This window comes from Papio anubis, unplaced genomic scaffold (assembly GCF_008728515.1).
Source record: "Papio anubis isolate 15944 unplaced genomic scaffold, Panubis1.0 scaffold225, whole genome shotgun sequence".
In the NCBI taxonomy this organism is placed as follows: Eukaryota; Metazoa; Chordata; class Mammalia; order Primates; family Cercopithecidae; genus Papio; species Papio anubis.
Genome location: NW_022162295.1, coordinates 2,114 through 146,292, shown reverse-complemented (window position 1 = coordinate 146,292; position 144,179 = coordinate 2,114). Strand labels below are relative to the sequence as shown.

At 41.0% G+C, this 144,179-nt stretch overlaps 2 protein-coding genes across 2 annotated transcripts; both read left to right on the top strand.

The window, feature by feature from the left end:
- The first annotated feature begins 25,551 nt into the window (after positions 1-25,551).
- LOC116272845 (gamma-aminobutyric acid receptor subunit alpha-5-like) lies at positions 25,552-60,211 on the top strand. Its single transcript, XM_031661677.1, has 5 exons — positions 25,552-25,699; positions 48,266-48,409; positions 50,988-51,140; positions 54,247-54,458; positions 58,929-60,211. Exons 1-5 carry the CDS (start codon positions 25,567-25,569, stop codon positions 59,226-59,228), a joined length of 942 nt encoding a protein of 313 aa, XP_031517537.1. The 5' UTR covers positions 25,552-25,566; the 3' UTR covers positions 59,229-60,211.
- Positions 60,212-76,340: 16,129 nt separating this feature from the next.
- Positions 76,341-139,397, top strand: LOC116272844. The gene is given in 10 exon segments (XM_031661675.1): positions 76,341-76,664; positions 76,667-76,748; positions 76,750-76,830; positions 76,832-76,924; positions 76,926-76,985; positions 79,304-79,462; positions 81,824-82,025; positions 82,163-82,647; positions 88,330-88,478; positions 137,551-139,397. Coding segments are annotated over 10 exon segments (1,677 nt in total). The 5' UTR covers positions 76,341-76,390; the 3' UTR covers positions 137,643-139,397.
- The last annotated feature ends 4,782 nt before the right edge of the window (positions 139,398-144,179 follow it).

The following is a 144,179-nucleotide window of genomic DNA, read 5'->3' as shown; positions in this document are numbered from 1 at the left end:
AAAGTGGAGAACAAACTAGGTTCCCATGAGGCCATTTATTTATTTATTTATTTTTGAGACGGAGTTTTGCTGTCATCCAGGCTGGAGTGCAGTGGCGTGATCTCGGCTCACTGCAGCCTCCACCTCCTGAGTTCAAGTGATTCTCCTGCCTCAGCCTCCCAAGTAGCTGGGATTACAGGTGCTTGCCACCATGCCCAGCTGAGTTTTGTATTTTTAAAGTAGAGACAGAGTTTCACCATATTGGCCAAGCTGATCTTGAACTCCTAACCTCAGGTGATTCACCCACCTCAGACTCCTAAAGTGTTGGGATTACAGGTGTAAGCCACCATGCCCAGCTCCCATGATGCCCTTTTAACCTGAGACAAACATCTAGAAATGTTTGCAGGAGTTCAGTTACCATTTTCTTAAAATTGACTCCATACAGGTTATTGTACTTAAATACAATTGCTTTTAAAAAATTCCCTTTTATTTTTAGTTGACCCATAAGAATTGTACATTTAGATGAAATACAGACTGATACATGTATTCAGTGTATAATGATCAAATCAGGGTAATTAGCATATCCATCACCTCAAACATGTACCATTTCTTTGTGTTGTAAACATTCAAAATCCTCTCCCTCTCTTCTACCTTCTTGCAAATATACAATAAATTATGGTTAACCATATTGAATAAGATTTTTAAATGGGAAATCCCTGCCATGCTTCAGAATTCCTTTAAATTAGTATTCAGAGATACGCACAATTGAGTGAGCTGGAATTCTTTACAAAAGAGATTCGAAAGAGGCTGAGGGAATGTATGCTGTTTGCTCCCCAAATGTCTGGCAGGGAGCCTGAGGCATTTTTCTGGAACTTATCCATGATATTGGCTCTGAAGAACTTCCTACCACGAGTGGGTCATGCATTCACTGAATTTTACCAGTGAAATTCAGCAGCTTCTCAGAATCAGCCCAAAGACAGCAGCAAACATCTCCTATTGCATCCTCTAGAGGCTGCCTATAAAGTACTGAACAATTTCTTTGAGGACCATCTTTCAGCAAATGGAATGAGCCATTTTACAGAGCCACGCCCAGAGTTAGGCTTCCAGCATTAGGCAGGGCAGTCAGATCACTCCAAGGAAGCGCAGAGCAGTTCCTCCCCACCACACCTTCCTCTGTAGGGCTGGAGAAGTTAGGGAGCTGAACCCCGTGACTGGCCTGAGGTCATCTAGGGTCCAGATGGATGACCGTCCCTTAATTATTTTCTTGGGTGAGGGGAGGTAGAACTTTTGGTTGTCATTGTGTAGCAGCAGGTCCCTAGTCCCCCCCAGATAAGTGCCTGAAGTACAGGGTGGCCACCTGTCTCAGAGACCGCACCAGATCTGACCATACATACACCACTATGTAAGTTATAAAGAGCATATAGAGATAATAACCAAGTGAGTTGGGAGGCAGTGGCTCCCTTTCAGCTCCCGTCTTCCCACACCTTCTAAAAGTGCCAATTCATGTGAGAACACACAGTGAGGGTCACCTTAGGGAATGTCCCCCTGGTCTTTGGGCCCCTGGCAGGAGAGCAAGTCCCCTCCGTAGGCTCTTGTGACTGCAACAGGCAAGGAGGGAGTCCCTAGAAGGCTAGCTCTGCCTGCGCCACGTGGTTCTGCCTGTCTCAGAGAACCTGGCCGCTGCTCCACCCAAGCTCACTTGCCCGTGCCTGTTTAATAGAAAGATCTGGGCAAACATTGTAGAGTGTTGACAGTTTTACCATTGTAGTAGAATACGCTGCACCAAGTAAAACAACACTAGGCAGTCGTGCACTGAATAGCACGCTGCATCATCTCTTTTGCACACTATGCTGCTTTTACTTTAAGGAAGACATATTTTTATGATTGCTTACACTCCATTTAGATTTTCCCCATGAATGGAAACCACTGCTTAATTCATGAATTGGGGAAATATGTAGTGAAGATTGTGGACTTTGGAGTTAGGCTGACTTATATTCAGGTCCTGATTGTCATTTAGTAGTCATGAGTCCTTGGCAATTATATTTTAATCTCCTAGAGCCACTGTTTTTTTTTTTTTTTTTTTTTTTGATTGGTTGGTTTTGGTTTTTTCTCTTTTCCAGTGCAGTATATAGCCAGCTGCGGGGTCTGTTCCGTTCTTATTTGAAAACGGCTAGTAAATATACATATTCCTTGAATGGCCTCTTGGGGGCAGCATTGTCACATTTTTGCTTCATGATCGGTATCAAAGAGCATATAGGTAAATATCAAATAGCATAATAGGTAACTTGGATACATATATATCTGGAAGTTTTGAACTAGACACTGAGATGTGTTTGTATATATATACAAGCATGCATAGCTATACATTGTCAAGTTCAAAGCTTCTTTCATGAAACCACATGTATTGGCTGACTTGCAATTTTTAAGGTAACACATTTTATATGGACAAGAATCAAAATATGATTTAGAAATTTGTAAAACATAGAAAATTACAAAGTGTGGAATATGGTTATGATAACACCAAGACCAAAGAGAATTAATTTTGGTGTGTATCATGTTTATATGTCTCTGCGTATAGACATACATGAATACATATGTGTATGCCTGTGTATGTGCACATAGTCTCCTATAGTTTTTGAGTGGCCTCATTCACTGAAAACTTTTGTGAATAGCTTTACAACTTAAAATACACAGCATTGAAAAAACATTTTCCCATGTCATTAAACATTGTTTTGAAACTTTGTGTTATAGCACATCCCATCATGTGGTTATACTGTGTTTATATGATTTCTGTAAAAAATTCATGATACATCTATTTTTTTTCTCTGTGATAACATTCTGATCCAAGCACCTACATATATCCTTTGAACAAATCCCAGGAATTGGACGAAACATAAATTTTTGATATTAATACAAATTTTCAAACTGTTCTCTAGAAAAATAGTACCAGTTTCACTTCCATGAACAGTGACAGTAGAGACCATCTAGTACTTCCTCTCTGGCACCTTATATATAAAAATGAAAATGAAGTTTCCGCCTGTTTTGCTACATGAGATCCAATTAGCCAGTCCATTAAAAACCATACATAACGTTTACTCATCTCAAGATTTGTAGTCACTTCAATTTTTTTTTTTTTTTTTTTGCTTTGGGACATGCACAGAGCTCCCTTGCTCAGACTTAATTTGGAATGAGCCTTGTTCCCAAGATTGGAGACACGGAGCCTGCCTGGGACACCACTGTCCTTTCCTCTGTCTAGTCCCGCTGAGCACCCTGTAGGCACACACCCACACCCTCCCTCATGTCCTCAGGCACTGAAGACAGAGACTTTGCACCAGCCTGCTGTGGAGGCAGGCAGTGGGGCCAGGGGGTGGCACGTTGGGCACACTGCCTTTGACTTCCCAGCTGAAGTTCTGTGTTCCCTGCAGAGTGTCTTTTGGACATATATGTCTCAATCATGTATGACATATGTTTGACACATGTCTTCTGTGTCATTCCATATATTCCATGTCATTCCAGCACTGGGCACTCAGGAGGAACTTATGTGTGCTTGTGAATGAATGAACCATAATGGAATGAATGAGATCTCCTTTTCCTATATGAGGCCATCTCACCACCCAGACCCTAGTATGAGGGACTTGGAAAGAGATCCAGAGAATGTCTGGTTCACAGACATGTTCTGTGCTTAGGTTTTTGCCACTTTAATAAAGAGTCAGATTTATTTTTGCTAAAATTGTACTTGCAGCATACAAATAAGGACATTTCAACACACATTTCTTACGTATTTGGTTGGAAAACGTGACCAGACACACTCTGGGCCTGTTGAGAAGGCCATCAGTCTGCAGCCACTGCAGGCAGTTCTATCTGGCCAGGCCATGCTTTGGACTGTCGGGCACACATCTCACACAGGACCACATCACCCTTTGCAAATGGACCCTCTCCAGCACATATTTGCTTTCTTAGGTCCTGACCCCACAAAGGCTGCAGACATCCTCGTCCTAGTGGGAGAGGAACCCCAACTTCAGAAATATAAACCCATTTAAACTGCGTAAACACCTTAACATTTGGTAGTATGTTTATCCCCCTTCACAGATGAGATAAATTAAACAGGTGAAATGAACACATGGTAATTAACCCATCGATAACGTCCAAATGCCAAACCTCCGGGCCTCTCCCTATTTTCATAGATATTTTCATAGATAGAATATACATCAAGCATGCAACAGGAAGCTGTGCGCGCTATTCAGCCACGGGGATTGAAAATAACGTCCACGAGGTGGCGCCGTGGCCTCGTGCATCGAGGGGAAGACAGGCAGGAGGGCGTTCTAGGGCCCCGTTAAAGCCCCGGATTCCCGGAAGCACGTCCCGGGAAGACAAAGTGCTGCGCGTCTGCAGCGTGTTCCCGAGCTGCTTGGCGGGTCTGCGCGGCCTTGAGGTTGCTCAGAGCCAGGGAGCCCGCGCTCAGCCCCAGGTCCTCCCTAGTGTGCAGCCAGCCTGCACCTCCACCGCGCTTCCGGACCCCAGAGCCCCGAGTCCGGGCCGCAGCGCTGCCGCCGGCATCCCTCCCGTCCCGGCCAGCGGGGAACGGTGAGCCCGGTGACCCGCTCTACTCGTTTCACTCTGACGGCGGTCCCCGCAGCAGGCCGAAGCTGCTGGTCTCATCTCCTGCACGCTCTCCGTTTGGCCTTGGGCTCAAATGCCCCATAAACGCCGGTCAAGCGCCCCGGGTGGTGGAAAATTCGGAGCAGCCGCCGCCTGGCAGGAGTGAGGCTGATGCAACTGGGATTTCCATGTTTACCCTGAGAGCAGTTAGGCGTTTGCCCCGTGCTGCTGGAGAAGGGAGACTTGGCAGAGGCCTCCGGGCCCAACGTGGTTCCCGGTTGGCCCGGAATCCGGCGTTGCTGTGGTCTTCCCTCCTATAATTTGCGCTGTCTGAAACGGCGACTAGACATTTATCACCCTTTAAAATTAAGGTCGAAAAACATTAATAATCCGGCTCCCCCGTCGTGCCAGCCACATTCCCAGCAGTGGGTAGCCGGCTGTGAACGGTGGCTTCCGCGCTGGCGGGCAGTGTGGACAGCGCAGTCGGCTACCCAGCCCCGGGAAAATGCAGCCCCGTGGCAGCCCCAGGCGCCCTTCTCCGGGCCCTGCCCAGCCCGCGCCCCGGGGCCCCGCAGTGGAGGCCGCCTTCCCCGGGCGCGCACGTGACCTGCGAGTCCGCGGACACAGGGAAGATTTTTTTTTTTTTTTTTTTTTTTTGAGACGGAGTCTTGCTCTGTCGCCCAGGCTGGAGTGCAGTGGCGCGATCTCGGTTCACTGCAAGCTCCGCCTCCCGGGTTCCCGCCATTCTCCTGCCTCAGCCTCCCGAGTAGCTGGGACTACAGGCGCCACCACCACGCCCGGCTAATTTTTTTCTTTTTTTTTTGTATTTTTAGTAGAGACGGGGTTTCACCGTGTTAGCCAGGCTGGTCTCGATCTCCTGACCTCGTGATCCACCTGCCTCGGCCTCCCAAAGTGCTGGGATTACAGGCGTGAGCCACCGCGCCCGGCAACACAGGGAGAATTTAAAAGATTTCGAGTCAAGTTAGAGCATTTATGCTACAATCTTTTAACGGAGGCGATTTTTCTAGAGCATTTTGGAAGTTTGAATGAGTCCCAGCTACTCGGGGGGCTGAGGCAGGAGCATCGATTAAACCCGGGAGGCAGAGCTTGCAGTGAGCCGAGATCGTGCCATTGCACTCCAGCCTGGGCGGCAGAGCGAGACTCCATCTCAAAAATAAAAAAAAAAGAAAAAGAAAAAGAAAATACAAGTGAAAAGAGTTTTTCACAGCATCCAGCCCAGAGATACTCGTGTAGCCCCTGTTGGCCATGCTGGGTACCGTCTCCCTGAGAGATGGACCAGCCTCCCCCTGCCTCCATGCACAATGGCCCGGATCCCCTTCCACCGTTCCCTGCACCCTGTGGTCGCACATTCTTCCTCCCGGTTATCAGTGCCCGTTGCTCCCACCCTTCAGTCATTCCCCAACCTCAAGTTGTCCTAGAACCAGGCACCCTCTGACCACTCCTTTGCCCTACATCATACAGAGTCTTCAATGATTTGGAATGTTTTTTCTTCCTTTTTAAGGGCTCTGAAGTATCTTTGTGTGTGTTCATGTTGTCTCCAAAGAAACAAACATTTATTGGTGTCTCTGCAAGGTAGCCAAAAATAGCTTTACAGGCCGGGCGCGGTGGCTCACGCCTGTAATCCCAGCACTTTGGGAGGCCGAGGCGGGCGGATCACGAGGTCAGGAGATCGAGACCATCCTGGCTAACACGGTGAAACCCCGTCTCTACTAAAAATACAAAAAATTAGCCGGGCGTGGTGGTGGGTGCCTGTAGTCCCAGCTACTTGGGGAGGCTGAGGCAGGAGAATGGCGTGAACCCAGGAGGCAGAGCTTGCAGTGAGCCGAGATCGCGCCACTGCACTCCACCCTGGGTGACAGAGCGAGGCTCAGTCTCAAAAAAAAAATAGGGGTACAAAATAGCTTTACAAAAGAGGTGTATGAAATAGGACATAATTTCTCTCAGAAATTCAAATGTTTTAACCCTGCTTTAAAATCTCGCTGACCAGCAATCACGATTTAAGTAATTGGAATAGATTTCCTCATGGTCTGTGTCAGTCTCTCTCTCCCATCATATGTCAGATTTGTCAGGCCAGAAACCCAGTGGGTTTTAATTAATTAAATGAAAATTAATTGGATATGACTATGGACTGAATTCTGTTGCTTCCAATTTTTTTTTTCCAGGGGAAGAACAAATAATGTTTACTAGAAATAAACAATCACAAGACTTTCTCCATCTTTTAATTTAACCAGGTCCGTGTGTTAGGCAATTACTACTTTGCAATAATTTTTATTATTTAAATTTATAGTACTCCAAAATAGGAGTTGGTAGGTCTGTTTTTACAATGAGAACTGCTAGTGTGATTATACACACTGGCCTAAAGATGTTGAGAGAGTATATGAAGGAAAAAAGAAATTGCTGTAGTAATGAGTGTGAATTAAACATCAGAAGGACGCTAATGTACCACCTGGTTAACCCAGTCATCACCAAGTTGGCCAAAAGTGATACAGCAAGTACTTCTATCACTGCTCCATTTCCTCAGGTGATTTATTTTTCTGTATGTTTTCAAAAAGTTTTATTATGTGAATTTAAGCAGTGTAAATTAATATGTAGAGAAAAAAATCTCTACACCTGAGAGATGTAGAGATGTAGATTTTTACATCTCTAGATGTAAACACATTTACAACACACCCCTTATGACAGCACCTACTGACAGAGAGTTCCCTTGACTGCCATTATCATAGCGAATACATGAGCGTGAATTTTAACCAGCCAAAGCAGCTACGTGACATGCCTTTGTTGCTTCCAGATTCTTAAGTCCTAACCTCTCAGTTGTCAGAATGTGACTGCATTTGGAGATGGGGTTTGAGAGAGGTAATTAAATGAATTTGAGGTCATTAGGAAGGGCCCTTATCCAATATGATCAGATTCTTATACGATGAGGAGAAGATTAGGACACAGGCACACACAGAAGGAAGACCACGCGAGGACACAGGGAGAGGACGGCCATCTGCAAGCCAAGCACAGAGGCCTCAGAAGGAACCATCCCTGCCGACACCTTGATCTCAGATTTCTGCCTCCAGAATGTGGGAAAATACGTCTGTAGGTTAAGCCACTCAGCCTGTGGTACTTTGTAATGGCAGCCCCAGCAGAGTACTACAGAAGCAATGAGAAGCTCCAGTGCTGTGCAAAGGAAGAGCCCTGACTCGGCGGATCTGCTGCACCAGCTTCACCCTCAAGGTGTCAGTCCATTTCTTTACAAACTCAACAGGAGTACAAGTTCCTCCTTGATAACTCTTAAAGTTTCAAGATTCAAATGTCTTTCAATCTTAAAGAGGGTGGAACAAGATACCTCTCGTTACTTTCCCTGTTACACGTCAGCTCCTCCATCACAAGTCTCTGATTCTTTGCTGCACTGACTTAAAAGAAGTAGACCCGTCAACATCACTTGTCAAACATCCCCTGTGTCCCGGGGATGCAACTGGCCCACCGGGAAGCTTTTTAGTGCCCATTTTATCACACTGTTTTCTAAAAAAAATGCATCTCTTCCAAGATCATGACACTTGGGCACTGGTAACCCTGAGCTCAATAATTTAAACGATGGCAAGAACAACGTGAAACCTTTCCTCATTCACAGAAACTCCAGATGGTCCCAGAATATTTGCCTGGCCACTTAGGAGGAATGAGAAACTGACATAAAACGAGTTGCCATGGTAGAAAATAGAGCATTTTTAAATGTGCAGTGGAAAGAAGAGATTTAGGGTCAGATCACTTTAATAGAAATTGAGAAGAACGCTACTGATTGGCAGATAGGTGGAAAATTGCTGTCAAGTCTCCAAGTATGGAAAAACAAATCCTCTGCTCAGTGATTCAAGGCCCATGGGAAACTTAACCCAAATATTTGCACAATGGAGGATGCTGTACAGCTGTGCTGGTGAGGCTACCCTCAGGTGGGCTTCTGAGTGTCACTTTATACATCAAATATCTATCCACCCACCCATACGCTTCAACAAGCACCCTTTCTCTCCACTCCCCAGAGGGGGATGTGGTGCCATCATTTGAAAGAGTCTGGGTTGTTAAAAGAAAGTGCTTAAATGGCATTAAAAATATTAGCTCAGGCCGGGCGCGGTGGCTCACATCTGTAATCCCAGCACTTTGGGAGGCCGAGGCGGGTGGATCATGAGGTCAGGAGTTCGAGACCATCCTGGCTAACATGGTGAAACCCCGTCTCTACTAAAATTACAAAAAATTAGCCGGGCGTGGTGGCGTGCGCCTGTAGTCCCAGCTACTTGGGAAGCTGAGGCAGGAGAATGGCGTGAACCCAGGAGGCGGAGCGGAGCTTACAGTGAGCCGAGATTGTGCCACTGCACTCCAGCCTGGGCGACAGAGCGAGACTCTGTCTCAAAAAAAAAAAAAAAAAAATCAGCTCAAGTTATTCATTCATTGTCAGAGGCATTCAGAATTGTGAAAGAGGAGATCCAGGGATTGAAAGCTGCAACACCTGTAGGGTGGAAGACTGGCACCTGTGGGCAGGGACTCTGTGGGCCTTCACATCCCCAGTCAGCATTCCCTCTGACCTGCCTGTAAGCCCAACAAGCTATGGGCTTTCTCGTTTCCATTTCATTTACCCAATCTTTACTTCCTTTTTTCAGTTACCTTTGGGCTTAGCGTGCTCTTTTATTTTTCTAGTTCCTTAATGTGTAAAGTTCAGTTATCAGTTGAAATCTTTTTTCTTTTTTAATGTAGGCATTCAGAGCTATAAATTTGACTCCAAGCACTGCTTTTGCTAGTCCCATAAGTATTGATAACTTGGGTTTTTGTTTTCATTTATCTAAACATTTTTTTCTTTTTTTAGGGACAGGGTGCCATCATAGCTCACTGCAGCCTAAACTCCTGGGCTCAAGTGATCCTCCCACCTCAGCCTTCCAAGTAGTTAGGCACATGCCACCATGCCCAGCTAATTTATTTTTATTTTTGTAGAGACAGGGTCTTGCTATATTGCCCAGGCTTGTTAGGAACTGCTGGTTTCAAGCAATTCTCTTGCCTTGGCTTCTTAAAGTGCTGGGATTACAGGTGTGAGCCACCATTCCTGGCCTCAAAAGTTTTTAAATTTCTCTTATAATGTATTCTTTGACCCATTTGTTATTTAGAAATGTGTTTAATTTCCACGTATTTGTGAATGTTTCAATTTTCCTTCCGTTATTGATTTCTAGTTTCATTACATTTGGTCAGAAGAGATACTTTGTATGATTTTAGATTTTTTAAGTATGAGATTTGTTTTGTAGTTGAACAGATTGTCTATCCTGGGCATGCTCCCTGTGCGCTTGAGAAGAATGTGTATTCTGCTTTTGTTGGATGGAGTGTTCTATATATGCCTGTTAAGTCCAGTTGGTTTATCGTATAGCCAAAATCTTCTTGTCAATGTTCTCTCTAGATATTCTACTCATTATTGAAAATGGGATATTGAGGTCTCCAACTGATATTGCAGAATAGTGTATTTTTATTTGAAGTCTGTTAGTTTTGTCTGATATATTTTTGAGTTTCCATTTTGAGTTTCATATATGTTTATAATTTCTCTATATTTTGATGAATAGAGCCACTTTTTATCATGTCATATCTTTGTCTTTTGCAACAAATTTTGTCTTAAAGTTCTCTTTGGTTTTGATTTCAATGGAATGCCTTCTTCATCCTTTCACTTTTGACTTTTTTATGGTTTGGAACTAAAATGAATCTCTTGTACATGATAAAGAATTATTTTATATATCTATATTGATTCTGCCAATACCTGCCTTTTAATTGAAGTATTTAGTCCATTTACATTTAATATAATTGCTGAAAGGAAGGACTTTCTACCTTTTTCCTATTTGCTTTCTATATTTCTTATTCATTTCTTGTTCTACAATTCTTCCATTTCTTCCTTCTTTTTTGTTTGTTTTTTTTGTGTACGACTTTAATTTTCATCTAATTTTTTACTGATATTTAAAAATTTTTCACTTAGTACTTATCCTGCAGAATAACATTAACATCTAAATTTATAACAATATAGTTTGGGCTAAAACCAACTTAGTTTCAGTCATATATAAAAAACTTTGCTCCAATAGCTCTGTCCTCCCATTGTTATTGTCATAAATTGTATCTTTTCACATAGTTTGTATAACATAGATTTATAATTGTATATTAACATAGATTTACAATTATTATTTTACACATTTGTATTTTTAAAATCATATTGGATAAAAATGGGTTACAAATCAAAAATATCATCACACTGATTTTATATTTACCTATGTCATTACCGTTACTGCTGTTCTTGATACGGTTTTGAGTTATCCTCTTGTGTCCTTTTATCTCTGCCTAAAGGATTCCTTTGGCATTTATTATATGGCTAGTCTTATAGCAACAAACTCCCTCAGTTTTTAAAGAATGTATTTTTTTAAAAATTTCATTTTTGGAGCAGTTTTAGGTTTACAGACAAATTAAGAATATGGTACAGAGATTTTCCATAAACCCCTGTCCCCACACATGCATAGCTTCCCTCCTTACACATCCCCAACCAGAGTGGCACATATGTTACAATTGATGAACCTAAATTGACACATCATTATTGCCCAAAGTCCATACTTTACATTAGGGTTCACTCTTGGTGGTGTACGTTCTGTGTGTTCAGACAAAATTATAATGACATGTACTCACCGTTATGATATCATGGAGTATTTTTGCTGCTCTAAACATCGTCTGTGCTCCGCTTATTTTTATCCCTCCCTCCCCTGAGCCCCTGACAACTACTGACCTTTTTTACTCTTTTTTAGTTTTGCCTTTTCCCAGAATGTCAAATAGTTAGAATCATAGCGTGTGTCATATTTTCAAACTGGCTCACTTCACTTAGTAAAATGCATTTAAGTTTCCTTGGCATAACTCTGTATTATTTGCATATACTATAGTTTATCCATTCATCTATGGAAGGACATCTTGATTGCTTCTGAGTTTTGGTAGTTATGAATAAGGCTGGTATAAACATTCTTGTGAAGGCTTTTGTGTAGACATAAGTTTTCAATTTCTTTGGGTAAATACCAAGAGCACAATTGCTGGATCATACAGTACGGGTTTGTTTAGTTTTGTAAGAAGTTGCCAAGCTGCCTTCCAAAGTGGCTGAGACAATTTGCATTCACGTCAGCAGTTAATGAGCAAGTTTCTCTTGCTCCACATCCTCTCCAGTGTTTGCTATTGGCAGTGTTCTGGATTTTGGCCATTTTAGTAGATGTGTAGTGGTATCTCAATGTTGCTTTAATTTGTATTTTTCTGATGACATCTGTCTTGGAGCATCTTTTCATATGCTTATTTGTCATCTGTATCTTTTTTAGTAAGATGTTTGTTATGGTCTTTTATCATTTTTTAATTGGGTTATTTGTTTTCTTATGATTGAGTTTTATGAGTTCTTTGAATATTTTGGATAACAGCCCTTTGTCATATATGCCTTCTGCAAATATTTTCTCCTACTGTGTGACTTGTCTTTTCATTCTTTTCACAGTGTCTGTCACAGAACAGAAATGTTTAATTTTAATGAAGTTCGACTCATGAATTCTTACTTTCACAGATTGTGCTTTTGGTATCTCATCTAAAAAGTCATTACCAATCCCAAAGTCATTTAGATTTTCTCTTGTGTTATAGGAGTTTTATAGTTTTGCATTTACCATTTAGATCTGTGATCCTTTTGAATTAATTCTTGTGAAGCATGTAAGGTTAGTGTCTAGATTCATCTTTATACACGTGCATGCATGCCCATTTGGTCCAGCACTTGTTGAAAAGACTGTCTTGTCTTCAGTGTATGGTCTTTTGCTCCTTTGTCAAATATCAGTTGACTGTATTTTTGGGTGTCTAATTTCTGGACTCTCTTCTATTTATCTGGTTGTCTATTCTTTCACCACTTCTACACTGTTTTGATTACTATAGCTTTATAAGTCTTGAATTGGGTGGTGTCGGTCCTCTGACTTTGTTCTTTTCCCTCAATATCATTATGGCTGTTCTGGATCTTTTGCCTCTCCATATCAATATTAGAATCAGTTTGTTAATATCCACAAAACAACGTGCTTGAATTTTGATTGGCATTGCATAGCATCTGTAGATCGAGTTGAGAGGAACTGAAATCTTGACAATATTGAGTCTTCCTATGAATGAACATGGAATTTCTCTCTATTTAGTTCTTTAATTTATTTATCAGAGTTTTCTTGTTTTTCTCCTAAATATGATATACCAATTTTGTTAGATTTATACCTAAAGATTTCACTTTGGGGTGCTAATGTAAGTTGTATTGTGTCTTTAAAATTTCATTTGTTCATTGCTGATATATAATGAAATGATCGACTTACATACATTGACCTTGTATCTGCAAGCTTACTCTATTCATGTATTAGTTCCAGGACTTTTCTGTTGTTGATTTTTTCAGATTTTCTTTTTTTCTTTTCTTTCTTTTTTTTTTTTTTTTTTTTTTTTTTTGAGACGGAGTCTCGCTCTGTCGCCTAGGCTGGAGTGCAGTAGGGAGATCTCGGCTCACTGCAACCTCCACCTCCCGGGTTCCCGCCATTCTCCTGCCTCAGCCTCCCGAGTAGCTAGTAGCTGGGACTACACCCAGCTAATTTTTTGTATTTTTAGTAGAGATGAGGTTTCACTGTGTTAGCCAGAATGGTCTCGATCTCCTGACCTTGTGAGCCGCCCCCCTTGCCTCCGAAAGTGCTGGGATTACAGGCGTGAGCCAATGCACCCGACCCTCTTTCAGATTTTCTACATAGACGAGCATGTCATCTGTGCTCAAGGGCAATTTTGTTTCTTTTTTTCTTTAATCTATATAACTTTTACTTCCTTTACTTGTCTTATTACATTAGCTAGAACTTTCAGTATGATGTGGAAAGGGTAGTGAGAGTAGACATCCTTGCCTTGTTCCTGATCTTAGTGAGAAAGCTTTTAATTCCTCACTATTATGATGTTAGCTGTAGGTTTATGGTAGATTTAAAAAAAATCAAGTTGAGGAAGTCCCCTATGTTCCCAGTTTACTGAAAGTTTGTATCATGAACACGTATTAGATTTTTGTTAAATGCTTTTTCTGCATCTATTAATATGAACATGTGATTCTTCTTGTTTAGTCTGTTGATGTAATGGATTAATTGATTTTTGTTTTTTTAAAACCTTCATATGAGGTTCAAGGGTACATGTGCAGGTTTGTTGTATAGATAAACTGTGTCACAGTGGTTTGTTTACATATTATTTTGTCACCCTGGTATTAAGCCTAGTAGCCAACAGTTATTTTTCCTGATTCTCTCCCTCATCCCACCCTCCACCCTCAAGTAGGCCCCAGTGTCTGCTGTTCCTCTCATTGCATCCATGTGTTCTCATCATTTAGCTCCCACTTATAAGTGAGAACATGAACATGTGGTATTTGGTTTTCTGTTGCTGTGTCAGTTTGCTAAGGATAATGGCCTCCAGCTCCATCCATGTCCCCACAGAGGATATGATCTTCTTTTTGTCACTGCATAGTATTCCATGGTGTATATGTACCACATTTTCTTCATCCATTCTAACTTTGATGGGCATTTAGGTTGGTTCCATGTCTTTGTATTGTGAATCATGCTGTAATGAATGTAAGTGTGCATGTGTCTTTATAATAGACTGGTTTATATTCCTCTGAGTATATACTCAGTAACAGAATTGCTGGGTCAATTATATTTCTGCCTCTAGGTCTTTGAGGAATTGCCCCACTGCTTTCCACAATGGTTGAACTAATTTACACTCCCACCAACAGTGTATCAGCATGCCCCTTTCTCCACAACCTCACCAGCATCTGTTATTTTTTGACCTTTTAGTAATAGCCATTTGACTGGTGTGAGATGGCATCTCATTGTGGTTTTGATTTGCATTTCTCTAATGATCAGTGATATTTAGCTTTTTTTCATATTCTCGTTGGTAACATGTATGTCTTCTTTTGAAAAGTGTCTGTTCACATGCTTTGTCCACTTTTTAACAGGATGTTTTGTTTTCTTGTAAATTTGTTTAAGTTCCTTATAGACTCTGGATATTAGACTTTTGTCAGATGCATATTAGACTTTTGCAGATATTTTCTCCCATTCTGTAGGTTGTCTGCCTGCTCTGTTGATAGTTCCCTTTGCTGTGCAGAAGCTCTTTAGTTTAATTAGATCCCATTTGTTCATTTTTGCTTTTTGTTGCAATTGCTTTTGGTGTCTTTGTCATGAAATCGTTGCCCATTCCTGTGTCTAGAATGGTATTGCCTAGGTTGTCTTCTAGGGTTTTTATAGTTTTGGGTTTTACTTTTAAGTCTTTAATCCATCTTTAGTATACTTTTAAGTATATGGTGTAAAAAAGGGGTCCAATTTCAGTCTTCTGCATATGGCTAACCAGTTATCCCAGCACTATTTATAGGGAGTCCTTTCTCCATTGTTTATTTTTGTCAGTTTTATTGAACATCAGATGGTTGTAGGTGTGTGGCCTTATTTCTGGGCTCTCTGTTCTGTTCCATTGATCTATGCATCTATTTTTGTACCAGTACCATGCTGTTTTGGTTACTGTACATCTGTAGTATAGTTTGAAGTTTGGTAGTATGATGTCTCCTGCTTTGTTCTTTTTGCTTAGTATTGCCTTGGCTATTCCGGCTCTTTTTTGATTCCATGTGAATTTTAAAATAGTTTTTCTAGTGCTGTGAAGAATGTCATTGGTTGGTTGATAGGAAATAGTGTTGAATCTGTAAACTGCTTTCAGCACTATGGCCATTTTAGTGATATCGATTTTTCCTATCCATGAGCATGGAATGTTTTTCCATTTGTTTGTATCGTTTCTGATTTCTTTCAGCAGTGTTGTGTAGTTCTCATTGTAGAGATCTTTCACCTCCTGGGTGAGCTATATTCCTAGGTATTTCATTTTTTGTGGTAATCATGAATGGGATTACATTCCTGATTTGGCTCTTGGCGTGACTGTTCCTGATGTATAGGAATGCTACTGATTTTTTATGTTGATTTTGTATCCTGAAACTTTGTTAAAGTTATTTATCAGCTGAAGGTGCTTTTGGGCTGAGACTATGGGGTTTTCTAGATGTAGGATCATGTCATCTGCAAACAGGGGTAGTTTGACTTCCTCTCTTCCTATTAGGATGTCCTTTATTTCTTTCCCTTGCCTGATTGCTCTGGCCAGGACTTCCAGTACTATGTTGAATAGGAGTAGTGAGAGAGGGCATTTTTGTCTTGTGCCAGTTTTCAAGGAGAATTCTGGCAGCTTTTGCCCATTTAGAATTATGTTGACTGTGGGTTTGTCATAGATGGCTCTTATTATTTTAAGGCAATACAGAGTTTATTGAGAGCTTTTAACATGAAGGGTACATTAATTGATTTTGGAAAGCTCCCTCAGCAGCTGTTTATCTGGAATATCATAATTTCTTCTTCATTTTGAAGAATCATTTTGTTAGAAATAGAATTCTTGGTTGACAAGTTTTTTTTTTTTTTTTCAGCACATTTAGTATTTCCTCCCACTACCTCTGGGCTTCCATGGTTTCTGATAGAAATCACCTATTAATGTTACTTAGGATCCCTTGTGCATAAATTGCTTCTATCTTGCTGCTCTAAAGAGTCTCTCTTCATCTTTGGCTTTTGAAAGTTTGATTATAATGCATCTCAGTCTGGATTTCTTAAATTTATACTACTGGAAGATCATTGAGTTTCTTTTCCTTCATAAAATTTGGGACATTTTCAGCCATATTTTTTTTCAAATATTCTTTCTGTCCCTTTCTTCTTTTTCTCTTGTTCTGGAACTCCCATTATGCATAATTTAATACTGTTGATGAGGTCTTGTTAAGTCTGTTAGACTCTGTTCATTTTTCTTCAGTGTTTTCTTTCTGCTCCTCAGAATGGATAATTTCATTTGACTTATCTTCAAATTTGCTGAATCTTCATCTTTATTCTACCTGAACAATCCACTATTGAAACCTTCTAGTGATTTATTTACTTCAGTTGTTGTTTTTTTTTCCATCTCCTGAAGTTTTTTGGTTCTTTTCATAACTTCTTTTTATTTACATTCTCTATTTGTTGAGACATTTTTCTCCAGGTTTCCTTTATTTTCTTATTTCTTGTTTCTTTTAGATCTTTGATATTTAAGACAGTTGATTTAACATGTTTTCTAGTAAGTCTAATGTCTGTGTGTTCTCAGAGACAGTTTTCATTCATTTATTTTTCCCTTTGAAAAGGCCATTGTTTCTTTGATGTCTTTTGTTTTTTTTTTTCTTGAAAACAGGACATTTTGATTATGATAATGTGGTGACTCTGGATGTTATATTCTCCCATGTCCATAGTGTTTTTTGTTTGTTTGTTTGTTTATGCCTGTTGTGATTATTGTTGTTTGCTTGGTTGGTGTGTTTTTGAGCTAATATTGTAAAATCTGTATTGTTTGTTCTATGGGGCTACTCTTTCCTTAGTTCATTGGTCAACTAATGATTTGACAGACATATTTTTAATGCCTGAAACCAAAATTTAAAAACCAAAACAATTAAAGCCTCTCTCAGTCTTTGCAGATAGGGTCTGCATGCATGTTGAAACACTCTTTCAGTGCCTAGCCAGATAGTTTACAACATTGCTATAACTTCACTTTCTTCTTGTGTGGAGTTTGAAGGTCAGCCAGACGTGAAAACTTTAGGTCTTTTTAGGTATTTTTTTAGTATGTGTCCAGCCCTGGGCATGCATGTGACCGCTTAGATTTCCTGGTATAAGTGGGAATTTTACAGCCCTTGTTCTTTATGTATACCTTTCCCCAGTCTCTTCTTTCCTAGTTTTATGATGAAATAAATGCTTTTATTTCTTAAAGTTAAACTTTGAATTTTATTTTGAGAAATAACCTTTTTTGTGGATTTGTGCTGTTTCTCTTTTGTAGTAATTTTTAAAAAATCGTTCAGGCTTATGTGTATTTTCCTACATTTGATCTGTTAAGAAGATTTTTTGTGGGGTGTGTAGATGCACATAACAAATTAAACAAAAAATATTTCCATTTCATGTCAATTGTTGCGATGTCCTCCTGAGAAACATGAGCATTAGAAAAAAGCAACAGCTATGTTAATCAAAATAGATCAATATACTTTATATCTCTTTTGGATAAGAAATATACTAACATCTCAAAATTATCAAACTTATGCTGGTTTTCCCAACATAAATAGGAATTGCTGACATCTTATTTTCAGTGGCCAAAAAGGAATGAGACTCGTAATAGCGAAAAGCACAGTGAAAAGTTCTAGCCCAGTATAATTCTGGTGGTTGGTCTCGTGTATCTCCTTACTACATGCAGGGATACAAAAGAAATCCATTAGCCTTAAAATAATTCATGAAATCTGTAATTCAAACTCAAAGTAAGTTGTAGAATTTGGATATATTTTTAAAAAGGAGACAGTCACTTTGTTATCTCAATAGCAGATTTTTTTTAAAGCAAGGAAGTCTACAGTAATATAAACCAACACGTGGATTATTTTAGTGTATTCTTATTTGAAAGTTTTAAAATTTCAGTATTACATTAAGCTGATTTTTACAAGCTTGCCCTTCACTGAGTTTTAATTCTATTATGTATAAAATAGGTTGCTGTACACTTTATTCTTCTAGCTCTCTGCTGCCTACTCCCCATTCCCGCCCCACAGCAGGACTTGATGTCTCATCTATTTCTTATCACAGGCAAAACCCTGCTTTGGATTTGATGGGGTCAGGCTTAGTGCTAAGGTAAAGATCCCTTAGGAGGTTGGTGAACCAGGACAATCACAATGGCCAGGCCCTGAAAGAAACTAGGTCTACAGTTCTTGTGTGGATCAAACACAACTGCAGTGGATCTACAACCGTCACAGAATGGGACCAGTACACACGTCACAGTCAGAAAAAAAGGCGAGGGAATTGCTGAACCTGGCAGTGACCTTTGGGTTCCAACATACACTGTTCCTGACTTACCAACGTTTCTGTTCCCAGAGTTCAGTTTTCATTTAGTTGACTGAGCTTCAGAATCCTTTTTTCCTTGAAATATTGTAAGCTGAAGCTAGGTTCCTAGAAAATCAAGCAATGCCTAACTACAGGTATACAAATAACACATATGGTTCATCATGATACTGATTGCATATAATAAAACAAATACATCGTGCATTCTGTTCCTTAGTAAACAAGTTTGGAGTTATTTTTATGAGCACAGCAGTACAGGGGAGAAAGGTCTAGCCAGGCAGGATTTAGGCATCAGGCAGGGCTCATGGGAAAGTTTCTGAAGGAGAAACAGGCCACCTGTATTGCTAGCATCAGTAAATTATTAAATATGTATGTATATATGTATGTATACATTTGTATGTATGCCTATGTATGCCAGTTCTTTTTAATTGAATATTTGGATCAGTATCTCTTCATTTGCCAATCTTGATCTGAGTCAGTTGTAGGGAAACAGGCCTATAATCCTTACAGCTGGGTTTCCTTTCCAAGACGTCCTACTCATAGCACACACTGTGCTCCCTGTGCATGCTGTGAATCTCCTCTTCCATCCTTTCTAAGGATGTGACTCAGGTGTAGAGTGAAAATTCACCAGCAGCATCCCTGCTGGTGTGCTGAATAAGCCCTGCACAGATTTGCAGCTATGAGTACACCAGAGGCACCAGAGTCAGGCTGCAGCCCAATAGAAGAATAGTGCCTACCGTCATGCCAGCTGCAGAATGCCAAACCCTGTGTCTCCAAACCCTGCAGGCTTTCCGATGGCCACAGCTCTGGTGCACAGGAAGTTTTCTCTATTAAGCACTGGTGTGTTTTTTACAAGGCCTCTCAGGACTAGACAAAGATCATGATGAAAGTAAGCCTTATTTCTTTTCTGTAACATCAATCTTTAGACACTGTGTTGATACTGAATTTCAAGGGTCCCTAAATAAATTCCCTATATTGCCTGAGAGTCACGGGTAGCATCTTCACAGGGAGGTCATGTTTCCAGTAATTCCGGCTGAGGCACAGCATGCTGTTCAGTAACCGACCCAGCTAGGACGCCTCGCGTGAGACGTCTATTTCATTATCAAAGTCGGAATTTTCACTGCAGTGAACGTGGTGTCAGTTACTTACAAATTGGCTAATATTACTAAATTTATTTGTCAACTTTGTGAAAATGATTTCAAAATATGCATGGGGCTGCTCTTCAGCACAATAACTGCTGGTCATTAGACTTGTATGAGTTTCCTGTTGCTGCTTAACAAATTGCCACAAACTTAGTGGCTTTTCAACACCAATTGATTCTCTCACAGCACTGGAGACCAGAAGTCTGCAATGGGTCTTGTGTGTCTAAAATCCAGCTGTGGGCAGGACGGCCTCTCTTCTAGCTTCTCTAGGGGACAGTCTGTGTCCTTGCCTCTCCCAGCCTCTGGAGGGGCCAGATTCCTTGGTTCATGGCCCTGCATCACTCTTGCTTCCGCTCCCGCCATCAGATTTCCTGCTCTGATTCTGACACTCCCATCCTCCTCTTCTACGTGGCCTCATGATGACATTTATCCCACCCAGATAAACCAGGAAAACCTCCCATCTCTAAAGCTTTAACTTCACCACATCTGAACAGTCCTTTGTGCTATGAGGGAAACGTATTGACAGGTAGGAAGGGTTAGGACATGCACATCTTTGGGTACCGCCATTTTGTCATAGCATCAATAGGAAATACAAATTTTGGCTTAAAACACAACAAAGTTATTGTCTTGTAGTTCCAAACAGGGTCCCAGGAGGCTAGAGTCAAGCTCTTGGCAGGATTGCATTTCTTTCGGACACTCTAGGGGAGAGGATGTTTCTTGCCTCTTCCGGTTTCTAGAGGACACTTGTATTATTAGACTCTTGGCCACTTTGCACTGGCCTCTGCTTCCTCATCACATGTCTTTCTCTGAATCTGACACTCTTGCTTCCCTCTTAGAAGGAGCCTTGTGATTATATTGGGCTCCCATGGAGAATCCAAGATTATCTCTCCATCCCAGGATCCTTCAATGAATCCCATCTGCAAAGCCCTTCTGCTGAGTGAGGTAGCACACTCACAGGTTTGGGGTTTTGTGCATTGGCACATGGACATATTTGCAGTGCCATAATTTTGCCTGCCACTGTCACACCTACTGCACTGATGCAGGATTTCCATGAGAATGAAAAAGGCTTTGATTTGAAGAAGATTTTAGTAGAATTTTGGAGACTTTCTTCAGTCACCTCATTGTCATCGAACTGGTCATAGCCAAAGCCATTTTACCCTTTTTATACCTATCATTTATTTATTTCAGAGAATAAAAGAATTTTTTTTTCTTTTTTTCACACAAGAAGACTGGACCAGAGATGTTAGGCAGTTTTACAAAGGTGACACAATTAGTTAATAGCAAAGGTACTCTAGAATTTGGCCGTTTTACCCATCATAAAGTACTCTTCAGCCATGAGCTGCTCCTGACCAAGCAGAGAGCTCTTCTGTGAGTTTAGGACCCTAAGCCCTCAATTACGATGATATAAATCCGAGTTGAAGCAATTATCTTAAATTATAAAAATGCCCGACTGGGCATGGTGACTCTTAATCCCAGCACTTTGGGAGGCCGAGGCGGGTGGATCACAAGTTCAGGAGTTCGAGACCAACCTGGCCAACATGGTGAAAGCCCGTCTCTACTAAAAATACAAAAATTAGCTGAGCGTGGTTGCGGGCGCCTGTAGTCCCGGCTACTGGGGAGGCTGAGGCAGAGAATAGCTTGAACCTGAGAGGTGGAGGTTGCAGTGAGCCGAGATCACGCCACTCGACTCCAGCCTGGGTGACAGAGCGAGACTCCATCTCAAAAAACAAAACAAAACAAAAACAAGCAAGCAAGCAAGCAAACAAAAAACCCTTCTTCTTATCCTAAAATCAAGATGCTCTTCAAAAATGGGACATTATGCTTCAATAAGTGAATGCTTGAATGTCTTAACAGAAATTGGAAGTAAAACAGAAATGGGACCTTTGGAAAACTGGATTCCTGGGTCTTCCAGTAATTCAGTGAAGTCTTTCCACAGTCAAGTATCTTAACCTTTTGGGCTTGATTTTCTTTATCTAAAAAGTGAGGGTTTCAAGCAGGTGACCTGGCTGTCTCTCTCGCACTGTGACGGTCACCCACAGCACAGAGGCCTTGATCTCAGCTCTGTGTGGAGGCGGCTGGTTCCACATCAAGGCATTCCACGTTTCAAGAGCCCCATGAATAGAAGGCCTTCTTTCACAGAGAGATCCTTTGTGAGTATTATAAAAGCATAGGCCATTTTTGAAATGTGTTGAGGGATCGAAAATTTAAATTTATTTCCTGACTGAGGCTGAAACAGTTCTTATTGAGAGATTCATCTGAATAAAACATTCATGTGTTAGAGGAGAGAAACTATCATAGATGAAGTATACTTTCCTGAGGTTTAGAATTCTAATTCTAAGGAGCTCTATAAAATTGGGAGAAGTCACAAGGCTCTAATAATAGCATTTATTGAGATGGTAATGTAAAAAAAAAACTGTCTTTTTTACATTTTTACTGGAATTATTTTTTCTTTAAAACTGGCCTTTTTTGTAGATCCAGCTAAATGCTGTCCACCTGTGTTTGTGTACCCTCACTGTCCCTGCCCTTGCATGCACACACACACACACACACACACACACACGCGTGCTCCTACAACATGCTAAAAGCCACCACCTTGGTGTACATTCCTTGTTAGAATGCCATCTTTCAACATTGTCAGTGCAGTGATTTTCGGAAGGTGGGCAGTTCTCAGGGCCAAACAGCTAGAATGAAGCTCACTGTGGCAGAAAGAGTGGCTCTGGTCCCTTTGTAAACACATGATGTTGGCCAGGAAAGGAGGAGGAACGAACCAGGAGCTGGCAGAGTGCCTCATGGGGCATTTGGGATGAGGTTTCCCTGGGGTCTGCTCTGAGAGTAGGGGCATGCAACAGGAACGTCAGGTCTGGTGCCTGCTGTGGCCTAGTGGATTGGAGCTGGACGCCAGCACAGAGCAAGGGGGCGAGGGTAACTCAGACTCTCCAAGTTGTCAAGAACTCAGCCCACAGACTGGCTTCTAGGCAGCCTCCAGACCCAGTGGGAAAGTGAGTGCCTGCTGGGGGCTGGCAGACATGTCTGTGTCTGGAGAGAAGACAACCATCTCCACATCCACCCTGACGATGGCGTAGACCATGTGGGGTTGTCAGTATGGTTGTCGGGAGACTCAGAGAGTAGAACCAGGGCTGCTGGTTGAAGTCTTCAGTAGCACAGCTGGGCTAAGACAGTCGGGTCACTTGAAACGCCCTCCCCTCCACCCCACCTCAGACTGCTCCCATGCGGCCCCGCGTGCTCCTGTTAGAGCCGAGGCCACGGGCCAGCGCAAAGCATGCCTCTCCTGATGAGAAGTGTCCTCTGAGCTCCCGCAGTGCTGTTTCCTCGCGTGCTCATCTTCACATTTATCGCTATGTATCTAATCTTACAGCTTTGTGTACACTTCCTATTGCCCAACTAAAGTCTTCCTTCTTAAGGAAATTCTAGATATTTTGAGCTCATTGTGATTTTGTCCCCAAGAACACATCTGGCCCCGTGAGATTCTCTGCTCCAGTAACTGCATCACTTGACAAATTGCTTGAATTTGCTCACCACTATATAAAGTAACCTGTTTTCCTTTGTGTTGGCTGAATACCATCTGTATAGGCATTTTTTTTTAAGTTCTAATTTTCCTAATTCCAATAAGTTTTTTCTTTATTTACCTTACCAATTTCATAGTCTCTAATAACAGCCCTTTTTGATAATTTATGATTGAAGTGGTCAATTGCAGGCTATTAGGTAAAATAATAGAAAAGTCCAGCAACAGCTAATTGAAAATTACACATACAGACAGAAACACACACATATGCATGCACGCTAGAATCAAATATTTAACCTTTTAATGTCATGATTATATAAAGATTTTGGTGATAGGGAAAGTACTTCTGCTCTAATGTTAGGTGTAAAGAAGACTGACATACACCAAGAATGAAAAGAAAATATATGTACATGTCGAAAAACTGAGGACTAAATGAAGGTGAAATCATAAGTGAGGTGGTAGATGTTTATAATTTTCTTGTTATTCTAGGAATATGTGTGGAATATCATTTAAAAAATCCTCTCCCAGCCAGGTGCAGTGGCTCACACCTATAATCCCAGCACTTTGGGAAGCTGAGGCCGGCAGATCACCTGAGATCAGGAATTCGAGATCAACCTGGCCAACATGGTGAAACCATGATCTCTACTAAAAATACAAAATTTAGCCAGGTGTGGTGTTGGGCGTCTATAATCCCAGCTACTCAGGAGGCTGAGGCAGGAGAATTGCTTGAACCTGGGAAGTGGAGATTGTGGTGTGGCAAGATAGCACCAGTGCACTCCAGCCTGGGCAACAGAGCAAGACTGTCTCAAAAAAAAAAAAAAAAAAAAAAAAAATCCTCTCCCTGCCTGAACGTGAGACTTTTGTGTTTTGTTCTAGATCATCTAACACACAGGCCTCCGTGAGTCACTCTATCTTTGGGGAAACTGTCCGTCAAAAGTTTTGGCAACAGAAGATTTCCTATCTTTGAAGGACACGGACCTTCCTTCCACTGACATGTATTTTAGTTTCATTCAGAGAATGCACACATTGACTACTCAGTCTGCAATTACCGTGTGAATTATGTGCCCAATTTAACAGCAAAAGGTTAATCTATTTCACAGAAGGAAGTAGTAAAAGCAAAAATGGATGTTTACGTTTTGATTCTCACCCTAGGCTAATCAGGGACATTCAGTCTTAAATAACAAGGAATGAACAATAGCACTAATGTAACCTTGAATTATTATTTGCTCTAAAAATAGAATTATAACATGCACTCGAAGTTGAGCGTTTTGTATCTCCATCTTTCATTGTATGTAATCTCATTTATTTTAAATAATGGAAAGAAGAACTAAGGAACAGAAGATGGACTCATTAATAAAATTTAGAATCATCCCTAATTGGCAAAGGTGGTAGAGAAATGAAAGCACCACGGTGTGGCAGCTCTGGGAGTACACTGGCTTCCTACAGAACAGAGCCCTGCCTATGCCGCGTGTGGTGGTGCCTTTCAGGGACCTCTGCAGCCAGGGCCAGGCAGCCTGGGTGATTGTCATGGCTCCACCACTGAGCAACTCTGCGTTCTTGGCCCCAAACTCCTTAATATCCACACCTCACTTTTCTTCTTTGTATACTGAGATGGTCATAGCACCAGATCTCCCCGTGCTGTTAGGGTGAGATGAGTCAATGCAGGTAGAATCCCTCACAGGCTGCCTGGCACAGACATGCCAGCTCTTGTTACCATCACTATTGTAGTTACCGGTGACAGTGGTAGTGCTCGGTGATATTAGAATTTGGAAGACTAGGCCTGGATTAAAAAATAATAATTCGGGTGTACCAGAAGATTGTTATTATGGGTTCACTTACTATACAGTTTCATATTGGCCCATTACACAATGGTTATAGCCAGGTTCTGGTCAAAATTTGGGCATGTAGGAAAACTCTGTGCTAAATGTACCACGTGAAGTTATAAGTGAAATAGTAGATATTTGTAATTTTATTAAACTTTTTCTGTATTTTCCCATATTCTACAAATATATGTGCATTTATTCTACATTTATATTTTTTGAGCTTATAAGCCATTTTAGCAAATGCGTATGTTTTCAGTTCTGTCAAGGAAAGCTTTATGATAATGCTCAATAAGGGATAGGAAACAAGGAATAAATAACTTTTAAAGGCATCTTAAATTGTTTTACAGGCAGTAATGTATGTATAGACACACACCCTAAGCCACTGAACTGCTGAGTAGATTTGATTTAAGCCTTATTTCTGAATGATACTCACCTACAACACAAACTTATGTAATTTGGTGGGGTAGTTCAGATAATCTCATAAAAGACATTACATTTTAAAAGTACTTAATATGGCTTTCTGGGACATGATGGTGGCTCAGTGAATGGCTAGAGTGAGAGAGTCATTGAAAGGTCTTGATCTTTTATTTTTTAGCTTGACCATCTCTGCCGAGTGCCCCATGCAGCTTGAGGACTTCCCGATGGATGCGCACGCTTGCCCTCTGAAATTTGGCAGCTGTAAGTTATTTTCACAAGTAAGAGCCTTGGACATATATTTTGGGGATCAATTCCACATTTATTCAGAGGAATTTAGGTTCTGCATATACATAAGCACAGTAGGATGCAGTCTGTTTAAGAAGCCTGGAGAGTGTTTTGCTCTCCCCAGACTAGCTTTCTTGTTTGTAAAATGGGGTCATTAACACCTGCCACACATCACAGATTAGGATAAACTATGACAATGCCAGTGACATCACTGAACAATCTGGGATGTGCCCCTCTGGGGGTGTTTCTCCTCAGATCTCCAGTAGGCAGTTCTTTTTTGTTTTTGCATCTCAGACTACAGGTCACCTCGTCAATGGTGACCAGTACCCAGTACCCAGCCAGTGATATTTTTTATTGTGCTGTAATCATCGCTGTGTTGACTCACTTCTTCTAGAAAGTTTCATAAGAGTAACAGCCTCATCTGTCATGTTCATAGTCAGTGCTCACCCAGAACGCTCAGCATTTTAGGAAATTTGTGTTGCTTGAACAAATAAACAAATTATCTGTATCACATTACTATAGATATATACTTACACAATTCTAATAGGAATTCCTGGATTCCAGCCATTCCAGACAGAGGAATTGACAGTTGAGACAGTTGAAAAGTTCTGTGTCTTATGGGAAAATGTAATCTATTTTCTTTACTGTGACAATTAGAATGTTTTAAAATATTCTTGAAATATTTATTTCTCCAGATGTTAAATTTTGTTACACTTATTGTTTCAGCATCATCCCCACATGTGAGATATTTGGAGCAGACTTGAAATTGATCTAGTTTCCATCTTTCTTTTTACTCTTCACTTGCGCACATGCTATATGAAGTTTTCACTTTGAAAGCACAATGTTCTCGTTGAGATGAAGCATGGAAACTATGGGTTTGAATCCTGGCTCTCTCACTCCTCTGCTGAGTAACTGTGGGCAAGTTAATTAGAGTCTCTGAGCCTCTCTCCTCATTAAGCTCTCATAAAATAGACGAGAGCTGTTGTAATATGTTTGAAACTGGCAGAGTAACACCAGTTAAAGTGTTCAATAAATGCCCATCATCATCATTACTATAAAAGTTCATTATATTTATAGCTTCTTGACAGGATGCATGTCTTATCACTATAAATCATCTCTCTTTGAACATGTAATGCCTATGCAACTAAATTTTGTCTAATATTAATATTGCCACACTAGTTTCTTTAATTCTTGCCTGGGATATCTTCTATCCTTTTTTTTTTCTGTTTCCTGTTTCATTATATATACAAGTTGAAAAGTTCTATGCCTTACTGGAAAATGTAATCCATTTTCCTTACTGTGAAAATTAGAATGTTTAAAAATATTTCTGAAATATTTATTTCTCCAAGTATTAATTTTTTTACACTTATTGTTTCAGTTATTTTTCCCTTCCTCTTTAAAAAGAAACATCACTTGTTGAAGAGACTATTTTTTCCTCATTTTTGTATTCTTGGCACTCTTGTCAAAGATCAGTTGACTGTGTATGCATGGATTGATTTCTGGACCTTCTATTTTGTTCCATTGGTCTCTATGTCTGTCTGTATGCCCATGCCATACTGTTTTAATTGCTGTAGCTTTGTAACATATTTTGGAATGCCTCCAGCTGTCTTTTTTTCCCAAGATTGTTTTGGATATTTGGGGATTTTTGTTATTTCATATGATTTTAAACATTGTTTTTTCTATTTCTATAAAAACTGCTGCTGGAATTTTGATGGGCATTGTATTGAATCTACAAATCACTTGGGGAGTGTGGACATTTTAATAACATTAAGTTTTTAATCCATGAATGAGTGGTGTATTTCCATTTGTTTGTGTTTTCTTTAATTTATTTCATCACTATTTTGTAGTTTTCATTGTACAGATTTTTCAACTCCTTGGTTAAGTTCATTAATTATTTTGTTCTATTTCATGCTGTTTTAAGTGGGATTGTTTTTCTAATTTCTTGTTCAGATACTTCATTGTTAATATATAGAAATGGCACTGATTTTTGATGTTGATTTTGTATTGTGCAACTTTAATGAATTTATTGACTAATTCTAACAGTCTTTTGGTGGAGTTTTTAGGGTTTTCTGTATGTAAGATCATGTAATCTATAGATAGGGAGAGTTTCACTTCTTCCTTTATGATTTGTATGTCTTTTAGTTCCTTTTTTTGTTGAATCGTCCTGGATAGGTTCTAAAGTATTATACTGAATAGAGGTGGTAATGGTGGGTGGGCATCTTTGCCTTGTCCTGATGCTAGAGAAAAAGTTTTCAGTTTTCCACCATTGAGTATGCAATTCACTGTGAGATTTTCATATGTGGCATTTATCATATTGAGGTGATTTTTTGCTATTCCTTGTGTACCAAGAATTTTTATAATGAAAGGGTGTGGAATTTTGTCAAACACTTTTTCTGCATCTACTGAGATGATCAAATGATTTTTGTTCTTCATTCTCTTAATTGTATTACATTTTGTTCTTCATTCTCTTAATTGTAATGTATTACATTAATTGATTTTCATGTGTTGGACTTTCTTTGCATCCCAGAGATAAATTCCACTTGATATAAACCTCTTAATGTATTGTTGAATTCAGTTTGTTGAGACTTTATTGAGGAAGTTGGCATCTATATTCATCAAGGACATTGGCCTCTTGTTTTCTTTTCTTGGAATATTTTTGACTGCTTTTCATATAAGAGTAATGCAGGACTCATGAGTGTGAGTTTTGTTCCTCTTTAGTTGTTTTGAAGAATTTGAGAAGGATTGGATTAAATTCTTCCTTAAATGTTTGGTAGAATTCACTAGTGAACTATCTGGTCCTGGGCTTTTCTTTGTTGGGAGGTTTTGATTATAGATTCAACTTCCTTACTAGTTATTGATCTATTTAGACTTCCTATTTCTTCGTGATTCAGTCTTAGTAGATTGTATGTATCTAGGAATTTACCCATTTCTTCTAGATTATCCATTTTATTGGCATATAATTGTTCATTGTTGTCTTTTACAAATCTTTTCATTTCTGTGGCATCAGTTGCAATGTCTCCTTTTATTTCTAATTTATTTATTTGACTTTTCTTTTTTCTTAGTTTACATAAAAGTTTGTCAATTTTATTTTTTTTTCAAGGGACAAACTCTTTGCTGATTCTCTGATTCTTTTTTATTGTTTTTATATTCCCTACTTCATTTATTTCTGCTCCAATTATTATTTTCCTCCTTCTACTACATTCAGACTTAGTTTGTGCTTCATTTTCTAATTCCTTGAGGAGTTGTTTATAAATTTCCCTGTTGGTGCTGCTTTTCTTATATCCCATAAGTTTTGATATGCTGCATTTTCAGTTTTTGTCTGTTTCAAGATATCTTCTAAGTTCCCCTTTGATTTCTTCTTTGGCCCATTAGTTGTACAAATATGTGTTGTTAAATTTCCACATATGTATGAATTTTCTAGTTTTTCTTCTGCTGTTGATTTCTGGTTTCATTCCATAGTGGTAGGAAATTTCTGTCTTCTTAAATTTATTACATTTGTTTTGTGACATAAAATGTGAACGTTCTGTGTGTGCTTTAGAAGAATGTGTATTCTGCTGCAGTTAAAGTGTTTTGTGTATGTCTGATGTTGTTCCAGCCCACTGTACCTCTTTGTTGATGTTCTGTCTGGTTTTTCTATCCATAACTGAGAGAGAGGTATTGAAATCTCCTACTATTATTGCACTGCTATTTCTCCCTTCAGTCCCGTCAATGTTCGCATTATATTTTCAGTTGTTCTTACGTTGGGTGCATATTTACTTATGATTGTTATATCTCTCTGGTGAATCAATCTTTTTATCATTATATATTGTTCTTATCTCTTGTGACAGTTTTTAACCTAAATTTATCTTGCCTTATGTAAATATAGCCACCCCTGCTCTCTTTTCATGGCCCTTTGTCATGAGATATCCTTTTCCATCCCTTCATTTTCAGTCTATGTGTGTCCTTAAATCTACTGTGAGTTTCTTGTAGACAGAGTAGAGTTGTGTAATCCCAGTACTTTGGGAGGCCGAGGTGAGTGGATCGCTTGAGCCCAGGAGTTCAAGACCAGCCTGGGCAATGTGAGAAAACACCATCTCTACAAAAAAAAAAAAAAAAAAAAAAAAAAGTTTTAAATTAGCTGGACATGGTGGTGCATGCCTGTAGTCACAGCTACTTGGGAGGTGGAGGTAGAAGGCTCACCTGAACCTAGGAGGCAGAGGCTGAGGTGAGCAATATTTACCCCACTGCACTCCAACCTGGGCAATAGTGTGACACCCTGTCTCAAGAAAGAAAGAAAAAAACCACAAAAAACAGAGTTGGATCTTGTTTTCTTATCCATTCAAACTCTCTTGTGTCTTTTGATTGAGGAGTTTAATTCATTTACATTTAAAGTAAATACTGATTGGGAAGGATTCACTATTGCCATTTTGGTAATTGTTTCTATTTGTCTTTTATTTCTATTGCTCCTCTTTAACTCTCCTGCTGTCTTTGTGCTTCATTAATTTTTTTTTTTTGTATTGATATGCTTTGATTCCTTTCTCTTCTTTTCTGTAACTTCTATAGTTATTAACTTTGTGGTTACTGTGTAGCTTACATAAAATTTCTTAAACATGGCTGAGTGTGGCAGTTCACGCCTGTAATCCCAGCACTTTGGGAGGCTGAGGCGAGCAGATCACGAGGTCAGGAGATTGAGACCATCCTGGCTAACAGTGAAACCCCATTTCGACTAGAAATATAGAAAAAAAATTAGACAGGCGTGGTGGCAAGCACCTGTAGTCCCAGCTACTCGGGAAGCTGAGGCAGGAAAATGGCGTGAACGTGGGAGGTGGAGCTTGCAGTGAGCCAAGATCGCACCACTGCACTCCAGCCTCAGCGACAGAGCAAGACTCAATCTCAAAAAAAAAAAACATCTTAAACGTGTAACAGTCTATCTTATGATAATATCTGAACTTCAATCACATATAAAGACTACACATTCACTACTATTTCCCACACACTTATTTACATCCATTTATATTGTGCATCATTAACATTTTTAGTTATAATTATTTCTAATACTTTTGCCTTTTGACTTTTATATGAGAATTAATAGTGACTTATTCATCATTGTTACAACAATACAGTATTCTTTATTTATCTGTGTATTTACCTTTCCCAACAAGTTTTATACTTTCTTATGCTATTGTGTTGCCATTTAGCATTCTTTTAACTTGAGAAAGCTCTCTTTAGTATTTCTTGCAAGTCAGGTCTAGTGGCGATGTGTACTTTCTGCTTTTGTTTTTCTGGAAAAGTTTTTGTCTTGCCTTCATTTTTGAAGGAGAGTTCTTCCAGGTATACCTTTTTTCAGCACTTTGAATATGTTCTATCATTCTCTACTGTCCTGCAAGATTTCTGATGAACGAAATCCACTCATAATCTTATGACATGACTATTTATAACAAGTGGCTTCTCTCTGGCAGCTTTGAAAATTCTTTGTCTTTGACTTTTGACAATGTGTTTATAATGTGTCTTGGTGTGGATTTCTCTGGGTTTGCCTTATTTGGAATCCTCTGTACTTCCCAGATCTGTTTCTCTATTTCCTTTCCCAGACTTGGAAATTTTCGGCCATTATTTCTTTAAATAAGCTTTGTTGTTGTTGTTGTTGTTCTTTCTCTCTCTCTTCTCCTTTTAAAACTCAGTATACTTATTAGTCACTTGATGGTGTCCCATAAGTCTCTTAAGCTTTCTTTTCTCTTTTTCGTTCTTCTTTTTGCTCCTCTGACTGAATAATTTCCGCTGACTTATCTTTAAATTAATTGATCTTTCCTTCTACTTGATCTAGTCTGCTGTTGAATCCCTCTGAGGAATTTTTCAGTTCTGTTATTGTATTCTTTAGCTCCATGATTTCTTTCTGGTAATTTAAAAATATTTGCTTTTTATTGAAAATTCACTTTGCTCATATATTGTTTTCAGTAAGTATCTTTATAGTGGTTATTTTAAATTCTTGTCAGGTGAATTATATAACTCCATTTCATTAGGATCAGTTTCTGAAGATTCGTCTTGTTTCATTTTATTGAACATATATCACTGTTCCTCATTTCTTTATATTCTGTATTTGGTGTGCACATTAAATAAAACGTTCACCTCTCCCAGTTTCACAAACTGGCATTGTACAGGGAAAGACCTTCACCAGTCCACCTTTGCCAGAGATTCTGGGGGCCTCTCCAACCTTGGCGCTGGTCAAACTCACTTCCTTTATTCTAAGCAGCTCCTAGGCATCTAGGGTATGCTGGATCCCACTAGCACTCAGAGACAAGCAAGACTGAAACCAGTTCCTCAGACAGCCCTCAGAAAAGCTGTCTTTCCGTGTTTTCTGCATCAGGTCATATAGTCATGTGAGTTTTCTTTAGCCAGTTAAATGGTGGGTTACATTCTGCCTTGCAGCTCTGGAATAAACTTTATTTGGTTATCACATATAATTATTTTTATGTATTGTTGAATTCAATTTGATAATATTTTGTAAATGAGTTTTTGCATATATATATATTTTTTATAATATCTTTTGTTTTGGCGCCAGGGTAATCTTGGCTTCATAAAGTGGAAAGTATTCCCACCTATTTTATTTTCTAGAAAATACTGTATAGAATAGGTGTTGATTATTTAAGATATTTGTTACAATTCTTCATTGAAACCACCAGGGCTTGAAGGTAACTGTTTAGGGAGATATTTATGCTTTAAATTTTCTAAGTGTTTAAGACTGTTTGAATTGGGTACCTCTTATTAGGTGAGTTTGGGTAAATTGTGTTTTCTGGGAAATTGGTTCATTTTATCTAAGTTATATTAAATTTGTGTAGAGTTGTTCATAGTTGTTGTATTACTGTCTTGATGTCTGCAGTGTCTGTAGTGTTATCTCTTATTTCTGACGCTGGTAATTTGTGTTACTCTCTCAGCAAGATTGATAGAGGTTTGTCAGTTTTATTGATCTTCTTATTATTTGTAGCTTTTTGTTTCATTGATTTCTCTATTGCTTTTCTATTTTTTATTTCACTGATTTCTGCTTTCATCTTTTTATTTTCTTTCTCTTGCTTACTTTGCATTTAGTTCGCATTTCTTTTTTGTAGATTCTTAAGGTGGGAACTTAGGTTATTGATTTGAGATTTTTTCTCTTCTAATCTATGCATTTAATGCTATAAATGTTTCTATAGCACTGCCTTAACTGTTTTGCTCGAATTTTTAGTCGTTGTATTTTCCTTTCATAAATGTATTTCGAAATTTCCCTTAAGACTTTCCCTTTGACCCGCATATTGTTTAGATATATGTTATTTAGTTTCCAACTGTTTGTAGATTTTTCTGTTATCTTTCTGTCATTGACTTCTAGTTTAATTCCACCATATCAAGAGAATGCCCTCTGTATCACTACAATTCTTTTAAATTTTTGAGGATTGTTTTATGCACAATATGGCCTACCTGATATTTATTCTGTGAACATTTGAAAAGTATGTGTAGCTTGTGGTTGCTGGGTGGATTGTCTACAAATTTTGATTAGATTATCATGATTATGATGGCGCTGAGTTCACCTCTATCCTTGATGATTCTGTCTCATTGTTATGGATCAGTTCTTAAGAAAGGGGCACTGAAATCTTTAGCTGTAATTGTCTGTTTGTCTATTTCCACTTTCAAGTTAATCAATTTTTGTTACACATAGTTTTTAGCTGTGTTATTTGGTGCATACACATATACAATTGTTGGTGTCTACTATTTAATATTTCTCTCTGTCTCTGGAAATTTTTCTTTGCTTTGAATTCCATATAACTCAATTCAATGTGGCCAGTCTTGCTTTCTTTTGATTAATATTTGAATGATAAATATTTTTTCATGTTTTTACTTTCAGCCTCTATATATCATTATATAAAAAGTGAATTTCTTATAAATAGCATAGCTCAGATTTTTAAATTTACTTTCTCTTTTAATTGATATATTTACACTCTGTATATTTAATGTAACTATTGAAATGTTAAGGCTTAAATCTGCCATTTCTTTGGCTTTCTGCTTTTTCTGTGTTTTTATTTCTTTGTTTTCTTTTGTCTGTCTTACTGTGGACATTTTTTACTATTCCATTTTGATTTATTTATAATGTTATCATGTGCACATTGCTGTATAGCTTTTTCAGTGGTTCTTCTAGGTGTTAATTAATTGATTAGTTAATTAAAGAGACAGGGTCTTGCTTTGTTGCCCAGACTGGAGTGCAGTGGGGTGATCATAGCACACTGCAGCCTCAAACTCTTTGCCTCATGCAGTCCTCTAGACTCAGCTTCCCAAAGTTCTCGGATTATAGGCATGAGCCACTGTGCCTGGCCAGCATTACTTTATATATACAAAATTTATCGCTGTCTACTGTATACTCATTTTGCCAGTTCAAGTGAAATATGAAAACCTTACCTCCCTTTACATCCCTTTACCTTTCCCTAATCCTAACACAGTTGCCTTAAACATTTCCTCTACATACATCTTGAACCACATCAGAGACTGTTGCAATTTTTGCTTGAACTTTCAAACTTAATTTTGAAAACTCAATAGACAAAGGAAGTTTTATTATGTTTATCCATATTTTTACTTACTGTGTTCTTTTTTCCTTCTCAGTGTTCCAAGATTCATTCTTTTATGGTTATCTTTCTGTTAAGCAAACTTTCTCTAGCCATTATTTCAGGGTAGGTGTGCTGGCAATAAATTGTCTTAGTTTTTATTCATCTAAGCATGTCTTGACTTCCGCCCTTGATTACTGAAGGATATTTCACTGGATATAGGATTAAGCTTTGACAGTTCTTTTGGCACTTGAAAAATGTGCCACTTCCTTCTCCAGGTTTCTGATGAGAAATCTGCTGTCTTTCAGATCTTTTTTTCTTTATAGGTAAGGTCTCATTTCTGCCTTGTTACCTTAAAGACTTGTTTTTTCTTTGTTTTTAGTGTTCAGAAGTTTGACTATGATGTTTATTGGTGTAGGCATATGATATTTATAGGTTTATTGGTCTACACCAGTAACCTTTCTGGTGTGCTTGTTTGTTTCTGTAGGTTTCGGTCAAGTTTGGGAAGTTTTATGAATTAATTATTTGAACACTCTTTCTGGCCCAGCCTATTTCTGTTCTTCCCTGACCTCCAAGGCATGGATCTTAGCTCTTTTGTTATACTCTCACAAGTACTTGAGGACCTTTTCATTTCATCTATTTTCTTTCTGTTTTACAGATTGGACAATTTCTGTTGTTCTCTCTTCAATTCTCTGATTTTTTCCTTTTTCCCCTCCATCTTATTTTGTTCCTCTAAGGAAGTTTTTATCATGGATATTTTATTTTTTAATACTGAAACTTCCTTTTTTTTTTCCTGTAGCTTCTGTTTCTGTGTTGAGACTTTCAGTTTTTTAAAAGTTTGTTGCAAGCATGTTTGTACTTGGTCGTTGCATCATTTTACAATGGTTGCTTTAAAAACGCCTTTGCCCAGTAATTCTGACATCTCTGTCATCTCTGCTTTGGCATCCATTGATTTATTTTTATTCAGTTTGATCTCCCTCACTCTTGGTTTGACGAATAATTTTCTATCATAACCTGGTTATTCTGTATGTTATAATACAAGGCTTTTTTTTTTTTTTTTTTCTCACTGTTTTGTCAGGGGAAGGTGCGGTACAGCCTCATTATCACTGGGTCAGGGCAGAAATCAGGTTCCAGCTTAGCCTCTATTGACCCAAGAGTGCCTGGGGTTCCTTGTTAATGCTGGTGTGTACAGGACTTCCAGATCCATGCTAGGCCTCGACTGATACTTCCCTAGATGAGAGGAGCTGGGGTGACTTCAACTTTCCCACAGCTTCCACTGACGCCATATGCATGGCCTCATTACTGCCAAGCGGTGGAGAAAATTTGGAACATCTACTAATCCTTTGTCATGATTCCCATAAAAGGCATAAAAAGCAGGAGGGAGTTGCACCTACTGGTTTAGATGAAACTCCAGGCTTCCCACATGGCTTTTATTATCACTGGGGGATGGGATGGGCCTCACTGCAGCTTGGCAGGAATGAGTGTCCTGGCCCCTTACTATGTGGCCTTCTCTGGTGTCACTCCATCAGTGGGTCGGGCCCCTGGTGAGGGCAGGAGTCTTAGCTGTCTGTTCAGCATTTGCTGGCCTGGAATGGAGTAGGGCCACATTTTTTTCTGGGATGCTTGGTTGGAGTACATTGGTCAGTGTCTAAAAGTTTCTTGTCCTACTAGGTTGCACCCTTTCTGGTCCTGTGGTTAGATCACACAGGCGTCAGTTTTCGTTTGTCTGGCCCATTGGTGTTTCCAAGTTGCCAGTTTCTTTAGCTTCCAAACCTGGGATGTGTAAGACAGGAAGAAAACCAAACAGCCACCACTGGGCCATCCCTTTGGTCCCAAGGCCTATCTGCCTGCTTCTTTCTACCATTCAGATTTTTCCTACATTTATTTTATATATAATATGCACTTTTATTTATAAATATAAAATATGATATTTATTTTTAGTGGGAGGAGTAGAGGAAAATGCATTTTCATCTTTCTGAAAGTGGCAATCCCCCTAGATTTTGTTTTCATTTTAATTTATACTTCTTGTGGTTTACTGAGCCTCTTGACTCTAAATTTGTCTTTCACCAAATTTGAGGCATTTTGACCATTATTTCTTCTAATATTTTTTTTTTCTGTCTCATCTTCTTTCTCTTTTTTATGTGAGGTTCTAATCACATGTACTGTTCCTTTTGGTGTAATCCTATAGGTCACTAGGGGTGTGTTCATGTTTTTAACCATTGTCTTCCCTCTCTATTTTTTATATTGGATAATTTATATTTAGTGCCTCAAGTTCACTGACTCTTTCTTCAGTCATTTCCAATCTGCTCTTAAGCCTAAACAGTAAATTCATTATTCAGTATATAATATGTATCAGGTTTAGAATTTGTATTGGATTCTTTTAAAGTTTCAATTTCTCTACTAGGATTTACTGTTAGTTTTTTATTACAGCAATTTTTTATTATAAAGCATTACATATTCTCTTTTGTATTCTCAAGCATATTTATAATCGCTACTTTGAAATTCTCATATGCTAAATCCATCATCTGAATCCTGTTGGGATTAGTCTGCACTGATTGCATTTTCTCTTCAGCATAGGTCCTTTTTTCCTTTTTCTTTTAAGTATAATAATTTTGAGTTGTCTCCTGGATATTTTATTGTTACATTGCACAGGCTCTGGATTCTGTTAAATTTAAAGTGTTCATTTTATTTATTTGTTTTTAAGCCAGTTAACTTGGCTGAGTGTGAACTCCCAGCTCTGTCTTTCCTGTGGCAGGTAAGCCCTGAAACGCAGGTGGTTCTTGCTCTGGAGTTGGGCTCCTAGAGGCTTATGCTCCCCGCGTGCATATGCATAACTGAGAGGCGAGTCAGAGATCGGGGGAGAGATTGTGTACATCTGTATACATCACTGTGGGCCTCCCTTGTGGCTCTTTCCCTTCTAGGATTTTGCACCTCACTCTCCAGCTGCTGCTTTGATAGTTCCAGCCTCTTTTTTAGGTTCTTCACGCTAGGGAGACGGAGGGGTCCTATCTGAGCATCAGCTGCCTTACAGCGCTGACCCACAGCGTCTTAAGTGAAAAGCCGTTCCTTCGTCTAAGTGGCAACTCCCGTCCGTTTCTGCTTGTCTTTGCGTCTCTCCGGGTTTTCAGGGAATAGTTTTTAATCTGACATCCAGAGATAATGGATGTTACCTAAATGCAGGCGTTCTGCCATTCCTGGACGCGGAAGCTGTTTTGATTTCAAGAATTTCGTTTTATATTACTTCCATCATTACAAAGAGAGTTTTGGAATTAGGAGATGAAGTATACGTGATGAGCCAAAAGTTAGGTTAGATGGAAATAATTCAACTTTTTCAAACTATGATCTTTAAATGTATACAGAGATTAAGATATACATTTATTTGAGGGGACCAGTATAATGGAAAGGGACTATCTCTGGGATTTATTGAAATCATTTGCTCCCATTGGGTGGCTGGGAACGTCATTACTTGGAACAAAGGACCTCTGAAGATCCCTGAGGCCTTTCATTTGGGAATCACTGATTGATGTCTTTGAAAGAAAATTACTTGTTTACATCCTCAGAGGAAGTGGAGTTGTACAACTTGAAATTATGCCACTCTTTGTATATGAAAATTATGCTTTTGATGTGATCAAAAACAAAACACTCAAAGTCAAAGATGATTATCTTTTTGATCATTGGTTAAGTTCAAGTCAGCGTGATACCCAGATGTAATGCTCATGGTGAGCAGGGCAGGTAGCACAAAAGTAAGTTTTGGTAAAGAAAAACTACGTGATGACCTGATTATTTCCTAAATTATCATATTTAACAACGAACCAACTGCAGTTAAATCATTTATCACACTCAAAGTTAAAATACTCATTGAATGAGAACTCTTCACTTTCTATATTCAATCACATAAAATAAGATTTATATTATATATAAGAAATAAAACCAATGGAAGTGTTTCTTGCACTCAGTAGGAATTTTGAACTCTTATGTCAAATTTATTTTTATCTGCCTGCTACTTTTTTTTCTTTTTTGAGACGGAGTCTCACACTATCACCCTGGCTGGAGTGCAGTGGCGTGATCTCCGCTCACTGCAGCCTCTCCTTCCCGGGTTCAAGGGATTCTCCTGCCTCAGCCTCCCAACTAGCTGGGATTACAGGTGCCCGCCACCATGCCCAGCTAATTTTTTGTTCGTTTGTTTGTATTTTTAGTAGAGTCAAGTTTTCACTATGTTGGGCAGCCTGGTCTTGAACTCCTGACCTCGTGATCTACCCACCTTGGCCTCTCAAAGTGCTGGGATTTCAGGTTTGCACCACTGTGCCCGGCCTGTCTGCCTGCTCTTAAGATTGATTTGATTTGCTTCAGAGGTTGATAATTCATTTATATTTACTGTTAATATTATTACTATGAAAAACAATAAGAATGATTTTATTCATATGTCATGTATTGTGTGTATACTGTTGACCAAGAGCTAGAAAACTGTACACACTTCACCTTCCCTCAGTTATATGATTTCAACTCAGTACATGATAATTCTAAGAGAAGAATTGCTATTCAACAAAGATTTTTTCTTTCTTGTCTTTCATCTTTTCGATTTACTAAAAATAGATGCTTGGCCAACTTGTTCACTTATACCATTGGCATCTGAGCATGCAGAGGCTAAATGTGATAGTATAATGAGTTTCAAATTACTCAATTCAACAGTTCTCTGCTATTAGGAGACAAAGGAACGCAATATGTGTCATTATTCTAATGAGCCACGTGCTCCGGTTTCTCTAATGCAGAGCTGAATTAACAGACATTTCTGTTATTGCTATCTCTACGCTCAAGAATGCCAGCAAGTCTTGAAATTAGTCTCAGCTTACAAAAGGATGTTTCTCAGTCCATAAGGAAATTCCTTAAAGATAATGGCATGGTGTCCATTTGGAAGCAAATACTTAAACACGACAAGACTATTTAGGAAGAGAATCTATTTAGACTATGTCATTCATTTTATTTGTGGAGTGATTCATTAAATATTAGCTTAAGTCATGAGATGACATCTGGATTCACGAAAATACATACTAAATTAGAACTGGAAGCTTCTTTGGTAGTTCTCCAGTGGAGAGGATTTCAGGAAATGAGGGGTGAATCTCACTGGAGTGAGCTGCTATTCCATTCAGACACATGAATTGTGCCTGCTGTTGCATTCATCATCCCCAGTTTCTACTGACTCAGATGAGCGTGGATGACCCAGAACTCAGGTTTCTGAGTGCCTCGTGTGAACATGTTACAGTCTCAACACTTATAGAAACACACTGAAGTTTGAACTGTGTGGTGTCTGAATTTAGATTGTTTCAACAATCACGTTGATGTGCTAGTTACCCTTGGTTGTCACTGGAATCTGAATGTTTGTCTCCTCCCCAAATCATGTGTTGAAACCCAATCCCCAGTGTAGGAAGAAGTGTGGCCCTTACAAGGTGATTAGGACGTGAGGGTGGGGTCCTCCTGTGTGGGATTAGTGCTTTTATAAAAGAGGCCCAGAGAGCTCTCCCGTCCCTTCTGCCTTGTGAGGACAATGAGAAGGCACCCAAGCAGACTAAGACAGTTACCATCTAAGAGGTACTCTGAGTGTTGCTTTAGTTTGGTCTGGCTGTTATAACAGAATACCATAAATTGAGGGACTTAAAAACACCAGAAACTTACTTCTCACAGTTCCAGAGGCTGGGAGGTTTTGGATCAAGTTGCCAACAGTTTCAGTGTCTGGTGAGGGCCTGCTTCCTGGGTAAGACAGCACCATCTCACTGTGCCCTCACATGGTGGAGTTCCCAGGGGCATCTTTTATAAGGGCATTAATCCCATTCATGAGGGCTCCATCCTTATAAACTAATCACCTCCAAATGCCCCACCTGCTAATGCCATCATCTTGCAGCTGAGGGTTTCAACATATGAATTTTGGGGGGACACAGTTATTTAGTCTATCACATTCTTCCCTTGGACACCCAACATTCATGCTCTTCTCACATGGTTTCAATCCAAAAGTCTAAAGCCCAAAATCTTAGCTGAATGTCATCTAAACCAGATATGGGTGAGACCCAAAGTACGATTTATCTTTGGGCAGAGTTCTTTTCAAGCTGTGAAACTGTGACCAGACGAGTTGTATGCTTCCAAATACAATGGGGGCAGGCAGAGGATAGACATTCCCATTCCAAAAGGAAGAAGTGAGAAGGAAGAGGGGAGGGAGAGGTGCAGAGAAAGACCAGAACCCAGCAGGACAAGTTCCATCAGACCTTAAAACTTGAGAATAGCCCTCCTTGGCCCACGCTCTGCCCTGCAGACCCATGGGGAAAGAGGTCCCTATCTTCCAGTCACACTGGGGCAGCAGCTGTGTCCCAGCACTTTTGCCAGGCAAGGATTGGGCTGCATGACTTTGGGGATCCCCTGCCCCTGTAGCAGCTTGTGCCTGTGCCTGTGCTCCACAGCTCTCTGGGACTGGGGTTCTAATGGCTGTGCTTGGAACCTCGGTGCTTTGACATCTAGGTGGAGGCCATCGTGCCCCCTCTGCTCTGTTGAGTGCAGCCCGCACCACACCAGGGTCCCCAAGAACCCCTGCTGGGGTGGCTGAGGAGTGTGGTGCTGGAGAGCAGGGAGCGGAGCCCAAGAGGTAAGGCAGTGCACACCAGGGCAGGGCAGGGTGCCTCTCGTCCTGCAGGTACCAGCATCCCTCCTTTGCCTTCTCCCATTGTCTTGCACAGCAGCTCCTGGCTTCTGTTGGGATAGCTGACTAATGAATGTCTTTGTTAAATGGTCCTTTGGCCACACCCCACCCCTGGTATTCTCTCCCAAACAGGCTTTCTCATTCCTTTCAAACTAGATAGGTTGAACATTTCCCAAATCTTTAAATTCTGCTTCCTTCTTTTTTTTTTGTCTTTTGTTGTTGTTGTTTTTTGAGACAGAGTTTCACTCTTGTGACCCCGGCTGGAGTGCAATGGCACGATCACTGCAACCTCCACCTCCCAGGTTCAAGCGATTCTCCTGCTTCAGCCTCCCGAGTAGCTGAGATTACAGGTGCCCACCACCATGCCTGGCTAATTTTTGCATTTTTAGTAGAGAAGGGGTTTCACCATATTGGCCAAGCTGGTCACAAACTCCTGACCTGAGGTGATCCGCCCGCCTAGGCCTCCCAAAGTGCTGGGATTACAGGCGTGAGCCACCATGCCTGGCCTGCTTCCTTCTTAACTAACAATTCCATCTTTAAGTCATTTCCCTCTTCTCCCATTTTGCAATAAACTATTAGAGAAACAGGCCACTTCAACACTTTGTTTAGCGTATTTCCTCAGCCAATTTTCAACTTCATTACTCCCAGTTTCACCTTCCACAAAAACTGTGAACAGAACATGAACATGGTGCAGTCAAGCTCTCTGCCACTTGGTAACGAGGATCACCTGTCCTCCAGCTTCCAGTAACATGTTTCTCGTTTTTTATCTGAGACCTCATTGGAATGACCTTTACTGTCCATATTCCAACCAACATTCTGCTCAGGATTGCTTAGATATTCTCAAAGAAAATGGAGACTTTCTCTACAACTCTCCTCTTTTCTTTCTGGGCCCTCACCAGAGTTGCTGTAAACAGTCCATTCATGAAAATGTAGGCTTCTTCGAGCACACATCTCTTCCAGCCTCTACCCATAACCTGGTCCCAAGGCCACTTCCATATTTCGAGGTATTTGTTATAGCAGCACCCCACTCTTGGTGCCAATTTCTTTTTCTTTCCTTCTTCTTTTTTTTGAGACAGATTCTCACTCTGTTGCTCAGGCTGGAGTGCGGCGGCATGATCTTGGCTCACTGCAACCTACACCTCCCAGGTTCAAGCAATTCTCCTGCCTCAGCCTCCCAAGTAGCTGGGATTACAGGCACCTGCCACAATGCCAAGCTAATTTTTGTATTTTTTTGGTAGAAACGGGGTTTCACCATCTTGGCCAGGCTGGTCTCGAACTCCTGACCTCAAGTGATCACCGTGGCCTCCCAGAGTGCTGGGATTACAGGTGCTAGCCACCGTGCCCGGCTGCCAACTTCTATCTGTGTTCATTCAGGCTGCTATAACAGAATACCAAATGTTGGGTAACTCATACATAACAGGAACGTGTTTCTCACAGTTCTGCAGGCTGAGAAGTTCAAGACCAAGGTGCTAGCAGATTTGATGTCTGATCAGAGTCTGCTTCCTGGTTCACAGGCAGCCATGTTCTCATGTGCCCTCACATGGTGGTAGGAGTGGGGGGTCTCTCTGAGACCTCTTTTATGAGATCTCCCCCTTCATGACCTAATCACCTCCCAAAGGCTCTTACGACCAATCCCATTTAGGATTAGATTTTAACATAAGAATTTTGTGAAAGACACAAACATTCATTCTATAGCAGGTGTGTTAAGCATTCAGCACTCAGCTAGGTACAGTGAGGATCACAGAAGCGTGAACCATGGTCTGTTTCCAAGGAGCTCATTATGGGCACATTTGGAAAATTGGGTTAAATGCCTTTGTGCAGTTGAAACCATTTGGAATTCATAGATGGGAATATTTATTATGAGGACCATGCTTTGAGCTGAACCTGGTAGGACTGGAATAGAAAGAGGTATAACGGAAAACAGAACAAAACACAAATGACCACCAATCAGTTGTTAAGGTATTGAAACAGAAGAGAAGCCTCATCTGGGGAAATGACAGGGTAGCATTACCACTCAAACAGGAAGGGTCTTAACTATGAAAGAGTCAAAGTAGCAGGCAGGATATGCAGAAAATTGAGAGTGGACCCCTCCCTTACACCTTATACAAAAATCAAATCAAGATGGATTACAGACTTAAATGTAAAACTCAAAACTATAAAAACCCTAGAAGAAAATCTAGGCAATGCTAGTCAGGATGTAGGCATGGGCAAAGATTTTATGACAAAAATGTCAAAAGCAGTTTCAAAAAATGCAAAAATTGACAAATGGGATCTAATTAAACTAAATAGCTTCTGCACAGCAAAAGACACTATTATCAGTGTGAACAGACAGCCTACAGAATGGGAGAACATTTTTGCAAGCTCTCCATCTGACAATTGTCTAATATCCAGAATCTACAAGGAACTTAAACAAATTTACAAGGAAAAAACAACCCCATTAAAAAGTGGGCAAAGGACAGGAACAGATAATTCTCAGAAGAAGACATTCATGCAGCCAACAAACATGAAAAAAGCTTAACATCACTGATCATTAGTGAAATGCAAATTAAAACCACGATGAGATACCATCTCACACCAGTCAGAATGGCGACTATTACAAAGTCAAGAAACAACAGATGCTGGCGAGACTGTGGAGAAACAGGAACGCTTTTACACTGTTGGTGGGAAGGTAAATTAGTTCAGCCATTGTGGAAGACAGTATGGTGATTCCTCAAAGACCTAGAACTAGAAATACCATTTGACCCAGCAATCCCATAACTGGGTATATACAAAGGAATATAAATCATTCTATTATAAAGATACATGCATATATATGTTCACTGCAGCACTATTCACAATAGCAAAGACATGGAATCAACCCAAATGCCCATCAATGATAGACTGGATAAGGAAAACGTGGTACATATACACCATGGAATACTGTGCAGCCATAAAAAGGAACAAGATCATGTCCTTTGCTGAAACCATCATCCTCAGCAAACTAACACAGGAACAGAAAATTAAACACTGCATGTTCTCACTTATAAGTGGGAGCTAAACAATGAGAACAGATGGACACAGGGTGGGGAATAACACACATTGAGGCCTGTGGCAGGGTAGTGTGGGGAGGGAAAGCATCAGGAAAATTAGCTAATGAATGCTGGGCTTAATACCTAGGTGATGGGTTGATAGATGCAGCAAACCACCATGGCACGCGTGTACCTTTGTAACAAACATGCACATCCTGCACATGTATCCCGGAACTTAAAAAAGAAAAAGTAGCAGGCAGGGTGAGTGATGTTTGTTGAAGCAGAGGAAGAATATGCAAAAATCACTATTTGTGGAGCTGAAACCAAAAGCTGGGAATTCCCGTGAAGTCTTTAGAAGTGAGGGAGCAGAGAGCAGGGTGGTGGCCAGATATGAAAAGTGGATGTAGAGGGGAAAAGAGGGATGTAATTCAAAGACAGCCGCTCGATTTTAAGATCAGATGACTTGGGAAATACTGCTTTCCATGAGGAAATTGGAAATAATTGGAAGGAGCTGGTGAATTGAAGGTAAAAAAGCCAATTGGCGAATGAGGGAGGGGTAAGCAATTGTTACATGAAGGATTTCTTCCTAAACATTGCTGGCCTCCTGCCTTGCTTCTCACTGCTGTCTGCAAGGCAGACAGTCTTTTCTGCTGGCAGAGCGACAGTTCTTTTTCTTTTTTCCTGATCTGGGCCCATTAAGTTCATAAACAGTAACAACATGGTCTCTGACTCTCTCCGTCAGGCCAGTCATGGCCATAACCCTATGTGATTCTGCAAGGTCTTACTGTGGCGCAGTGATGAGAGTGTATCTTCATTGGTACCTGGGCAGACATGTTATCTGTTCGTCCCCATTGGCTTATTCCTCTTACCTTCCATTTGATCTTGGGCAAGGCAAAGGGTGTGGCCAAACCCCACTGATGTCATTTTTACTGTCAAATTTAAAGCAGAGATATTGGGTATCCAGTAGGCCATCAGAGGTAACATGTCTTTATCCATTTGTGTTTTTCAAAGTTTTACAATTGACGTGTTAGGTGCTGACATGTTGTTCAGCTCAGGAGGCTGCAGATGGTCTCACTGGGGTGCTGTGACAAGGTCTTGTGCTGTTGTTATTCTGCTCATTCCCGCCCAGGCTTTCAAAGAAGGGGAGGCCGAGGCGGGTGTATCGCCTGAGGCCAGGACTTCAAGACCAGCCTGGCCAACATGGCAAAACCTGTCTCTACAAAAAATACAAAATGATCCGGGCATGGTGGCATGTGCCTGTAATCCCAGCTACTCAGAAGGCTGAGGTGGGAGAATCGCTTGAACCCAGGAGACAGAGGTTGCAGTGAGCCAATATCGTGCCACTGCACTCCAGCCTGGGCGACAGAGAGAGACTGTCTCAAAAAAAGAAAAGAAAAAAAAAAAAGGAAAGAAAAGAAAAAGAAAGAAAGAATGGGAAGCCTAGAGATATGAGTTTAGGTAACTCAAACCCTGTACATTTTCAAATCCCAAAAATTCTAAGAACCTGTTACATTCTAATCTGCATTGTCATAGGCAGCGAACACACAGAGTCACACAGTTGCCTGAGCTTACCAGAGACTGACAAACTGAGTTTGCTTTGGACCAACAATAAGAAAGTAAATTAAAGTAAAAAGACCTTTTCGGATTTGACACCAAGCAAAAATCATTGCCCACACGGTTATGTCCATTATAGCTGCTGTTGATGACGTACCTGTTGTGAGTCAGGTGTGTGCTAAATACTCGACATTCACATACCCACTTTGTCACGAACTAGTGAACTAGCAGATGGAGGTTATTTTGCCCAATCTACAGATGGGGAAATTGAGGCCGAGAGCTCAAAGAGGTTGCTCAAGGCCACCCTAGTAGTGAGTGTGAGGCCCACGCTGCCTTACTTCCTTTGTAGTTATTCAGAAGACCCACGGTTTCTGAAAGACCTCGAGAATTTGCGCCACTGCTACCTCCCAGTCAGGATTCGCAAGGCTAGGAGAGGACAGGCAGGGTGAACCCAGGGGAAGAAGCCTTGAGGAAATTGGTAATGAATTTCCAAGTTCGATGCGAGTGAAAATGTTTCAGACCATCTTGCCTGGCTCTGCTGATGTGTGGTCAGAGGCGGGTGAGCTCTGTTTTCCAGAGCTCTAAATCAAGACAAATGCTGGCACTGCAACCCTGATTGCCTCATTTACTCTTGTCCCCGCAAAAAGATTGAACGCCACACTGCTGACACAGAGAAGGAATTTAGTGTTGGTTGCTGAACAGTGGAGCTGAAATGGACACGAGAGGTCATTTATTCCCAGCCTTAATGTGATGAGGAGAGCAGAACTTGGTGATGTCAGCTGACGCACTGCAACCACATTGTCTCTTGCTGCTGTCATTATTAATGCTATTGGCATCATCAATATCCATAGGCCATTTACTAGTCACTAGTAGTTTGAAAAACAAGATCATGTGAATTATGATGATGCGTTATATGTCACTCAGTGATTCTAGTTATCTTTCATCCTTACAGTGATAATTTCATTGGACTCATTGGTAAGGATTATCATCCAGGCTCTGCCCCCTAACCGTGGAGAAAGGGGCTCACGGGATTTGCTCCCAGTGAGGCCTCAGGTCAGGCTGGCCTCGGCCCCAGCCGGCCTCTCCACAGCTCTCCCTGCTGGCAGTGCTCAGGCACGTGCCCCTGGTCCCGGGTTAGTATGCCACTTGGCCTTGAGCCCAGGAGGAGCCATCAATGACTGTATGCCGTCCCCAGTCCCACCGAGGAAAGTGATGGGTGGGCCGCAGCCTCCACACTCCACGAATCCCATCGTGTCTCACGTCCTCAGTCTGCCTCCCTCCAGGCCTTTGCAGGAGGCACCTCCACCCTCAGACCTCTACCACTCCCAGAGGACCCCTATGTCCTCCTCCCTGTATCTCTCCTTCTCTTCCCTCCCTGCTTCCCTTTCATCCTTGAGCAGATTTGGCACTGAGTTGTCAGCTCCTCATCAGCTGATGAGCGAAGCACTGTTTCCTGTGCTCTGCACGCTGTGTAGATGAACGTTTGTGTTCTCAGGTGGCCCCTGATATGGTTTGGCTGTGTGTCCCCACCCAGATCTCACCTTGGATTATAATAATCCCTACATGTCAAGGGCGGGACTAGTAGAGGTAATTGGATTATGGGGGCAATTCCTCCATGCTGTTCTCGTGATCGTGAGTGAGTCTCACGAGATCTGATGGTTTTATAAGCGTCTGGCATTTCCCCTGCTGGCACTCCTCTCTCCTGCCACCCTGTGAAGAGATGCCTTCTGCCATGATTGTAAGTTTCCTGAGGCCTCCCCAGCCATGTGGAACTGTGAGTCCATTCAACCTCTTTTCTTGATAAATTACCCAGTCTTGGGTATTTCTTCATAGCAGCATGAGAACGGACTAACACAGTCCCTGACTGTCAGAACTGCCCTAAGCTTTGGGCTCCTTTGCAAGCTTCCAGATTCATATATTCCAGCCTAGTCACATCTTCTAGAGGCTGCCCACTCTCCTTGGCTTATGGCCCCCCTTACGCCATCCTCAAGCCAGCAGTGGTGAGTGGAGCCCTTTTGTCATGCTTCTAACCTCTCTGATTAGGGAAGTTCTCTGTTTTTAAGGGGGCAAGTGATTAGATTGCACCCCCTGGGAAAATCATATATAATCTTCTGATATTGAGGTCCAGAACCTGAATTCCATGAGCATAGTGTCTTTTGCCAAGTAAGGTACCATATTCACAGGTGTGACACCAGGGGTGCAGGTCCTGCTTGCCACAGCACCTTCACACCCAGGATGGCACGGACAGCAGGTGCCTGCTGGAGAGTGGGAGGCTTGGAGTAGGGAATGCGGCCGGGTGCTGCTTCAGGCACTCCGTGCTTGTAAATCTTGATGTAGGTCATGCAGTCATAGCCAGGGCCCTCAGACATGGTTGCTGTTTTAATCCCATTCTATGATGAAGGCACTGAGGCACAGAGAAGAAGTGACCTGACAAAGTCACAGAGCTGGAGGGACCCAGGCAGTCTGGTCTCAGAGCCCACATTCTCACCTGCTGCACCATCGTGCACTCTGCAGAGAAGCACCACGTACCAGGAAGTGCCAGACAGCAGCCTGGCACCCAGGCCTTTAGACATGGGAAGAAGCTGAACTGCAGTGTCATCTGCCCTGGTCCAACCACCCTATGCATTCTTTAGGTCGTGGAACCTTGACTTTTCAAACGTTCTCATCCTCTCTCTTGCTACTTTAGTAAAAGCTTCTGTGTTTCCCAGGCTGGGAATGATTTCATGTTTATGTCACTTTCTGCCCCCTCCTCATACAGATGCCTACCCTAATTCTGAAGTCGTCTACGTCTGGACCAATGGCTCCACCAAGTCTGTGGTGGTGGCGGAAGATGGCTCCAGACTGAACCAGTACCACCTGATGGGGCAGACGGTGGGCACTGAGAACATCAGCACCAGCACAGGTGAGGGCTCCCAGGTGCACTCCGGACACCACAGCCCCGGAGAGCTCGCTGCTCCCAGCACCCCTCTGCAGGGCCCACGTGGGAGGTGGCACAGCAGCCAAGCACACCCTGTCCTGGACAGCTGTGCTCTCCCTGGGCCACAGCTGTGTGAGAGCTGACCAAGGGAGTCCTCCCAGCCCGCCCCTCCCTGCAGCGGCACACAGAGGCACCAGCTGTGGCCGGCAGTTGCAGTGGACCTGCTTATATAACACACCCCTAGGCAGGAAAGGTAGACAGCTTCCTACAAATACCCCCAGTTACCTGCTGCCCCACCTCCGGCTTTAAACAGCGCAGAGATTTCCCTGGAGTTGAAGTTGGGAAAGCACAACCAGGCAGCCTACAAAGAAGAGCTGAAATGTACACGAAGGAAGCAGACACTCTCAATGCCAGGTGCCCTGGGCTGGCCTGAGCCCTGCAGGGTCAATATCCCAGCCTGGCTTCCCCGAAACAAAGTTGGTGGGGAGACTAAAGGAACCGGATACATTGCATCTCCAGAGCCTGCAAGTTATGTGACCAGATATCTCCAGGGCAGGCAGGCCCAGCCATAGGGGTCAAGGTCACCAGAGAGTGCCGTGAGCAAAGGAGGGGGGTTTGAGCTCCAAAGAGCTTCTGCAGCCTTGGAGAAAAGCCTAAAGGGAGGCAGGGAGCCCTGATGGCAGAATGAGCTGTAAGCCCCAGAGGATATTTTCAGGGGAGCGCTCTGTCAGTACGGCTAATTGTCAGCACCGCTATCCTTGCAGCTGGCCGAGCACACAGGCCGTTGAGTGCATAGCCTGTTCTGGGTGCACACACAGGCAGTCAGCACCCTGTTGACCCACAGGCCTGCGCACTGGGCATCCCTGGGGGATATGAGAGTCTGGGAGGATGGCTTCACCATTTGGTTACCACGCTAAAGGGAAAGGCAGAGGGAATGGGCCGGTTTTATGGAAACCAGTGGAAGGTAGTGTAGCAAGAGTTTGGTGTAAGCAATTGCGATGCTGAGGGAGGATATTCCAGTTTGGAACTGTTTCATATAGTTCTTTGAATATTAATAACTGAGATTTCTACTCCTATTTGCATTCTACAATCTTTTAAAACAAACACGATCAAATTTTCCTACCCTCAACTCAAAAATATAACAAGATGAAAAGAACTACCAGCAAAAGAATTAGAAGTAGGAGAGTAATTTCAAGCCCTACTGTAAAACAGAATGCCATTTCACTTCTTCAAGTGCTAAGGAGACACAGACTTGGATCACTGGTAGAGATCCAGTCCTTGCTACCAACATACCCTTTGCCTCTTCTTTGCCCATTTCTCTCTCTGGTCTTCGAGCCAGCTCTGCTCCCTCACCTGCTGCGGACTACGGGAAAAGTGCACCTTTGCATTGCCGGCCTGTCCAGGCACGGCTGAGATTGTTGGCTCCTCTTGTGTTAGAGGGCAGATTTTGCCACATGTGATTGCTATGGTTCCTTCATCTCCTACATACGACATGTTTTGAGTTGACACTCAGTGAAGCAGCCACAGTGGGCCTTGCTGAGCTGTGGGCTTCCATCCCAATAGTAAACACTGCAACTGTGATGTCAGACTCTAATGTCCCAACACGCAGTCCCTGCAGCCGCAGACCACTACTGTAACAGACCGGGGCCTGCGCTGATGGAGTCCCCAAGCCTGTTCTCCCCACGATCACAGTGCATCGCAGCTCTCTGGCCACACCATCCACTCCTCGCAATTCAGCCAAAGTTTTTTGAATTGCTCTTCCTATACCCCTCAAAGAACACTTCCCATCTCCCCAGGGAGAGGCAAATCCAGGCAGCAAGAAGACTGGCCCAGCAGGGCTCACACTCCCTGACCACAGCCCCCGACCTCAGCTCCTTACCAGTTCACCATGAGGACGGCATCATTCTCAGCAATGAATGGGAGGTCTCCTCGTGCCTCCCACACAGCCAGGCAAATCCAGAGAAGGCACTGGGGCATCGCCAAGGAAATGCCCCCGATTTCAGAGAACAGGTGACACAACTCTGGTAGGTGGCAGAAGGGATGAGCTGCCAGGACCCAGGGCCTCCTGAGCTGCTGCATCTCACTCTGCACCTGGGACGCAGCCAGCACAGGGCCTGCTGCTGGTGGGAATGGTCGTCTCACCTCCCTGGAGCCTGTAGACTGGAAACAAGAAGGACTCTGTCCACCTCTGCAGGGCTCTGTGAAACCCTCAGTTATATCCGGGGAGGCTAAATCCTGAAATCCTAATTGCAGAAGCAGGCGAGGGAGCAGGGGGGAGAGAGGCACAGATTGTGACCGGAGATTAGTAAAACACACAAATCTGATTTCCCCCAGGAAGAGCATCCGTCAGCAAAGGCTCTTCAGAGACCAGGGGTCGTAAGACTTATAAAATGACTGAGAAAAAATTCAGGCATCCTCCTGTGTCCTCTCCTTAACCCAGATCATACAAATGAATGCTTGTCCAGCCTGACAGGGGAGTGGAAGGGAGGCTCCTGGTGAACTCCCTGGATGCAGCAAGCAGAGACTCTCGGGGACTGATGTGCAGTCATTTGCTTATTTGCAGGCGAATACACAATCATGACAGCTCACTTCCACCTGAAAAGGAAGATTGGCTACTTTGTCATCCAGACCTACCTTCCCTGCATAATGACCGTGATCTTATCACAGGTGTCCTTTTGGCTGAACCGGGAATCAGTCCCAGCCAGGACAGTTTTTGGTGAGTGTCCCCAAGCCAGGCCTGGACACTGGTGTTTTGCCACTGACCCTAACCACCCCAAAGCAACAGCAACAACCTCCATGCAACTTCTAGTGCTGCCTCTGTGTTGTGTGACCTGGAAAACAAATTGACCAATTCATTAAGAATTTAATGTTAAGGATTAGGGTTTAGGATTTCTCTCCAAAGAAGGATTTAAGGAATATCACATGGTCTATTTATAGTTATTTCCTTGCTGAAAAGCCTTTTTGCGTGGTTTGACCTTGCCAGCATGTATCTGTTTTATGTGAGATTTTGCTATGCAGGTTGAGCGTCCCTTATCCCAAATGCTTGGAACCGAAAGTATTTTGGATGTCAGTTTTTTTAAAATTTTGGAAGAACTGCATGATACCAGTTGAGTATCTCTAATCTGAAAATCTGAAATGAGCTCCACGGAGCATTGTCTTTGAGCGTTATGTCGGTGCCCAAAAAGTTTTGGATTTTGTAGCATTTCAGGTTTCGGATTTTTGAAATAGGGATACTCAGTCTGTAGTATTTTTGGTTCTCATCAAGTATGACTTTGTAAGTTATCAGGCAGTTTTCTTTGAAATGTGCATGCCACTTTAAAATTAATCACCAAATAACAATCAAAGAGATGCAATAGGAATAAATTAAATCTGTATACCTGATGAGAACCTACAGCAGCATCATTTTACGTCCCTAAGACATCAACTAAATTGGGAGAACTCTAACTCAGGAGGTACCGCGGCTCAGCAGACACAGTTGATCGTCTGAGTCTTAATTACCTCGAAGCTCAGCTTCTTCAGATTCAGGAAGATACGAAAGGCACTTTTGCCAGTCAGTTGTGATCCTAGATGCTCACATCCCTGTAAACTGTAAAGTACGATTCACACATCAGCATTTGCTATTGCAGTTTCCTTTCCAAAGCAGGAAAACGTTAGCATGCATTTTATCTTAATGCTCCCCCAGAGTGTAGGCTGACCAAGAGCTCAGAGAGTTCAGGAGTGAGGGGCACAGGGGTGCTCCCGTCTCCTCAGTACTCTGCCTCCAGCCAAGAGTCCAGCTTCACTTGCCAAGCCTGAGCGAGCGTCAGGATTGTTTCAGGAGGGTGTGGAGGTTGACTGGTGACCAGGCCGTGCTCCCCAAGTTAATGTGCCTCATGAACTCTTTAGGGGAAATTTAGTTGGTAGGCAGAAAGAAAGCGGGATTGCCTGTTACTGTCGGGGTTTTTTGGCAGGGAGTGGAGGGAGATGCATGTTAAGATATTAAAGGCCCAAGAAGAAGACTCAAGAGGCTTGTTTAAGATCCTGCGTAGAGCTCTTCCCCCTCAACACAGTGATTAACTGGATTTCTAAAAAAAATCAAAGATCTCTATTGATTCCTTTGGCAGTGTTGATTTCATGCAGGGAATGACGTTCACTGTGTACTTGTATTGCTGTGAAGGATGGCGTTGAATGAAACCCCAGGCATACTACGTGTCCTTGGTGCTGTGCTGGTCTCCTGGGACTGCCGTAACCAAGTCCCACACACTGGGGGCTTAAACAGCAGAAATGTATCAGCTCACACTTCTGGAGGCTGGAAGGCTGGGATCAGGGCGTTGGCAGGGCTGGCTCCTCCTGGGGCCTGCAAAGGAAGGATCTGTTCCCGGCCTGTCTCTTGGCCTCTGGTAGCTCTTTAGCTCATGGCAGCATCACTCCAGCCCTCCCACGGCATGCTGCCTGTGTGCATGTCTGTCTCCAAGGTTCCCCATTTTATAAGGGCGTCAGTCATAGCAGATGAGGGTCCACCCCAGTGACCTCATTTTAACTTAATTACTTCTTTAAATACTGCATCTCCAAATAAGGCCATAATCTAGAGTACTGGAGGTTAGGACTTCAACATATGAATTTTGCAGGCCCACAGTTTTTAGCAGGCGTGTTACACCCCCATTGCCCACACAGGTGCATGCTTCTGCAGAAGGCAGGGCTAGCAGGTGGAAGCTTTGTGAACCGCGAGAGTCCACAGGCCTGGCTCCCAGTGTGGGTAGTCTCATCTCCTTGCTGGCAAGCTTGGGCACCTTGCTAACTACTTCCAAATCTTCAGGCTCCCCAACCTGCCAAACAAGGATACTGACACCCATCCAGAATGCAGCTTAGACCAGAGTCTGACACTCAGCGGACCCAGTAGCTGGTGCATAGTCTGCCAGTCCTAAGGAACGTCCTCTTCCAGGGATCCGGCCTGGCTGGGTGGTCACTGCAGAGTTTTCCTAGTGGCCACAGGCTCCAGGCACAGCAGCCTCCAGGGGACACTGTTCCCTCTTTGAGGGACTGACATGCCCAGACCCAGATTCAGATATGGCGCTTCTGTTACTGTCTGGCTCTGACAAGTCTGCAGTCAGGTGAAGGTCTGTCTTCCCTGTTTGCAGGGAGCCGTCTGTTTCCGGGTACATAGTAAATCACTGGGAGGCACCTGCTGGCTGCGGTGTGAATGTGACTGTCATTCTGCCTTGGATCTTGCCTTCGTGCTACAGAAACACATCACTCGCTCTACGTGTCTTTGTGGAGCACTGGCTGTTTGCCTGGCTTTGTTCATGGCAGTGGGAGCCAAAATCAGACCACAATCCCTGCCCTCCTCAGTTCATATTCTAAAGGGAAGGGACAGTCAAGACACAGAGTGTCAGCAGTTGTCTATCTAAGTGCTGTGAATCTGTTAGGTGTTAGCAAAACAGTAGAGGAAAGCGCAGGCTGGGATTAAAATCACCAGTCCCTTGGGAGGCCGAGGCGGGCGGATTGCATGAGGCCAGGAATTCGAGACCAGCCTGGCCAACGTGGCGAAACCCCGTCTCTACTAAAAATACAAAAATTAGCCAGGTGTGGGGATGCCTGCCTGTAATCCCAGCTACTCAGGCAGCTGAGGCATGAGAATTGCTTGAACCCCGGAGGCAGAGCTTGCAGTGAGCCGAGATCACATCACTGCACTCCAGCCTGGGCAAGACTCTGTCTCAAAAAAATTAAAAAAAAATCGCTGGTCCCCTTTGTGTCTATCATTTTGGGCATGTTGTACTGGGGTCCTGGGTGCCGGCACTGAACCCTGTTTCCGTTTTCCACTCTGCCCCGCCTGACCCCCGCAGGGGTCACCACGGTGCTGACCATGACGACCCTCAGCATCAGCGCCCGGAACTCTCTGCCCAAAGTGGCCTACGCCACCGCCATGGACTGGTTCATAGCCGTGTGCTATGCCTTCGTCTTCTCGGCGCTGATAGAGTTTGCCACGGTCAATTACTTTACCAAGAGAGGCTGGGCCTGGGATGGCAAAAAAGCCTTGGAAGCAGCTAAGATCAAGGTACTGACTGTTTCTCCTCCCTTCTTCCAGGTCCCCTTGACAGAGAAAGTGTGCCCGATTCTATCCAAACATAAGACAAGGTGCTGCTCTTTCCTACCCGGCAGCTCCCAAATGCTGCTTCCCTTATACTCAAGGCCCTTACCAAGTCTTACTGACAACAAGTCCAATTTCACTCCAGCAAAAGGCGACAGGATGTGAATGGCTTGGGCCTGTTTATATTCAAGCCTATTATTTTGGCAGAAGTAACTCCTGTCTCTCAAGGGATGACACGTGTGGTTTTAATTGTGGAATCTGTTCTTCTGCTCGTTTTATCCCCCTTCACCATGCAGGCTGTCCTCTTCAGGTGGCCGTCAGGTCGAGAAGGGGGCGCCAGCGTAATGGAAGGAGTTCATCAGCAAAGCACACCCAAGCCCCGCTGAGTCCATGATTTGACCCCCTTTTACCAGGCACATAAATTGTTGTGAAAGCATTACTCTGTTCAAAGCAAAGAACCATCAAGTATTTAAAGGGTGATTTATGCCCAAATCTTAAGAACATTTGAAGAAAAAAGATTTACCAAGATTCCAAGCTGCATTGTTTCCTTGGGGAGATAAGAATAGCATTCATGGACAGTAAATAAAGCAACATAGGGTGAACTGCTAATTTCACCACACAGAAAACAAACACACACATCTCTGTAAGGAGAGAACAGGAGGTCAGAGCCATCGGGGTGACCTGAAAGTAAAACTTAATCTGTCCTTTGGAAAATCAGCATGAAGGGAGTCTTGGAAGGCATTAGAGAGGCCTGGAAGTGTAAGTCCCGACCTCCCAGCCAGGGACCACAAGCCAGTTACAGCAGAGCAGGAGGCCCTGGTTCCACCGGGAGAACGGCTTCCGTCCCATCCACGGCCCTGGGCTTGCTCTGAGGGTTGGACTCTGCTGTCAGGAGTTCTGGCCTGACCTTGCCCTTGTGCCTTCACTATTTCCACGTGCCAGGAGTCCCTCCCCTGCTGGAGTTTCAGCATAGAAGCCGCACTTCCAAGCCTAGCTCCCTGGCTGCGGGAAGGCCTGGCAGGACCCCTTGTGGGTGCTCTCATGGAGGGAGGAAAGGAGAAGCTGGAGGAAGGGCCTCGGGCGTGGGTGTGCTTTGAGGGCTGGGAGGAGGGACAGGAGTGATCTGACCGCACTGGGTGATAGGGACTGGGGAGCGGGGAGCAGGCTGTTCTCAGATGATGGAAGTTCTTGGCCGACACGTTTGAACTTGTTCCTGCAGACCAGGGGGCCAGAGAAGGTGCTGTGCGGGGAGGAATGAGAATGGAGTTCGGGGAGATGGGGCTTCCCAACACTCCGCACTGTGTTGCTGGAAGGTGCGTGTGTGTCACCTGCCTGGGACATAGACGGTGCATGAAGGATAGTGGGCTGGAGCCTGGTATGAAGTCAGGGAGCAGCCAGAGGTCCCTGACAGTCACCAAGGTTGTCGGGCTCATGCCTGTGAGTCCAGGAGGAACGTGAACCCCCGGTGAATGGAGAGAGCACGCATGTGGTTGGGTGGTGTTGTTGGGTGTCGCCATCACTGGCTAGTCTAATCGCCGTAGATCTGAATTCTGAATGGAGGGTTGGAGGGAAGAGAGAGGATGAAGGTGACCTGCATTGTCTCATTCGACGAGAATGAGGGTCTTCTAGAATAAGCAGCATGCCTCAGACTGGCTTGTGGAATGTCAAGACTCTCCCGTTCCCGGGAAGGCAGTGACGCTAGGGGTTCCACCGGTGCCGCCAGGAAGGGTCTGTGCGCTGGAAGGCATGGAGCATGTGCAGGCAGCACACCCCGCGGTCAGACTCCGGCCGCGAGCGTGAATTCCACAGCCTGGTGTCAGCCTACCCGAGTAAACTGTTCCCTGGAAGTAGAGAGGACTTTTAAAAAATAGACTGTGTTCACCATTGTTCCAAGTTGGGATCTCCAGAAGCAAACACTGGGTCAGCGTTTGGGGTGTGGCAGTTTTTAGGAGGGAACGTTTGGGAAAGGAAACAGGGGGCAGTGAGATTCGGAGAGGAAGAAATCAAACCGTGACGCAGGCCTAGCAAAGCCCAGGCTCACCCGCTGGGGCGTGTGGAGCAGGTGGCCAGTGGAGGTGCCCCGTGTCAGGGATGTGGCCAGGGCTTTAGACTCCTGCCTCGCTGCCCAACAGATGTGTCTGGTTTCCCCAGGAAGGGCATGAGTCTGGCCAGACCGCCCTCTGCAACTCAGGCTACCAGAAGAGCTGATACCCGGCCACACTGCCTGCAGCTGGGGAGCACGTCCTTCCGGACAGGCGGATTCCGGGGCGCGTGTACATCTCCACCACCAGCGCTGTGACTGTGCTGAGTCCCAGGCGGGTGTTCCCTGCCACCTGCCCCCACCCCACTGCACATTCCTTCCCAGTAAAAACGCGCACCCTCAGGACAGAGCGGTATCTTCTAAAGGGCTTGCCCTTCACTTGGTTCCACCCAGAGCTAGAACCATTCTAAGCAGTAACTCACATGTATGGGTTTCTTCTGGCGGATCTGCATGAGCGCTCACGTGACGGTGGGGAAGGCGGGGCGGGCAAAACTGCCATCGCATTTCTGAGGTGTGACCCGCCTCCCTCAGGCTCCCGCACGGTTTCCCCAGGAGGTCCTCATGCCCCTGCCCCTGGCCTGGTTTTGGTTCACCTGTTTCACCTGTTTCCCCTGACTCGTGCTCTATGCTTGGCCTTTCTGCTTTTTATCTTTTCTTTATTCTTAACGGTTGATTTATTTTCTTTACTCTCTTGTGTTTTTCAAGTTTTAATTAATGAGACTGTATTACTTTAGTAGTGGAACACAGGTTGTCTAACATTTTATTGTGCACATTTTTAAACATACAGCAATGTTTAAAGAGGTTTACAGTGAAACCGTCTGCTGTTAACATTACCTGTGGCTGTGTCCTCACCACCTGTCACCTCTCCCTCTGTCTGTCCACCAATATACCCATCCTCAATCTGTGATTTTTTTTGCTACATTTCAAAATAAATTTCAGGTGGCAATGCATTTCCCACTCCATATGTCAGCATGCATGTCATTATAACTACAGTCCAATACTAGCTTACTGTTTTATTCCTTTGAAGCAAAATTTGTAGCGTGAAATGCTCAAGTATTAATGACACCTTTGTTGCGTGTGGCCAAATATGTACATTGTGTGTAACTCGAATCCCTGCCACAGTAGAGGACATCTCCAGCCTCCAGAAAACTCACCATGCCTCTTCCCAGGCAGGGCTTGACCCCACCTCTCCAAACATATCCACTATTTTTATTTCTTCCACCATAATGTAACTTACCTGTTTAGAATTTTATATCCAAAAAAAAAAAAAAAATCTTCACAAAAAACGTATACAAGAATGTTCATAACTGCTTAATCCGTAAGAGTTAAGATTAGAAACAGTCCAGGTGTCCATCGATTGGAGAGTAAGCAAACGGTGGCACATTCGTGCAAAGATACATCACTCAGCCATGAAAAGGAGAGGATGACTGATAGACACAGCAAATGGGCGAGTCTCAAAAGTCTTGTGCTGGGTGGAAGGCACCTTGCCACAAGAGTGCATTCTGTACCATGAGGTTTAATTGCGTCCTTTCCTCCTTCCCCGCAGGCCACATCTTAGGGCTTCCCTTATATCCACACACCTTATTCCCTCCCGCTGGTGCACTTGAAGGTAAAGAAGTGATGGCTGCCTTTGCAGGGGGGAAGTCCTAATTCCGTTTATGCCAAGATCTTGAGAAATGCCAGACTTTTTTTTTTTACTTTTATTTTAGGTTTAGAGGTACATGTGCAGGTTTGTTGTAGGAAAATCAAGTCACAGGAGTTTGTTATATAGATCATTTTGTCACCCAGGTACTAAGCCTGGTATCTAATGGTTATTTTTTTCTGCTCCTCTTCCTCCTCCCACCTTCCACCCCAATGTCTGTTGTTCCCCTCTTTGTGTTCATGAGTTCTTATAATTCAGCTTCCACTTGTGGTATTTGGTTTTCTGTTCCTGTGTTAGTTTGCTAAAGATAATGGCCTCCAGTTCCATCCATGTTCCTGCAAAAGACAAGATTTCATTCTTTTTATCATTCTTTTTTTATGGCTGCACCATTCCATGGTGTATATGTACCACACTTTCTTTATGCAATCTGTCATTGATGGGTGTTTAGGTCGATTGCATGTCTTTGCTATGTGAGCAGTGTTGCAATGAACATTCTCATGCATGTGTCTTTATGGTAGAATGATCTGTATTCCTCTGGGAATATATCCAGTAATGAGATTGCCAGACTTACATAGCAATCATAGCTCTCATGTGTGCCCTGTCTGCAGGCTACCTGGAGACATCAGTGGAAGAGGGCCCTCTCCCAGGCTAAGCAGGTGTTTCTCTCTTTTGAAAGGTGCACCTTTAGAACTCCAAGGTGAGCTGACCATTGCCTGTAAGCGGCGCGTCCTTACATTCCTATTATATTTTGCAGAAAAAGCGTGAAGTCATGCTCAATAAGTCAACAAATGCTTTTACAGCTGGAAAGATGTCTCACCCCCCAAACATTCCGAAGGAACAGACTCCAGCAGGGACGTCGAATACAACCTCGGTCTCAGTAAAACCCTCCGAAGAGAAGACTCCTGAAAGCAAAAAGACTTACAACAGTATCAGCAAAATTGACAAAATGTCCCGAATCGTATTCCCAGTCTTGTTCGGCACTTTCAACTTAGTGTACTGGGCCACGTATTTGAATAGGGAGCCGGTGATAAAAGGAGCTGCCTCTCCAAAATAACCGGCCACACTCCCAAACTCCAAGACTTCCAGCGAAATGGTATCAAGGGGAGGGCTTGCTCGCAGGGACGTTCCATATGTGAGCACTATCTTTCAGGAAATTTTTGCATGTTTAATAATATGTACAAATAATATTGCCTTGATGTTTCTATATGTAACTTCAGATGTTTCCAAGACGTCCCATTGATAAATCAAGCAAACACCTTTCTAGAAAAACGGGATACAATGACCGACACTCAGATGCCCAGTATCATACGTTGATAGTTTACCAACAAGATACGTATATTTTTAACTGCTTCAAGTGTTACCTAACAATGTTTTTTATACTTCAAATGTCATTTCATACAAAATTTCCCAGCGAATAAATATTTTAGGAAACTCTCCATGATTATGACTTGACCAACTCTATTGTGAGAAACAGGGATCATAAAGAGCACGTTTTTCATGACCAGGAAACTTGGACATTTACGTACAAAATGAATTGCCTCTGATAATTCTTACTGTTCTGAAATTAGGAAAGTGCTGCATGATCTTACATGAAGAAATAGAGTCGGCAAACATTTATGCAGGCAGATTAATAACAGAAACACATCATATGTTAGACACACAAATACAGTATTTCCCTGAGGAAAAAAAATTAACTGCTTAAATTTTTTGGGAGGAAAAAGACACATTTCTTACCCCACCCCACACCACCCACTACCTGAACAACAGCCAAGGAAAGAAAGGAGATGTTCAAACAAACCACAAACAGTGTGTTGACGGCACTCTCAGCCCTTGGCCCGTGTGATCACTGTCTCTGAAACACCGACCACCTCCCTCTGCAGCCAGCGTGTAGCGCTTCAGTGGTGAGAAATTGTACTTGAGTTATTTTCCATTTTATTTCCTTGTATGTATTTCATGACTGGACTTCCTGCTCTGTCAGCTTTTGTATATGAATCTTAAATGTTCATTAAAAAATAAAAAATGAACTGATCTTGTGGACATATATGACTCTTTTTTAAAAAATTCGTGTTTTGGTGGACTCATTTCCTGAAAGTGACATAAATGGAACCCATCATGAAATTGCTTGGGAACGAAGCAGAACAAAACAAAACGTTTACTTGGTGGCTTGTCTCTGGTCCAACCTAATTCCGTAGAGTAGCACCTGGAGAGAAAACTTGTTTAAACCACGGTGAGGGTAGACAGGTGAAAGCAGGTACAGCCCATCACAAATTTCTCAGTGGTGCAATGTCGCTTGGGCCTCGACTTGATAGAGTCTTCTCTGAGTGTATTTCAGGGTGGGTGTTTGTTGTGGGCATGGTGACTACCTGGTTCTTTACATATGGGAAGATTTAATTATCCCCCCACCCCCCTTTATTTTTTTGAGCCAAGGTCTTGCTCTGTTGCCCGAACTGGCGTGCAGTGGCTCAATAATGGCTCACTGCAGACTCAGCCCCGTAGGCTAAAGCAATTCTGCCACCTCAGCCCCCTAAGTAGCTGGGACTACGGGCGTGTACCACCATGCCTGGCTTATTTTAAAATTTTTCATAGAGACCAGGGTCTCACTATATTGCCCAGGTTAGTCCTGAACTCCTGCATTGCCCCTTCATTGGTTTTAGGATCTCACAAATGGAAGGGTAAAGGCCAGCAGAAAAGGCGCTCGTCAGTGTTCACATGAGGAAGCATTTCCCTATTATAAATGATGATGATATTTGTAGAATGAGAGTGCTCTCTGTTATACCACAGCAAAAATCCCAGCAAAACAAAAAACAAACTTAAGGCTCAATAGAAGATCCTGTTTTCATATACTATGTAGTTACATTTCTCTCCTGTAGTCTGTAGAGTTTAGCTTTGTGCTGTAGTTTGGAGAAAAATATACTGTAAGTTATGTCCAGATGGCTACATGCATGAACACCCTCTCTGAACATCTCAGTCCATCGATAGCAGAGTAAGCAACAGGTGACCTCACCACCTGTCACCTCTCCCTCTATCTGTCCAATACACCCATCCTCAATCTATCTTTTTTTTAAATACATTTCAAAATAAATTTCAGATGGCAATGCGTTTCCCATTCCATATGTCAGCATGCATGTCATTGTAACTACAGTCCAATACTAGCTTACTGTTTTATTCCTTTGAAGCAAAATTTGTAGTGTGAAATGCACAAGTATTAACAGCATCTTTGCTGAGTGTGGCCAAATATGTACATCGTGTGTGACTCCAATCCCTGCCGCAGTAGAACACGACGTCTTCCATATCAGGCTACAGGAACTTTCTGGACAAGGTCTAGCCTTCGTTACAGAAAACCTCCAGTGAGCTCCGGTTTGAAGACAGGCTGACCACATTTACCAGCTGCTGAACCTCAATTCTGATGAATGTTTAGTGAAAAAGGTCACATTCGTTTTCTACTTTCTGATTTTGTATTGTAGATATTTCAGTGTTTGTTATTTTTAATGAGAACATAATAAGAATCACCTTGGGGATAATGATAATAAGGCACAAAATAAAAACTTCTGACAATAATTATAAATTACAGTACCCTACTTTTACAGCAAGGATATTTAAATGTATCTCTTTTGACGTCACCACAAATAGAGAGAATATTCTAATATGTTGTTAATCAGTATTACTTCTGGACTTTCTTTGGAATCTAAAGACCTATCCAGGAAAAGCCTTGACTAATGTTGGCCTAAAAGTATGTGTCTGTCTACAATAATTGGGTTCAAATGCCTCTGGAGTAACTATCAAACTTAAAATAGCACAGCAAACATCCTCTGTTGAAGATTGACAAGGAAGTTGTAAATCTTCTGACCTACTTGTCATGCTTATGTCTTAGAAATAATGCTTTATGTCTCTCATGGGACTGTGAAAATAAAATAAATCTCGAGACCCCAAAATCACTAAAGCAAGGGAAAAGTGAAACTGGGAACGATGTCAGGCAAACCTGCCTCCCATTTTATTTCTAAATAAGATAGCTACAAAGATAAGAAGCTACATACCTCCTTCACAGTTTGCCCACAAGGAAGTTCCTTGTGAACAAAGGACAGGCAAAACTCAAAATCATCCCTCTGCTCACATGAGACAAACACATATCTGATTGCTTCCTTTGCTTTACTGTTTCACTAAGCCAGGTTGTCTAGCTATGACCTGGAAGCCCCCTCCCCACTTTGAGTTCTCCCACCTTTCCAGACCAAACCAGTGTACATCTTACATATATTGATTGATGTCTCCTGTTTCCCAAATATTTATAAAGCCAAGCTGTGCCCCAACCACCTTGGGCACATGTTGTTGGGTCCTCTGGAGGCTGTGTCATGGGTGCATCCATAACCTTGGCAAAATAAACTTCCTAAATTGATGAAGACCTGTCTCAGACACTCTTGGTTTATAGGACAAATTATGAGAAGCGGGTACACTAAATGAGTAACCTCTATTTTATAAACAGGAATACTGCTGCCCAAAGAGGTTAATCTGTTGGCTCAGAATCGTATCAAAAGTTAGGAAGACACACAGGCCTAGATCCTAGTCCTCATAATTTCTAACCCAGGGCTCACAACACCATGCAATTGCTTCCAGATGGAAGTTGATTTAGAACAAAAATGTAACCTAAAATGAAAAATCTTGCTCCAAACCCTGGTGGAATTATTATCTCTTAACAATGCCCTAGAGAAATTTGTTTTGTTTTGTTTTGTTTTTTTGCACTGAAAACATGACCTTTAAGTTTGCCCCTTCTTATATAAAACGTGTGCTTCTGTGATCTTCAAAACCTGTCTTGACGGAATGGATCTGTGTTAGGGTAGCACTCCCCCCAACTACCCTTCAAGGAGAGAGAGAGAGAGAGAGAAGCACTGATTGACTAGAGCCAAGGATCTTGATGTGATTTCTCCTCCCAGAGCTCCCACCTGAATGATGATGTGACTGCCTTGGGAGGGGTCTGCCTCCAGGGAAAGCATAACTGACTGTGACACTGAGTCTTCAATCAACATCATCCTTCATTGTAAGAACTAACTTCAAATCAAAAAGAACCCTTTCTTTGGAAAATTGGAAATGCCACAGTTTACTCAGGGAAAACAGTATTTTAAATATTAAAAATTAGTCTTAATGTCTTTTTACCATATACTAGCACATCTGGGACAATCAGTGCCCTGAGCAAACACATTGAGCATTTGAATATGAATTACTCTGATCACTGAAATTACTTGCCAGGTTTGCAGTGATATAAGGTAATGATTTTGAAGTCTGCGAAAAGGTTCATTTCATCAAAGATTTACATGATTATCTGTTTGTCACTGTCATTTTCAATAGACTGTCTCAACTCTAAATTCAAATGCTCTGTAGCCTGTTTTGAAATGAGTATGGGTTCTTTATGGAAACTTGTGATTTGAAAAATATTTACTGCTCACAATTTCCCTAATATAAAAGTCTGAAGAGATATTTAAGGAAAAAAAAAAGTCTGAAGAAATGTTTGCTTAGCTTTTCTGAGTTACTTGAAAATCAAATAAACCAAGGATCAGGCACTCTATTTTGCAATGTGAGACCTCAGAAGGAAAAATTTGAAGTGAGCTCTAATTGATGCAATATACTCATTTAAGTCCAATTTATTCTGCATTCTTCATGTTGCTATCGTTGTCTCCTTACCAGCCAGCATTATTCCAGGCCAGTAGCAGGAGCTAGATGAATGTGAACTGACTGAAGAAATCAGTCCTGATAAGTGGGTGGACTGGATCTGATGAAACTCCTTCAGTTAAGGATTGCAAATTGGTGGTAATATTACACCTGATGGAAATCCTTTCTTAAGAATTTATAAAATAAGAATTTCAAAGATTTGTATAAACCTATCCATAGCTGACCTAACAACACTAGGAACACAATCTCACAGGGTGACAGTTGTCTGGGCTTGAGTGACAGGCTGCTCCTTTAGGTCAGGTAACCATGTAAATTTATCACCCAGACATGAGACTTGCAGTGTTGGACTGAGGTCCTCAGTAAATCCTCTCCCCACAAAAAGCAATGAAAACACTGGCAAGATTATATCAAAGCAGACATTTCAGAACTCTGGAAATAAAACCAAAGGCATACAACACATTAAAAGAGTTTATTGAAGAAACAGTACTGAACTTCAATAAGACCAATAAGGTCTATGCCATTTTAACTTAGAGATTTCCCTGTCTCCCTATCAGCTCCTTGGCATGGTACCATGAAGACCAGAAGCCTTGCTGCCACCCGAGGGGGCTGATTTAATTTGGAACTCTACAAAATGCCCCATCCCCAGAGTTTTGCCACTATTTGACCTGACCTGGAGCCCCATGGGAAAGTTTTATTCCCAAAGCATTGTTGATGATAATGATGATCGGCATGACTTGAGGAAGGTGAACACTGAAACCTTCAAGGCAGTGATGCCAGCTAAGGCAAGAAAGAAACCAGCCAAACATGTACAAGGAAGATCTGGGGAATCAGATCTAGTTCACAGTGGACTATAAACATCTCAGACATATTCCTGAGGATCTGAAAGTCTGTGTGTATGTGCAGGGTCGTGTGAACAGTCAGGAAAGGGCAGAGAGAGTCTTAGTTACTTACTCATCCCTGGCTGACCCTGATGTCCTGTGAAAGCAAAAAGTGAAAGACAAGGAAGACTTAATCTGCCTAAACTTTGAAAGCGTGCTCCAAACTACACATAGATCCTCACGGCAAAGGGTGAAAAACGTATCACCATAAAGCATTCAAGAGAATTAAGGACCAATCATTGACTGCCCTAAGCTGTGCTGACATAGGGGTGACCCCTATAAAGCCAGGACTAAAAATGAAAACAGATGGAGATGGAGACTTCAGTATAGGGAATGCAAACACTAGCATACTTGTCCGGGAAAGTAATTAAACAAACAAAGCCTAACCCCAACAACAACAAAATACAACAATAAACAGTGGGAGAAAGGGATGATCAGATTTCAAAGGTATAAAAATATATGGCTAGTGTTTCCAGTTTATTAGGAAGCATGCAAAGAAATTGGGATGTGCAGCCGTTATACAAGAAACAAAACCGTCAAAACGTACTGGTCCTGAGGGTGCCCAGAAGTTGGATTTAGTAAATAGACTTTAAATCAGCTATTCGATAATAAGAATAAATAATATAATATATAATGAGAAGAAGTAATGGTTGAACGTCCCATAATTTATTAAAAGCATTAATTTACACCTCCAAGAGGCTCAACTAAGTCTTAGTATAGTAAGCTTAAAGAAATATACACCCGGATACAACATAATTATTCTGTTGAAAGCCAAAGGCAGAGAGAGAATCTTGAAAGCAAGAGAGAAGAGACTCATCATATACAAGGATCCTCAATAAGAATAACAGCTGACTTCTCATAAAAAACCATGGAGGCCAGAAGGCAGTGAGATAACATATTCAAAGTGCTGAAAGAAAGTGGGGAACCCTCCACCATCAACCAAAACTTCTATGTTGAGCAACATTACTCTTCAAAACGGCAAGTGAACTAAAGACAGGCCCAGGTAAATAAAAATGGAGAGACTACATCTATAGCAGCCCTACTCTACCAGAAATGCCAAAGGAAGTCTTTGAAGGTGTATAGGAATGATAATCGATGTTAACTTGAACTCACACAAGGAAAGGAAGATCACCATAAAGGAAATTACATGGGTAAATATAAAATGTAAATAAAGTTTTTGCTCTTTTCTTCCTTCAACCAATTTAAAAGACAATTGTATGAAACAATAATCACGAAGCTATATTGATGAGTTTATAAGCACAATTTGTATAACAATAGTATCACCTTGGAGAAAGACAAGTCATTATATTGGAAGGACATTTGTGTATACTTTTGAAATTAAGTTAGTAATAGTTGGCTCTAAATTGTTTTAAGGTAGGATGCATATTTAATCCCCAGAGCAGCCATAAAGAAAATAAGTTAAAGAAAACGTAGTGAACAATCCAAAGGAATTAAAATAGCGTGCTAGAAAATAACACAAAAGAAAACAAAGAGCAAAACAGCAGCTGTAAATTCAACCACATCAATAATTAAATGAAAACGCATTACATAGTCCAATCAAAAGGCAGAGAATGTCAGACTGGATTAATTAAAAAGGACATAACCATATAGTTTCAATAAGAGGTATGTTCTAGATTCAAAGACACAAATAAGTGGAAAGTAAAAGGATGGAAAAGATATACTATGCAGATAGTAACTGAAAGACTGCTAGAACTATTATACCAATATCAGAAAAAATTACCTTAATGCAGATAATATTACTAGAGACAAAGAAGGACATTTTATAGTGGTAGAACAGTTAATTTATCTGGAAGATATAACAATTAAAAACAGATATGTATCTGTGTACCTAACAACAGAGCCCAAAATACATGAAGTAAAAACTGATGGAATTGAAAGGGGAAATATACAGTACAACATTCATAGTTGGAAACTTTATTCTCCACTCTTAGTAGTTGGTGGGACAACAAGACAGAGAATCAACTAGTATGTAGAAGACCAGAACAACACTATCAACCAACTTGATCTGCTCACATCTAAGGAACACTGCACCCAACAGCAGCAGAATCCATATCCTTTTCAAGGCCATTCTCCAGAATAGAGCATTTTGTATGCAATAATACAAGGCTTAATAATTTTTTTTTATTTTCATTTTTTTGAGTCAGGGTTGTTCTCTGTCACCAAAGCTGGAGTGCAGTGGCATGATGAGGGCTTACTGCAGCCTTGACCTCCCAGGCTCAAGTGACTACAGGCATGCACCACCACGCCCAGCTGATTTTTAAATTTTTATTAAATTAGAAAATATAGTGAGACAAGGTCTCACTGTATTGCTCAGTCTGGTCTCGAACTCCTGAACTCAAGTAATCCACCCGCCTCGGCCTCCCAAAGTGCTAGGATTAAAGGCATAAGCCACTGTGCCTGACCAAGTCTTAATAATTTTAAAGAGATTGAGATCATACAAAGTATGTTCTCAAAAAACAATGGAATTAAATTAGGAGTTTGTTTTTCAAACCAGGACACTTTTAACAAGCATAACAATAATAATTACATCAGAACAACAGGCATACATTAAAATGCTCTTGAGCAAATCAGAACCTGTGCTCATCCTGCCTTTAGCAAGGAATCCGTTATACAGTTCCCATCCAATCCATGCTTTAGTCATCTCCAGTGTGAAACCTGCCTCACCCTGTAGGCCTTTGAGTTTGCAATGCCTCGGTTAGACCAGTATGAATTGGGTCTTTGTAGGAAACATGCACTTTATTTTCCAATGAATTAGTCTTAAACTCTACCATGCTCCATTCCTATTTTATCTTTTACATTTGTATTGATATTAGGCGTAGTGTGTGTATATATTTATGGGGTATATGAGATATTTTGATAGAGGCATTGAGTGCATAGTAATCATGTAAGAGTAAATGGGGCATCCATCACCTCAAGCATTTATCATTCTCAAGTACACATGAAAAATCTACAAAATTAATCATATACTGGGTCATATATCAATATTAAAAATATTGGTACATTCATAATATAGGCTATATATATATTTGAGACCAGGTTATGAAACTGGCTAGTTTTTGTATTTTGGTAGAGACAGGGTTTTACTACATTACCTAGGCTGGTCTCAAACTCCTGGTGTCAAGCGATCCATCCACCTCAGCCTCCCAAAGTGCTCGATAACAGGCGTGAGCCACCATGCAGGCCAATAATATAGAAATTTTATAAAATAACACTTTGGTCATAAGTAATAATATTGAAAATGGAAACAACTTTTTAAAAAAGTATCTTCCAACTAGAAATTTAGAATTTCTTCTATTAAACAGCAAAAGGATGAAAATAAAGATTTTAAAATATCATTAAATTTCTAAAAGTCAAATTTAAAATTACACATAAAAATTTACGAGATACAAGAAATCATTGCTCAGACTAAGGTAGCAAAGGTTTTCCCCTATATTTTCTTTTAGTGGTTTTATAGTTTCAGGTCTTATGTTTAAGTCTTTTATCTACTTTGAGTTGATTTTTATATGTAGTGTGAAATAAGAGCCCAATTTCATTCCTCTGCATGTGACGTCTAGTTTTTCCAACACAATATATTGCAGAGACTGTCCTTTCCTCGTTGTGTGTTCCTGATATCTTCATGGAAAATTTATTGGTTCTACATGTGTGAGTATATTCCTAGGCTCTCTATCTCTATCATCTCTATCCACTGGTCTATGTATCCGTTCTTATGTGAGTGCCATATTGCTTAAATTACTGTAGTCTAGCAGTGTATTGCAAGTATGATGCTACCAGCTTCATTCTTTTTGTTCAAGATTGCTTTGGTTATGTGGGATCTGTTGTGGTTCCATAAAAATTTTAGAATTTTTTTCTACTTCTGTAAAAAATCATTGGAATTTTGATAGGGATTGCATTGAATCTTTGATGGCTTTGGGTAGTATGGAGATCTAAATAATATTAATTCCTCCAATCCATGGACACAGGATCTCTTTCCTTTTATTTGTGTCATTCACAATTTCTTTCATTAATGTATTATAGATTTCAGTATATAGATCATTCACCTCTTTGATTAAATTTACTCCTAAGTATTTTATTTTATTTTATTATGGTACAGTAAATGAGATTGTTTCATTAATTATTTTAGGATAGTCTGTTGTTACTATATAGATATGCTACTGATTTTTTATGTTGATTTTGTATCCTGTAACTTTACTGAATTTATCAGTTCTAACACCTTTTGGTGGAGTCTTTTGGGTTTTCTACATAGAAGATCTTTCATAAAAAAGACAATTTTATTTCTGCTTTTACTTTTTGGATGTCTTTATTTCCTTTACTTGCTTAATTGGTATGGCTAGAACTTCCAGAATTATACTGAATAGAAGTGATAAGAGGGAGCATCCGTGTCTTATTTATGAACTTAGAGGAAAAGCCTTGAACTTTTCACTGTTGAGTATGATATTAGCTATGGGCTTGTCATATAGGCCTTGACTGTATACAGCACAAGAAAATTTAAGGGAATTGCTCTGTGACCGTGGTCTGGGCAATAATTTTTTGGATAGGACCCCAAAAGCACAGGCAATGAAAAACAAAAATGGACACATGGGATCGTATCATACTAAAAAGCCTCTGCACAGCAAGGGAAAAAACTAGCAGAGTGAAGATAAAATCCATGGACAGGGAGAAAAGATTTGCAAATAAAATATTTTCTTTTCTTTTTCTTTTCTTTTTTTTTTTTTTTTGAGCCAGAGTCTCGCTCTGTCACCCAGGCTGGAGTGCAGTGGTGCAATCTCAGCTCACTGCAACCTCCACCTCCCTGGTTCAAGCAATTCTCCTGCCTCAGCCTCCCAAGTAGCTGGGACTATAGGCGCCCGCCACCACACCTGGCTAATTTTTGTATTTTCTAGTAGAGATGGGGTTTCACCATGTTGGCCAGGCTGGTCTTGAACTCCTGGCCTCAAGTGATTCACCCACCTCTGCCTTCCCAGCATTATAGGCCTGAGCCACCACACCCACCCCAAATATTTTCTATAGGGGTTAGTATTGAAAATATATGAGGAACTCAAACACCTCGATAGCAAGAAAACAAATAACCTGATTAAAAAATCGACAGAGGACTTGAACAGACATTTCTCAAAAGAAGACACACAAATGACCAACAGATATATGAAAAAATGCTCAACATCTCTCATTATCAAGGAAATTCAAATTAAAACGATGAGATATCATTTACACCTGTTAGAATGAGTGTTGTCAAAAAGACGAAAGATAACAAGTGTTAGGGTGTGGAGAAAAGGGAATCCTGGTATACTGTGGGTAGGAATGTTACTTAGTACCGCTCTTTTGGGAAAACAGTATGGAAGCTCCTCAAAAAACTAAAAATAAAATCACAATATCATCCGGCAATCTTACTTCTGGGTGTATATGCAAAGAAACTGAAATCAGTCTGTCTGAGAGCTCACTGCACTTCCATGTTCACCGCAGCATTACTTTCAATAGCTGAAAAATGAATGCAGCCTAAGTGTCCGTTAGTGGATAAATGGATTAAAAACTGTTGTCTATATATATAGTGGAATACTATACAGCCTTTAAAAGAAGGAAACGCTGTCATTTGCAACAACATGAATGAACCCAAAGGACACTATGTTAACGAAAGCCAGACGGAGAAAGGCAAATACCGCTTGTTTTCACTTACATATGGAACCTAAAAGAGACAGATTCACAGAAGCTGAGAGTAGATCGGCAGTTACCAGAGGCTAGGGGTGAACGTAGAGAAGGGGGAGACGTTCGTCAAAGGATGCAACGTTTCGGACAGGAGAAATAAAGTTGTAGTGATCTATTGCACAGCACGGTGACCATAGTTAATAATAATGTATTGACTATTTTAAAACTGCTAAAGTAGTTTTTAAATGTTCTTACTACAAAAAATGATAAGCAGGTGAGGTAGTACAAAGGCTAATGAGCTTGATTCAACCTTTTTACAATGTGTATACAAATGGAAACATCACATTTTATCTTAAATATGTGTACAATTATTATTTCTCGATTTTTAAAAAGTGGAATTACAAACAAAAAGTAGAATAATACTTGATTTTAAAAGTTTATGAGATATATTTAAACCATATTAGAAGAATATTCATATTGTTAAGCATATGTCAATATAAATAAAAATATAAGAAAATGAACTAACTTCCCACTCAAAACTAGAAAAAAACCAAAAGAAAGCACAAAGTAAATTAAAAAAAAGATAAAAGCAGAATTTGATCAGATAGAGAATACAAAGACAAGAGATATAATGAATGACTCAAAACTCTGGTGATTAATAAAATGAAATACACAAACCATTTAAGAAAAAATGGGGAATATAAATAAAATAATAAATGACACAGTAAAAATAAAAGTCATAACAGATGACCTACCCACCTTTATTAAAAAAATTCAGAACATATATGTGTTGGAGAATTTCTTGGGGACATATAATTTACTACCAAAATTGACCCTATTAGGGGTAGAATGCTTAAGAAGGCCATTTTCTATGGAAAACAGAGAAAATTACCAAGGAACTTCTACTCGCCCACACACACACACACACACACACACACACAGAGAGAGAGAGAGAGAGAGAGAGAGAGAGAGAGAGAGACAAAGGGCTCAGGTGCCTTCACAGGGAAATTCTACCAAACATATAAAGATCATGGATCATGCCACTCTGATGCCAAATAAAGTTTTCCAAAACATACAAAATGAAGGAAAACTCACAAATTTAGTTTTAGGAGTAGAAGAATGATTCAACAGAAAGAAATTCAATAATGCAATTTACTGTGGAGAAGAAATTGATGCTCCCCATTGGGTCTGACAAGTTTCAACACCCATTCTTGATTTTTTTTTTTTTTTTTGCTTTTTGAGACGGAGCCTCGCTCTGTCGCCCAGGCTGGAGTGCAGTGGCCGGATCTCAGCTCACTGCAAGCTCCGCCTCCCGGGTTTACGCCATTCTCCTGCCTCAGCCTCCCGAGTAGCTGGGACTACAGGCGCCCGCCACCTCGCCCGGCTAGTTTTTTGTATTTTTTAGTAGAGACGGGGTTTCACCGTGTTAGCCAGGATGGTCTCGATCTCCTGACCTCGTGATCCGCCCGTCTCGGCCTCCCAAAGTGCTGGGATTACAGGCTTGAGCCACCGCGCCCGGCCCATTCTTGATTTTTTAATAAAAACCCTGAAAATAGTAAGGTATGGGCATCTCCTCTGTTTTCTCCTTCTGTCAGTCTGTCTGTCTCCGCAGGAGACCTTTCCAGGATGATCTGGAATAGGAAGAGAGTGCCTATTATCTCCTGCCCTTATCATTTTTACAGAAGGCATTAACCACTGCAGTTAGTCTACAAGACACTTATTGGGGGCATAAAAATTGGGTATGATGAAGTACATCTATTTCTGCTTGCAGATAATATGATAGTAAAACTGGAAAACACTGGAGAACCAGTGATAAAACTAACACAACATTAAGAGAATTCAGAAAGCAAGCAGGATATAAAAATTACATGAAATAATGGAAATGCTTATATTCATGATTAATAAGCAATTAGAGGACACTGGAAGAGAAAATACCATTCAAAATGTATCAAAAAGATAGATAATAGTCTCACAAATGAACTTAATAAGAAGTATGAAAACCCTGTGCGAAGTACCTATGAACAAATAGAAAATGTAATCCTTGTTATTTATAGGATAACTCAATATTATAAAGATGCAGATTCTCCCTCAGTTAATTTAATAGAACCCCAATAAAATATGAAAAAGTTTTTTCTGAAGCTATATATGTTGAGATTAAAGTTAATTTGGAAGAATACATATGTAAGAATACATGAAAATACTGAATAAGATGAACAGCTAGCCCTAGCCCAACCAGATATTAAAACACACACAAAGTCTTTATAATTAACACAATGGTATAAGCAGATTACTCATTAATTAGCTATTGAAAAGAAATACAAAAATAGATCCAGGTATACATGGAAACTTAGCAGATGATAATTATGGTATTTCAAATTAGAGTGACAAAGTTGAACTTTTGAATAAGTAGTGTGGGAAGACCTGGATGGTTATATGGAAAATATTTAAGTTACATCAATACTTTATATGTTACTTAAGACTGTGATTCAAATGGATCAGAGATGTAAGTGTAGAAGATGAAATCACAGAGATACCAGAATAAATCCTGGGCAAACCCTTTTATAACTTAGGGGAAAGTTATCGGGAAAGGTTCTAATTATTTCCCCAAATCCAGATGCAAAAAATATTGATAAATTTGACTCGAGAAACGTGTAAAATTTCATGATCAGTAACATATAACCAAAATCAAAAGACAAAGGATAAATGGGAAGAAATTATTTGCAACTTATGCCACAGAAAAATGCCTGTGACATGTAAAATTTGAGGATAAGATATGAAAAAATTTGATAGAAAATTGTGCAAAGGACAAAAAAGATAATTTGCTAAAATATAAAAGATAGTCCTAAATATTTCTTTTTTTTTTTTTTTTGAGACAGAGTCTCACCCTATTGCCCAGGTTGGGGTGCAATGGCACAATCTCAGCTCACTGCAACCTCCATCTCCCAGGTTCAAATGATTCTCTTGCCTCAGCCTCCTGAGTAGCTGGGATTACAGGTGCCCACCACCACGCCCAGCTAATTTTTGTATTTTTAGTACAGATAGGGTTTTACCATGTTGGCCAGGCTGCTCTTGAACTCCTGACCTCATGATCCGCCTGTCTCAGCCTCCCAAAGTGCTGGGATTACAGGCATGAGCCACCATGCCCAGCTGGTTCTAAATATTTTTAAATGTTCAATATACTCATAATTAACAAAACACAAATTAGAACCATATTGTCATATCACTTTTTACCCCTTAGCTTGGAAAAATCTAGCAAATTTGAAAATTCACTATCGACAAGACTATTGAAAAATAGGTATCATCTTTCATTGATAGTGGGAATGAGAAATGGAGAAAACTTCCCTATGAGAAGGAAATTTGACAATATATGATAAAATTACACATGTACCCTTTGACCTAGAAATCTTACTTCTGGAAATTTACCCTGAAAATACACCTTCAACAGCATAAAAATTGGCATGCACAAAGTTGTATGATTCAGTATTATATGTATTTGCAAAATATTGGAAGCTGTGAAAATACCCCAACAAAGTAGATTAATTTAAACATTATGATATTTACATGCAATAGAATACTATGCAGTTATGTAAAAAGGATAAGTAAGAGCTGCATTAACTGGTGTATTTCCAAGGTGCAATATTGAAGAAGTTGAAGAGTCAGAATGGAAAAGTTTTGTATAGCATGTGATGTTTGATGTCAGAAAGGAAGTAGAATTAGAAAATAGTTATTTGTCTGTTTATTTATGGAAAAAGAAAAATAAACCAGAAATTGATGAAATGTATTATTATGTAGAGGAGGTGTCTGTGTATGTGTATGGCAGAAACAAGTAGAAGCAATGGGGTGGGATGGCACTTCTCGTGATATTTCTTGTTTCATCTTGTACAGTGTTGATTTTTGGGATCATGTTAAAACTTCACGTATTCAAAAATAGAATTAAATCCATAATAATGAGGAAAAGCCCTAAAGTGTAATACAAATAGAAACAAATGAACTCAGCTCCACTTTAAATTAATAGCATAACCACACTGGAGAAAAAAAAACTAAATCAAATAACTTTTGAGCATAGCATTTTGATTACTCTCTTGTATTCTTAGCTTAAAGGGGGAGAGCAGAAACATCTGAAAACACATTCTGAACTCAGCCTAGAGGTCTTCTTTTCATTGTAGCCTGGTTACTGTAATTCTGAAACTAGATCATGTATATTGCACTTTGAGCAAATTAAAAAATATATTAATTTTGTTAAAAATTGGAGGGAAAGTTCAAAGACAAGGAAGGATTTTATGGGTGACATCAGTACATGCTCATTAATTTCTAGTGTGTAATGAAATAGTATTATTATATCATAATATAATGTCCTCTAAAAGGTCTCAAAGCAGTAATACTTCAGAGCAACTAGATTTGTTTTCTAAATATCATTCTCTATTAAAAGGAACCAAGGGGGCCGGGCATGGTGGCTCATGCTTGTAATCCCAGCGCTTTGGGAGGCCAAGGCAGGTGGATCACGAGGTCAGGAGATCGAGACCATCCTGGCTAACATGGTGAAACCCTGTCTCTACTAAATATACAAAAAAGTAGCCGGGGGTGGTGGCGGAGCTTGTAGTCCCAGCTACTTGGGAGGCTGAGGCAGGAGAATGGCTTGAACCCGGGAGGCGGAGTTTGCAGTGAGCCCAGATCAGACCACTGCACTCCAGCCTGGGCGACAGAGCGAGACTCCGTCTCAAAAAAAAAAAAAAAAAAAAAAAGGGGAACCAAGGGGAAATTTTGAATTCAAGGGTAGGGAAAAAGAAAATATGAGTGGCAATCCTGTTGCTCCAGAAAGTAAGTGGGGAAAGAAAGGTAACTAAGTGAGGTGAAGGCTCTGCTAACCAGTTCATATGGGAACCACTTCCCAATGTACGCTTATATCGAATCATCCCCTTGTATGCCTTCAATGCATACTATTTTGTTTGTCTCTTATCCCTCAATAAACCTGGGGAAAATTTAAAATTTTTTCAAGGTAAAAAAATTGAGACAAATGTCAAACAATAAATATTGGGGACATGCTAAATACAGGAGTCAGCTTCAAGAGGCTCCTATTGTCGAAATCTTGGATGATTTGAGAATAACAATAAATAATGACAGTAATGGGTTAAAGTGCATTGAATAAAACAAGAAACCATGAGTCTCTACAGAAAGTAATACTAGAAAAAGAGGAGGAGTGCTTCCTATGATATGATACCAACTAATGAACGTGGAGGAACAGTGAAATTAGAAAATCACCATTTTACAAGCAGCAAGCAAGAATCATCAATGCATGTTGAAACTAAGATAGTTAAACATTTTCAAATAATTTCCCCAAAGAACAGTCAGCCATTTGAAAAGAAAAATAAGTAGCTTGACAGTGGAGACACTGGCAGATTCCAGCTCCACTAAGTGATCAGTGTGACCCACGGTGAGATAAACCGACGTCGTGCATTTCCTACAATAACGCACCAAGAAAAGCAACATCACTTATGTCATATATCTTCCCAAAATGCATAACCTGCATCTGATCAGGAGAAAGACTCACACAGAGGTGCATTCTACAAAATACTTTTGTCTACGGAAACTACTGTGCGGTGAAACATCAAGAACGGCCACAACCTGTTCTGGACTAAAAACAGACCAAGTGGACACAGTAACTAGCAAAATGTGTGATCCTGAATGGGTTCTTGGGCTATATGGGAAAAATGCTATTGAAGGTATTATTGGATCAGTTAGAAAAATTAGACTATGTGCTGTAGATTAGATAATATTATAGAAACTTACAGGATTAGTTTTACAAATTTATTTGTAAACTTGTGAATATTTCCAAGAGAACAGTTTTAAAAATTGGGGGACAATTTAAAAGCTGATCTATCTGGAGATGCAAACAACCTAGAACAGCAATAAATAAACAAATAAATGAACAAATTCAGAGAAGTAACAATAATAGATGTTAAGAAAATAAAAGGCCATAGTAATTTTTTTTAAAGTGATACTGGGGGGCTGGCACAGGGCTGCCATGTTGCATCAGGACAGTAATGATGACACTGAAGACATTTCAGTGTTGGATGCGGAAGAGACAACTAACAAAACAAAACAATCCAAAATCAGATATCCAGCGGCCTCACTTTTCCAGTTATTCTTTCGAGTCAGTGCAGTTGTGGTCTATCTTCTTTGCAAATTGGTCAGCAGCAGTTTTACTGCTTGTATGGTGACAATTATCTTGTCGTGTGACTTTAGGGCAGTGATGAATGTCACAGGTGGACTAGTGGTGGGTCTACAGTGTTGGAATCACATGATGAAGATGGAAAGAGCCACTGGGTGCTTGAGTCCAGAAAGGCATCCTCTCGGGAGGACGAACCTGTTTCAGAGGCTGAATCGAACCTTTTGGTTGAGACTTAATGCCTGTCCAGTGCTGTGGGTGATATATTTCTTTTGTGGCCTCTTCTCCTTCAGGGTAGCTAGCCGTGGTTATCATGGGTGTGGTGCTACAAGGTGCCAACCTATATGGCCACATCAGGTGTAAAGTAGGCAACAGAAAGAACGTAACAGCATGGGTCCCTCATACTTGGAAGGCAGTTTTTAAGACAAAATGCTGAAGATGATCAGACTTTGTGAACGGAGAGAGAATGCGTATGTGCTTTGTTACATTGGGGAACAACCAAAGAGATTGTTGACTCTGAACATTTTAGACCTCAGTCCATGATGCAACAAGGAGTGGTGGCTTTGTTTTTCACTTAAAAACTGTAGTTAAAGCAAAGCAAAGTCGTTTCCTTATTAAGGTTTTATACCCTTTCCAGTAGTTGGGGCTAGAAGGCATGTTGTCACTGGAGACACTGCCAACATTTGTTTTATGGTGTACATAAAATATACACATAGTCATGTAATATCAATATATTCCAAACTAATGAAAGTGTGTTTATTTACATATGTAATGGAGCACTTTGTATTTTGGTCCATAGAACATAGAAGGATGTTCTTAGTCTGTCTCAAGCTCTGTGTGTTTACATATTATTTCTGTAGATTATTTTCAGAAGTTAGTTTTGCTTCCACAGTAAGAGTGAGCAGCTTGGCTCATGTACACCTCAGAAATTATTGCTAATTTTTAATATATACTTCATGTTGAAATTTCTTAGACATACACAAGAAAGTAAACACCACATTCGGCCCAGCGATGTTAACTAGTTTCTAAAATGTTATTTATTTTTATTTGTAACGAGCCATTTACTTAAGTTTATGTAAAGGGATACTTTATGCTTAAGGGATAGCAGAGGTGGTTGCTGTTCTATTTATTGTATAGAAAACATGGCCAGATTTTACTTTCCAACTTACTGGAAGCTCTTCCGTGGACCTTGAGCTAATACAATATATCTTTTGTCACCAAAAGAGTATTATTCTTATGTCATAATGAGAACAATAATTTATGTGCTTGGCATAATAAATGCCTAAAAGACATTTTATTTTATGACTGTATTCTTTGTCTTGCTATAATGGGGATATTGTAAATCATGTATTTGTATAATATTGACAGTATGTATTAAAGCAATAGGTGTAACGGTAAACAAAAACATAAAAACACAAAAAGAGCTTCTACAAATAAAAAGGCCAACAGTCTAGTTTTAAAATGAGCAAAAGACTTAAACAACGCTTCATAAAAGAAGATATTCCAATGGCTGGTAAAAATTTGAAAGAAGTTCTATGAAATCAAAACCAGAATGAAATACCAGAATGGCAGGCTGGGCGCTGTGGCTCATGCCTGTAATCCCAGCACTTTGGGAGGGCCGAGGCGGTGGATCACGAGGTCAAGAGATCAAGACCATCCTGGACGATATGAAGAAATCCCATCTCTACTAAAAATACAAAAAAAAAAAAAAAAAAATAGCTGGGCATGGTGATGCAGGCCTGTAGTCCCAGCTACTCGGGAGGCTGAGGCAGGAGGATTGCTCAAACTCAGGAGGCGGAGGTTGCGGTGAGCCAAGATCGTCGAGACTCCGTCTAATAATAATAATAATAAAGAAATATCAGAATGGTGACAAAAAGAATGGCAAGGCCACATTTCATCAAGGGTATACACCAGAACTCATTCATGGCCAATGTGTGATAAACGTAACTGCTTTAGAAATCTCTGTAGTAATATTTATTACCACTAAACGCATTGCCTTCCTTGTGATCTGGATATTCTGTTTTCAGTCAGATAACCAAGAGAAATGAACACATATATCCATCAAAAGACAAGAGTATTCATGTCAGCTTTATTCATAACATCCCGAAGTTTCAAACAACCCAAATATCCATTGGCATAGGAACAAATAAATAGCGTGTGGTGTATTCACACAAAGAACTATCGTGCACAGCAGTAAAAAGTAATGAATGACTGGTAATGTAGCCATAAGGGTACATCTCACAGACACTGCACTGCGTGAGAGAAGCCGGAGGTTAAATGGATAGTACTGCATGACCACATCTATGCAAACTGCAAGACGAGGCAAAACTAGGCTTCTGTGGCCAAAGGCTGAATAGTTGGTTACCCAGTATCGGTACTGACTTGAAGATGGCCCAGCCACTGGGAATTACATAATTATGTATTTGTTATATATAATAATCCAGGTGCTATACATATGCTATTCATATACATACGGTATACACATGCCAAATAGTTCACTGAGCCATACTTTTAAGATGGGTGCATTTTTGTTGTGTGTGTATTATCCCTTGACAGTGCTGTTTTGAATGACAAGGGAAGGGCGCTTTTTCAAAATATGAAACCACGAAACATGTAGCCCAGAAGTACAGTTTTGGGAGTGGGAGGGATGTTTCTCAAAGCAGAGCTCGGGGCAGCCACGGAGCAGCGGATGCGCGGTGAGGGGCGCGTGGGCAGCCGGGCGGCTCCGTGGCCTGGGAACTGAAAGGCGCTTCCTGGCAACGCTGCCAGGGTCCCGCCGCCCCCGCCGAGGTGCAGCCCGACCCGCCGCTGCGCGGGCAGCCCAGGTCTTCCCCAGAACCTCCAGAGCCGAGGACCCAGCGCCAAGCCAGGAGCAAAGCAGCGCGCCAGGCTGGAGCTGTTCGTCACTACGGCCGCGTCTGCGCTTCGGTTTTGAGCACCGATCAGTTACCTAACCTCTTAGGACTAACAGCCAGTCTTCTGGTGGCGCTCGCTTTCACCTACTTTTTATTTCCCTTTCTATTCCTGCGAGCTAGGGGGAGCAAGTGTAAATCCCGCCCGCTTCTCCCGGGCTGAAGATGGAGAGGCTGAGGCGGGTTGGAGAGTGCACACTGCGCATGCTCCGCAGAGCATCCCCGCAGGTCGACCGGGGCGAGGGAGCTACATGAAAGCCTGTGGCTTCTGCTTTGAACAGTCTTAACCTTGCATTTTGCTTTCACACTTAACGCCTAGAAAGCTTGCTTTGATTTTTCCCCAACCTTCCAGTTCATTTAGCTTTAAAAAACAAAATCTCCTTCCAGGAAGAGGGGAGGGGCTTTCCAAGGTAAAATGCTCAGACGTATCAAGTTGAGCTACTCAGTCTAATAAATGAAGCAAAGCATTCCAAAGGCCAGAGGGGATCACCTTGCATTCATCCATAATAGCACGTTGAAATATGCAAGAAAGGAAAAGAATAAAGAGCATAGGGATGTAAAAACAGTATTGCATTTTCTTGTCCACTCATTGAATTGTAAAAATAGTAATAACAACAACTCTGAGGACACTTCTTATTTACTGATATTTTACAAAATCACTCAAGTAACAGTCTATTTCTATTATAAACAACTTGTGAATATTTTAACTCATGCTCAAAAAAATAAATAATACGGTAAGGAGTCCACAACTTTCATCAACTAGCCAAACAACAAATGTCTGCTGAGCTCCTCCTCAGGAAGGCAGTATGGTATCGTGATTAGGACTGAAACATTGGAGCCAACTGCCTGGCTTTTAACATCCTCAGTCTACTAGCTGTGTGACCTTGGGGTAAGTGACTTAACTTCTCTGTGCTTTTTCTCTAGATGCAAAACGGAAATAATGTTGTGAGAGTTGCCCTGGTCCATCTTATGTGATCAATGTCGGATGATTATTTTTGCTTATGTTCCTATTACTGTGTTAAGAAGGCAAGCACAAAAGAATTGTTTCTATTTGCAGCATTCTTGCAGCACACTCAGGCGCGGTGGCTCACGCCTGTAATCTCAGCACTTTGGGAGGCCGAGGCGAGCAGATCAGTTGAAGTCAGGAGTTCCAGAAGAGCCTGGCCAACATGGTGAAACCCTATTTCTACTAAAAATACAAAAATTAGCCAGGTGTGGTGGTGGGTGCCTATAATCCCAGGTACTCAGGAGGATGAGGCACGAGAATCGCTTGAACCTGGGAGGTGGAGGTTGCAGTGAGTCCAGATGACACCACTGCACTCCAGCCTGGGCGACAGAGTGAGACTCGTCTCTTATGTGGAGATGACATATTTCTATAAGCAATGAAGGAACAATAAATCATCATCTAATTGATTTTTAAAGTACTCAGATTTCGGCACAGAAAATTACAGATTAGGGCAGAGTATGATAAATGCTCATATTCCCCTGAAGCCTACAGGTGTGGTACAGGTGTTGGAGATGGAAGAATGCAAGCGTCAGAGTCTTCATGAAAGAGGGGACCTTATAGGCCATGTGCACCTAAGTAGGAGGGATGTGCTGGGCAGAGGAAGATGAGAATGCCAGAAAGAGTCCTGGAAAGGGGGGAGCTGGGCGAGTTCAGCACCGCACAGAGACAGAAAGGTGATGCCAGGGAGATGACAGCTCCACTGTTGAAAAACAATATTGTCATTAACAACTGCACTCCACTCCACTTCATGCCTATCCAGAAACGAGGGGGAACACACCAGAGGAATACAGGCCCATGCCACCATGCTCAGCTAATTCTTTAGTATTTTTTGTAGAGACAGCATTTTTGCATACTACCCAGGCTGGTCTTGAACTCTTGGGCTCAAGTGATCCGCCTGCCTCGGCCTCCCAAAGTGCTGGGGTTACCGGCGTGGGCCACTGTGCCTGGACGAACAAAGCTATTTGACAATATTAAAGAAACAGTTATCACACCCTTACATAAATCTATGAATAGCACTTACAAAATATTTTCTAAGAATTTTTTGGAAGTGATAGAAATGTAAGATTCTTAGTGGATTTGCTACACTGTTGAGATTGCAATACTTACATGGTGTAAGACTAACTTTCTGAATGATTATGACAAATTAAATCGTAAATGCCATTTTTGGTTTTCGGAATATGAAAATACATGGGATGAGGCGCACTTCATGCTTCCGCCAAACGGAATGTCTTTGGTTTCTTGCCTTAGGATCTACCTAGCTCCTACCTTTAACATTCCTTTCTACCTCTACTGTTTATTGCTACGTGTTAGTCTCTCTTTTCTGTAAGAAAGGCATAAATCTGGAGTGCTTTTTTCCAAATATTCCCGCAGAAAGCCACCTTTCCAAGCACAGAATCTTACCAGTGCCCAGGAGTTCAGCCGACTTAGCACGAAGAGTGCGATGAAAGGGCTGCTTTCAGCAAACCGTCTCGACCCTGGGCGACGGCGGCCACGGGAGGTCAGGGAGCGCTGGAGGAAACCTGCACGGGGTAGAAACGGCCGGAGGAAGGCGGAGCGCGGGCTGGCTCTCAAGGTGCCCACCCCGGGGACCTCTCTTCAGGCTCCCTGCGGGATCCCCAGCCTCCCCTCCCCCTCGGAGCTCCGCCCCCTTCCTGGCCTCAAACTCCGAGTCCATTCAAACCTCGCCTTCCTCGCCCTGCGCGTTGTCAGGCGTGTAATTGGGGAAACTCCTCCCCGCCGGGACCGCCTCAGAGGCGCTGCCAGAGGACAGCCGCCCGCCTGCCCCCGCCTCTCCGCGCGGCGACCGCACAGCGCTCACAGCCCGGCCTGGGCACCCGCGCCCGCTCGCTGCTCCAGGCGGGGTGGGCGGCGCCGCGCCAGGGGGTCCCCGGCGCCCATTGCTCCCCCACCCGGCTGCGCGGACCGGCGCCACTGTGCGGGCGGGGGCGGCGCGCCGCGAGGGGCCGGCGTCCCGTGTGCGTCCCGTGTGCGCCCCGCGGGGGCGCGGCCAGCGCCGGAGTAGACTCCTGTCCCGCCCGCCGCCAGCAGCCTCGGAGGAAGCCGGGCCAGAGAGGGCCGGCGGGGACGAGGTCCGCGCTGCAGGAAGCCGCGCCCGGCCGAGGCCCCGAGCTCCACGGCACCATGGCCCCGAAGCTGCTGCTCCTCCTCTGCCTGTTCTCGGGCTTGCACGCGCGGTAAGTGGCGCGGGGGCCGCATCCCCGGAGGCCCCGAGCTGGGCGACAGGGCGGCGGGGGGCGCTGTCTGTCGGAGTCCCTGGCGCGCCAGCCGTCGGCTGGGCTGCGGCACGGCGGGCCGGGAGGGGACGGGAAGTCGGCCCACACCTCACCTGTCCCAGCTCCCTTAGACTGCTTTCTCCTCTGCAGCCGGGAGTGTGGGGACTCAGATTAATGGCTCGTCTCCTGAGGCTTTTAGGATCTGGTGATTTTAAGGGGTTTTGAAAACCAGGATCATGGGGCAGGGGCCATTTCTGGCTCCTTACCGACCCCTAATTCCCACCTCAGCTGTTTCAGGGGGCTCTCACACACACACTTTGGCTGACATTCTCTGTCATTTCCATCACTCTGAAATTTCCAAGAACCCGGGAACCGTGGTTCTAACTGCCCAGTTTAGACCGGGCTGGAAAGAGCTAATGCATTGGAGGCAGGTGCGGGGGGATTGGGACCAGGTGGGCAGCAGAAAGCCCTGCTTGTCTGAGAGGACTCCCCTGCCAGGTCCTGCAAACACACACACACACACACACACGCACACCTACCTACCTTCCAGATCAGCCACTTTCACACACAGGAACACACGCACTCCCACCCCCATAAAGCACGCATGTTGAAATGGATAATAAGGCTTCTGCCTGGTAATGTAAGAAATTATCTCACCATAAATTCCGCAACCTTCCTCCCAGCACACCAGCCAGCTAATGGGAGCTTAGAACCACTCCAGAGGAGACTAAGAGGGCGCATGAGGATACGAAGACAGTGGGACCCAAAGGGTTAAACCCTGTTGCTGTAAACACAACTGGAGATTCTGGGTTTAGTTTCTTTAATTCTGTCTCTCTGGCTGGATCTCTGGCCAGAACTTGCCGATTGCCCTGTGATTTAAAAATCGGAGCAGTGTCTGGCCTTCCCCTTTTCCCACCCTAGGAAGCTCAGCGTGCCCCTAGCCCCTAAACCCTCTTGTTTTGACGCTTCTCCATTTCCTGGCTCTGGGAGCCAGAGAATCAGAGGGCGTCCTTGCGCGCACAAGCCTGGCCACCATCAGGCCTTTTCATTCATATTTGTGAACTCTCAAGGAGCTAGGAAGACACATGAATAAATCCTACTAAACATCAAGGGGCCCCCAGTTCTCACTCCTGAACTGGGCAGAGGAGCTTACCCTGAGGGAGGAAGCCCTGGCCGTCCCCCTTGCCACTGCTCCTCTTTGCTGAGTTGAGTGTGGAAGCCGACTCCACCGGTGACTCACCGGCAACTCTTTCAAAGAGACAGAGCACTCCTTGGGCCTTTCAGCTGAAGTTTCTTTCTATCTAAAGAGGCAGCTGGTGAAAGAGATGGAAATATGCTTTCTGAGGTTGCTTATTCCTGGTTGTGTCTCTGTTTAGAGGCAGAGAGGGAGGTAGACAGCACCGGGCGTAGCGTTGAGGCCCGCAGTCACATCTCTGCCACCTTTCTATTGCCACCAACTCAAACGAGTGACCGGCCCTTCGGGTTCAGTAATCAACTGTTTAGATCTCTGGATTCTTAACATTCTAAAAGAAGCACAGACTATCGTCCTCACTACTGCATGTGCTTAGGAAAATACCTTAGCCTCTGCCTTAAAACAGTCCTGTTACTGGGGATTCCCAAATATACGCAGAATCTCTTGGGATTCTTCATCCTTCCATTCTGCGAAGACAGACATAATGATTTTCATTTGTTCTGTATTTGGGTTGGTTTCCCAGCTTTCATAATAGAGCTTGCAGATCAGTTAAAAAATCCAAATTTTATACTAACTTTATTGCTATATGCCTCTTCTTTGAGAGTGTCTTTGTTCTCTGAATGGGTTGTACAGACATGTGAAGCAATCTGATGTGCAGTGTCATCTTTCAAAACTGTTTTGAATTCGGAGGGGGTTCTCATTTGCACTCTGAGTTCCTTCCTGCTGTGGAAGTTCCTTGGATGAGGGTCTGATGTCTGTGCTTTGTGGTGATGGCTCAGCAGCTCCCGAGGAGGGGGCCTCCCCATTTTGACACCCATGGGCTTCATAAAACGCACCGATTCCCACTCAGACCTTGGTGATGCCTTAACTGCTTTCTGAGGTTTAGGAACTCCTTTTAATGTTTAAAAATACTTCAGACTTTTTCTCGGTCCTTCTGCTTTAAGCAAAGGTGTAAGACATGAAGATAAGATCTGAGGGTTGAGTTGTTTTTTGACAATGACAATACATCACTGATTTATTTTTAAGAAAAAGCTAATTGCAGTAATGATGTTTAGGATCCAACAATGCAAGTAACAGTGCTCATAAAGACTATATATAATTCACTTAGAATTTAGGGAAAGAAAATATTTCTGTATTATCCACATTCTAATGGGTCCTCTGAGATGAGATTTCGTTTTCATGAAAGCAAGGATTTTCCTGTGGGCCTGGTGGTCTGGCACTAGCAATGTGAGGCTTCTATTTCATTTTCAGGATTTGAGGGAGAAGGGTGCTCACAGCCCAGGGACCTAGAGCATCTCGGCCTCACTCTTCCCACTGCCTACCCAACCAGGTTACACAGCTGGGGCCCTGATATGCCTGCTGAAGGGGTGGAAGAGAACGTTTCTGCTTGCTTTTTCTTGGTCCCCCTCACTGCCACCTGTACTGGCCTCGAAGGAGGAAGCTCTTGCAATTTCAGGAAAACCCTCTCATCGCCACTAGAGGGAGAATTAGACTTATTAGAATACCTGTAAGTAGCTGGAAGTAATTTTCAAAAACGAAGGCTGCGTATACAGAGAATGATGAAAAGCTGGTTACTGTGCTCGGTTTGTGTGTGTGTGACTATCAGGGCCATAGACAATAACAGACTGTGGAGTCTGTGGTCTGGCTCTGTAGTGGTGGGGGTAGGAGAGGGGAGGCGAATGGGAGGGGAGGGGAAGAAGAGAGAGGGGAAGAGACAGAGACAGCAGAGAGAGGGAGGAAGGCCCCTGGGCTGAATCGCCAAGTGTCCTGAGCATGTTGTGCCAGATTCTGCTGAGATGAGTTACCAGCCTCTCCTCACTGCTCCAGATGCCCTTGCTCTGTAGTGATCTGCCCTGTCCTGTGGGCAGTGCTTGATTCCCAGCTATCTAAATGCTTCAACCTGCTCTTTAAGTTTTAAAAAAATTTTGCAAGATGATAAAATTAACATTTCTGATAATACTCCTGATGACACAAAATATTTTAATTTTAAAATTTATTATTATTATTATTATTATTATTGTTTGAGATGGAGTCTTGCTCTGTTGCCCAGGTTGGAGTGCAGTGGCACTATCTCAGCTCACTGCAACCTCTGCCTCCTGGGTTCAAGCAATTCTCCTGCCTCAGCCTCCCGAATAGCCAGGACTACAGGCATGTGCCACCATGCCCAGATTTTTTTTTGTATTTTTAGTAGAGACAGGGTTGCACGCTGTTGGCCAGGCTGGTCTCGAACTCCTGATCTCAGATGACCCACCCACCTCAGCTTCCCAAAGTGTTGGGATTAGAGGCGTGAACCACCATGCCCGGCCAGATGACATGAAATATTTTAGAGTAACATTTAAAATTCTGTAGTATTACTTGTAAATGTTCACTTTTATAAATAATGAAATGCAACATATTCCTTACTGAATATGTGCCCCACATTTAAAAGTTCCTATCTATCATGAATATCAAATGTGCGTAAAAATCAACAGCAATGTATAGTTTCTGTGGATGATTTAATTTAACCTTCTAGCCAATAGGTACTCAAGGAATAGAATTACAGTTTAAGATCAGCGTAGGAAAAACGTAAGTGGGGAAGTCATTCTTTGAGACATATGCCGTATACTCATTGTCAAGATCTCTCGTTTATGTACATGCTCATCTAGGTTTAGACTATCTGGCCAACACTCTAGTCTACATTATGGCTAGTTAACACACTTTAAAAGACTCATGTATATATTACATAAGTATGCATATGTGTATATATGAAGACCTAAATTCAGTAGCAAAAATGAACGTGAAAATTTTTTTTTAAATTAACATCTTGTGAATTATAGATAATTTAGACAATTCTCAAACTTAAGTTCAAGAAACTCACATCCCAGAGCACAAGTGTCCTGACATGACACTGACATTCTGGCTCCCATCTGGGAAGCTAAACAGAAAAGAGTTCGTATCCAGTCAGGACAAATCTGCCTCCGTGCAGTTTTCGATTCTTTTTATTCTCTTCTGTGAAGAGAAAGTTACTAAAGCATGCACACTGACAAACTAGAAAGGAAAAGGTTGGTTTATTTCACATGCTTTCTTGCTGGGGTCAATGGTAGTCTGCCTGGAAATGCTGCTTTAAGGCAGAAAGAGACTGTCTGCTCTCTAAGCCCACGTGACTATAGTGTTGAGATGGCCTCACTCATTGAGAAAACCAGCTTGTCAAGTACAAGTGTGTGTCAATTATAAACCAATTTTTTTTTTTTAAACCAAAAACTGGGCCGGGCGCGGTGGCTCACGCCTGTAATCCCAGCACTTTGGGAGGCCGAGGCGGGCGGATCACAAGGTCAGGAGATCGAGACCATCCTGGCTAACACGGTGAAACCCCGTCTCTACTAAAAATACAAAAAATTGAGCCAGGAGAATGGCGTGAACCCAGGAGGCGGAGTTTGCAGTGAGCCAACATTGTGCCACTGCACTCCAGCCTGGGCGATAGAGCGAGACTCCGTCTCAAAAAAAAAAAGAACAAAACAAAACAAACAAACAAATGAAAAAAAAACCAAAAACTACAGAACCAAAAAAATAAAAAAATAAATAAAAATAAAAAAAAATTAAAAAGTAAAACTAGCTAGTCATCCTGAGGCCTCTCCATTCAGGCACCCCTGTCAGTGCGTGTCACCCGGGAGAGGAGGCTGTCCAGCTCATCTCTGCACAAAACAAGCTCAGAGATGCCCAGGCGTTCACTGAGACTCATTTACTAAGAAGTCAGAATGTTGAAGATGTATTCGAAAGCTTGGTTTTTCATGTCTGCGTTAGCCTGCTGTGCAGAAGATGAATCGGTTTGTGTGGACCGAGGCGTGTAAGATTGCCAGAGGGTCTTCACTAGTCACCTGCAGACATCTCTGTCCTTGCTTCCAACCTGAGTGCCGGCAAAGCAGACCCCCTCACACTGTCCAAGTGTCTAGACCCCCAGATTCCCGCCTCCAAGAGAAGCACAGAGTCAGACTCAACTATTTTGAATGAGTCCAGTCTGCAAAAGCTAATCTCACCTTCAAGTAAAATGAGGTCTTGATGGTTAGGGGTGGAAACAACATGATACAATCACCGTATGGAAAACCTCTAGAAGGTTTGTGCCTTGGCCTTCACAGTCTCTCAGGGTGGATTCAAGGGTTGTGTTGCCTGCTGGTTAGCCCTCTGGTATTGTTTACCTGCCATGTTGTCTGTAGTTTAACTGGGATGGGGGATGGTCTTGTGACATTTAATAAAAACGTACCTTGTTAATAGCAGTAGCATTCTTCTTATGGAATCATTCCTATTTTGTGTTTCTTTCTTTTTTAAAAAAAATTTTCGGGGTTTCACATGTGTGGTTGGGCTGTGGGTACTGGGGACTTTCTACCCCTTTCATGATACTTGGATAGGACAAACTTAGGCTCTTCCTAGAGCCATTGCTGCCACTTACTTGTCGCATTTTTGTGCTATAACTCCAGGTCCAGAAAGGTGGAAGAGGATGAATATGAAGATTCGTCATCAAACCAAAAGTGGGTCTTGGCTCCAAAATCCCAAGACACTGACGTGACTCTTATTCTCAACAAGCTGCTAAGAGAATATGATAAAAAGCTGAGGCCGGATATTGGAAGTGAGTGTTGTTTCTTGTTATTCTGATAGAAAAATATTCTGCAGTGATAGGTTTTAAAGGTTTTACTTTTGAGTAATTGTAAATTCCAAGAGGATGGCAAAGGCAGTACAGAAAGGTCTCTTGTACTTGTCACACAATAGATAACTTAGTGGGATCCCAAACCAGGAAACTGACATTGGTGCCATTCAGGAGCATGGCTCTGTGTCATTTTACCCCATGTAGGCTTATGTAACTATCCTTGAAATCAAGATACAGAACCCTCATCAAGCGAAAGTGGATCTTGTATTCCCCTTGCTATCCCTTTACTGTCACATCTGCTTCCTTCCCCCCAATTTCTAACCATTGTCAGCCTCAAATTTGTTCAATTTGTTCTTTATTTACTTTTTATTTATTTACTTTTTGCCACTTTGAGAATGTTACATATATGGAATCATTGGCCTTTTGAGACTGGCTTTTTTTTTTTTTTTCCAGCAAAATGATTTTGAGATTCATTCAGGTTGTTACACCTGTCAGTAGTTTGTTCTTTTTTACTGCGGAATATTTGTTCATGGTATGAGTGTATCACAGCTTCTTTAGCCATTCATCTATTTGGGAACATTTTGATTGTTTCCTGTTTTTGTCTATTGCAAATAAAATGACTGAGCACATTTGTATACAGGTTTCTATGTGAGCATAAGATTGTATTTTCTGGGATAAATGCCCAGGAGTACGATTGCTGGGTTGTATGGCAGAGTATGTTTAATTGCTTAAGGCACCGTCTTATACACTATTTTTCGTTTCCACCAGCAATATCTGAGAGATCCAGTTTCTTTGTGTCCTCACCAGCAACTAGTATTTCCACTGTTTTTTATGTTAGCTGTTCTACTAGGTGTATATTTAATAGGTTGATATCTCATTGTTGTCTTAATTTGCATTACCCTAATTGTTAGTGATACTGAACTCCTCTTTTATTTATTTATTTTTTTTTCATCAGTATATCCTTCTCATTGAATTGTCTCTTCATCTTATTTGCCCTTTTAAAAATTGGATTATTTGGTCTTATTTTATTTTTTTACTGCTGAGATTGAGAATTCTCTATATATCCTAGGTATGATCCTTTATGTCAGATCCATAGCTTGCTTTTAATCCTTTTAATAGCATCTTTCACAGAGGAAAAGTTTTTAATATTGACAAAATCCAATTTTATTGATTTTTCTTTTATGGAGCATGCTTTTAGAGTATTGTCTAAGAATTCTGTATGAAGCCCTAGCTCTTGAAGATTTTCTCCTTTGTGTTCTTCTGAAAGTTTTATAATTTCATCCCTTACAGTTTAATTTGTTAACTGTTTTGATTTTTATATAAAATCAAAATGTAAGATTTAGATCTAATTTATTTTCCCCCACCCTCCATGGATGCCCAATTACTCCAGCACCATTTGTTGGAGAGACTATCCTTCCTTGACTGAATTGCTTTTATGAAGTTGTCAAAAATCAGCTGACTTGACTGGTGTGGGTTATTCCTGGTTCTTTGTTTCATTCTGTTTTATCTGTGTGTCTGTCACTCTGTCTATACCCACATTTTTTATTACCATAGCTGTATTATGTCTTCAAATTTTTCAAGTAATTCAACCTCTTCATTCCTCCTTTTCAACATTAACTCATCTTAACTTCTTATAGTTCATATGCTTTTCGATATAAATTTTAGAATAACTTTTTCTGTAACTACAGAAAAATTCTGCTGGGATTTGGTAAAAGTTTGTTAAGTGTAGGTATCAATCTGGAAAGAACTGGCATCTCTACTATGTTGCATCTTCCAATCCGTGCATATGATAGGTCTTTTCATTATTTAGACCTTCTTTATGTTCTTATATCATTATATCAGTGGTTTCTAGTTTTCAAGAGATATGTTCTGAATGTATTTTGTTAGATTTATGACAAAGTATTGTGTTTTGGAGTGATTGTGAATAGCACTGTATTTTCACATTTCATTTCGCCTGTGTTAGTTGCTAGTATAGTAAATACAATTGATTTTGGTATGTTGATGTGTTCTCTGACTTGCTGAACTTATTAGTAATAGAAGTTTGGGACTTTTTTTTGGTTTTGTTTTGGTAGGTTCCTTGGCATTTTCTATGTACACCATCATTGTCATCTGCAAATAGGGAGAGTGTTCATTCTTGCTCTCCAATCTGGGTATCTTTTACTTATTTTTTCTTGCCTGTTGCCCTGGCTAGAACTCCCAGCACTATGTTGAACAGCAGTGGTGTGAATGGACATCTCTGTCTTGTTCCAGATCTTGGGGCAAAGCCTTCAGTCTTTTCCCATGAAGTGTGGTATTAGCTGGCGGTATTTTGTACATGTTCTTTATCCACTTGAGAAAGTTCTGTCTATTCCTAGTTTTCTGATACATTAAAAAAAAGTTTCACGATACTTAAAAAATCATGAATGGGCCTTGAATTTCACCAAAGGCTTCCTTTTACTGCATCAGTTGGTATGATTATATGATTATTTCTTCAGTCTGTCAATACGGTGGATTATATTAATTGATTTTCAAATATTGAATCAGTATGGTATCCCTGGAGTAAATCCCACTTAGTCATGGTGTTTAATAATACTCTTTTAAGGCCGGGCGCGGTGGCTCAAGCCTGTAATCCCAGCACTTTGGGAGGCCGAGACGGGCGGATCACGAGGTCAGGAGATCGAGACCATCCCGGCTAACACAGCGAAACCCCGTCTCTACTAAAAATACAAAGAATTAGCCAGGCAAGGTGGCGGCGCCTGTAGTCCCAGCTACTCAGGTGGCTGAGGCAGGAGAATGGCATAAATCCGGGAGGCGGAGCTTGCAGTGAACTGAAATCCGGCCACCGCATTCCAGCCTGGGCAACAGAGCGAGACTCCGTCTCAAAAAAAAAAAAAAAAAAAAGTCTTTTAAAAACCTCCTTTTGTATATTGCTGAATTCTATTTGCTAATATTTTGTTAAGGATTTTTGCATTTCCGTGTTTAAGGGACTATTTTTTCAGTCTTGGGTAATAGGAGCTTTATACAATGGGTTGGGAAGTACTCCCTCATCTTCGGTTTTCTAGAAGAGATTATATAAGGGTTTGTGTTGATTCTTTAAATGTTTGATAAAATTCTCCAGTGATGCCCTCTGGGCCACGAGATTTCTTTTCTGGGAGTTTTTTTCATTTCCTTAGTAAGTCTATTCAAATGATCACTTTCATATTAAAGTTGTGGTGATTTTTTCAAGAAATTGATCCATTTCTTTTAAGTTGTCAAATTTATGTGTTTAGCATTGTTCATGATATTCCCTCATCATCTTTTGTGATGTCTGTAGGACCTCTAATAATATCCCTGCTTCATTTCTGATACTGGTAACTGGTGTCATCTTCCTTTTTTTGTCAGTCTTGCTAGAGGTTTATTTTATTGACCTTTTTAAAGAACCAACTTTTTGTGTGGTACTTTTTCTGTTATTTTTGTTCCCAATGACATCAGTTTTGCTTTTATACTTATTATTTCCTTTATTTTTCTTGCTTTGGGCTTATTTTGGTTTTCTTCTTTTTGAAGTAGAACTTAGAGTCTTTGATTTGAGACTATTATTTTCTTATGTAAGGAACTTTTCCTTTCTGTAATTCTTTAACTTCATCCCATGAATTTTGTTATGTCATATTTTCATTTTTATTCAGTTCAATGTGTTTTTAAATTTCCCTTGAAATTTTTTGCTTTAACTCATGAATTATTTAGAAGCCTGTTTCATAGGGGAACAGCAGACACTGGGGCCTATTTGAGGGTGGAGGATTGGAGGAGGGAAAGGATCAGGAAATATAACTAATGGGTACTTGGCTAATTACCTGAGTGATAAAATAATGTGTACAACAAACCTCCATGACATGAGTTTATCTATATAAGAAATCTGCACATGTACCCCTGAAGTTAAAATAAAAGTTTAAAAAAGAAACAAAAAAAACAAGCTTGGTCTCATAGAGAACTTTCATCCCAATAAGGACGTGATTTTTCAACTGAAAAACATTCCCAAATTTTACTCTTGAAGAGGGAGATCGATCATTGTGTTTTAGGTTTTGAAATGGAATTGTTTCCAAATTTTGACTTTTGTGAATAAAACTGCTGTGAACATTTCTGTACAAAAAAAGAGAAGTGTGTTTTTAGTTTCCAAGTACTTGGACATATTCCTATTGTATGTTACAGATTTCTAACCTGATTCCACTATGATCAGAGAATATACTCTGTATGAGTTTAATTCTTTTAAATGTGTTAATGTTTGATTTGCCATCCAGGATATGGTCTATCTTGACAAATGCTCCATGGCCTTGAAAAGAGTATGTATCCCGCCATCAATGGATGGACTGGATCCTGTTGTCTGAATGTGTTGTTCAGTTCTATATCCTTGCCTATTTTCTGTCTAGTTTTCTATGGATTATTTGAATAGATTGACAATTGATAGATCAAAAAGTAGATTCTGACCCAAGAGAGGAGTGGTATATTTGGCCAGGAGGGAAGTGGCACATACAATTGCTGGTACAGGCACTCACAGGCCTTGTGGTGACCGTAAGAGGAAGGGGGGATTGCAGCAGACACACCATCGGTGGGATGTGCCTGACTGTGGCTTGCTGTTTCTCTTCCGGGAGGCTCCACTGCCTGACAGCTTGCTAGTGCTCACACTGCTCAGGCACACTGTCCCTCCATTTTTCCAAGCCCAGGACTCCAGCATGTCTGTAGCAGGATCTAGAACTATGCTGGTTCCAATAGCCATAGAATTTCAAAATTCATGTGTGTAGTGTGCGAGACTGTGAAGATGCGTGTCTAGTGCAGTGTTGGAGAAATGTCGTCCTTCATGCCTCAGTCGCCTCTCCTGTGCAATGAAGGAGAGGGACTAAAATGACTTTTAACTTTCCTTCCAGCTTTAAAATATTTAGTCAGTGAGTGATATATCTAAATTCCCATTGCACAAGTTCACAAATTCAATTGTCATCATGGTGTTTGCATCCTAATTAGATAGAAAATCTTTCCAGTGTGAAAAGTGTGTGGCAATTCTGCATTTATATGGAAAGAGATGCTTTAGAATATGTTACCAGTTTCCTCCTTGATTGTCAGATGCTGCTCAGTCAGAGAGCAAAGATACACAAGACTGGTTCCTTGCCTCTCTGGATAAGCTAAGTCCAGTTGGAAGTTCATGTATCCTGTGGTAGGCTACAGGGAAGCATCTTCCTCGTGGTATCACTGGACACCCTGTGGGTCCCCTGAGGTAGAAAATTGCAAATGGGGGGACAGTGGGTGAGCTCCAACCCACTGTCTTCAAACCCAGATCTCTCTGGCTCTACAGCAAGATGATTTGACCATTGCATTATGTGTAGAAAACTCAAGGCAAGCCTATTCAAAAATATTCCCCGCACCCCGGCAATGGAGCGCTTGCAAGAAGATATACCAAGGTGCTGCCATGTGCAACAGGCAAGCGAAATTCACAGTCCTAGAGATTTTATTTTTCCATTGTGTACACAAGGAATTGTGAATTTCCCAAATAAAACAGCATATGTATACACCAAGAGCAAGTGTTCATTTCAAAGAAGGCAACTCCCCTAAAGCATCCTGTCATTTAGTCCTCATAAGTCATCATCACAGGTGAGAACATGCTCTGTGCTTTGTGAGTGAAAAGATTTTTAACAAACAACTAAACATAAAGTCAGGAGGCAGGATGCTCCTCTTTGGTTTCGTGACTTTAACGTTCCACAGTGAACACTGTCCGGTCCTTGGGGCAGCAGAGGGGGCTGATGAAAGCACCCATGATCACTGGGACAAATTACGACTTGTCTTCCTGTCTCATTTAAATCCTAAATCACAACTGATTGGCAGAACCCAGCAACTTGATGATATTCAATCAGAAAACAGAGTCACTGCCCGAGAACAGCTCTTCTCGTAAAAGATGCTGAATTAGAAACCATTTTCTTTCATGGCTCAGAAGGGCTCTGCTTTAAAAGAGAACTTCCTATAAACATCTGAATCCCTTTTCTTTTCTCATGACTTTCTTTTCTTCCCAATCTAGCCAATTTCATTTGCTGTAACCATCAGGCCTTCTCATCCCTCATCAAGGTGCCGTGAACTCATATGTACATAATGTGCTGTACATAGATTCACTGTTAGTTCGTGGGAGAGGCCAGCTCATCGCTCACCTCCTTTACATCCCCGTCCCTGGCACACCTTGGGAGCCCCCGAGAGGCTCTCCATATTTGCATTCTTCTGATGGCGAGAGACGAGAGAAGGGGAGTCTCCAGATAGCACTTAGGAGTAGATAGTAGAAAGTAGGCTCCCACTTTCGTCTAAATTAACCTCTTTAATTTGAAACTCTTGAAAGTTGCACTTTGCTTCTCAGATAAAGACCAAGCCCCTTAAAATGACATAAAGATGGAAGGCTGAAGCAGGAAGATTACTTGAGCCCAGGAGTTCGAGACCAGCCTGATCAACATAGAGACCTTGTCTCTACAGAAAAAAAAAAAAAAAAAAGAAAGAAAGAAAAAGAAAAACAAAATTAGCCAGGTGTGGTGGCACACGCCTGTGGTCCCAGCTACTTGGGAGGCTGAGGCAGGAGCATGGCTTGAGTCCAGGAGTTCAAGGCTGCAGTGAGCTATGACTGCACCACTGCACTCCAGCCTGGGAGATGGTGCAAGAACCTGTCTCTAAAAGGAAAATAATTTTGAAAAGACATAAAGAGACAAGCCTCAAGCCTCAAACTATTATCTGTTTCTTTTCTGCTTCTTCACTACCATTTCCTGACTCTGTGAATCACGTGCTTCTTCACTACCATTTCCTGACTCTGTGAATCACGTGCCCAGTACTTCAGGGACACTAGACCTCCTGTTTTCTCCGTCTGGACCCTTGATTTTGCTGCTGTCCTGGCCCGTTCCCCCCTCTCCCCGCCCCTGCCCCCGTCTGTGCTGAGCTCATACCATGCTTGTCTTGGAGCCTCGTTGTCGCCCCCTACAGGAAGCCCTCCCTCATTTCGTGTCCCTTCCCCACCTCCCCACTGCGGTGCTGAGTTTCTCCTAGCATCAGTGTTTTCATCTTTGAAACGAGGATAATACATTTTGAAGGACTGTCTTGAGGATAATGTGGTATGGTGTGACCGTGAACAGTTTCTACAACATTGTTGTGTACTTTCCACAGTGTACAGCTGAGGACTGGTCTTTTTTTCCCCCTAGGGTGCTGTTTCCAATTCCTAACTATAGAGGCATCCATGTATGTTGGCATCTCCCAGCATACGTGGTCCAGCTCCTGCACAGCGATCCATCATCAGGAAACAATTGTGTATCACTGTTATTTTTAACAACAAATAGATGGGATTTAATAGACTCGTTCGTTCATGTTGCATGGAAGTAACAAATCTGCATGGAATCCTCTAATTAGTTTTCATAATCTGAATTCTGATCATTATGTTTTAAAAATAATGACTACTCTCCTAGACGTTATTTCTTCTCAACTAACTTCTAAACTATGGATGTATCTGTTTTAGTTCCCCTTCTTTATCCATCGCTTTAAGTAATGCTTCAGTCCTGTCCTTAGCTGGTTCAGGGTGATGTAGGGTATCATTTATGTCAGAACAGATCTTGTCACGTGAGCTGGGAAAGGCTGGTGGAGGATAAACCTTTTAATAAGAAAATCGCGAAAAGGAAGAGAAATGACCTAAGTGAATTTCACTTCCTTCGGGGTTTCAAGAAAGTTGAACCACTCTCCTGAAAACAGATGATTAGGGAATACAGATTCCATCCCCAGGATGTGGGCAATCAATCTGTGCCAAATATGGTCGTGCCGGGAAAAATAAAAGGTTATATATTGGCTTTTAAAGGTGGATAGACACACTTTGTGGAGTCCTGGGCGATGCTGACCGATGGGTTCGCTGAATCCAGGCAAAACATCTGAATCATCTTCTCTTGGCTGTATCAATGACTAGAGGGCTTCCTCGGGTGTTTGCATATCTGAACTTCTGTTCCAGGCTTTTCTAAAATGCATTTTCCCTGTTCAGTTGAAACTTCTGCTAAATATGGCATAAGAATATTCAGTATGTGCTGAAGCTGGTTGCATGGTGAGGAGGTGAGGTGTGTATGGCTGCAGCCCATGGCAGGAGACCCCAGCCTCCTCCACTGCTGTGGCTGCCCACACACCCAACCTGGGCAGAAGCACTGGAGGAGGGTGCCACCAGGGCTTGCTTTCTTCCAGCTTTCCAGGCTGGACATGACACCGGGCACCGACTCAGGACAGCTGAGGTGATGCAGACAACTCCCTGCTGGGTAGTGCGAGAGGAATCCCTGCCCATTCCTGGGGAGGAAGGGAAAACAGAAAATGACCGAAGAGTGGGGCTGTGTCCCCCAAATGGGTCAGGAGTTAGTTTTGTTGCAGATACTAGGTTTTAAAACAACTAAAAGCAATAAAGTGTGGGCCTTGAAGGATAATTTTTAAACGAGCCTTTTTATGCAGCTCCTTGATGTCTTTCAGTGAAAAATTATAAGCACAGTTGAGTTGCCATAGAACTCTAGGCTGGGAGCTGAAGGAGCACCGGTCACAGGTGGGCCACCTCCGAGAGGACTGGATTAGCCAGCAGAAGGCAGACGAAGCCCCCCCACCTACATTTTTCTGAGCTGGTCTTGGTGTAAATGGAATAACCTCGCCATGCCCCGCCACAGGGTTTTGAGAGATTAGATTGGAACGCCCTGTTTGAGTGAATTTCGGAGTGTGTGAAGGGCCATACAAAGCACCTGATGTATGATTAAGATATTATGATAATTAAGGCATACAACAGCCCTTCATCCTGATTGTTTCCGTATTTTAAGAAAAATAGGAGACACAATGTTTTAATCCAAAGGAGTAAAGTACAAATGCCGCAGGGTAGGTGAAGGAAGTGGGAGTTGGAGGTAGAGTGTGGGATATTTTGAGGTCCCTCAATCCACTGTGTCCTGATGACTCACCATCTAGGTGCTCCAGGCTGGTGGCTGCTTTCTGGACCACGTTCTGACTCAGTGAGTCAAACCAACCTTTTCCTTCTCCATGCACATCTGGTAACTGCGTCAGCTGTTCAAGTAGTTCAGCCTGGCCAGTCCTCACCTGAAATCCACAGCCCACCGTGCAGACCAATGACTTGTCATTTACCAGCAATTACTGTATATCCAGAAAATAATTCAAATGTATTCACTCCACTCTCGGAACAGATGTAGGAGGAGAGGAAACAGACATTCTTAATTGCTGTGCTTGAAGTAAAAGCTATTACTGTAGAGTTGGTTAACTGATTCTCTCACAAAGTTAATTCAAATGCATAAGGGAGGTGGAGAATAAATTCTGTTCAGAAATTATACCTGTCATCTCCAGGAGAGACTAAGTAGACATCCAGAGGCCGCCGGGTTAAGACCTCCGCTTACCACAGGTTGGCGGCTGAACTTTCCCTGCCTCTTCCTTACCACGTTGGACAGTTGACCCTTCACACACACACCTGAGTACCTGGGATTGCACCTTGCCCCTCCTATCGCGGTAGGGGCTCCGTGAGACAGTGCTGTGTTGGAGCCCACCCATGCACTTCACAGTTCGTTAAAAATATGTGCTGGTTTTCAAAAATAGGGAATATATAATGAGGTTTCAGCATAGAAGTATTTTATTTTTTCTTATATGCTGTTTGGCAAATAACTCAGGTGACATGTCCTGAAGTATAATCTAGTGACTGGTCTTGATTTGAATATTCAGCTCAGTTCATAGAATAACAAATGGTCTGTTTCTTATGTTTATTCATTACTGCTCCAGGAATTGAGCAGTGTGGATTAGAAAGTGTTTGAGTGGGAAAAGATCTGGACTCACATAATGAGTTCTGCCACCACTTACCAGCAGGTTTCAGAGTGAAAGAGACAGCCTCACTGGCCCATGGGTTTCTGTCTCTAAATGAGATAATTAAACTATCCAAGTCCTGCTCTAAGAATTACAGGTAATGCACTTTGGGAGACCTAGGCGGGCGGATCACAAGGTCAGGAGAACGAGACCATCCTGGCGAACACAGTGAAACCCCGTCTCTACTAAAAATGCAAAAAAAATGGCTGGGCGTGGTGGCGGACGCCTGTAGTCCCAGCTACTCAGGAGGCTGAGGCAGGAGAATGGCCTGAACCCGGGAGGCGGAGCTTGCAGTGAGCTGAGATCGCACCACTGCACTCCAGCCTGGGCGACTGAGCGAGACTCTGTCTCACAAAAAAAATAAAGAGAAAAAAGAAAAAAAAAGAATTCCAGGTGATAGTACCTGGCCCATAATTCATAAGGTGGCAGGCGGTGGCAGGTGCCTTGCATACTTCCCAACGCCACACACTGCTTTTTCGGGTTGGTTTATGTGTACCGGAATAGAGCCTTTAGACAACTTGACTGTCCTAAATGCTTTGTCTTACTGTTTAAAAGTCAGCTGTCTGACTTTCATCAGTCCGTTATTAACATCCCTATCCAAGACATCTTACAGATACTGTGATCAAGTATTACTGTGCCTATACTGATCAGATTATTGTTCTCATAACCCATAGTTCAAGGACCAATGTAGACGGAGAGATCGTAGTTTCCTAGGATATCATGGTTTGAAGGGATTCTAAAGGACATCTAGTCCAACAGTTCACAAACCCGGCATTGCGTCGGATCCACCCGAAGAGCTAGAAGTCAGAGCCCAACCCCAAGAATTACTGAATCGGAATAGTTATTCTGTTTTCTAGTTCCTTGATTTCCACTTTGATACACTGTTCTTCTGCTTACTTTGTGTTTCATGCATTGTTTTTCTAGTTTTTAGGTGGAAGATGAAGGCGTTGATTTGAGATGTTCTTTTCTAATTTTCATATTTAGTGTCATTAATTTTCTCCTGTGTATTACCTTATTAGCATCCTACAGATTTCAGTGTTTTAATTTCACTTACATTCAATAAAAAATAGCTCCTAATTTTCCTTTTGATGTCTTTTTTGACCAATGGAGTATTTAGATGTGTGGTATTTGTTTCAAATACTTGAGGTTATTCCAGATATCATTCCGTTATTGATTTCTAATTTAATTACACTGTGCTCAAAGAACATACTCTGAATAACATAAATCCTTTTAAGCTTATTGAGAGCTGTTTTATGGCACAGACTATGGTCGCTCATGCTGTGTACTTGGAAACAATGTATATTCCACCGTTGTTAGCCTGAGTGTTTCATAAATTAGACAAATTAGGTGAAGTTGGTTTGTACTTTAGTTGAAGTCTACTTGCTGCTTTTCTATTTCTATTAGTTATTGAGAGTGAGATTTTGATATTTCTAGCAATAACTGTAGCTGTATTTTTATTTCGTTCTATCAGTGTTTGAGTCATGAATTTTGAAGCCTTGTTACGAGGGGTAAATGCATTTAGGATTTTTATGTTTTCTTAATTAATTGACCACTTTATCATTGTGTAATGAAAGTCTTTATACCTAGCAATATTCTTTGCTATGAAATCTCCTTTGTCAGATGTTAAAATAGCCACTTCAGCTTTTCTTTGACTAGTGTTAGTATGGTATATACATCTTTCCATCCTTTTACTTTTAACCTATGTTTGTCTTTATGTTTAAAATGCGTTTCTTGCAGATGACATATTGGTGAATCTTGCCTTTAAAAAAAAAACCCCAATCTAACAATCTCTGCCTTTAAATTGGAGTCTTTAGAGCATTTATATTTACTGTTGCTATTGATGTAGTTCGATTTCAGTTTACGATCTTTTTATTTGTTTTCTGTTGGTCCTGTCTCTTTTTTTTGCTCCTTTCCCCTCTTTTTTGATTGTCTTCCTTTATTTTCCTAATAGCCATAACTACAATTTTATATTGTTATTTTAGTGGTTGCATTAAAGATTTATAGTATTGTATACGTTTTTAACTTATAACAGTCTCCCTTCAATTACTATTATACCCTTTCAATATGGCTGAAAATATTTTTGCCTGTGTGAAAACACCTTCGTTGAAATATAATTTGTATGCCATAAAATTCATCCAATTATAGTGCACAATCCAGCGGCTTTTAGTATATTCACAATATTGTGCAGCCGTAATTTAGGCTTAGAACATCTTCATCTCTGCAAAAAGGAGAAAGCTACTCACTTAGGGGTAGTCACTCCACATTATCCTTGCCACTCCTCTTTGAGCCCTTGGTAACCAATAACCTAATTTCTGTCACTATAAATTTGCCTGTAATGTACTTTTGATGTAAATGGAACCATTAGAATATGTGACAGGTTTCTTAAATGTTTTCAAGGTTTATTAATGTGATAGCCTGTATCAGTACTTCTTTCATCTTATTCTCTTAGTTGCCAAATCATATTCTATTATATGGCTGTGTTTTGTTTGTCTCTTCATCAGTTAATACTGATAACATTAAATAGGCATTTTGATTGTTTTTCACTAGTGGATATTCGGAATAATGATGCCGTGAATATATATGTATAAGTTTTACATGGATAAATGTTCTTGTTTTTCTTAGATAGACATGTAAGAGTGGAATTGCTGTTTAGTTTTTGACCAATTTTATTTAACTTTTTTATTTTTAATTTTTGTGGGTACATAGTAGGTATTTATGCTTATGAGGTGCATGAGACATTTTGGTACAAGCATGCAGTGCATAATAATCGCATCAAGGAAAATTGGGTATCCATCCCCTCAAGCATTTATCTTTTGTGTAACAAACAATTCAGTTATATGCTTTTAGTTATTTTAAAATGTAAAATTAAATTATTTTTGACCATAGTTCCCCTACTGTGCTATCAGATACTAGGTCTTGTTCATTCTTTCTAACTATTCTTTTCTATTCATTAACCATCCCCACCTCCCCACACCATCCTCACTACCCTTCCCAGCCTCTGGTAACCATCCTTCTAGTCTCTATGTCCATGAATTCAATCGTTTTGATTTTAGATCCCACAAATGAGAGCCTGCAATGTTTGTCTTTCTGTGCCTGACTTTATTTCACTTAATGATCTCCAGTTCTGTCTATGGCATTGCAGATGACAGGATCTCATTTCACTTAATGATCTCCAGTTCTGTCTATGGCATTGCGAATGACAGGATCTCATTTTTTAATAGCTGAATAGTATTCCATTATGTATATGCACTGCACTTTCTTTATCCATTCATCTGTTGATGGACACTTAGGTTGCTACCAAATCTTGGCTGTTGTGAACTGTGCTGCAATGCAATGAACATCAGAATGAAGATATCTCTTCCATATACTGATTTCCTTTATTTTGGGTATATACCCAGCAGTAGAATTGCTGGATCATATGGTAGCTCTGTTTTTAGTTTTTTGAAGCACTTCCAAAATGTTCTTTATAGTGATTTATTAATCTACATTTCCACCAACAGTGTACAAAGGTTCCCTTTCCTCTACATCCTTGCCAGCATTTGTTATTGCTTGATTTTTGGATAAAAGCCATTTTAATTGGGGTGAGATGATATCTCATAGTTTTGATTTGCATTTCTCTGATGATCAGTGATGTTGAGCATCTTCTCATATGCCTGTTTGCCATTTGTATATCTTCTTTTGAGATATGTCTATTCGAATATTTTGCCCATTTAAAAATCAGATTATTACATTTTTTTCCTATAAATTGTGCGAACTCATTATGTATTCTGGTTATTAATCTCTTGTCAGATGGGTAGTTTGCAAATATTTTCTCACATCCTTGAGTTGTCTCTTTACTTTGTTCATTGTTGATTGTTTCTTTTACTATGCAGAAGCTTTTTATTTTTATTTTTTTATTTTTATTTTTATTAGTTTTTTTATGCAGCTTTTTAATGTGACATGATCTCATTTGTCCATTTTTGTTTTGGTTACCTTGTTTGTGGGCTGTTAATCAGGAAACTTTTGTTCAGACCAGTGTCCTGGAGAGTTTCCCCTGTGTTTTCTTGTAGTACTTTTAGTAATTTTGTATTTTGAGGTCTCAGATTTAAGCCTTTAATCCATTGTGATTTTTTTCTTTTTTTAGACAGAGTCTCGCTCTGTCACCCAGGCTGGAGTGCAGTGGTATGATCTTGGCTCACTGAAACTTCTGCCTCCTGGGTTCAAGCAATTCTTTTGCCTCTCCTGAGTAGCTGGGACTACAGGTGTGCGCCACTATGTCTGGCTAATTTTTGTATTTTCAGTAGAGACAGGGTTTCATCGTGTTGGCCAGGCTGATCTTGAACTCCTGACCTCATGATCCGCCCACCTCGGCCTCTCACAGTGCTGGGATTACATTATGTGATTTTTGTTAAGGCAAGCGATGGGGCCAAGTTTCATTCTTCTGCATATGATTATCGAGTTTTCATAGCACCATTTATTGAAGACACTCTTTCTCCCAGTGTATATTCTCAGCATCTTTGTCAAAAGTGAGTTCACTGTAGGTGTATGGATTTGTTTCCAGGCCCTCTATTCTGTTCCATTGGTCTATGTGTCTGTTTTGTATGCCATTGCCATTCTGTTTTGGCTACTGTAGCCTTGTAATGTAATTTGAAGTCAGGTAATATGATTTGTTCTTTTTTTTTTTTTTTTTTTTTTTTTTTGCCCAAGAGAGCTTTTACTGTTTTGGGTCTTCTGTGATTCCATATACATTTTAGGATAGTTTTTTTTTGTTGTTGTTTCTGTGAAAACTGTCATTGGTATTTTGATAGGGATTGCATTGAATTTGTAGATTCCTTTGGATAGTATAGACATTTTAACAATATTGATTCTTCCAATCCATGAACATAAAATGTCTTTCCATTTTTTGGTATCCTCTTCAGTTTTTTCATCAGTGTTTTATAGTTTTTATTACAGAGATCTTTCACATCTTTTGTTAATTCCTGGTTATTTAATTTTATGTGTAGCTATTGTAAGTGGGATTATTTTTAAAATTTCTTTTTTATATTGTTCACTTGGCATATAGAGATGCTACTGATTTTTGTATGTCAAACTGTATCCTGCAACTTAACTGAACTTGTCAGTTCTGATAGTTTTCTTGTGGAATCTTTAGTTTTTTTCCAAATATAAGGTCGTATCATCTTTACACAAGGATAATTTGATGACTTCTTTTGTAATTTGGATGTTTTTATTTCTTTCTCTTCTCTGATTGCTTTAGGTAGGACTTCAGGTACTATGTAGAATAACAGCGGTGTAAGTAGGCATTGTTGTCGTGTTCCAGATCTTAGAGAAAAGGCTATCAGTTTTTTCCCCATTCAGTATGATACTAGCTGTGGGTCTGTCATATACAGCTTTTATTATGTTGAGATATGTTCCTTCTACACCCGGTTTTTTGAGGGTTATCATGTAGTGATATTAAACTTTATCAAAAGCTTTTTTCAGCATGAAGTGATCATATGTTTTTTGTCATTTGTTCTGTTGATATGATATATCACACTGATTGATTTGTGTATGTTGAACCCTCCTTGCATTCCTGGGACAAATCCCTCTTGGACATGATGAGTGATCTTTTAAAATTATTGTTGAATTCTGTTTGTTTGTATTTTGTTGAGTATTTTTGCATCAATATCCATCAGATATTGCCTGTAGTTTTCTTTTTTTTATATTTCTTTATCTGGTTTTGGTATCAGGGTAATATTGACTTCATAGAGTGAACTTGAAAGTATCCCTTCCTCTATTTTTAGGAACAGTTTGAGTAGGATTGCTATTAGTTATTTGAATATTTGGTAGAATTCAGCAGTAAAGACATCAGTTCCCAGGCTTTTAGTTACTGGGATAATTTTTATTATGGCTTTGATCTTATTAATTGTTATGGGTCTGTTCAGGTTTTGGATTTCTTCATGGTTCAATCTTGGTAGGTTGTGTGTATCTAGGAATTTATTCATTTCTTCTAGATTTTCAAATTTATTCACATATAGTTGATCATAGTAGCCAGTAATGATCCTTTAAATTTCTGCATTATCGGTTGTAATGTCTCCTTCTTCATTTCCAGTGTTACTTATTTGGGTCATCTCTTTTTTTCTTAGTCTGGCTAAAGATTTGCCAATTTTGTTTATCTTTTCAAAGAAACCTAACTTTTTGTTTCATTGATTTTTTTTTGTATTGTTTTCACTTCAAATTCTTTTATATCTGCTCTGACCTTTGTTATTTCTTTTCTTCTACTCATTTTGAGTTTGGCTTGCTTTTGATTTTCTAGTTGTTTAGAGACACATCACTAGGTTACATATTTGAAATTTTTCTTCCTTTTCAATATAGGCACTTACAGCTATAAATTTCCTTCTTGGTACTACTTTTGCTGTTTCCCATAGACTTTGGTATGTTGTGTTTCCATTCTCATTTGGTTCAAGAAGTTTTTCAATTTTCTTCTTAATTTTCTCATTGACCCACTAGTCATTCAGGGCCATATTGTTTCATTTCCATTTGTTTATATAGTTTTCAAAATTCCTCTTGTTATTATTTATAGTTTTATTTCATTGCAGTTAGAAAACATGTTTGATATTATTTTAATTTTTTTGAATGTTTTAAGACATGTTTTGTGACATAACATATGGTATACCCTTGAGCATGATCCATATGTTGAGGGGAAAAATGTGTTTTCTGCAGCCATTGAACGTAATGTTCTGTAAATATCTATTAGGTCCATTTGTTCTATAGTGCAGATTAGGATGAGCGTTTCTTTGTTGATTTTCTGTCTGGGAGATCTTTCAAGTGTTGAAAGTGGGGCGTTGAAGTCTCCAGCTGTTGTGCTATTGACTGTTTCTCTCTTTAGCTCTAATAATATTTGCTGTATTTATCTGTGTGCACCAGTGTTGGGTGTATACTTATTTAAAATTATTATATCCTCTTGCTGAATTGAACCTTTATCATTGATAATGATCCTTTTTGTCTCTTCTTCCAGTTTTTGTCTTGAAATCTGTTTTGTCTGAGACAGCTACTCCTGCTGCTTTTTAGGTTTCCATTGGCATGGAATATCTTTTCCCATCCCTTTAGTTTCAACCTATGTGTGTCTTTATAGGTGAAGTGCATTTCTTGTAGGCAACAGATCAGATCATTGAGTCTTTTTTTTTTCATCCATTCAGCCCTCTGTGTCTTTTGATTGGAAAGTTTAGTCCATTTACATTAAATGTGATTATTGCTAAGTAGGGACTTACTTCTGTTTTGTTATTGGTATTCTCGGTTTTTTGCAGTCTTCCTTTCCTTCCTGTATTTCTTTTAGTGAGTGTGATTGTCTCTGGTGGTTTGCTTTAATTTCTTTCTGTGTATTTATGTTTTTTGATTTGAGGTTACCATGAGGCTTACAAATACTCTTATAGCTGATTATCTGAAACTGATGATAACTTACCACTGGTTGTAAAAAAATGCATGTGAAAAGAAAACTAATAAAAACTCTACACTTTAACCTTGCCCACTTTTTAATGTTTGTTTCTCTTTATGTCTTATTGTACTGTCTATGTCTTGAAAGGTTGTAGTTATTATTTTTTATTGGTTCATCATTTATTCTTTCTATTTAAGAGCAAGAGTGGTTTCAACACCACAGTTAGTGGTGTTATACTATTCTGTGTTTTCCCATGTGCTTGCTATTATCAGTGAGGTTTGTACCTTTAGATGGTGTCTTGCTCATTGATTGTTTATTTGTGTTCTTCATTTTCCATACTTTTGTTAATTTAGCAAATTTCCTTCTGTTATTGATTTCTAATATAACTCCATTGTGGCTGGAGAATAGACTTCACATGATTTCAGTCTTTTAGAATTTATTGAGGCTTGTTTTATGGCTTAGCATATGCTCTGTCCCCTAAAATGTTCTATGTGCACTTAAGAAAAATATTTATTTGGCTCTTATTGGATGGAGGGTTCTATAGAAGTCTGGTAAGTCTCATTGTTTTATAGTTTTGTTAAATCTTCTGTTTTCTTGCTGATCTTCTGTCTAATTGCTCTATTACTGAAAGTGGAGAATTGAAGTCTCCAATTATTGCATATTGAATTATCTGTTTCTCCTTTCAATTATGTCAGCTTTTTCTTTATGTTATTTTGGGTTGAGTTGTTAGGTACATAAGTATTTACATTTATTATATATCCCAATACATAGACTGTTTATCATTATGAAATATTTCTCTTTATTTCTAGTAGCATTTTCAATTTAAGGTGTATTTTATCTAATATTAGTATAGCTACTTTGTATCTTTTATGTTTGGTGTTTGCATTTTATATCTTTTTCCATCTTTTGTATTTTAAACTATTTGTATCTTTGAATTTGGAATGTGTCTCCCCTAGACAACATGGTGTTGGATCTTGTTTTTATACCCATTCTCATAATTTCTGCCCATTGTATTATTTAATCAATTTATCTTGAATATTATTGCTAATATGATTAGACTTAATCTGATGTTTTTCTTTTTTCTCTCTATATGTCTCAAATCTTTTTGTCCCTCTGTTTCTCATTTAACATCTTTTTTATGTTGTTTTTAAGTGGATGTTTTCTAGTAGAAAATTTTGGTTTAATGATTAAAAGCTCTTTTGGAATCAGCAAGGGAAGCCTACAACAGTAGGCTTGTCATTAGCAAGCCTATAGCAATATATATGTCACTGAAATTTTTGCTACTCTTAATGTATATCTTAGATTATACAAACTTAATTACAATTGAACATAGAAATTTACTCTAGATACCTCTGTTAATTCACCCCTTTTATGCTTTCATACATATTACATCTCAATATGTTACAAACCTAAAAATTTATTTTCACATTAGTTATACAACCTTATGTCTTTTTTATATGTACCATTTAAATAGCATATTTATTTATCATTTATGATATATCATGTCTTCCTATGAATTAGAGTTACCGTCTGGGGTCATTATCTGCTCCAATGCAGCTGTATTCCTACTCACATCCTTGAGCCATTATTATTAAATATGTTACTTGTCTTTTGTTATTGTTAGATATATGTAGTTAAATATATTTTATTATTGTTAAATATATTAGTTGTTATAGGCCCAACAATATAATTATATATAATTATATATATACTTTATAATGCAATTGCCTTTTAAGTTAATTTATGCAATTATATTGTCTTTTATGACAATCTATGTAGTTATCTTTATTAGGGATTTTTGGGTTTTTTGTGTGTAAATTTGTATTATTGTTTGTGGTCACTGGCTTTCAGCATACAGAACTTCCTTAGTGTTTCTTGTAATACAGGTGCGTTAGCAACACATTCTCTGTGTTTCCTTTCTTTTTTTTAATGTGGGAATTTTACATTTTTGAGAGAGAGTTTTTTTATATTAATCACTTTCAATATGCAGTCACATTGTCTTCTGGCTCCCATCGTTTTGATAATAAGTCAGCTGAACCTCTATTGTATGTCATCAGTTGTTTTTCTCTTGCGGCTTCCAAGATTTTCTCTTTGAGTTTCAACATCTTGACTGTGTTGTATCTGGGCATGAGTTTCTCTATGTTTTTCTTCCCTTGGAATTTCTGACCCTTTATTTAACCTCCTTCCTCTGGTAGGCCAATTATGTATATATAGGTGTATTTAATAGCACCATACATCTCTCTGAATCTCTGTTAGTTTTTCATCTTTCTTTTTTCTCTCTGTTTCAGATTTCACTCTCTCTATTGATTTATCCACACGTTTGATGATCCTTTCTTCAGCCAGCTCAAATCTACTGTTGAATCTCTCCTGTGAATTTTTCATTTTGATTATTGTACTTTTTCATTCTGGAATTTCCATTTGGTTCTTCTTATTATTTCTCTCTCTTTACTGATATTATCTATGTAATAAGATTTTGTTATCATATGTTCATTTAATTCTTTAGATATGGTTTCATTGAGTTCTTTGAACCCATTTAATTTGTAATGGCTCTTTTGACATCTTTATTAAGGGCAACATCTGGGACCCCCAAGAGCAGTTTCTGTTGCCTGCTGTTCTTTTTTCCTGTGTATGAATCATACTTCCCCATTTATTTGCATTTCTCATATTTCAAAAAAACTTTGACATTTGAAAAAATATATCATAACAATTCTAGATGATAATTCTCCATCCTTCCAACATTTACATTGATTTGTTTGCTCGTTGCTTTATTTGTTTAATAACTTACCTGTATTAATTCCAAGAAGTCTGCTTCCCCCAGAGAAGGCAACTTCAGATGTATTTGCTCAAATTTCTTCCTCCTTATATTCATTTTTTAGCCTACTTACCTAGTGTTGCCTCTTGCCTAAGACAGCATTATCTTCTGCTTATTGGCCAATGTTTGTCCATAAGTCGCTTTAGCCAGTTACATTTTTCTTTTTCAGTGGATATCTGTGTGTCTTGGAGTCTATCACAATTTAGGAATTTTACATTTTGTCCCATGTTCAGCTAGGGACTAGTAGCTTGAATTTTTCCTTTTTCTAATTCCTGACACTTTACAGCCTTAGTTCCGTATAGTCTCTCAGACCATGAGAGATGCAAGTAATTGTATTTAAAGCCTAGTTCCCTTAGGAATTGCCTCTGGGTCCGGGTAACTTATTGTTCATCCAGTATTTGGTCAGCAGTTGTGTTTAAGCCCTAGTGAGATTTACAGTCTTTATTGATGTATTTGTGGCTTAGGAAATGTGTTCAGCCTACCTTGTGTTTTTCTCCGATTGCTCCTGGGTGAGTATAACTTAGTGCCTGTGCACGGAATTTCTGATGCCTAGTGTTGACTGTGATTCCAGGAGAGCTTTTTTGTAGTTGCTTCTTTCTCTGGTTCTGTCTGTTAAATTTCTGGTTACTCTACTGCTTTGTTTTTTGTTACTAGTATTGTAAATCTAAGAGCGGCTTCTCGATTGATCTTTATCAAGAGCTTCGTTGCTTTCAACAACAGATTTAGGCATGGAATTCTCCACACTTTGTTCCGAATGATGCCATCCTCCTTGTGAGGAGTTCTTAATCCTTATGGCGTTCTTCTTCTTCTGGGAAGAATCCCCACGCCGGTATATAATGCTGGGGTCTGGGACAGCAGCCCCTACTCCCGGAGTGATATCTCTGCTGCAACAGGCACTGGGGTGGTGCGGGGGGCAACCCCTGATCTTGGCTTGTTCTTTCTGGCATAGAACCGCCAAGGTGAGAGCACCTGGAATAAACTCCCCCTCACTATGAGGAAGGCCTTGGTGGAAAAAAAGAACATCAGTTCTCTAGACCATGCCCGGCTGGAATAGAACTTCTGAAAAATGGGGCTGGAGAGAGTGAGAAGCACTGGTGACCTTCCCCTTCTAGAGTGAAACCATTATCTTAGCCTCAGAGAGCCCAGAGAAGTGGGAGCCTCTGCTGTCTTGACCTAACTTACCCAGCATAGAGTATCGGATTCGAGTTTTACAAAATGAATCTAGGGTTAAGGAAGAGGGAGTATTTTGTGGCTCAAATGCCACAGGCTCTCATTGTCCTCACAGTGATTTAGTAAAGTTTTTTGATTGAATGTTTCTTCCTTTGCTGTATACCCTTAAAACAATTTCCAGGGATTTTAAATGCTTTAAAAAATAATCTTCTTCAGTTAAATGACTCTTTATTTAAAATAGAGTCTGCCAAGCTCCTCATTTTGCTCTTCTGTAAGTCCTGTCCCTTGCCTTTGTTTTTGATGTGGAATTCTGGGTTAACCACCTTTTTTGACCTGTCAGTTGGCCCTTCCATATCCATGGGTTCTGCATCCGTGGATTAAACCAACCATGGGTAGAAAATATTTGAAAAAAAAATGGAATGAAAAATCACAATATACAATAAAATAATACAAATAAAAAAGCAATAGAATGTAGTGACTATTTACATAGCATTTACATAGTATTAGGTATTATAAGTAATCTAGAACTAATTTCTATAATGGATGATGTGCATAGGTTATATTCAGATACCATATCATTTTATATATGAGACTTAAGAACTCACGGATTTTTGATATAGATCTAGGGGTTCAGGAACCAATCCCCTGCCAATACTGAAGGATGGTTATACTTTAAGGACATTGAAATCCACTGTATTTCACCTGTGTTGTTTCTGATGAAGAATCTGCTGTCATGGTTATCTTTGTTCCTTTGTGTTTCATGTGTTTTTTTCCCCCTGTGAATTATTTTAAGTTCTTCTCCTTACTACTGGATTTGAACATTTCGATTATAATGTGCCTTGGGGTAGTATTCTTGGTATTTTCCCAAAGTATGAAAAATACTTAGGACCTTGAGCTGCTTAGATTTTTGGGTTCATACTTTTCATTAAATATTAACAATTTCAATCATTATTTCTTCAAATGCATATTTTTCCGGTTCTTCCATCTGTTTCTTCTTCAAAAGCCCCAATTGCACATATTTTATGGTGTCTGAAGTTGACCTGCAGCTTGTTGATGCTCTTTCCATTAAATATTTTTCTTTTATTTAAGTTTTATTTTAGATTTTATTGCTGTATCTTCAAGTTCGCTATTGTTTTCTACTGTCAAGTCTAACCTACAGTTAATCTTTTCTAGTATATTTTTTATCTTATATATCTTAGTTTTTATCTCTAGAAGTTTGATTTAGGTCTTGTTTATATCTTTTCATGTCTCTACTATTTGAATATCCCTGTTTTTAAAATGTTTTCAACATGTGGAATACAGTTAATGACTCTAATTATCTTTGCTTCTAATTCTAATGTTTGCTTCACTTCTGTTTTGCTAATCTAATTCTAGCATTTGTATCAGTCTGGATCAATTTTGATTGATTGATTATTCTTCTCATTATGATTGTGTTTTTCCAGCTTCTTTACATGCCTACTAATCTTTGTTGCCATTTCAGACATTGTGAATTTTATCTTATTGACTGCTTGATATTTTTATATTCCTATAGATGTTCTTGAGTATCGTTTTGGTGTATAGTTGAGTTACTTGGCAGCAACTTGATTCTTTGAATCTTGTGATTTCGGTTTGTTAGGCAGATCTGGAGAAGAGTTCTGGAAGACTGTAGGACTAATTATTCCCCACTACCGAGTCAAGATTTTCCTGAGTACTCTACCCAAAGCTGGTATGCCTTGGTTCTGTATCTCCACCCAAATCTCGTGTTCAATTGTAATTCCCAGTGTTGGAGGTGGGGCCTGATGGGAGGTGAATGGATCATGGGGGCCGTTGCTCATGAATGGTTTGACACTATCCCCATTTGTACTGCTGCTGTGATAGTGAGTGTGTTCTCATGTGATCCAGCTGTTTACAAGTGTGTAGCGCCTCCCCTCCAACCCTCCAACCCCTTGCTCCTGCTCTGGCCATGTGACAGTGCTTGCTCCCCTTTGCCTTCTTCCATGATTGTAAGTTTCCTGAGGCTTCCTTAGAATCTGAGCAGATGCCAGCCCCATGCTTCCAGTACAGCCTGCAGAACCATTAAACCATTAAATATTTAACCGTGAGCCAGTTGAACCTCTTCTTCATAAATTGCCCAGTCTCAGGTATTTCTTTATAGCAATGCAAAAATGGACTAATATAAAAGCCCTGTGAATTTTGACTATTTCTACTCTGGCTGTTGGGAACAGATCCTATTCCCAGTCATACGGGGAGACTGGAAGCCAGACTTCATCCTTGTGGATGGTTTTTGGATGGTTTCGGGTAGTCTTCTCACACACATGCACTGATTACCTAAGCGAGGACCTTTATAGGTTTTCATGTCATGAGCCATAGGCTAGAAACTCTTTCAAGGCCCTAAGCTGGGGCAATTATAGGGCTAATTTTGCATGTTTGCAGGTTCAGTAACCACTGTCCTTCATTGCCTGATACACAGTGTCTTGAAAAACATTGTTTCATATAGTTTGTCTGATTTGTGATTGTTTCAAGTGAAAAAGTAAACCCAGTTCCAGTTACTGCACCTTGAACGTGGAGCAGAAGTTCTTCCTTCTGGCTGAGTTTGATGTCACAAGCTCTTCTTGCCTTTCCTGTCACTCCTCTGAAGCCCAGGTAGACCAATGGAGTCTGAGCAGTGGCCATCCAGCTAGTCCTCCAACTGTCTGTAGAAGCATTAGTTGTGTCCAGCCCAGCTGACTCCTGCACACAATGCCAGTCCACACAATCATCAGTTGTAGGCCAGTGATGGCTGCTTCTCTGCAGGTTAGCATTTGTGGATTTTGAATTTCTTCTAGACACTGAGTCTGAGGAACTACTTCTTAGAATGGGAATAGCAGGAGGACTTACGTGCTTCCCTTTAGCCGTGGTTTCACTGGGATACTCTTTATTAGGTCATGTTTGTCCCAGGACAGGGATGTGCAGTTGTTAGGAGTATAGGTAGAGTCCTAATAGCTTTGTGATCACCACTGTGTGTTTGCAGAGCAGCCACTGCTAGGTTGTGGAAAGAATGGAAATAGTGAGGTCATAGGACCATTCCCCAGTGGTTTGTTTCCTCCAAGGCAGTCCTTGAATCTGGATTAATCAATTGACCACTGGCTGATTTTAGGAACAGATAGCAGAAGAGGATTTCTCTTGAAGAGAGGTTCCCATAACTCACTCAGTTTTTATTTTTAAGATATGGTCAGGGAAAGCTAGAGTGTTTAGGGACTGTTTGGGTATTATGATGTAGATAGAGATACAGTGTGATAACTACTGTGTGTGTGGTTATATACATTTTAAAGCTATTACCTAGGAAACCATTTTTACCTGAGTCAACCATAACAATGACAAGCTTCGACTTTTAAAATATCCCTACCAGTAAACTCAACCTTCTTCCAACAACAAACAGACTTCGAAAACAGTCAGCATTTTACTAAACCATTTAAAACTTTCCAGCCATTGCACCACTCATTGTATAACTGTAATACGATTTGCTGAAGGCTGCTGACTGAACTCGCACTCTAAGGACACACAGTGGCGTTTTCTGTCAGGGCTCATTGGCCCACAGGGGGATTTTCCAGTGTTGTCCAGGACACCAATTCAGTGCCTGAATCATCCACACTTTCCTGGCAGCCAGCAAGCCTTCAAAGATAGCACTTCCTCTCTCAGCATACGTTCTGATTTCACAAACAGTTTTGGAAATTTTAGCAGCAGGATCATGGCGGTATTTGTCTAAACTATTTAACATTTTCCCTCAACATTTTAATTGGTTAAATATCTTAATGAAGCAGTTCTGCTTTTAGTGCAACATTTTATTTTTTCTTTAGATATTATTTTTATTTTTAAGCTAAGAAATTATGCTGTAAAAATGTGGTATGTGTGGAATAGTATAAAAATTAGAAATAAAAGCATTGCAGCTGAGCGTGGTGGCTCATGTCTATCATCTCAGCACTTCGGGAGGCCAGGGCAGCAGAATTGCTTAAGGCCAGGAGTTTGAGAGCAGCCTGGGCAACATAGTGAGACCGTGTCTCTCCAAAAAAAAAAAAAAAAAAAAATAATAATAATAATAATAATAATAAAAAGGAAATAAAAAGGAAAGAAAGAAATACACAACCAGATCATCTGGTGGTGTGTGCCTGTAGTCCCTGCTACTTGGGAGGCTGAGGTGGGAGGATTGCCTGAACCCAGGAGTTTGAGGTTACAGTGAACTATGATCGCATCACTGCATTCCAGCCTGGGTAGCAGAATGAGACCCTGACTCGAAAATTAAATAAAATAATACAATAAAACCAGCAAACAAACAAACAAAAATCACATGCCCCTACCCAGAAGCTATCATATGTGAATATTTTAACATGTTGTCTTCAAGCTTCTATTACATTTATACATTACAGAATTTAGTTTTACACACATAACATTATATCATTGGTATTCAAGTGTCATGAAATCGTTTTTAAACTGCATCCTGATTGTTTTATGTTTCCCAGTTGTTGGACATTTATTTGGTCTTAACATTTTCATTATGATAAACAACACCAATGCATAAATTTTTTACCTGCTTTCGACATTTGTATTAGTTACATATTGCTGTAAAATAAACCGCCTTAAGATTCACTGGCCTACGACTGATGACTGTGTGGACTGGCATTGTGAGTGGGAGTCAGCCAGGTTGGACACACCTAATGTGTCTACAGGCAGTTGGAGGACTGGCCGGATGGTGCTCAGCGGTTTCGTTGGCCCATCTGGGCCTCAGCGGGCTGACTGTAAAGGCAAGAAGAGCTGAGCCCCTCCAGGTGGTCATTCAAAGATACCACTTCCTAATTAAACATACCATTCTGATTTCTATTTTATTTTGTTTTATTCTGTTTTTATTTTTCCATAAGTTATTGGGGATACAGGTGGTATAACTGTTTTAGAAATTTTAGTAGCAGGATCATGGCAGTATTTGTCCAAACTATTTAATATTTTCCCTCAACATTTAAATTGTTAAATATCTTATTTTATTTTATTTATTTATTTTTGAGACTGAGTCTCTCTCTGTCGCCAGGCTGGAGTGCAGTGGTGCGATCTTGGCCCACTGCAACCTCCGCCTCCAGGGTTCAAGCAATTCTTCTGCCTCAGCCTCCCAAGTAGCTGGGACTACAGGCGCCCGCCACCACGCCCAGCTATAAATTGTTAAATATTTTAATGTAGCAGTGTGCTTTAAGTGCAGCATTTTTTTTTCTTTAGATATTATTTTTATTTTTAGGTTAAAAAGAAATTGTGAGACCTTGAACAAACTTTTAAGTTTGAGTCAATTACTATATAGGAGACCAAATGATGTTACCCTCTTTTACCCTTTCTCTTATTTGTTGTGCTCAAGGCTTTGATCTAGAACTGGGAAAAGCTTCAGCTCGATCCATATTGCTGCAAAGGACAGAATCTCACTCTTCTAATTTTGCGACAGGGGCTTGCTGTGTCTCAGGGTGTCTAGTGTGAGCTTATTCATATAGGAGCAGTCGGAATTTGGATGAGACTAGAAGTACGTCTTTTCCAGAATTCCTACAGCATCACTTTTATGATATTCTGTTAGTCAAAGCAAGCTGCAAGTCTGACCTAGATCAAGTAGACTCTACCCTTGGTGGTAGAGTTTGTGGCCAATTTCAATTTACCATGACAGTTTTTCCTGAATTTATACCTTTGGAAGTGGAACTACTTGTCCAAAGGATGCAAACTTTCCATAAAAATTAACTTGATATATATGTTCACCGGCAGTACTTCAGAGTGACCATCTCAAAATCTTACCAGCTTTTTCCGAGTTCTAGGCAAAGCTTTGGACATAATAAGAGAAAGGGTAAATGAGAATAACATCATTTGGTCTCATGTATAGTTATTGACTCTTATCTGGACCAGTGTTTGCGGACTTTATCTAGACATATATTTTCTCAAAGCAAGCTCTGGAAAAAGTTTCTTCAATAAAACTTTTTTTACATTTCTACTTTTTTTTGTCTTCCAACTTTTTTTTTTTTTTTTTTTTTGAGACAGGGTCTCGTTTTGTTGTCTGGGTTGGAGTGTAGTGGCGCTATCTCAGCTCGTTGCGACCTCTGCCTCCTGAGTTCAAGCAATTCTCGTGCCTCAGCCTCCTGAGTAGCGGGGACTACAGGTGCCCGCCACCATGCCTGGCTAATTTTTGTATTTTTAGAAAAGATGGGGTCTCGCCATGTTGCCCAGGCTGGTCTCAAACTCTTGGGCTTAAGTGATCCACCCACTCCCAAAGTGCTGGGATTACAGGCGTGAGCCACTGCTCCCGGCCCTCTTCCAACTTTTATTTTAGCTTCAGGGGTACAGATGTAGGTTTGTCATACAGGTAAATTTCATGTCATGAGGATTTGGTGTGTCCAGGTTATTTCATCACCCAGGTAATAGGCATAGTAGCCGATAGGTAGTTTTTTGATTCTCACCTTCCTTTCACCTCCACCTTCAAATAGGCCTGGTGTTTGTTGTTCCTTTCTTTTTGTCTACGGGTACTCAGTGTTTAGCTCCCACTTGTAAGTGAAAACATGCAATATTTGGTTTTTTGTTCATGCATTAGTTCACTTAGGATAATGGCCTCCAACTCTATTTATGTTGTTGTAAAGGACATGATCTCGTTCTTTTTTTTTTTTTTTTTTGAGACAGGATCTTGCTCTGTTGCCCAGACTGGAGTGCTGGAGTGTAGTGGTGCAATCTGGCTTACTGCAGCCTCGAACTCCTGGGCTCGGGTAATCCTCCCAGCTCAGCCTCCTGAGTTGCTGAGACCACATGAGCCAATCCAGAGTTGATGGACATTTCGTTTGATTCCATATCTTTGCCATTGTGAATAGTGCTGCAGTGAACATACATGTGCATGTGGGTTTTTTTGTTGTTGTTGTTTGTTTGTTTGCTTGTTTTGAGACAGGGTCTTATTCTGTCATCCTGGCTGCAGTGCAGTGGCATAATCTTGGCTCACTGCAGCCTCTGCTCTCCAGGCTCACGCGATCTTCCCATCTCAGCCTCTTGAGTAGTTGGGATCACAGGTGTGCACCACCATCCCTGGCTAATTTTTCATATTTTTAGTAGGGAAGGGGTCTCACCATGTTCCTCAGGCTGGTCTCGAACTCCTGAGCTCGAGTGATCAGCCTGCGTCAGCCTCTCAAAGTGTTAGGATTATAGACGTGAACCACTGTGCCTGGCCCACATGCATGTGTCTTTATAGTAGAATGATTTCTGTTCCTTTGGGTATATACCCAATAATAGGATTGTTGGGTCAAATGTTTGCTCTGTTTTAAGTTCTTTGAGAAATCGCCATACTACTTTCCACAGTGGCTGAACTAATTTACATTCCCATCAGCAGTGGATAAGCATTCCTTTTCCTCTACAACCTCACCAGCATCTGTTATTTTTTGGCTTCCTAATAATAGCCATTCTGACTGGTGTGAGATGGTATCTCATTGTGGTTTTGATTTGCATTTCTCTAAAGACCAGTGATGTTGAGCATTTTTTCATATGCTTGTTGGCTACATATATGTCTTCTTTTGAGAAGTATCTGTTTCATGTCCTTTACCCATTATTGATGGGGTTGTTTGTTTTTTGCTGGTTGATTTATTTAATTTCCTTATGGATTCTAGATATTGGATTTTTATTGGATGCATAGTTTGCAAATATTTTCATCCATTCTGTAGGTTGTTTACTCTGTTGATAGTTTCTCTTACTATGCAGAAGCTCTTTAGTTTAATTAGTTCTCTTTTGTCAATTTTTGCTTTTTTTGCAATTTCTTTTGATGTATTCATCATGAAATCTTTGTTCAGTATGTGCTATCCACTGTCCATCTTCTCTTTCTGGAGTGTAATACAAACTATTACTAAACATACTACAGCTACTGTTACATATGACAGGTAACTGGTATTGAATTGAAATTAGCCTTAAGTGTTCCCAGTATATGGGCCTTTTAAAATTAATTCAGCTAAATAATTATACTTTATGTGCATTAAAATAACAGAAAAAATTCACATCCAGAATCAGTGCTGAAAATATGTAAGTATGTATTAACCTACTCAAATGCTTTAGAACATAATCACTAAATATTTGGCATTAGTTTATACTGTTAATCTGGAGGGTTAAACATGAGCCCACATGGCTAAAAAGAGTGACTGACTCTCAATTGTCTTATATTCTGAATATTTGTATTGCAGGTTCAGGTGACTTTTTCTTATCACTCAAAAAATGTGCACATGCCCTTAATTTTCATTCCAAAAATGTGATGAACAGTTCTTCCAAATATAGATGGGATAGGAATCTTTTGGCTGACAATTACTCAGAGATTCAGTCGAGAATTGAATCTGGGGTACTCTGCTGTGCTAGAAGTTGGCAGGCCTGTGTGGCCTCCATAAATAAAACTAATTAATCTGGCTGTTTTTTAAAATTCCCGTATTGCTTGTCTAAACATTGGGTGCTGGTAGCCTTTTTTTTTTTAAACATTCTTCCCTCACCACTCCCTACTATCCCCCTGCAGAAGGGCACACACCTCAATTTTGTAAGTTGGAAGGAAAGGAAAAGAGAGAACATTAATCTGGTAAGTGGCACCAGCAGAGCAGCCACTGCTCACTTTCAGGGTCACCGTGAGTGGACATCTCTGCAGCGCTGCCCTGGGGTAAAGCTCAGCTGAGGCCATGATGGGTGTCAGTCGGCCTTTTCAATGGCACCTCGCTAGGGGCTGGGTCAGAAGAAAATCCAAGATCTGTTCCCATCTCAGTTCACCTGCAGCCCCCATGGGTGAGGAGTGTTCCCAGAGAAGAGAGGTAGGGGTGGGACAGGGCGAGGATGTAGAGCAAGGAGAGGGAAGGAAGTGCAGGGGACAGTATGGCAGGCTCTGACAGTCCTCAGTTGAACTCAGACTCTGCTCATGGTGCTGTCTGGAAGACACTGCGTCCCCAGCTCACTCTTCAGCTGCCCTGGGCATGGACACATACTCCACAGGTGCACACTGGACTGCTGTGGGCTCCTCTAGGCTGACATAAAGAATTCCAAGTTGAGAGAGCTTGAATACCGCTAGCAAACTGTGTAGAACGAGCCGTCAGTGTTGTAATAGGGTGGGTTGGTCCTGGGTGTCTTTTTGCTTTTCTTCTCTGTTTTGTTCTGATGTCCCCTTACTGAGCTGGCTATATAGGCTGGAAAGTACTAGTCCTACCAAGATATTTGCATTTTTATCAGAGGACACATGATGATTGAAAAAACTGTTAGGATCCAATATATACGTACATACATACTTACGTATTTAGATAAACAAATAAGCAACAGTTCTAGCCAGGTAAAGAAGAAATTTGGGGAAGGCTGAAAAAGGTTTCCAGTATTTGTCAGCTTCTAATATGTATTTGTTTGCCTAGGACTTTACCTAGTGAGCCTACTGCTAAGACCATAGTCATGTTCTAAGTGCTCAGGGAAAGCTAACAATGCTTACGTTAGGACAATTCTCATCCTCAAGGCAATGAGAGCCTTTTGAGGCCCAAACAGCATCATCAATCCAAATTTGTAGCCAGATTCAAAAGGGCAGCCAGGAAGGGCTGGCCATCCTACAGTGATACCACACATGCCCCAGCACAGAACTCGCCATCTCTCCTAAGATGTAAAGCGTTCTTAAAGTGGGAGTCCTAGATTCCTCAGGCAACTTCTTCTTCCTCTTCCTCTTCCTTTCCTCCTCCTCCTCCTGCTCCTCCTGCTCCTCCTCCACCTCCTCCTCCTCCTGCTTTTGCTTCTTCTTCTTTCTTCTTTTCTTTGGCTCTCACTCCGTCCTCCAGGCTGGAGCGCAGTGGTGCGATCGTGGCTTTTACTGCAGCCTCTGCCTCCAAGGCTCAGGTGATCCTCCCACCTCAGCCTCCCAAGTGGCTGGAACTACAGGCGCACACTACCAAGCCCGGCTAAGTTTTGTAGTTTTTGTGGAGCTGGGGTTACATACCTAAGCTAAGGTGTTGCACACAAGGCTGATGTGTCACATACCTAGGCTGATGGCTTGGGATGTAGGGTAGTTTGCTGGATCCCCAGAGCTGCATGCCACCCCTCCTCCATCGGCGCCTTCCTAGGAATCTTGTCCTGTCTCCGTTTGTGCTTTCACCTGAAAGATTCTTCATCAAGGAACACCCAGGCCCCAGAATGAACAAGGTGATAACTTTAGCAATCAGGGCAAGCAGCTAATTAAATATTCTAGAAATGTAGTAACTTTGCTTGGTTCTTTTACCTAGAACAACTGAGATAGCTTCACTGTGGTCAAAACAATAGCCCCAGGCATTTCTAAATTTAAGAGAAGATCGAGGGTAACATCAGTTTGGCTCTTGGAAAATAGCAGGGTTAGATTAAGTTGGGACTGGCCAGCTTCATGCTCTCAAGTCATTTTCACACCATTTTCCACCTTCTCTCTTGAAGCCCTTGCCTCCCTTGAGCTTCACTTTCACACATTTCCCCCTCCCCTTTCTCATCTCTGTTCTTCTCTATTTAAAAACAGACCCATATACCAAACTCCTTGTTGTTGTAGATGCGGGACCTGCTCGGTTTGAAAGAGCTTAATCTCCATTGCCTTTGCTGTTCCACTATCCCCAGATCTGGTCCTTGACATAATTCAGAGCGGCTTAAACACTGAGGTTTTTTTTTGTTTGATTGTTTTGTTTTGTTTCTTTGTTTTGTTTTTGATATGGAGTCTCACTTTGTCACCCAGGGTGGAGTGCAATGGCACAATCTTGGCTTGCCACAAGCTCCTCCTCCTGGGTTCCAGCGATTCTCCTGCCTCAGCCTCTGGAGTAGCTGAGATTACAGGCCCGCACCACCATGCCTGGCTAATTCTTGTATTTTTAGTAGAGACAGGGTTTCGCCACTGTTGGCCAGGCTAGACTTGAACTGGCTGGTCTCGAACTCTTGACCTCAAGTGATCTGTCCGCCTTGTCCTCTCAAAGTGCTGGGATTACAAGTGTGAGCCACTGCACCTGGGCAAACACTGAGATTCTTATTCTTACTCTTTAAATTCTGACCACAACGTCTACTTTTTCAATTCTGCAACTCTCTTAGGACTTTTGGAAATGTTCTTTATCTTTATTGTGCTGTGTACGACTTTGACACTTTCTTCAGAAGAACGCGTCTCTCTCTCTGCTTCAATGAAGTACCTTCTCTTCTCTCACTGTCCCCTTCCTAGTTTCTCTTCCTCCTTCCATCACCCAGATTCCTGGCCTTTCAATAAGTTATCTTTCAGTCTCTTCTCTTCATTTTATACAGTATTTTATTTGATAGTAACACCAGCCTTTGTGGCTTCAACCCCCATCCTCGTGTATTAAAATATATTTTCCAATCTGCTACTTTAGCCTAGACCAGGATACTACTTAGATCTACAATTCTAATTTACTTCTGGAAAATTGAGGTGCATGGCTATTCTGTCAGGTTCTAGAAGTTCTCACATATAGAATCTTAACACATTTTCATTGAGTTCAGTAGTGGTGGGTAACTAAATAGCTTACTTTTTCTGCTGCTCTTTGTTCCTTCTCGTAGATCCAAGCTTCCATATGCTTATTAATAGTGTAAAGAATATTTTAAAGTATTTGGAATACTGCAGATCAGATGGAGATGAATTCTCTAATATTTTTCTGTGTGAAGATGTTTATTTCATCTTGATTTTTGAAGGTCATTTTTTGGGGTACAGAATTGTAGGCTAATATTTTTTTCTTTCAGTACTTGAAAAAAATCTCACACCACTTTTATTTATTTATATTGCTTTTTATAAGATATCAGCCATGATCTTAACTATTTTTATTATTTATGCAATGTACTTTTTGTTGACTCATCTTAAGACTTTTTTTTAATTAACTTTTCAGCAGTTTGATAATGATGTGCCCAGGCATGGTTTTCATAATGTTTATCATTCTTGGAGTTTGATGAAGTGCTCAGATCTGTGATTTGATGTATTTCATCACTTTTGGGAAATTCTTGACTGTAATCTTTACAGATATATTTTAAAATCTCAATATATTTTTGCGGGATGAATTACATATATATTCTCTTTGTAACACATTAGATGTTACTGGGTTCTGTGCTTTTTCAAGGCTGTATTAACTCTATAGGAAGGAATGGATATGGGGAGTGAATCACCATATCCAAGGTAGGCTCTCTTTCCCACACCATAGTCAATCTTTATCTCAGTACCTGGTTTTATTCCTTTCATAGTACTCATAACTATAAAAAACAATTGGCTTATTGATTAGCTTACTTGTTTAATCTCTGTTTTATTCACTGTGATTTAAATGCTTTGAAAGTGGGGACTTTATGTCTTGATTATGCTCTATCCTCAGACATTAGAACTCTGTGTAGCTCAGCAGTCTTCCACTAATTATTTGTCGAATGAATAGGGGTAAGCAGAAAGGCAAAAACAAGATTTACTTACCACTTACACTAGAAGGGAGGCTGTTAAAAGGTACGTATTAATAAAACTCTTCAAACAATTTGTGATACTGGAAGTGTTTGAATTGTAAAAATAGATTGGAAGGTGAAAAATTTGAAGATAAAAATAAAATATTTTGTAGTAGTTAGGCTTATTGGCTGTAATAGAATCATAGGACTTCACATCTGGATTTCTGACTGCTTTAAGACACTTCATATGAGTGGAATCTTAACATAGTTGTCCTTTTATGATTGGCTTATTTCACTTAACATGATGTCTTCAGAGTTCATCTACCTAGTAGAACATGACAGGATTTCTTTATTTTTTAAGGCTGAAAAATATTGTATGTATATGCCACATATTCTTTTTTCATTCACATGTTGATTGACATTTCTGTTCCTTGTATGTCTTGGCTATTGTGATGTGCAGGAGTTTTTAAGTTTAATGTAGTCCATTTGTCTATTTTTGCTTCTGTTTCCTGAGCTTTTACTGTCATATCCAAGAAATTATTACCAAAATCAACATAATTAATCTTTTCCACTGTTTTCTCATAGACATTTTATAGTTTTTGGTCTCATATTTAGGCTTTTGATCCATTTTGAGTTAAATTTTGTATGTGATACATAGTAAGAGTGCTAACCTCATTCTTCTCCATATGGAGATACAATTGTCCCTGAATCATTTATAGATGCTGTCCTTTTCTCCTTTTGTAGTCTTGGCATCATTGTTGAAATTCAGTTGGCTACTTTATGCAAGGATTGAAGTATGGGCTCTCTATTCTGTTCCATTGGTCTATATATCTGTGTTTATACCAGTATCACGCTGTTTGATTTTGTAGTAAGTTTTCAAACTAGGAAGTGTCAGACCTCCAACTTTCTTTTTTACCCCCAAGATTGTTTTAGTTATTTGGGGTCCCTTGAGACTCTATATAATTTTAGAATTGGCTTTTCTATTTCTGCCAAAAATGCTTTTGGTATTTATACTGGAATTATATTGAATCTGTAGATTGCTTTGAATAGGATTGACATCTTAACAATATTAGGCCTTCAGTCTGTGAAAGCAAGATGTCTTTGTATTATTGGTGTTTTCCTTACTTTCTACAAACAATGTTTTGTAGTTTTTCGTGTATAAGTCCTTTGCCTCTTTAGTTGAGTTTATTCCAAAGTATTTTATTGTTTTTAATGCTCTTGTAAATGGAATTGTTTCATTAACTTCTTTTTTGTTTGTTGTTAATGTATGTAAACAACAACTGTCTTTTGAGTGTTGATTTTATATTCAGCAACTTTGCTGAATTTATTAGTTTTAACATTTGCGTGTGCATGTGCAATTTTTACAGTCATCTACATCTAAGATCATGTTGTCTGTGACTAGAGAAAATATTACTTCTTTCCAAAGTTGGATGGTTTTATTTCTTTTTGAGCAGAATTTCTTCCAGTACTCTGTTGAATAGAAGCAGTGAATGCAAGCATTCATCTCTTGTTCCTAATCTTAGAAAAAAGCTTTTAGCCATCGAGGATGAGGTTAGCTGTGGGCTTTTTATGTACGGCCTTTATTATGTTGAGGTAGTTTTCCTCTATTCCTATGGTATTGAGTGCTTTTTATAATGAAAGGCTGTTGAATTTTGTCAGATACTTTTTCGGGATCAATTGAGAATGTGCATTTTTAAAAATTCATTCTGTTATTATAGAATAATATATTGATTGATTTTTTTTGTATGTTGAACCGTCCTTGCATTTCAGGAATAAATCCCACTTAGCCATGATGTATGACAGTTTTAAAGTGCTATTGAATTCTGTTTTCTAGTATTTTGTTGAAGGTTTGTCATCAAAATTGTCAAGGATATTGGCCTATAGTTTTCTTTTGACTTTGCCTGCCTTTGCTATCAGGGTAATGCTGTCCTTATAGAATGAGTTTGGAAGTATTCCTCCTCTTTATTTGTCTTGGCAGAGTTTAAGAAAGGATTAGTGTTTTTTCTTCTTTAAATGTTTGGTAGAATCCCTGGTGAAGCCACCTGGTCTTGAGCTTTTCAGTGACAGGAAGTTTTTGTTACTGATTCAGTCTCCTTACTAGTCAGAGATTGCTTAAGATTTTTTTTTTTATTCTCCTGAGACAGGGTCTCACTCTGTTACCTAGACTGGAGTGCAGTGGCATGATCATGGCTCACTGTAGTCTTGACCTCACTGGGCTCATGTGATCTTTCCACCTCAATCTTCTGAGTAGCTGGGACCACAGGTGTGCACTACCTCTCCTGGCTAATTTTTGTATTTTTTGTAGATAGAGAGTTTTGCCATGTTGTTCAGGCTGATCTTTAACTCTAGGCTCGAGCAATTCACCTGCCTTGGCTTCCCAAAGTGCTGGAATTACAGATGTGAGCCACTGTGCCTGGCCAAGATTTTTTATTGTTTCATGAATGAGTCTTGGTAGGTTATATGCTTCTAAGAGTATTTATTTCTTCTAGTTTATCAAGTTTGTTGGCATACAATTATTCATAATAGTCTCACAACTCTTATTTTTGTGACATTGGTTGTAACATTCTTCCATTTTTAAGTATAGTTATTTGAGTCTTCTCTCATTTTTTCTTAGTCTAGCTAAGGGTTTATATATTTCATTGATCTTTTTGAAGAATCAGCTCTTGGTTTTGTTGATTTTTTTCTATTTTCTATTTCCTATTTCATTTATCCCTGTACAATCTGTATTATTTGCTTTCTTCAGCTACATTTCTTTAATTATATTTTTTTCTAGTTTTTTGAGGGTGTAAACTTAGATTGTTGATTTGAAGTTTTTCCTCCTTTTTAAATGTAAGTCTTTACTGCTATAAATTTCTTCCTTTGTACTGCTGTTGTTGTAGGCCATAAGTTTTGATATGTTGTGTTTTCTTTATTTGTCTCCATGTATTTTCTAAGTTTCCTTGTGATTTCTCCTTTGACCCTTTGGTTGTTTAAGAGTAAATTATTCAATTTCCATATCTTTGTGAATTTTCCTGTTTTGCTTTCCTGTTGATTTGTTTCATTCTATTGTACTTTGAGTGATTAAATCTTAAATGTGTTAAAACTTGTTTTGTGGACTAACATGTCTTCTATCTTTGAGAATGTCTATTTGCGCTTGAGGAGAAGGTGTATTTTGCTTTTGTTGGGTGGAGTGTTCAGAATATGTCTGTCAGGTCCAGTTGGTTTGTAGTGTTGTTCAAGTCCTCTGTTTCTTTGCTTACCTTCTGTCTGGTTCTTTATATAGCTGAAAGTGAAATATTGAAGTCTCCTACTATTATTGTGCTGCTGTCTAGTTGTCTCTTCAGCTCTGCCAATGTTTACCTTATAAATTTGGGAACTCTAATGTTAGGTGTATATATATTTATGGTTGCTATGTCTTTCTTGTGAATGGACCCTTTTATTACTGGATAACAATCTTCTTTCTGTCTTGTGACATAAAATCTTTTGACTTAAAATCTCTTTTGTCTAATACAAATGTAGTCACGCTTACTTTCTTTAGATTCCCATTTGTGAATCCTTTCACTTTTAACCTGTGTATGTCCTTAGATCTAAAGTGAGTCTCTTGTAGACAGCATGTTCTTTGATCTTTTTAAAATCCATTTAGTCAATCTATATATTTTAATTAGGGTTGTAATCCATTTACTTAGAAAGTAATTACTGATAGGGAAGGACTTACTGTTGCCATTTTGTTAATTTTTTTTTTCCTGGATGTGTTATAGCTTTCTGCCCCTCCTTTCCTCTCTTGCTGCTCACTTTCTTTTGTGTTTGATTTTCTTCTTCTTTTTTTCTTTCTTTCTTTTTTATTTTTGAGATGGAGTCTTGCTTTGTTGCCCAGGCTGGAGTGCGGTGGTGCAGTCTCGGCTCACTGCAAGCTCTGCCTCCCGGGTTCATGCCATTCTCCTGCCTCAGCCTCCGGAGTAGCTGGGACTACAGGCATCCACCACCATGCCTGGCTTATTTTGTTTTTGTATTTTTAGTACAGACAGGGTTTCACCATGTTAGCCAGGATGGTCTCGATCTCCTGACTTCGTGATCCGCCTGCCTCGGCCTCCCAAAGTGTTGGGATTACAGGTGTGAGCTGCCATGCCTGGCCGTGTTTGATTTTTTTGAGTGACGTGTTTTGATTCCCTTTTGATTTTCCTTTGTGTATATTCTATAGATATTTTCTTCCTGGTTACCATTACAATTACATGAAATATAACAATCTCTTTTAAACTGATAATTTCAGTTGCATGTAAAAATTATACTTCTGCTGTTGATTTCTTGTTTCATCCCATTGTGGTCAAATACAATACTTTGAATAATTTAAATCTTCTTAATGTGTTAAAACTTGTCTTAACAAGTCTTAAATCTTGACTTGTCTTTAAGACTTGTCTTCCCACACTTTATGTTGTTGATGACTTCAGTTACCTCTTTGTATACTGTATATGTATTAACATAGTTTTCTGATTACTTTTTACACTTTGGTTTTTTAAATTCTATACCTGATTTAAAAGTAATTTCTATCTATTTATATGGTTTAAGGTTGCTGTTTATCATTCTTCCACTTCAATTTGAAGGACTACTTTCAGTATTTCTTACATGGCAGCTCTAGTCATGATGAACTCTCTTGGCTTTCCTTTCCTTTTCTTTTTTCTTTCTTTCTTTCTTTTTTTTATTTTTTATTTTTTGAGACAAAGTCTCACTCTGTCACCTAGGCTGGAGTGCAGTGGCTCTATCACTTCAGCTTTACTTTGTCTGAGAATGTCTTACATTCTTTTTCATTTTTGAAAGAGAGTTTTTACCATATATAGTATTCTTGGTTGATTTTTTTTTCCTTTCAGCATTTTGAATATATTATCCAACTTCATTCTGTCCTGTAAGGTTGCTGCTGAGAAATGAGGTTATAATCTAATACAAGCTCCCTTGTACAAGATGAGTCACTTTTCTCTTTTTGCTTTCAAGATTCTCACTGTCTGTGACTTTTGACGGTTGGATTATGATGTGTCTCTTTGTAGATCTCTTTATTTTTATTCTACTTATGGTTATTTTAGCTTCTTGATTATGTATGTCCATTTCTTTCCTCAGATTTGGGAAGTTTTCAGCCATTATTTCTTCAAATAGTCTCTTTCCCCATTTGTTCCTTTTAAATTCCCATAATGCATATGTCGTTCTGCTTGACACTCTACCATAAGTCCGTTAGGCTTTCTCTGCTTTGCTTCACTCTTTTTTTGTTTTTGCTTCTTTGTCTTGATAATTTAAAAAGTCCTGTTCTTGAATTTACTGGTTCTTTCTTCTATCTGATCAAGTCTGCTATCGAGTACTTCTTGTGAATTTTTAAATTCACTTAATTCATTCCTCACTTCTGGTAATTATGTTTGGTTCTTCTTAGTTTCTGTCTCTTTTCTGATATTATCATTTTGTTTTTTTAAAAAAATTTCATTAGTTTTTTCCATCTGCGCCTTCTTTTATGTCCTTGAGCATCCTTACGACAGTTATTTGAATTATCTATATGCTAATTCATATATTCCCATGCCTTTAGGGTTAGTTTCAGGATATTTAATTTGTGACCTTGGGCCCAGTCTTTGTGGTCAGGTTTCATGCAGGAAGGACTTTCACCAATCAGCATGGCCAGAGATCCTGGAGACGTCTAAAGCCTTTTCTGGGGATGCATACTCTTCAGACTTGCGCACTTAAATGTATTAGGTTGGTGCAAAAGTAAGTTCCAACAACCGCAATTACTTTTGCACCAAGTCAATGATGGAAGGGTGTGTTGCTTTCTACTCAGGGGCTCCCTCTGATGTCTGTCTGTGGTACTGCAGTTTCTTTGGTGGTGTAGCAAACTGAGGTACTGGCACTCCCCCTACTGTCTTTCTATGGAACTGCAGACTCCGGTGGTAAAACAAGCCATGTCCACTGCCTGTTCTGGGTCCACCAACCTGCCACCCTGTTCCTGTAAGCATTTAAATTCGGAGAACACAGAAACCAGTCCCTTGGGCAGCCCCATGAAAAGTCAGAATGTTGAAAATATTCTACTCTTTTCCTTCTTTCCTCAGAGAGAAGTTGGGAATGTTCTCCTGCACACCCCCCGTGGTACTTGCGGGGAGGCAGTCTGGCAGGTGTGGGCCAGGAATTTTCCTACGGGGACTTCTGAGTGGTTGGCGTTGCACCGGCCGGGGGTGCTGCAGAGACCTCTGAATTGTATTCGAGATTTCTCACAGAGGCAGCTGGTCTGTATCGTGTGGTTAAGTCAGCGGCTTCACGTGGAAAGTAGGGTCTGGGGTTTCCTACTCTGCCGTCTTGCTGATGTCACTTTGTTCATGTCACTCAGGTACAGTGAGGTTTGTCAGGCACTGAGGATTTTCATACCATCCTCAGTTAAAGGCATAGTGCAGTTAGCCCTTCACATCTGCTCTGAACTGACAGCTCTGCTGGTCAGCGCAGTTCTGCATTCCCTGCCAGACGGTGGAAGCGAGAAGCTGCTATTACGAAGGGAGTTGTTAAAAACTTACCTTTCCTGTTATAATGAACAGAATTCGTGGCTGGAAAAAGATCTTACTTCACATATTCAGTTGATAGATGGAGAAAATGAGCCCCATCAAATTTAAGTGACTTTCTCAAGGCCATATGGCTACTTTAGAGTCAAATTTATAACATTACTAGACTTGGCATTTGCCTTCCTCAATTCTCTCGCATTCTTACCCTCAAACCCTTTCAGGAGGTGGAAATTTAGATCTGAGCCTTTGAGCACCTGCCCATCAGAGCTCTGAAGGATTTGTGGTTCTGAACTTAACAGCAGTGGTTTTATTCTTTTGAGAACAGGAATTCTCAAGATCTGTTAGTAGTATATTTTACATGGATGCGCAAAAATGTAGAATGTCACTGTTCGCCTCCTTCCATGTTACTTATCGTATCTGACCCACAGCAAAATGACAATAACCTTATCTTGATCTTTGTCACCTCTTGCTGGCCTCCTTGAGATCACATATTTAAAGGGTGTTTGGGAAAGGAGTGAGGGCTTTGGAGTTGACGTCTATAGTTCTGGGATTAATGGAAATAGGATTAGCTGTAAACCCTATATTTAAGGGTCTGAACCAAGTAAATTGGCCAAATAGGACCTTAACTGGGCTGGAATGGGACCTGCGATAGTGACTTTACCATCTCGGGGCTCCAATACTAAGTTATGGAAAACATTTTTGCAAGGACTCAGAGTGTTGGCAAAACTGCAATGTTGACCAAATTTGCTTATCCCATGTGCTTTTTACCCAAATTCTTCCACTTACTCCCCATAACAGTATTCTCCAAGTTAGAAGAAAAGCATTTGAAAACAAATCTTCACTGAGATGCTGTCGATAGGTTTAATATAATCCTCAGAGACAGAGAATTTGTGTTTAAAAAATTCTTGAAAGATTATTTGTCATGATAATCATGATAATGATGATGATGATGATAAAAAACAGTACTAATCCCATTGAAGTATTTGTTCTCTAGGTCTGTCTCTCTCTAGGTTCTCTAGGTCTGTCTCTCTCTCTCTCTTTTTTTTTTATTTTGAGACGGAGTCTCGCTGTGTCGCCCAGGCTGGAGGGCAGTGGTGCGATCTCGGCTCACTGCAAACTCCGCCTCCTGGGTTCACGCCATTCTCCTGCCTCAGCCTCCCGAGTAGCTGGGACTACAGGCGCCACCACTGTGCCTGGCTAATTTTTTTTGTATTTTTAGTAGAGACGGGGTTTCACCGTGTTAGCCGGAATGGTCTCGATCTCCTCACCTTGTGATCCTCCTGCCTCAGCCTCCCAAAGTGCTGGGGTTACAGGCGTGAGCCACCGCGCCCGGCCTAGAGTCTCTTTAAGCCTCACTACCAAAACAGAAAACTGCAGGAGGTTGAGGGTGGAGCCCTGGATTCTCTGCTTTGGTGAAGCTGCAGATTCCCAGTTTAGTCACTCCTCACTCATAGTTTAACTTCCTGTCTGTAAAATGGGAACAAGAATGCTACTGCATACTGATTAAATCAAAGTGCTGATCACAGAGACATGTGATAAATCTTATCGTCCTTCATCTGTGGACGTTAGCAGAGGGAGAGAAGGCAGAACTGAAAGGGAGGTTGGTGATGCGTGTAGAGGAGCCTCTACCTAATGCATCATTGTGCTCAGTGGGACTCTTAGTTTAGGAAAAGGAAAGGGACGGATGAGCCCGGTTCCCCACCCTTGTCCCCAAAGGTGGGAAGGATGGAAGGGAGGTTCCCAGCTATTGGGAGAGCCTTTTATACCGTGGGGGCATGAGAGTTAATGCTATTTATTCATCTTCTGAAAATTCATGGGCTGATATTTAAATACTTAAGTCATATTTACTCTTTTCATGAAAAAGTAGAAACTTAAGTGCCTAGGGTGACTTTTAAACATAAACATTATTTGAAAAGAAGCAAATGCAGTATTTTGGCATTCTATTCCACATTTAATTCCAGGGGCCTCAACAACCATAGCTAAAAATTTGCTGAGTGCCCGCTGCTTACTGCGTAACAGCCCGGCCCTGTACCCTCATCTTGAATTAGGTTCTGCCATCAGCCTGTCTTCCGCCTTGGGGAACTAAGGCACAGAGACATGAAGAAGCTTTTCGAGATGATAGAACCGGTGAGCAGCTGAGCCCCTCTGCAGCCAGGCTGCGCCCTCCCAGGGTATGTCACCTCATTTGACACATCTGCTCAAAGTTCATTAGTGTCTCCGCGCCTCATCCCCACTGCTGGTCTGGGACAGCTCTTTAGGGATTCCCTTGCATGGACAGCTGTAAACACCCAGACTTCTTCCCCCTCCACCTTTTTGTCCCTGTCAACACCTGTTGGTCCTGTAGCTTGTCTGTTGGAATCTCTGTTTCTGGTTTTTTTTTTTTTTTTTTGAGACGGAGTCTCGCTCTGTCGCCCAGGCTGGAGTGCGGTGGCACCATCTCGGCTCACTGCAAGCTCCACCTCCCAGGTTCCCGCCATTCTCCTGCCTCAGCCTCCCGAGTAGCTGGGACTACAGGCGCCGCCACCACGCCCGGCTAATTTTTCTGTATTTTTAGTGGAGACAGGGTTTCACCGTGTTAGCCAGGATGGTCTCCATCTTCCTGACCACGTGATCCACCCACCTCGGCCTCCCAAAGTGCTGGGATGACAGGCGTGAGCCACCGCGCCCGGCCTGTGGTTTTCTGTCTCTCGCTTGTTTATGATTGAATATTCATGGTTTCATTTGCTCTCGCAACGTCACTCTCTACTTTTTCCTCTCCGTGGAGGTAATGTAATTTTTGTTGTAACAGATGATTATTTTCAGGAACATCTTTGACTCCGATGATCTTTTATTAGCCATTTGCCCGCTCGACTACTTGGGTCCAGCTTGTAATCGCCATCATGTTCTAGGGGATATTTAAAAATTATTCTCTTTCAAAAGTAAGACAGCACTAGATAATCAGTAAGGTGACTGTTGTTTATAATGATCTATTGTATATTTCAAAATAACTGAAAAAGAATAATTCAGATGTTCCTAGCACAAAGAAAGGACAAATGTTTAAGGCAATGGATATTCCAATTACGCTGATGTGATCTTTATAGACTATGTAAATGTATTAAATTAACACGTGTATCCCAAAATATGTTCGTCTGTTGTGTATCAATAAAAAAAGAACATTAAAAGAGAAAAGAACGTATTTTTTCGTGTTGCAGTTGGCAAGCTCCTGAGCATTTAACATGTAAAGTTAAGTAATTATAACTTTACAACTGCAGTTTTTACACACCATAGTTACACAACATCCGGGGGTCACCTACTGTGCCAGATGCTGTGGGAAGGGTGAGGGCGAATCACACAGACCTGCCTTCCAACGGCCAGCTTTCCTTGTGGAGGGCGCTAAAAGGTGCCCATGACCTAAAAATAGGGAGTAATCATATAATGTAGGGATTCAGAGAAAGGAAATACATCTTTTCTTCTCCACTCCTGTATGTTAACTTAATTTCCCTAAAAGACCCCAGACACTTACTCGAAGTTTATGTGAGTGGCTGAGCCCAGTGGCTTATGCCTGTAATCACGGCACTTTGGGAGGCCCAAGTGGGAAGGCTGTTTGAATCTGGAAGTTCAAGACCAGCCTAGGCAACATAGCGAGACCCTGTTTCTTTTTTTTTTTTTTTTTGAGACGAGTCTTGCTCTGTCGCCCAGGCTGGAGTGCAATGGCCGGATCTCAGCTCACTGCAAGCTCCGCCTCCCGGGTTCTCGCCATTCTCCTGCCTCAGCCTCCTGAGTAGCTGGGACCACAGGCACCGCCACCACGCCCGGCTAATTTTTTGTATTTTTTTAGTAGAGACGGGGTTTCACTGTGTTAGCCAGGATGGTCTCGATCTCCTGACCTCGTGATCCGCCCGTCTCGGCCTCCCAAAGTGCTAGGATTACAGGCTTGAGCCACGGTACCTGGCCGCGAGACCCTGTTTCTATAAAAACATTAAAAAATTAGCCTGATATGTTGGTGTGTGCCTGTAGTCCTAGTTACTTAGGAGGCTGAGATGGGAGGATTGCCTGAGCCCAGGAGGTCCAGGCTGCAGCGAGCCATGATTGCATCACTGCACTCCAGTGTGAGCAACAGAGCAAGCCCTTCCTCGAAATAAATGAGTAATAAATAAAATAAGTTAAAAATCTGCATGAGAACTATCTTTTGTAAGAGGTATTAATCAAAAGACTCAGCTCAGAAAGAACTAAGTGACTGTGACTACGGGTCCTTGTGGCCCTGGACGCCTGCCACCTCCCTGCTCTGGGGTTCCGTGTAAATCCATAGGCTCTTTCCTTCTGAGATGCCCTCCTGCCATGCCACCTTCCCCTGGTAGATGACTGCAGAACCATGCCCTGTGAACCCTGCTGAGCCAAGCACAACTCCTCTGCCTTTTTTTCTACCCTTTTCTTTTCCTCTCCTTAATTTTTCTAAAGTAAATCATGCTGTCATAAGTCTGGTTTTAGAGAGAACCTTCTTGCGATTTTGAGAAGCCAGCTCAATACAACTTGCCATTTCACGTTGGAAAAGTTAGGAGAACATCTAGAATCAGACCAGCCAGGCTTCCTCTCTTCTTGTTTGAACCACGCCAGGAATTAACCCCATTTTAAAAGGACACAACTTACTTATTAACCCACCTGACTTATTAAATGACATCTGTGCCCACCTCAGGGGGCCCAGGGCCAAAGAAGGAACCATCAAAGTTAGCAAAATAAGACTTTACTACCATATGAAGACCATCAGGAGAGGGGCTGAGGTGAGTTTAGCAGAAATCTTGTACTATATTAAATGTGATTTTTAGATGTTAAGTCCCAAAGGATTTGATGTTGGGAACTTTCTTCAAATAAAATACAATGTATTCCCTTTTGACCATGACAAGATTCCTTTAACTTCCACAATAAGCAACGCAAAGCATCTGCTCACCCCTAGTTTTTGGCACGTGCCTCTAGGTCCGTCCACAGACCCCCGACCCTGCATTCCTTCCCCAGCAAGGCTGCTGCCAGGTCCCCCTTCCCACTGGGGCTGTCCCCTCAGCTCGTCATGATGGTTCAGAGAGTCCTCCACAAGCTCTCCTCTCTGGCTTCTTCCAGGGTGCAGACGACCGTGGAGAGTGGAGAAAAACAACCAAGCCTAGGTCTGCTTTGGTTTTGTAACAGAGGCAAAGAGAAAAGGCAGCCCATGTACTCCCCTTAGGACCACCTCAGTCCATCAGTGGAGCAAAAGTGGCTGATGCTTGTCGAGGCCTAGCCAGGGTATCTTTGCAAGGTTCACGTTTGCCGCACAACTTATGAGTTTATGATTCTTCTCAGACATACTAATTCTCAATTCTTAGGAAATGATAGCAACCAGATAAGGAAGGTAGAATTCAAAGGAAGAATCCATTTTAACCCAAATGTATGGGACTCAGTTCCATCATCCCTATTTTATTCTTTAAAAAAATAGAACCTGCTTTCTTTCACTCAGAAAATTGCTCCCCACCACCCCATTTCTGGCTTTCCTACCTTCGTATCCCCATCCTTCTCTTGGTTACTTAGGGTTTATTATATTGTAGTAAAATACACATGACACAAAATGTACCATCTTAACCATTGTTAAATATACAGTTGAGTGGCAGTAGGTCCGTTCGCATCGCTGTGTAGCCACCACCGCCGTCCATCTCCAGAACTCTTTTCATCTTGCAGACCTGAAACTCTGTACCCATTAAACAGCTCCCATTTCCCCTTCTCTAGTCACTGGAAACCAACATTGTACTTTCTGTCTCTTTGAATTTGACTACTGTAGGAGGCTTATGTAAGTGGAATCATGGTATTTGCTCTTTTGTGACTATCTTATTTCACTTAGCATAATGTCCTCAAGGTTTATCTGTGTTGTGGCACGTATCACAATATCCTTCCTCTTTAAGGCAAAATAATATTCCATTGTCTATGTATATGACATTTTTTAAATCCGTTCATTTGTTGATAAGCACTTGAGTTGTTTCTACCTTTTGGCTATTGTGAGTAATATTATTAGCATAGCTGTTCCATCTGTTTGAACCCCTCCTTTTAATTCCTTTGGGTGTATACCCAGACGTGGAACTACTGGATCATACGGTAATTCTATTTTTAGCTTTTTGAGGAATCACTCTACTATTTTCCACAGTGGGTGTATCATTTTTCTTCCCATAAACAGTGCACAAGGATTATAATGTCTTCATATCCTGGCTGGCACTTGTTATTTTCTGTTATTGTTGTTTGTTTGTTCGTTTGTTTTTGTTTGTAATAGTAGCCATCCGAATGGGTGTCAGGTGTTATTTTGTGGTTTTGATTTTTCATTTCCCTAATAACTGATGACGTTTTCATGTGCTTATTATCCGTTTCTATATTTTCTTGGGCGAAATGTCTGTTTCAGTTTTTTGGCCGTTTAAATCAGGTTCGTTTGTTGTTGTTGTTGAGTTGTAGGAGTTATTTATGTATTCTGGATATTAACCACTTAGCAGAGATACCATTTGCAAATATTTTCTCCCACTCAGTGGGTTGCCTTTTTACTCTGTTGTGCCCTCTATGCACAGAAGTTTTAAATTTTGTTACAGTCAAGTTCATTTGTTTTTCTTTTGTTGCCTGATCTTCTCGTGTTATATCCCAGAGACTGTTGTTAAATCCAATGTCAAGCTTTCCCTCATGCTTTCTTCTGATAGTTTTGTAGTTTTAGGCCTTACAGTTAGGTCTCAAATCCATTTTGAGTTAATTTTTGTATATGGCGTACGGTAAGGGTCCAACTTCATTCTTTTGCCTGTGGATATCCAGTTTTCCCAGCACTGTTGGTTGAAAAGACTGTCCATTCCCCCGTTGAACGGTCTTGGCAACTTTGTGGAAGATCATTTGTCAGGGCTTAGTCTTGAGTCTTTGAATTATAAACCTTGAGCTGCCTGAGGCCAGTCTCCTTCCTGGCTTCTACTGTCAGAGCCACTATTCTAGTGCTTCATTTACGTTAGCATGACGCTGCTTAAAAGAGCATCTACGGGCACGGTGGCCCACATCTGTATTCCCAGCACTTTGGGAGGCCGAGGTGGGCAGATCACTTGAGGTCGGGAGTTCGAGACCAACTTGGCTAACATGGTGAAACCTTATCTCTACTAAAAATACGAAATTAGCTGGGTGTGGTGGCAGGCGCCTGTAATCCCAGCTACTTGGAAGACTAAGTCGGGAGAATCGCTTGAACCTGGGAGGCGGGGTTGCGGTGAGCTGAGATTGCGCCATTGCACTCCACCATGGGAGACAAAGCAAGACCCTGTCTCAAAGAAAGAAGCTTCTACTAAAAGCTCTTCATTTTCCTTGGCATTTTGTGAGTGTGTGTGTGTGTGTACACTTATTGCAAACTCTTATCTCTTACACCCTTCATTGCACTGTTGCACTTAACTACGTTTGCTGCTTTTCACTGCAAGCAGTTAAGGCTTTATGTTTGTTGGTTCTTTTAATCTAATGATATAAAAAGCTCTGGAAGCCCAAAGTCTAATAACTTGTATGAAACAACCAGAAAACTCTCTTGCTGAAAGTAGGTCTGTAACCAACTGACTTAACACCCTTTGGTATAGCACAATCAAAGGTTCTGCAGTGTTTGGAGATGGAACACTTGTTGAATCCAATAATTTGAAGAAAGATGCTACGTAATTTCCATAGCAGTTAGCAAAGCTTAGTCTAAACTGAAGAATACTCCTTTTATGAAACTTAAGCACTATATATTTAGTGCGTGGAATTGTGTTGGGGCGTTTTCCAAAATGCCAACCGCTCTTGCAGCTCACATGACTTGGCTGTACTGACAGATGTTGTAGGAGTTGGTTCAAATTCATTATCATTGCTTTCATTACGTGAAGGTCTGGGGATCGCTGCCCAGGGCACAGACCAGTGGATGTGCAATTTTACGAGAGACTGAGAGCTCAGAGCTGCTATTCATTGTTTCAGAAGTAGAGTGTGGAATTCCATTTGTGAATGTTGAGTCCTTCAGCACAATTGAAGGAAACGCATTGACATAATTGCATAGACGACACTCTTGTTTCTATAGAAACGGTCTGTATCATGGGGAGAGGTTCAGGAGTCTTGTTCATATTCCTCCTGGGCAGAAATTTTCTGGAATTGGCTCTGCCCCATCCTTTGTCAGTCACTGAGTGCAGAGTGAAGGGAATGTCCTCCTTTCAGAGGACACCAGCCTCCGACTTAGAGGTCCGTGGACTCAGCTGTCTCATGATCAGGCTTGCTCAGTTCTTTTGCTGCCATGAAAACAGAAACTGGTTTCCCTTAAAGCCAAATGAGCTAGGGCAGCCTCTGACAAAAGGCATTAGAGAGATCAACCTGTGATTATATAAATGTTATGCCTTCATAGTTGAAACAGTAATTGTTTGACTTACTAACATTCCGTTGTGTTTTGAGTTGGATTTAAACTCTGTGATGTCTGTGCGTATATGTATCTTTAAGTCATATTGATAACAATAAATAATATTTCTCATTTTTTATTGGTGTATAGACTCACCAGAATGTTGCCTTGAGTTGCTTTGCTTTGGAAGGATAGCTAGACAGCTACGTGGTGGACACATAACCCAACAACGTTTCTGACATTGCTCCTGTCTTGTGTCGAGCTTTATAGCAAAACTTTGACATTAAATTACTCATGCAGTAGCTCACCGTGTATCTCCTATCTTTGCCATAAAAATCAGCTCAAGTAATGTTACGGTATATCTTTATAGTCTTCTATGACTGGCAACTTGCAGTGTATAAATATTCTATTTTCCTGGAACTGAAAAGATACAAGTAAGAATCTCTCGTCCTTGGAGACTTTTGAAAAGAAAGGCAGGCAGGGCTTGAATTATAATTACAAGAGAAGTCCCAAAGAAAGCCCTGCCCATGTGTGTTTCCAACATGTCCTTGTGTTGCTACGTATGAGACTTTGGGACTTGAATATGCTCCCCTGTCTTTCTCCGGCACGAAGTATTAACATCCATGTATTTTTCTCCACAGTAAAACCGACCGTAATTGACGTTGACATTTATGTTAACAGCATTGGCCCCGTGTCATCAATAAACATGGTAAGAAGCTCCTTTATTTTCTGATCTAACGGCTGTTGCACCTCTTCCTGTTACATTCTCATTGTGGATTTCTGTTTGAGATTTATCATGCAGGTTTAAAATTCACACTGACTTCTTAAATCTGTAGCACTTATTGGAATATTGAAAGTGGTAAAAAAAAAAATGAAGAAATAGAGCTTGTGACAGTAGTACATTTCCACTTTTAGTTTCTTCTTTCATGATCCAAGAGACCTGTCTTGTATAGTGTTTCTTAGGAAAGGATTCTAGATCACTCAGATTTTACTTTCGTCTTCAGTTTGGACTTTGAGAGTAAATAAACTGCCTCTGCTTTTCAGTATGGGATCAAATATGTGCTTTCCCCGAGTAGGCTATTCCCACAGGCTTATAAGCAACTTAAGCTCAAGAACTATTGGATGTGAAAGAAGTCCTTCCCTGTGCGAAAGTGCCTGGCCATGAAGCAAGTGTGGGGATATTGGAATACGTTGGGGTGAGAGCCTTCCCTGGTGGGCTGAAGGCCACAGTCCACCTGCCAGCAAAGGGTTACTAGGAGTCCCTAGGATCCCCGAGCAGGCCTGGCAATTGCAGCCCGAAGCGTTATCAGGAACTGCCGCCTGCAGAGGTCCTGCCTGTGCTCCCTGGTGCACATTTGCTCCTGATCCGGGGAGACATATGAGGCCGAGGGAGGGGAATTGCCAAAATGCTGACTTAAATGTCTTCTTTTCATTGCAGTGTTCTGTGGATGGAAATAACCCCTCCAAAATTAGTAGCAAAATCATTTCTTTTCATTGCCAGATTTTAAAAGTGTTCTTTTCTCTGGTGATATAAGGGTTCCATGCAGGGGTAAAGTTATATTTATGGGTGATTCACTTAAAAAATCTCCATATCATCCCTAAACTGGAGCAAAGAAGTGGAATGGATAAAGGAGAATTATTTCACACAACCTATGTGCTGCAGATGGCTGTATATTAAAATCAAGTTGTGGATGTAATATTTCCTTTTCCTGATACACCATTATTCAGTTGACTGCATAGAGTAACCCTATCTAATGTATGTTTCTTGTGCTGGAGTTTTATTTTCTTGCATTTGTTCCACAGCCGTGTATTCAACACCTTTATGTCTAACATGTGTCTATGTTTAACACTCGAAGAAGAAGTGCCTTCCTGGATATATGGTTACAGAATTATTTCAGGAATAGTCAATTGCATTTGCACATAGAGGGATTTTCATGCAGGTCTTTAGCTTTAGAATTTACTTTGTGCCTTGTGTTAGGCTTTGTTATTGGAATCGACGGGAATTTTCGTGTGGAAATCACGGGCTGCGGAGAAGGAGCATAGTGAATGACAGGTTCCTTCAGGGTGATAGGGCTGCAGGAGTGGAAGGGACGTCTCCAGGGAGGTCCTCTTCATCTGAAACTTGATGGATAGGCGAGAGTTTGCCATGTGGGATAGAGTGTGAAGGTCCTTGGTGACGCAGGAGGACAGACTGCATCACACAGCTGGGGAAGAGGGAGTGGTGTGTGGAGAGATGCCTGGAGGGGCACACAGAGGGAGCCGTGACCGAGGCCCTGAAGCTGCAGTTGATAGTCGGACCTCAGCCTTCTCTCCGTCCAAAACAGATCCCTGCATTTGGAAACCCTGAAAACCTTTTCCCATCAGAGATCTGAGCAGGTCATATTTCATGAGATTGGTTCAAATCCAGCCCGGGTGCGTTGGCTCACGCCTGTAATCCCAGCACTTTGGGAGGCTGAGACAGGTGGATCATGAGGTCAGGAGTTCGAGACCAGCCTGGTCAACATGGTGAAACCCCGTCTCTACTAAAAATACAAAAAATTAGCTGGGCGTGGTGGTGGGCACCTGTAGTCTCAGCTACTCAGGAGGCTGAGGCAGAAGAATCACTTGAACCCAGGAGGCGGAGGTTGCAGTGAGCCAAGATTGAGCCACTGCACTCCAGCCTGGGTGACAGAGCTAGATTCCATCTTTAAAAAAAAAAAATCAATAAGATCACTAGTCAGACACCTCTCTCCCTTAAAAACAAAAACTACACGATGACACAGAGCTCATATTAGGGACTTGAAATCATGAACTCTGATCCTTCCCTGTGGGGCGAGAAACGACCTTAGAATGGCCGGGAGCATCGTAAGCCCTGGGCCCCAGAGAAGAGCACGTGTGCACCAGCGTCCTGCTCATCTGGAGGCTGACACAGCAGGTTTCACAGGCTGAGCTGTGGCAGGATGTGGAGTAGAAAGCTTTCTTCTATTAACTGTCTCATTTGTAAAACTTGCCCTGAATATTTTGAAACATCGTATAGTCCAGTTGGTTTTCTTTCTAGCATGGCTCTCTACCCTACTGGAGAGGTGGGGAGCCAGTGTGGCTGCCTGCTCCTGTGTGAGTCGGAAGCAGCTGACGCTTGCAGCCTTGGGGAAGCCGAATGCTAACGAGTGCTTTCCTCTGCAAACAGCGCCGAGGCTGTAGTCAGTGCTCAGCAGGGATGGCACTGTCTGGACCATTCTGGAGTCTGACTTCCTGAGGAAGACACAGCGTACTACTAGCCTACCTTGGCTCAGCAAAGCATAGAGGGCAGGCAAGGATTTGTTTAAAATGCACACACACAGGCACACATACACGTATGCGTGCACACATGCAGCACACGCACACACACAGGCACACACACGCTGGCACATTCACAGGTTTAATTCCCATGTTCTCCTTGCGTGAGTTGCTCTGTGTCTCTCTCTGTTCCTTCACACACATTTGCCATGCGACCCATGTGAAGGCCCCGTGCTGGGTGAAGGTGAGACACGATGAACCAAGGCCTGCTTTGGTGGGGCGAGTCTGTGGATGGGCTGAGTGCCAGAGTGGAGGTAGGTTCCCTTCTAAGCAGCCTGGATGGAGCTGGCAGGCTCTAGCTGGCCTGGGGGAAGTTTCAAAGCCCTCAGGAGGCAGGGGCCTCGGGGACCACTTCTGGAAGAACCTTTGCACTGGGAATGCTTTGCTGGGAGACCGGAATGATAAGGGCGTCTCACATTGCCGAGCGCATCGCATAGACCGGCTGTGTCTGTGAAACCAAACAACATAATTTTCAAAGAAGTAAAGGACTTAAAAATGAAACGCAGATCTTAGAAAAAACAATAAAAATGCAAAAGTAGAGAACTGACTGTGTAGGTGGGTATTGGGGATTGAGTTAGCCGTAAAAAGGAATATAAGAAAGACTAAAACAATCCAAGAACACAAGATGGGAAGAAGCACACTCCAGAGATGCAGACAGGGTTTAAAGATGTAAATTTGTGTTGGGGGTTTGACCACAAAGGCAAAGCCTGGTAAAATTATGGCTTCTTGTCCACATAGTCGTTTAACAATCAATGAAACAGGGAGCAATGACTATTTCATCTTCTCCTTCCTCCTCTTCCTCCTCCTTCTCTCACACTTTCTGCTTTTTATTGATATTGTGAACACTGAAGATTCTGCCTCAGACATTCCTTCTGCTGAGTGGAAATGAAGTTGCATCTCAATCTATTGTTTGATAGATTATCTTTGTCTTGTTTATACTGGAGCTGTGTATGCTTTTTCTAGTTATGGAAATTAGAAGCGGGACCGGGGAATACTCCTTTACATGAAGCTTTCATAGCCCTCTGCCTTTGTCGCTGCCGCACACCTTGATGTGCGGCATTCGTCATAGAAAGTGTGCGTGGTTTGTTTCCACACGGGAAGGCTGCGTGCAAGGGAGCTTGTGAGTTTGTTTTTGAGAATATCCACTTCAAGCAGCCTTTTAGGAAAGCGAAGAAGAAAACCAGCATTCTGACACTTACTCTGTGCTGTTGACCCCAAATCCTTTAATCTTGACAGGACCATAGTGGAGAAGGTATTGACCTTTCTGCTTGTTTGTGTCCAGTAAGCGGAAGCTTGTGGCGGAGATCTTAGGGCAAGGTTCTGAGTGTGACCTGCTTGGCAGCAAAGCCCTGGCTTCGTTTCCTAGTCGACGTGGACACACAGTAGCTGGACGTACCTGTAGGGTCCCAGACTTAGCATGGAACTCAAGACACAAAGGGCTCAGTGTGATCCAGTGTTAGGATTGCTTTTCTGTGTTTCTTTTAAAAGAATTAAATTAATAAATTTTATTTTTTGAGCATTTTTAGGTTTACATAAAAATTGAGCAGAAAGTAGAGTTCCCCCGTATATTTTCCTCTACACACACACAACACACACAACACACACAACACACACACAACACACACAACACACACAACACACACAACACATGCAACACACACAACACACACAACACACACACACAAACACAACACACACACAACACACACACACAACACACACAACACACACAACACACACACAACACACACACAACACACACAACACACACACAAACACACACACACCACACCACACACAACACACACAAACACACACACACAAACACAAACACAACACACAAAATTCACACACAATAAACACACATGTCACACAATAAACACACACAAACACACACAAACACACAATAACACACACAACACACACAACACACACACACACCACAATAATAACACAACACACACAACACACACACAACACAATAAACACGCCCACACACACCACACACAACACACACAACACACACAACACACACAACACACAACACACAACACACACACACAACACACACAACACACATGCTACATGCACAACACACAATACAATAATAATACGCAAACACACAAACACACACAACACACACACACACAACACACACAACACACACAAACACACACACACAACACACACAACACACAATAACAATAAACACACAACACACACACAAACACACACAAACACACAAACACACAAACAACAATAACAATAATAACAACAATAATAATAAACACACACAATAAATACTAACAATAATGTTCACACAAACACACAAACAACAAACAACACACAACACACACAACACACACAACACACACACAACACACACCACACACACACCACACACCACACACCACACACACACACAACACACAATAAACACACACACAACACACACAACACACACACAACACACACACAAACACACAACAAACAATACCACAAACACACACACAAACACACACAACGACATACACACACACAACACACACACACACAACACACACACAACACACAACACACACAACACACACACGCAACACAGACACACAAACACAATACAACACACACATAACACACAACAACACAACACACACAACACACACACACAACACACGCACATACACACACAACACACATACACACACACACACCACACACACAACACAATACAACACACAACACACACACACACACAACGTTATTATTAACATCATGAAGTAGTGTATTGTGTTTGTTACAATAAATGAATGCACCTTAATCCATCTTTATCATCCAAAGCCTATGGTTTACATTAAGATTCACTCTTGGTGTTATTTTATGGATTTCGGCAAATGTGTAATGCTGTATATCTGCCCCTGTTGTATCTTACAGAGTAGTCTCACTGCCCTTGAATTCTCTGTGCTCCAGCTGTTTATCCCTTCCTCTCTCAGACACTGGCAACCACTGATATTTTTACTGTTTCCATAGTTTTGCTTTTTCCAAAATGTCATATACTTCAAATTATACAGTAGGCAGCTCCTAGGTATGCTTTTTTCCTCATTTAGTAAAAAAAGTACCAAGATACTAATTTATCTGAGGAAATCTAAGACTTGTAGTGAGTCAGTGTGATGTGACTACAACGTGACCATGTGTTACCAGAAAATTAATGGGATGGCTCTGTGGATTGGGGGACAGGTCCAACATCACCACAATATGTTCCATTATATGATACATAACCTACACATTTGAAACTTAAAAGATGACATGCAGCCAGAGAAATCATAAGAGAACACATGAAGCCTCTCAAACCATTCTGCCCATTCCACTTGTATTTAAAGCCACATATGAAGCCAGGACACCAAAGTCCCATTAAGGCTCTGCAGCATGAAACTACTACCGCCACGGAGACAGCCGTTTCTGCATGGACATCTAAAACTCAGGAAAGTTTAAAATAAGTGACAGCTAAAGCACCATGGTGCCCCTGACCTTTGTTTTATTTTTTTCGCATTTCCCAAAGTTCATAGCAGTTTTTTGTAGATCGTAGTTTGATACCTTTCATCAGTGTTTGATAAAGAATGGACATTATTTCTTAAAATATTGTTTTGGCACCATTCTAGGACTCTGGTCATGTGAAGGTTACATGCTTCTCCCAGGACCCACTTGCTTTTATGCTTGTGCTATTTTTCTTCCTCCTTTGCACTCCACCTTTCAGCATACAAAGTCACTTCTTCATATCTCTGTCCCAGGATCTTGTGTTGTCTATTGAGTTCTTGATTTCAATTACTATATTTTCAATCCAAAATTTACCTGATTCTTTTCCTTTTTGAGACGGAGTCTCGCTTCTGTCAGCCCAGGCTGGAGTGCAGTATGCCATTCCGGCTCACTGCAAGCTCTGCCTCCGGCTTACGCCATTCTT

Excerpts from the sequence above, each read along its gene's own strand:
- LOC116272845 (XM_031661677.1), top strand. The coding sequence starts at position 25,567 with ATGGCTAGAGTGAGAGAGTCATTGAAAGGTCTTGATCTTTTATTTTTT. Across the intron at positions 48,410-50,987 it reads GAACATCAGCACCAGCACAG|GCGAATACACAATCATGACA; the intron begins GTGAGGGCTCCC and ends GCTTATTTGCAG. Across the intron at positions 54,459-58,928 it reads TGGAAGCAGCTAAGATCAAG|AAAAAGCGTGAAGTCATGCT; the intron begins GTACTGACTGTT and ends TATATTTTGCAG.